General features: G+C 46.5%; 1 protein-coding gene across 1 annotated transcript; it reads left to right on the forward strand.

Moving 5' to 3' along the window:
- The first annotated feature begins 23,405 nt into the window (after positions 1-23,405).
- LOC137535332 (zinc finger protein 585A-like) lies at positions 23,406-118,420 on the forward strand. Its single transcript, XM_068257162.1, has 8 exons — positions 23,406-23,438; positions 24,341-24,459; positions 46,365-46,499; positions 46,633-46,708; positions 47,160-47,251; positions 47,364-47,652; positions 70,388-71,449; positions 114,349-118,420. Exons 2-8 carry the CDS (start codon positions 24,388-24,390, stop codon positions 115,347-115,349), a joined length of 2,727 nt encoding a protein of 908 aa, XP_068113263.1. The 5' UTR covers positions 23,406-23,438; positions 24,341-24,387; the 3' UTR covers positions 115,350-118,420.
- Positions 118,421-144,179: the final 25,759 nt, after the last annotated feature.

Genomic DNA, 144,179 nt, shown 5'->3' on the forward strand with positions numbered 1-144,179 from the left:
ACTTTTGACAGCTGGAATGTATCGGAATGTGGAAATAGGCATCTTGTAAATCGATTGCCGCCATCCAGTCGTTCGGGGATATTGACAGGATTATGGAATGAAGGGATTCCATTTTGAATTTTGGAATTCTTATCGCTCTGTTGAGATACTTCAAATCTATTACCGGCCTGAACTCTCCCGATTTCTTCTGCACCAGAAAGAGAGGGGAATACACCCCTTTGAACTCCTGAGACTTTGGTACTGGCAACACAGCTCTCTGCTGAATCAAACTCTGGACATACTGCACCAATATTTTTCTCTTCAATGGATTTGATGGGATATTGGTAGGGAAAAACCTGTCTTCGATATTCTTGCGGAACTCCCATTTGTGTCCTTCCTTGATAACATTGGACACCCATTGATCCTGTACTTTCTCCACCCAGACATTGACAAAACCTCTCAGTCTCAACCCTACTATCAATGTCTGGGTGGGAACATCTTCAAAAGGACTGCTTACTTTGTGACGACACTTGAGAGGTCGACTTCAGGGACTTTGCCAGAGCTGACTGGGTACTTCTCCAATTCTTACGAAAAGATCTCCCCGGCCTGTAACTTTTAGCTTCCCTAAACCTATTAAAAGGTTGCTTCTTTGTGTTGGGAAAAGACTTTTTAACTGGACGATCTTGAGGCAACAAACCAGATTTTCCTCCGGTGACCCTGGAGATTGCGGAATCCATCTCCTTTCCAAAAAGTGACTTTCCGTCATAGGGAATCTTCACCCAATTTTGCTTAGAGCTGATATCTGCCATCCAAGGTTTCAGCCAAAGGGCTCTCTTCGCCGTAACCGCACTCAACATAATTCTTGCCGAAGCTCTAATCGTATCCATCGCTGCCTCACTAACAAAGTCAGCCGATAGCTTCAGGTCGTCAAGGGCCGAAACAATATCGTTTTTATCAACTTCCTTCATTATTGCTTCCTCTATGTTATCAATCCAGATTCTCAATGCTCTCCCCACTGATGTAAGAGCAATAGCCGGTTTACAAACTTGACCCGCCGTAAGATACACCTTCTTCAGATCACTATCTATTTTTCTGTCAAGCACATCCCTGAATGTCACGGAATTTTCCATAGGTAGAGTCACATGTTTAATTAGCCTTGAAAGAGATGCATCTACTATAGGAGGGGCATTTAGAAAAGGCGCTTCTTCCTCTTTAAGAGGGTATAGCTTTGAAAACTTATTGTATAATGAAGACTTATTTTCAACTTTCTCCCATTCTTCTAACAGTATATTCTTGATCTCCCTCATCAAAGGAAAAGAGCAGGATTTCCTTGATAAATGTGAATAGTATTCCTTATTTTGAGACTGTTCCTCAGGGGGATCTGTCCATTCTAATGCCTCCTTGATAGCTGCCACAAAAGGTGCTGTCAAAGCAAAACTAAAAAGACCTGCACTTCCTTCTTCCTCATCAGCTGCCGCAGCTTCCTGCTGTTCCTGTGATGTTGAAGGCAACTCTTGCCTGCTTGTCACAGATATATTTGAAACCTCTTCTTTAACTACCCGTCTGATCACCTCCACCAGGTCTTCTGAACCCTTATTAGTCTCTCTTGCTAGGTGACTTAAACAGGGGGAGCACAGATTTTTTCCTCGAATAGCCTGATTGGGACATGCCCAACACTGATCTTTTTCAGGCATCCTGGATCTCCTAGGAGACCTTGACCTAGATCTTGACTGGCTACGGTGAAGACTTGAGGAATGTCTTTGACAGGAAGATGAAGAACTGCGACTGGAGCTTGAACGACCTTCTATAACCTATAGTCCGGCGAGGTTATGAGGCAAGCGACCACGGATCCTTCTCAGCCATACTCCGCTTTACAGGTATTCCTGGCTGAAACATGACGAAAATTGTTCCCAAGTAATATAGGGCTCGCCTGCCCTTAAGGAGAACTAATAATAATCCTCCCAATAAAGACACTAAAAGAAAAACTTTTAAAAGACAGAAAGACAGAAATAAGAACAGAAAGAAAATAGAATAGGTCCTATAGTGTCTGAGGACAAAAAAGAGAATGCATTGGCAGGGTTATGACCTCTCTTATATAATCTTTAATTGGTCCTATAGGGGTTAAGGGGCGGAGCTAACCCATAGAGTATGCCAACATGGAGGCACCAGGGAAATCCCATACACCTCTCTGGGTTCAATTAGAATCACTGTTGATTGCCCCTCTTACCCTGCCCAGAGTAATGTGGGCTCGAAAAATTCCCCTCCCATCTATTAAAAAATCAACACCTATCACTGCTCACTCTCTCACTATTTGGCAAAAAGCCAGATTCCTTTATGGTTTACAATCACCTATCACCCACTTGACAGAAATACTTGGTAATCCGGATTTCCCGCCTGGTCATCAAATAAACCTGTTCAAATGGTGGATTGATAAGGGTCTTACGAAGATGGGTAATTTCATAAGTGCATACAAATGAATCCCTATCCACCAATTTTTGACTGAACATCACCCCCCTCCAAGTGAAATTTATAGAGTCTCACAAGCCTTTAAATTTCTCAGATCACTGAACCCAACTAATTCCATTACCTCGTACCTAGCTTTCAAAGTCAGATGCAAAGACTCTGCACTTGAGAGGGGTCTGATCTCGGATTTATATGATACTTTTACACAGGTTCCTCCAGATACAAAATTTAATTTTCAATGTAAATGGGAAACTGATATGAATATGGAATTATCTGCCAGCAGATGGACACATTGCTGAACCTCATTGCTGAAAAACAGCTCATAATACTCATCTATTGAATCCTCACTTAAGCTCCTCCATAGATATTATATGACCCCAGCCAGAATTCATGATTTTGATAGGTCAGTTTCAGCCCTTTGTTTTAGGGGCTGCCAGATCAGGGGGGATCTCTGGCACACATGGTGGACTTGTCCAATAGCTCAATCATTTTGGAATGACATCTGGACTAAGTTATGCCTTATTACTAAAGTCTAAATCCCTATAGACCCAACAGTTGTCTTGTTGGGTAACAAACCTTCAAAGTTGAAACATCCCATGCATAGATTGCTTCAACATACATTTGCACTTGGGAAACATCACTTAGCTTCTAGATGGAAGTCCGACACTTTATTCTCTGATTGTGTATTTTCAGATCTCAATTCAACCATGTTCTCTGAGCATATTATTGCCAAAATTCAGGATAAAATGCCAAACTTTTTTAAAACATGGAATGACTGGATTGAATGGCAGGACAACAATGGCTTAAATTATGTCCTCCACTCCTTTTAAATAGATTACCTCTGGCACAGCATGGAAGCAGGAGCTGACTGGACTATCTGGGAGCCTGCTACCTCACATCTTTATTTTTGGGTAAATTGTATACCTGCTTATATATATTTGGGAAAACCTTCCACCCCCATCCCTTCCCCTCTTCCTTTACCTGAGACCCATTGGCATGTTGTGCAGTGTACTCCTGGGTCTCATATTCATGTACACTTCCATAATTTCCCCCTCCCTACCTCATCTCCCCCCCCACCCCCCCCACCTTTAGATTCATAAAATTCAAAATGTGTTCCATTATCATGTTTCTGGAATGTTTCATACTTTTTGTTCCATTGATGATGTTCCTTAAGCCACTCCTCCTGCGTGGGGAAATTTTCTATGAAGTGAAATATTCCTGTTCTTGAGTTTTTATATTAATAAACACCCTTGAAACAGAATATAAAGGTACACTTACACTTAAAGTGAACCTAAAATAAAACAAATTGCCCATTTACTTACCTAGGACTTCTTTCGCCCCCTGAAGTCCTCTTGCTGCCTCGCCGTCACTCATGCTCAGCCATTCCTCTGCTGCCCCCTCCGTAATCCCTCATAGTGCCACTGCAAAGTATATAGTATTTTTATATTCCCTTTACTGTTGCCCATTTACTTACCTTAAGCTCCTTCCATCCCCCTGAAGTCTTTATGGTCCTTCGCAGTCATCCTGCACTCCGCTGTTCCTCCTGTGTCCCCCTCCAATGCTGGATGTGCGGCCACATGCACCGTGCATCCTCTATCATGCTCCTGTGGTTGGGAGCACTCTGCACTTGTGCAGTAAGCAAAAATTGCTACCAGCGCCTGCGCAGAACGCTCCCGGCTGTGGCAGTGTGATTGAGGACGCACACAGCTGGGGAAACACAATATACTATATACTTCAACTAACCAGCCACTGCGCATGCATGGCATGAACCGTGCGCTTCCTCTTTCACACTCTTGCGCATTCACAATAGCAATGTTTGCTTACGCTCCTCACCACAGGAATGTGATAGAGGACACACGTGGAACAGGGCTGCACATCCAGCATTGGAGGGGGACACCAGAGGAACGACGGAGTGTGGGATGATGGCGAGGGGCCAGGAGGACTTCAGGGGGCTGGAAGAAGCTCCATAGCTTATAGTGAACCCTACTGGGCAAATATCATTAATGCTATAGATATAAAGAAACAGTAAGAGAATATAAAAATACTATATACTTCAAGTCACAGTGACACTATAAGTCATAACAGCCATAGGTCTAGATCTTAACTCATAAATGCATTAGCATGGTCGCATCCGCCATTTATCACAGTGCCTTATATTATCCACCAGCAAGGCCTAAGACAGGACCAACCTATTATCTAGTACCTGGTACAATAGAAGCTATTACCTGGTCTGTAATATATATTAACCTGAGGTTGTTTACCTATAATATATAAGTGTATCTGACTTTATATATCATGAATGAATGTGTGTCCTATCAGTGTGCCCGGAGAAGGCTCTGCCAATATTCACACCAACCATACACAATGGCAGCCTGGGAGTGTCAGCAGAGAATGAGCTCCTGCTCCCTCTATCCATCATTCCACAAATGCAATGAAGCCTGGGGGGGCATCCAATGCCTCAGTCTAGGGCCACTAAATGCCCTCATTATCACAACTTATTATAGTTCTCCCAATAACTACACCTACAGAGGAGACCGGGAGTCAGTGCAGCTGGAGCAGGTGAGATTTACAATGCAACAGAACTACATGCAGAAATAACTGCAGGTGGTATCATCACAAATAAGTTTGTTAAGTGCACTGGGAAAATATACTCAGCACTCTCCATATTTAATCATCACATTTGTGCACATACACAACCGATTTACTAATCCAAGAAAAATATGCAATTGCACAGCTGATATAAAGTGTAATAAACTCATTATCTTCATTGATACACAATAGAGTGACTAAAACCAATTAAAAACATACAAGCAAAAAAGCAGAGCTTATATTGCACATAACAGCCGGCTCATTCCACTCCCACAGTCATACAAAAGATAGTGACCGATCACTGGAAAGTTTCTGCAAAGCAGAGATGCTAATGCTGTACAGCCCTATAGGGCCACAGTACTGTGCTGAAATTTGATGACAGATGACATTTGATGTGCAAAGCCAAGAAGCAGACTGGCAAAACATGCTATGTCCATCAATAGGGACTTTATCCAGCTAAGCAGCAGGTCCTCTTATACTGCATTATGTGCCATAGACTGAGCCATGCTGTACATTGCAATTCATAGTCAATGCGCTCATTCAGATCATACCATGTAGGCTGTACAGATCCTGTTGTTGCTTCACTGCCCTGAGTCAGCCACCACTTGATCATAGGACATTGCTGTATGGCTGGCGAGCGTTCAGACAAGTGTCTAGCCAAACCCGCTTGGTTCCAGCTCTCCAATGCGAGGGGAGACGTGAGGCTGAGCTAACGTGGTTCTTTTCCATGGCCGCCGGACATGTGGACCGCAGGGATAGCGTGTGACGTAACTCACCACATAACAATTGTGGTGAATAGGCTAACTGCAGCCTCTGTTTGTGGAATCATCTGCATCATTTTTTATCATCATCATCATCATTATTTTTTATCTATCACTGCACAACATCCTCAAGCACCACATTCTTTTTTTTCCTTTTTTTTACTCCTCAGGCAGTTGCTGTAGAAGGAGAGCTGCCATATGGCTGTGGCTCCATAGTTATGGGAAGTGTCAGTTTCTTGCACCAGAATGGGAAGAAGAGGCAGAATTACTGGAGAAATTGTCTGGGCTGGGATGTCTGGACTGGTAGCCGGGAAATGGAAGTCCTCTCCTCCCTCCACCATTACTGAGCTTATGGGAAGTATCCTGGAAATCAGGTGACTGAACGGGGTCACAGCTCTGATGTAGACTACAATGGATACTATTGGACACATTTGCTATCCAGGCATCAGAAATTAGTGATGAGAAGTAAAAAAGGAAACAGATTGTAGTGAGCATGTCTGCTGCTCCATGATGTAGATAATTGTAAGCTTATTTAAAGTTGCCTTAAAGCATACCTGTAGTTACACATGTAGTTAAATTATCTCTGACCCCCAACAATCATCAGCCACCAGCCGAATTTATAGAATCTGTAATCACGCTCATCCCAACACCTGCCAGGGACAACACTAACTTTACAAACTTTCATCTTATCTCACTTCTAAACATTCTCTCTTAGGTCTCCAGTGACCGCACATGCCCTACAAGTTTAGAGGAAATCCCACTTCAAGAATAAACTACAGTATACTGTCTCCCCCTTACAGAGATTTTAGGTAACCCTGACTTCCCTGCTGGTACTGAACCAATGGCCTTCCTATGGTGGCAGATTGGGGATATTACCATTATTATTTATTGTATTTATAAAGCACCAACGTATTACACAGTACTGCACAATAGATAAATGAGTTGGCATACAAAGTAGGACACAAGGAACTCGCAACAAAACAAGATCATACAAGCGTCTTTGATAACAGTAGTTCAGTGTCTGTTCAGAATAGTGTCTGTTCAAGCAAGAGGTAGTAAGATCCTCTGTTTTCTACCAGCGTCAGGGCACCGAGAACCGGGTTGCAGCCTGAACTTCTGGGTCTCAGCAGGGCCCTGATGTCACTGAAGCACAGGGTGATTCTTGCTCCCTATTGGATAGACGGAGGACGCGTTCACAGTACACGCTCCGCAGATGTAAACAGTAGTGCACATGTACCTGCATGTCAGCTGATTGCTGACACGCTGTTCTCTGAATGGTTGTTTTCAAGTCTGCTTTATGATGATTCACTAGGCCTTGTGTTTAAGCACTGTGAGCACCCTCAGTTATCGCACGTGATAGCTTCTAGCTTTGGCTTGTTGCTGGGTATGCGCTCACGTATTGAAAAACTCAGCTGCCGACTTTGTTTGTTCCTGACCACGTTCCTGATTGTTTATCTGCTGCCGACCTCTGCTCCGTCTGATCATGCTTCTGCTGGATTACCTGCTGCTGACCTCTGCTCCGTCTGACCATGCTTCTGCCGGATCATCCACTGCTGACCTTGGCTAGTTACTGGACTTTGCAAGAATGCTGCCTGCCCTGAACTTGGCTCCCATGACCACGTTTATCTGGACTCTTACACCACTGGCTCTGTCCTGCTTCAAACACCTGGACTACCTTTGCTACTAGGCCTCAGATGATTATACAATACCTACTACTGTTCTGTGCCCATTGCATTATTGTCTTAGTTCCTATTGGTGAGTTACTATATGTCAGTATGTATGCCACATTTACCTGCAGGGTTTGTTAATGTGTATGTTAGGTAGGAGCTATAGCAGGTGTTAGGGCTGGGTTATAGGTCAGTCATATGGGCATACAGTCTGACCTATAGTCATTGACCAGACAAGCCTGACAGGGGGTTGTCAGACAGTGAGATTGCATAATCAAGCTGGAAACAATAGGGAGGAAGGCCCTGCCAGAGGCTTAAAATCGACTACTCTGGAAGACACTCTGTTCAACAATAAACTACCTTCTTTAAGTGTATTCATTAAGAAAATCCAGCCCCCAACTGCTGAACAATTTAGGTGCAGACAGGTACATCGCTTCCTCGCCTCCTTAAGGAGACACAGAAGTGAAAACAAAATTATGATATAAAGAATTGGTTGTGTAGTACAGATAATTACCAGAGCATTAGTAGCAAAGAAAATATTTGCATATTTTTATTTTCAGTTATATACGGTAGTTGTTTTTTTTTTAATAACATTGCATCATTTTCTAATATTTGCAGTTTACACATTGCACTCAGCATTCTAAATGATTTCACAGAGCAGGCTAGTGAACCTTTGAACTTTCCTCTGCAGAAAAAAAAACTAAACAGACACTTGAGATAATAAGCTTCAGAAGACAAAGCTCTCTGCGACTTTGAAAGTCGGAGAGATCAGTGGCTTTTTTTGCATAGATAACAACTGGAGTTTCTTAAAGAGACTCTGAAGCGAGTCTAAATTCTTGTTTTTAACTTTTATTAATGTTAATCACTATAGCTAGTGCTAAACCACCGCATCCCTACAGCAAAATGAGGGGTTTATACCCCCAAATCCCCTCTGCTAAATCCGGGGAACACTTCCTGCTTGAGGCAGAGCTTAGGGCTGTAGCTCTGCCTCTTTGTGCGTCAATCCCCACTGATCGCTGCCTCTCCCCGCCCCTCTCAATCTTCCTTCACTGAGAGGGGTGGGGAGAGGCGGAGATCCACAGGCAGATTGACGTGAATGGAGGCGGAGCTGCAGCTCAAAGCTCTGCCTCCCTGTGCAGCAAAATCCACGACCAAGAAAGTTGTGGATTTAGCAGAAGGGATTTGGGGGGTATAACTCGCTCGTCTTGCCGCGGGGATGCGGCGGTTTAGTTCTAGCTATAGTGCTTAACATTAATAAAAATAATTAATAAAAGTTAAAAACGTGAATTTAGACTCGCTTCAGAGTCTCTTTAACTCTTCCTGTAATGGAAACAATATTAGACTCATATCTCTGCTGCTAATGTTTTATTTCTTAGCTGTACTACACATACAAATCATTATATCATAAGTTTATTTTCACTTCAGATTCCCTTTAATCAAGGCCGGATTTAGGCCAAGGCCACTAGGCCATGGCCTAGGGCACCACAGGAGCAAGGGCACCAAAGCAGCAGGCTAACCTGGTGCATTTGCAAGCTTGCAAATGCTGCAATGCAGGGAGTTTGGATGAGCGCCTGGCTGCGGTACTCTGCTGCTAGCCACCTGCTCTATGTGCACATTTGCATTGTGGCGGGTGGCTATGGACTTGGGCAGCATTGGAGATGAAATGGAAGAGGATGTTTCTGCACTGGAGACAAGTGGAGAAATGATTGACACTGATGGCTGCTGCAGTGTGAAGGCAAACTGGCCACCTATACTGAAAGGGGGGGAGGAGTGGGAAAGGAAGGTTTAAGGGGGTCATCTGTCTACCTATACTGCAGGGAAAGGGTGAGGGGTCATCTGGCTACTTATACTGGGGGGGGGGGGGGTCATCAGGCTACCTATACTAGAGGGAGGAGGAGGGGTCATCTGGTTACCTATACTGGAGCGAAGGGGGGAGGGGTCATCTTGCTACCTATACTGAAGGGGGGGGGGCAGCTGGTGACAGTGGCCTCGGGCGGTAAAAAGTATAAATCCGGCCCAGCCTTTAATGACTTCTCATCAGGATATTCAGACCTGCACCTTTGACCTATATTGCCAGATAGACCCAGTTTCTTTCCTGACCTCCACCCTGAATCAGCCACCTCGGGAGGTCGGGTTTTCCTTTGTGGACAGTTGAGAAGGAGATGGGAGGCATGATTGATGAGGAGGATTGGCAGCAATTATATGAGTCACTATCCAAGGGTAGTATTCAGGTTACGGCTATAGAGGTCTCCATTCGACTCCTCCACAGGACCTATACGGTCCATCTCAAGATTGCACAAATATACCCCTCATTCTTTTCTGACTGCTTAGGGATTGTTCAAAACCTGTCTCAGTGTACCACACTTGGTGGGAATGCCCAAAGGTGGAAGGGAGGAGAGACAAGTGAGGATGCACACCTAGCAATATAGCTACCAGGGCCAGTTCTCTCATGAAGCAAGATGAAACATTTGCATCAGGCGCAGAGATTACAGGGGCAGCATTTTTGTACTGTGTTTACACTTACAGCATGCAGTCAGCGTAAGAGGAGAAGCGTGAGGAGAGCAAGTGAGATGAAGAGGTCATCATTGGGAAAAAGCAGCTTGTTGTGCTGTGTGAGGAGTCTGACACTGAGTGAGGAGGGGAGGCAGGAGAGCAACAGTGTTTCATTTGACTTGCACAGCAGAAGGGAGGAGGTGGCACTGCTGTCCTGACTGAGGAGAAATGGAGTGGCCGAGGGTGGGCAGATTGTTTGTCACAGACTCACAGCCAGTGTGCTATTGTGTTGAGCTGCAGCCAGGGCCGGTCCTGGACTTTCTGCTGCCTGAGGCAAAGATCGTGAAGGCGCCCCCCCCCCCCCCCCCTGGTCGACCTCCCCCCCCTTAAAGCAAAATTAAAGAAGACTGCTCCAGTCTGCCCCTTTCTCTCGTGCCTCCTTCTTTGCCACTCTCCTGTGCCTTCCTTCTGTGCCCCTCTTCTGTGCATCCTGTCCTTCCCTTCTGTGTCCTTTCCCCATGTGCCTCCCTTCTGTGGCCTCTCTTGTGCCTCCTTCTTTGCCCCTCTCTCTTGTGCCTCCCTTCTGTGGCTTCTCTCTTGTGACTCCTTTGCAACTCTCTCCTGTGCCTCCCTTCTGTGTCCCCTCCCCTGTGCCTCCTTATTTGCCACTCTCCTGAGTCTCTCTGTCTTATGCCCCTCCTTGCAGTCACTGCCCACCTCCCTCTCCATGTTTTGATCCCCACTCCCATGTCACCATCTTCCTGCTCCCACTTAGCCCCTTTCTTGTGCCCGAACCCCCCCCCCCCCCTTCCTTTCGACTTTGTCATCCCCTTCATTGATTCCTGTTCCCCTTGCCAAGCCCCCCCCCCCATATGTCTTCTATACTGATTCCATTCCAATTCCCTCCCCACAGTATGCCCACCATTACTAATTCCCTACTGTACGTCCATTACTGCCGGTGGTGCCCTGTATTATACCCCCGGCCCCATCTGCTGTACATAACATTACATAACATCCCCCACACGACCGACCAACCGACCGTGAAGAAAGCCTGAGTGAGGCAGCAAAGTGACTGACTCACCGGGGATGGGGTCTCCCTCCGGGTCTGGCGGTGGCGATGGCGAAGGGCGGGCGTCGGGGATCCGCAGGCATTCAGCATGCATCCTGCACTGGCTGGCACTGGCAGGCAGGGGACAGACGGCTGCGGCGGCTGCGGGCATGCTCCATCCATCTCGGATCTCGCGCTGGCGGGCAAGGCCGGTGAGCGGCGGCAGCCAGGCTCATCATCATAGTCACGGTCTTGTCGGCGGCGCTCAGTGACTGACCGTGACAATCAGGCAGGGCAGCAGAGCGGGCGGCAGCCGCCGCCATCAGCAGGCTTAGGCAGCGTGCAGCCTTGGAGGAGACAGAGGCCGCAGAGCTCGGAGTCATCGGACTCGGAGGCCGGCGGCATCATGTGGGTGGCACGTGGCATCAGAACTGGCGGGCAGGCGGTGCACAGCCTAACGGGGGACGGGGCGGGTCGGGTCCCAGCCAGAACACAGTCCGGGCGGACTCGGTCTCGGCGGCGGAGGGTCACTCCCGGTGTGTGCAGCCAGGCACGGGGTCGGAGGCATGGTCGGGCACCACAGGAGCAGCCGGACTTCACTGCAGAGTCTGCACTGCAGCCTGCACAGCACTCTCTCCGGCTCCGCAGTCACTTCCTCTTTATGTCTGGTGCTGCCCCTCCACTTCCTGCCGCCTGAGGAACCCGCCTCACCCCGCCTCATGGGCGGGCCGGCCCTGGCTGCAGCATGTCATGTGAGAACATTAAACAAAGCAGAGTAAATTTTCAGGTGCTGTGCAATCATTCCAAACCGGAGGTCGTGGTGGTAGGGGGGGGGGGCCTTCCTCACAAGTTTGCCTCAGGCTGCAAAGAGTTTAGAACTGGCCCTGATACCTACAAATCAACAAAAGTGGATGCTGTGTCATAGAGACATCAAAAACAGTATATACAACAAGCCACAGACACTTTGGGCCTGATTCACAAAGCGGTGCAAACTTTTTCGCGGACTTTTGCGCGTGCAAAGTGCCGCGATTCGCGCGATCGTGGACTTTTGCAAAAGTCCGCGATTGCGCGAATCGCTGCACTTTGCGCGCGCAAAAGTCCGCGAAAAAGTTTGCATCGCTTTGTGAATCAGGCCCTTTGTATGTAAAATGCATGTAGAGGATACATTTTGAAAAATGACATCGGTCAACAGATGCAAAAGTGCATACATATAAACATAATATAGTACAAACTATGAGATAGAGTAAAGGAGGAGTGAGACCTGATTGAATACAAATCAGTCTTATTCAAAAGTACAAAACTTTATTCAAACATATGCTCATTATTAAAAACTGCAAGATAAAAATCCCACCATATAGCCCATCCCCCACCCCATCCATGCACATACCCGCCCAGGCGTCCCCTATACTCTCCCCCTCCTAAACAGAGATATGTGCACACGTGTTAATGGCTGCGCAGCCCTGCAAAAATAGATCAAAACCTTGTTATGAAAAATTGCTGCCGAATCCCTCACAAGTAAAGACTTATGGATATAATAGGAAGTTCATTTGAAAAATGGATTCCAGAGCATTCATCCAGTACATAATGATTCTTTCATGTCATATAGCCTCCTATATTGTGCATACGATCTTCCAAAAATAAATGGAGTGCTCAGCGTCCCATCAGGCTAACAAGTCACCTCAGTATAGTATATTGATATGGCAGAGTACAGTCCTGTAATATAGCATAGCACAGCACATGCAGTATGATTCCTAGGGAACTTTTAACAAACAGGCACATCAGATAGCAGCATGTGTCAGATTGAAGCAGCAGCAAGGCACATCCAGTGCTAGCCAATTCACAATGCAAAGCAAGCAGACAAGGTGCATGGCAATATTAACAATGTCTCTGTGCAGGCCGCATGTGCATGTGCAGTTGAGGTGCCCTCAGGGCTCTTACTGTATCCACCGGTCTGTTGTTGGTCTGCTGTGATAAAGCCTGGAAAGACTGGCCGAGTCTCTGAGGTATGGAGAGAGGGATGCAGCACCTGGTTTAGGCAGCATGGAGGCGTGGAGGAGAAGACCTCATGGTGGAGGACGGCGTCCTCGATCGATTTCGCCGGACTCTGCCGGCTTCTTCAGGAGGCGTGTCTCTCTGTGGACCACGCTGCGCCTATGTGCAAGCCGCCGTCCAATCCGACCGCATGTACGGCGCCTCCCGCCCCCACACCAGGGCCAATGCGAGCGGAGGGGCGGAGCGGGCAGACACGACGGGCGCGCCCAATAGCACACCCGGCGCGTCCGCCGAGCCCCGCCCCCCCCGCACGCAGGCCCCGGGGAAGGGGCGGGAGACGCCAGAGCAGCCGGATCAGACGGCGGCAGCACAAGCAGACACAAGCGCTCCACATCCCATCCCAAACCAACATCACAAGAACAAAGTGACTATACAGTAGTAATCATTATTCGTAATTAGAAACCGCCTATCATATGTATATGTGGCTTTACAAAACCACGAATTTAAATAGGTAATTTAAATCACAGTACATAATTCCGCTCACTCTTACATTTTGACTACCCCCCACCATAAAAAAGGAAGAGATGTGCATGCCTGCACATCCCTGTCCAGATGGGGATCAAGCCAATTATGGCATAAACACAAATCAAGAAATTTCTTTCTCCCTAAACATCATGCGGAAAATTAGATGTGAGATGCCCCAGCAGGGAGCCCCCAAAGCCCCTCCCACTAGAAAAGCAACACATACCCTTCAGGTGTAGGATGCTGCGCCAAAACTCCCTAAGGTGGCAGAAAGGGAACATAGCTTGTGTTTTCATTGAGGCCTGGTTCCTTAGTTGCCTCCAAATCAAATATCCACCTTGCTTCACGTTGTAGAAGCAAGCGATCCATGTTACCACCTCTTGCAGAGTTATGAATTCTGTCCAGACCAACAAAACGCACATGTTGAAACCTGCCACCGTGAGCGGACTTAAAATGTTTCGCCACGGGAGTAAGGTTATTATAATTTGGACTTTTGATACTTGTGATATGTTGCGAGATGCGTGTACGAAATTCATTCTTGGTCTTTCCCACATAAAAGGCCCCGCAAGTGCAGAGCAACAAGTAAACCACAAGAGTAGTACTACAATTTACATAGTGTGGGAAACACCAATCCCGGCCATCCGGGAGGCGGACCGATCTGCCCACCTGAATGTAACGGCATACCGAACAACCACCACAAGTATATGTACCAGTCACCTTACAGTGCTTCTTGTTGGCCCGAGGATCGACAAAATGACTGTTAACCAAAAGATCCCGTAGGGACGGTGCCCTCCGGAATGAATAGAGGGGAGTTTGTGTTAACACTGTGCTCAATTTGGCATCATTAGTGAGGATGTGCCAATGCTTATCCAATATCCTCGAAACCTCTCTATGCTGTGCCGAGAATCTGGTACAGAACCTGATTACTTCTGACCTCTCGCTGGCGGGACATCTACTTCTATCCAATAGGGCAGATCTATTACTGGCATTAGCTCTCTTATAAGCTTTGATAAGAGTCTTACTCTTATATCCTCTTTGTCTGAATCTCGATCTCAGCTGCAAGGCCTCCCTCTGAAAGGCATCATCCTCTGAACAGTTGCGTCGAATCCGCAAATACTGTCCAGTAGGGATACCATTAATGGTATGTTTTGGATGGAAACTTTCTGCTCTCAGAAGTGCATTTGTTGCCGTTTCTTTCCTATATAAACTTGTAGAGACAAGGCCCGCAGCCGAGACCGAGATCAGAAGATCCAGAAATGGAACCTCAACATGACTCATGTGCACAGTAAACCTCAAATTCCAAATGTTTTTATTAATAATTGTAATGAATTGTAGCAATAATTCTTTGCCACCCGTCCAAAAAAGCAAGATGTCGTCAATGTACCTGTGCCAGGCCAATGCGTGGCACAGGTACATTGCCAGGCCCTCATTGGAAAACAGCTCTCTCTCCCACGCCCCCAGGTACAGGTTGGCATACGACGGAGCACACGTGGTGCCCATCGCTGCCCCCTGCACCTGGAGGTAATGGGTGTCCTCAAACAAAAAGATATTGTTTCTCAAAATAAAATCCAGAAGAGTCAACAGAAACATATTATGTGCAGTATTCTGTATGCTCAACTCCCCCAAAAATATCCTAACAGCCTCCACACCCAAATCGTGTGGTATACTTGAATAGAGGGCCTCCACGTCCAGAGTCACAAGCAACACACCAGGAGGAAGCTGAAGATTTTCTAAAATCTGCAGCAAGTATGATGAATCTCGAACATATGATGGCAACGCACACACGTGCGGCTGAAGATGTCTATCTATATATGCGCTTGCCCGTTCAGTGAGAGATCCCCTACCCGATACTATCGGGCGCCCCGGGGGTTTTTTGAGGTCTTTGTGAACTTTGGGAAGTGAATAGAATGTTGGCAAAACCGGATTAAGTACCTTCAAAAACGTCACTATATCCAAATCAATTACCGTGCGGGAAAAAGCGTCATCTATTATTGCAAATAGCTCCCCCTGGCAGCGTGCAGCTCTGGACGGGGAGACCCTCACATAACAATCCTGGTTCTTCAAGATATCCAGGCACATCTCTCTGTAACGCTCGGCCCTCATCAGCACAATGTTTCCCCCTTTATCTGAGGGTTTAATGACCCATTTTTTGTTTAACATTAGCTCTGTAAGTGTGTTGCGTTCAGACAAATCCAGATTGTCACCATCTGTCTTATGTCCTCTTAGTTTGGAAATGTCCCTTTCTACCACCTCCATGAAAGTTTTCAAATTAGGGAAAAGAGAAAAAGGTGGAAATTTTTTTGAAGTGTTCCGTAGTCCCACCTCCTCTAGGGTAGGGACAAAATAAGATGCATATACATTTGTATGTTCGATTTGAGAACAAACCTCAGTATCTCCTTGTAACTCTTTTAAAGCTTGGATGATAGCAAGATCCTCATCTGACCACGGCTTCTCTAAAATGCTTGAGGGGATTTTTTTAGGTTTATCACCGTAGAGGGCCTGTAATAAAATACGTCGTCCAAACAAATGCAGATCCACTATTGTATCAAACACATTTATATTGTATGTGGGACAAAACCCCAAACCCTTCGACAATAATGACAGGTATTCCTGAGGGATCTCCTCATCTGTCAAGTTGATAACTTCTAGATCTGCACTTGAGGCTTTGGCTCCTCTACTGTTGGTTTCTGTCACCTTCCCACCTTCTGCCCGGTGGCTAAAAAAGCCGAGGCCGAAGATGAGGAAGGTAACCCACCATCTGAATCCTCCTGACATGACGACTCAGTATCCTTACTTATGTTGTCCTGTTCTTTACTCTTTTTACTCCCTGTTTTACTAGGGTTCTGCCCAGCTTGTTTCTGTCTTAAATTATATTGCTTTGGATTATCCTTCCCAGAGGCAGAGCTATCCGAGGCGGGAATGCTGCTGCCTATGGAGGAGTCTGATTCATCTGCAGCCCGAGGCTGTTTTGGAGGGTCTTTCCTCGGAGATTTAGGTTTAATTGGGGGCCGCCTCCTCGGATTGTTCCACCTATATGCGGAACCAATTTTATATGCCGTTCTATCACGTAGGACCTTTTGGTCCCTATGTATAACCAAATTCTTGTTAAATTGAGTGATATGTTTATCTAATTCTTCACTACGGATTTTATATAATGGATCTCTCTCAAAAGGTTTTAAAGAGTCGGAAACTCTCTGAATTTCCTCCTCAATTGTTTTTAAATCCTCTGTATCCAATTCATTCATCAAAGTCAGGCAGATTTTTGCACAGCACTCAAAGTTCCTCTCCCATCGTTTTTTGAAATCTTCCGTCAGATTCCGACGATGGGGGAAGATCTGAAACCGTAGCCAAAGAGGAGCAAACTGGTCATCCAAGTATATCTTATTGTATTTCAAATTCCACCAAAGTTTGGATTTCCTTTCATATAATTTAGTTAGCTTTCTAAAGCCACCATTAGTTAATTGCTGTGCATCCCTAACCCCCTGCGTCTGTGTGCAATCCTTCTCCACCCGGGCCAGAAGGCTATCCCACTGGAGCATCTCACCTCTCCGACTGTGAATGACACCCCTAGTGAAATCCCTGATCCTGAGGATCAAATTAGCCCACACTACCTGGGTATTAATCTCGCCGGGCACAAAGGGGTGTGGTCAATTTGTGGTCATCCAGGCCCCCCACTCCAAAATTGCAATAGTACAAACTATGAGATAGAGTAAAGGAGGAGTGAGACCTGATTGAATACAAATCAGTCTTATTCAAAAGTACAAAACTTTATTCAAACATATGCTCATTATTAAAAACTGCAAGATAAAAATCCCACCATATAGCCCATCCCCCACCCCATCCATGCACATACCCGCCCAGGCGTCCCCTATACTCTCCCCCTCCTAAACAGAGATATGTGCACACGTGTTAATGGCTGCGCAGCCCTGCAAAAATAGATCAAAACCTTGTTATGAAAAATTGCTGCCGAATCCCTCACAAGTAAAGACTTATGGATATCATAGGAAGTTCATTTGAAAAATGGATTCCAGAGCATTCATCCAGTACATAATGATTCTTTCATGTCATATAGCCTCCTATATTGTGCATACGATCTTCCAAAAATAAATGGAGTGCTCAGCGTCCCATCAGGTAGAGTGACCATATTTTTGTGGGTCCAACCTGGGACGGGGGGGGGCGTGGGGGGGGGGTGTCGCGCGCAGCGCGCCGCGGCGAAAAGTGGGAAGGAGTGAGGAGCACGCAGCGGCGAAGACTGGGGGAGGGCAGCGCCGAAAAAATGGGCGTGGCCATGACATTGTATGGGCGGAGCTAACGTAATGATGTAACAGCGAGGCATAAGAAAGCAGTGTTTACGCCATGATGTGGACAAACGAGACTTTGTATCATGGGTGTGCGGAAACTGTGTGATGCTAATAGTATACCGTAACCACAAAGCAGCAAACATAGCCATCTATGACCATTAAATAATAAATGCAGTAACAGTTACCCCGGACACCAGAAAATAAACGCAATAGGCAACATGTCAGTATAAAATAAATGCAATGCGGGCAAACATGTCAGTACAAAATAAACGCAATGCGGGCAACATGTCAGTACAAAATAAACGCACTGCGGGCAAACATTTCACCAGAAAAGAAACGCACTGCGGCCAAACATTTCACCAGAAAAGAAACGCACTGCGGCCAAACATTTCACCAGAAAAGAAACGCACTGCGGGCAAACATTTCACCAGAAAAGAAACGCACTGCGGCCAAACATTTCACCAGAAAAGAAACGCAATGCGGGCAAACATTTCGCCAGAAAAGAAACGCACTGCGGGCAAACATTTCGCCAGAAAAGAAACAATGCGGGCAAACATTTCACCTGGAAAAGAAACAATGCGGGCAAACATTTCACCTGGAAAAGAAACAATGCGGGCAAACATTTCACCTGGAAAAGAAACAATGCGGGCAAACATTTCACCTGGAAAAGAAACAATGCGGGCAAACATTTCACCTGGAAAAGAAACAATGCGGGCAAACATTTCACCAGAAAAGAAACAATGCGGGCAAACATTTCACCTGGAAAAGAAACAATGCGGGCAAACATTTCACCTGGAAAAGAAACAATGCGGGCAAACATTTCACCTGGAAAAGAAACAATGCGGGCAAACATTTCACCTGGAAAAGAAACAATGCGGGCAAACATTTCACCTGGAAAAGAAAGCATTTACTCACCTGGCAGAAGTGTCCGGCCTCTGGCGCGCTGCTCCGTCCCGGGACCGTCTTCCTCCTCCTGCTCTTCTCTCCCGCGCTGACAGGGCTACGGCAAGATGGCGCCCGAAGCCCTGTACTAGTGACACAAATAGGTCTCCAGTACAGGGCTTCGGCAGCCATCTTGCCGTAGCCCTGCTCGCCTGCCGGTGTCGGAAACAGACACCGGAAGACGAGGCTGGAGCGGGGCTGCGGGCAATGAACTGGCACGGCGTCTATAGACGCCGCTGCCAGTTCATTGAGGAGAGAGTGGCCAGAGTCCCGAGGCCGGGACGTCCCGCTGCTGAAAGCGGGACGTTTCCCGGGACCTCATTAAGCCTGGGACAGCGGACCCCGAATCCGGGACGTGTCCCGGGCAATCCGGGACGTCTGGTCACTCTAGCTCTGACTGAAGTCAGACTGGATTAGCTGCATGCTTGTTTCAGGTGTGTCATTCAGCCACTTCTGCAGCCATAGAGAGCAACAAGGCTGCCAGGCAACTGGTATTGTTTAAAAGAAAAATCCATACCCCTCTCAGTTTAGGTTCCCTTTAAACAGCGGGGGGCGGGGCAGACTGCGACAGGAATCCAGTTGTTAGCCAATTCAATGCAGGCAGAAGACAGGGAGGGAGGGGAGCAGTAGCAGCAGGGCAGAGCAGGGCGGCGGTGGGCCGAGGACGGAACACTGATGTCACATACTCCCGCAGCTGGGACGTCCTGCATCTAAAAGTGGGACTTTTCCTGGGACCCAAGCCAGCCTGGGACAGGGGACCCCGAATCTGGGACCCGTCCCAGGTAATCTGGGACGTATGGTCACTCTACATCAGGCTAACAAGTCACCTCAGTATAGTATATTGATATGGCAGAGTACAGTCCTGTAATATAGCATAGCACAGCACATGCAGTATGATTCCTAGGGAACTTTTAACAAACAGGCACATCAGATAGCAGCATGTGTCAGATTGAAGCAGCAGCAAGGCACATCCAGTGCTAGCCAATTCACAATGCAAAGCAAGCAGACAAGGCGCATGGCAATATTGACAATGTCTCTGTGCAGGCCGCATGTGCATGTGCAGTTGAGGTGCCCTCAGGGCTCTTACTGTATCCACCGGTCTGTTGTTGGTCTGCTGTGATAAAGCCTGGAAAGACTGGCCGAGTCTCTGAGGTATGGAGAGAGGGATGCAGCACCTGGTTTAGGCAGCATGGAGGCGTGGAGGAGAAGACCTCATGGTGGAGGACGGCGTCCTCGATCGATTTCGCCGGACTCTGCCGGCTTCTTCAGGAGGCGTGTCTCTCTGTGGACCACGCTGCGCCTATGTGCAAGCCGCCGTCCAATCCGACCGCATTCAGGTATTCAGGTTACGGCTATAGAGGTCTCCATTCGACTCCTCCACAGGACCTATACGGTCCATCTCAAGATTGCACAAATATACCCCTCATTCTTTTCTGACTGCTTAGGGATTGTTCAAAACCTGTCTCAGTGTACCACACTTGGTGGGAATGCCCAAAGGTGGAAGGGAGGAGAGACAAGTGAGGATGCACACCTAGTAATAGATAAGGCAATATAGCTACCAGGGCCAGTTCTCTCATGAAGCAAGATGAAACATTTGCATCAGGCGCAGAGATTACAGGGGCAGCATTTTTGTACTGTGTTTACACTTACAGCATGCAGTCAGCGTAAGAGGAGAAGCGTGAGGAGAGCAAGTGAGATGAAGAGGTCATCATTGGGAAAAAGCAGCTTGTTGTGCTGTGTGAGGAGTCTGACACTGAGTGAGGAGGGGAGGCAGGAGAGCAACAGTGTTTCATTTGACTTGCACAGCAGAAGGGAGGAGGTGGCACTGCTGTCCTGACTGAGGAGAAATGGAGTGGCCGAGGGTGGGCAGATTGTTTGTCACAGACTCACAGCCAGTGTGCTATTGTGTTGAGCTGCAGCATGTCATGTGAGAACATTAAACAAAGCAGAGTAAATTTTCAGGTGCTGTGCGATCATTCCAAACCGGAGGTGGTGGTGGTAGGGGGGGGGGGCCTTCCTCACAAGTTTGCCTCAGGCTGCAAAGAGTTTAGAACTGGCCCTGATACCTACAAATCAACAAAAGTGGATGCTGTGTCATAGAGACATCAAAAACAGTATATACAACAAGCCACAGACACTTTGGGCCTGATTCACAAAGCGGTGCAAACTTTTTCGCGGACTTTTGCGCGTGCAAAGTGCCGCGATTCGCGCGATCGTGGACTTTTGCAAAAGTCCGCGATTGCGCGAATCGCTGCACTTTGCGCGCGCAAAAGTCCGCGAAAAAGTTTGCATCGCTTTGTGAATCAGGCCCTTTGTATGTAAAATGCATGTAGAGGATACATTTTGAAAAATGACATCGGTCAACAGATGCAAAAGTGCATACATATAAACATAATATGTACAGACAGGATCATTTACAGCAGCAGTGCTCATGAACAGTACATCGGCATAAACATATGACAAAAGATGCAGCATATGGTACACAAATGAATATAGGCCACCTATTGCGCTATGAGCTAAGTAAAGTTTATAATATGGATTATATAGTGTAGCCTCAAAGGTCACAAGCGCAGCGTGGTATAGAGGAACAACTTCCGCCTTTATTACCCAGACGGCGTCGTTTTGAACACAGAGTTCTTTCTCAATGGACTTTCAAGTGAGGAGGCAACCATGGCAGTGCTGGCGGCGCCGCGGCGGGGAAGGCCTGATTGCATGCTGTATAGAGCTTGTTCTTAAGTGCCATTAAAGTGGGCAGAGTAGGCTGTCATACCGGGGTCGGCTCAATACGCGATGATGTCATGTGACGTGCATCACTGTGTCATCACGCTATGTGCAGACACCAGCCATTCCGAAAGAGCTGGCTGGCAGCGGGGAGGAGAGAGGCAGAACTCCAACCACAACATGGCCGCTCCTCCATACATGGGAATGGGAGGGACTGCACACAGTTATACAGGATGGGAGGGAGGTGCTGAAGATGAGACAAGCAGGTCCTGAGATGCTGGATGCAACAAAATGCTACATAGTTATTTCGGTTGAAAAAAGACATATATCCATCGAGTTCAACTAGAAAATAAAGTACAACACCAGCCTGCTCCCTCACATATCCCTGTTGATCCAGAGGAAGGTGAAAACCCCTTACAAAGCATGGTCCAATTAGCCCCAAAAGGGAAAAAAAATCCTTTCCGACTCCAGATATGTGACAGCTGATGTAGGTGTAAGAGTCTACACGGATCTACAGGAAATACACAAAATAACGATATACAGCATACTCATAGAAAACCGTTCAGTTCCACCTCCTCATTCAAACCATGAGGATGCAGACTGTCTGGCATATAGATCCAAAATAATAAAATAATTGGATCTAAATAGTTGTCGCAGTTTCCTTTCAAAGTCCCCTCCTCTGTGGGCAGGTTGCACAATTTCAATAACATGCCCAAAGGTAGGCTATGGATTCTGATATCTAATATCATCCCTGGGTCCCTTCACCAAAGACCCCAAAATATTCCTACTTGGGCATAAGCCTGACACTATGAAGCATGCCCCCCACAAACTATTTCACCATATTGTGACTTCTTTCACAAAAGTCTACACTGCCTCACAGTGAGGGCTGCTACACACCAGAGCGGTTCTGAAGCGTTTTTAAAAATGCTTGCAGGGGGAAAACTGCTTGGCTAATGAAAGTGAATGGGCTGGTGCACACCAGAGCGGGTTGTTTTTTCCACAAACGCAAACTCAGGGGCTGCAGCATTTTTTAGATTTCTGAGGCGTTTCTGCCTCAATGTTACAGTATAGGAAAGTGGAAAACAGCTGTGAAATACGCTAGATCAGAGCGGTTTTCCAGGCATTTTTTGTTACAGAAGCTGTTCAGTAACAGCTTTTAGAACCCATTCACACTTGAAAGCGCAAAACGCTGGCGATTTTTGCTGGCGTTTTGCAGGAGTGATTTTTCTTTTCGATTTCACGTGGAAAAATCACTGGACAGTGCAGCGATTTCTCCGCAATCGCGCTTGGTGCTTCTATAGCACTGAAACACGATCGCGGGGAAATCACCTGAAAATGCAGGTGACGTGTTTGCATTTTGCAATTTTGGCCGATTTGCGGTCATTAGCGCAAATCGCCCAAGAAAGAACGGGCCTATAAGGTTTAATTACACTAGCGCGTTTGAGCATTTTGCCGAAATCGCCAGCAAAACGCTCAAGTGTGAATGGGCCTTTACTGTTACAATATTTGTAATCTGCTACACAACAACACTCCAAAAAACCGCTAGACATGTTTAGAAAACGTCTGTAAACATGCCTAGAATCGCTCTGAAATCAGCTTCAAAAACCTGTAGCGTTTTCCAGATCTGCTAGAGGTTTTTGGTGTGCACTGGGCCTGAATGTAATGCATCCTCTGTTTGTGGCTGCACCTGCACTCAGAATCTATCTTGTCGATTCCGTCCTAAACATCATTGATGTTTAGGACGGAATCGACAAGATAGATTCTGAGTGCAGGTGCAGCCACAAACAGAGGATGCAGTTAGCCTATTTACCACAAGATGGAAATCTTTCTAGTCCAAAGTGGAACGCACAGACAGGAAGAAATTAAACCAAAGAAAATAAGTGATGTAACACCGGCAGGGAGTGATGTCACAGCAGGACGAGAAGTTGCAGGAAGTGGAGGGGAGACATTGTTGGAAGAGGTAATTGTGTGATTGTTATATATTGAGCAGAGCAGAGGTCGGGGTGGACATACTTTGTTACAGAGAAGGTCATAGTACACCTGTCACTATCCTGATCACCCCCCTTGCCAAGAAGCCAGGCTGCCTTACAGGCTCTCTTACTCTCAGATGGAGATCACTGCCACCAACCCGCCAGGCACCGCTGGTCACCTTTAGCCTTCAGGCCACTCGTCTAGCCTAGGCCACACAGCCAGAGGGTCCCAGTCACATCGGCTGCTGGAGTCTCCGCTGCTTTGCCCAGGTGAGCTGGTTTCCAATGCTGTGTCCCCAGGGGAGCCAGGCCTCCATCCCTGGCTCTGACCCTCGGGGTGGCCAAGTCTTCCACCACCCACCTGTCCCCGCAGTCAGATCTCCCCTGCAGCTTCTTGTTTTGCACCAGCCGGTGCAGCTCTACTAACACCTGGAACATAATCACACTAGCTGCAGTCTTGCAGGCTGCCACTGCCCCCAGCACCCTGTCCCAGTTGGCCGCTGCTATCACCTGCAGTCAGTGGTCCATTACTGCAATTTGCACACCAGCCAGTACACCCCTCCAGAACACCTGAGGCAGGAAGAGTCATCCACCATTTGCAGTATCACAGGCCACCGCTGCTAAATCTTTCAGCCCGTAGCTCCCAGGATTCAGCAGGCAAAACCACACTAGGCCAGGTCATGACAAAGCATGCCAGGACACTAACCAGGGCTTTAAAGGACTACTGTAGGGTGCTACGGGGAAAAACAGAGTTGAATTTACCTGGGGCTTCTAATGGTCCCCCACAGACATCCTGTGTCCGCGCATCCACTCACTGGAGGGGGATCCTGTATTGTTAGTTTCACCACTGACAAATGTACAGCCTAGATTATTCTCCTTTATCTATCAAAAGGCAGCAGCATCCTGTACAGATCAGATCACCTGACCACATCACTGAGGATGGATGAGGACCAAATGACTGAGAGGATATTTAATCTCACCCTGGAGATCATCTATCTGCTGACTGGAGAGGTGAGATGGATTCTGGATGTCTCTTATCTCTATTAATAAAACACACCGCCAGTTCCAGGCCAAGGGAGGGAAGGCACTAGCCCCGAGGCTGCAGCCATGACCCCTCCCTTTGAGTGCCCCCCTTGCCTGGTTGATACAGAGTTGCGAGCAGAGCTTGTAGTGTTGCTCCTCATTACATTGGGAACTCAGTCATGTTGGAGGCTTGCAGAAACTTCTCTTTGCCTCCCTCTAGTGGCGTCTCTCATTATTTTCATCACTACAGGGAGACAAGAGGAGATGCTGTGAGCCTGACATAGCTGAGTTCCCAGTGAGGTCAGTGGGCAGCACTACAGGATCTGCTCACAACTCTGCATGTGGGGGCTTCTCAGTTGAAGGGGTGGCCTAATACTGGAAGCTGATCTGGCTATCTAAACTGGGGAGGGGGCTGCCATATACTGGGGGAGGGTGGCTCATCTGGCTTTCAGACTTGAAGAGGAGGGCTGTCATATACTGGAGGAGGGGCGGGCTGATCTGGCTATCTAACCTGGAGTGGGGGCTGCCTAATGCTGGAGGAGGGGCGGGCTGATCTGGCTATCCAACCTGGAGAGGAGGCTGCCTAATGCTGGAGGAGGGGCGGGCTGATCTGGCTATCTAACCTGGAGAAGGGGCTGCCTAATGCTGGAGGAGGGGCGGGCTGATCTGGCTATCTAACCTGGAGAAGGGGCTGCCTAATGCTGGAGGAGGGGCGGGCTGATCTGGCTATCTAACCTGGAGAGGGGGTTGCCTAATGCTGGAGGAGGGGTGGGCTGATCTGGCTATCTAACCTGGAGAGGGGGTTGCCTAATGCTGGAGGAGGGGCGGGCTGATCTGGCTATCTAACCTGGAGAGGGGGTTGCCTAATGCTGGAGGAGGGGCGGGCTGATCTGGCTATCTAACCTGGAGAGGGGGTTGCCTAATGCTGGAGGACGGGCGGGCTGATCTGGATATCTAACCTGGAGAGGGGGCTGCTAATGCTGGAGGAGGGGCGGGCTGATCTGGCTATCCAACCTGGAGAGGAGGCTGCCTAATGCTGGAGGAGGGGCGGGCTGATCTGGCTATCTAACCTGGAGAGGAGGCTGCCTAATGCTGGAGGAGGGGCGGGCTGATCTGGCTATCTAACCTGGAGAGGGGGTTGCCTAATGCTGGAGGAGGGGCGGGCTGATCTGGCTATCTAACCTGGAGAGGGGGTTGCCTAATGCTGGAGGAGGGGCGGGCTGATCTGGCTATCTAACCTGGAGAGGAGGCTGCCTAATGCTGGAGGAGGGGCGGGCTGATCTGGCTATCTAACCTGGAGAGGGGGCTGCCTAATGCTGGAGGAGGGGCGGGCTGATCTGGCTATCTAACCTGGAGAGGGGGTTGCCTAATGCTGGAGGAGGGGCGGGCTGATCTGGCTATCTAACCTGGAGAAGGGGTTGCCTAATGCTGGAGGAGGGGCGGGCTGATCTGGCTATCTAACCTGGAGAGGAGGCTGCCTAATGCTGGAGGAGGGGCGGGCTGATCTGGCTATCTAACCTGGAGAGGAGGCTGCCTAATGCTGGAGGAGGGGCGGGCTGATCTGGCTATCTAACCTGGAGAGGGGGTTGCCTAATGCTGGAGGAGGGGCGGGCTGATCTGGCTATCTAACCTGGAGAGGAGGCTGCCTAATGCTGGAGGAGGGGCGGGCTGATCTGGCTATCTAACCTGGAGAGGAGGCTGCCTAATGCTGGAGGAGGGGCGGGCTGATCTGGCTATCTAACCTGGAGAGGAGGCTGCTAATGCTGGAGGTACATTTAGCTAACTTGGAGAGTCCACTTTCACACTGCATTGGTTCCCGTATGTGAACTCTTGATGATATCATAGGTTTTTCCTTCTATTCCGCTCTCCAGGAGTTTGACTCCATGTGACACTCAGGCCTTTTCCTTAAACCCCTTTTTAAAATCCACAAACCAAGTATACATTTTGCTGCGTGACCTGTTGACATGGGTGTTTCAGCTTGATTCACTAAAGTGTGCTAAGTCTATGGCACACAAGCATAGCGTGCTCTCTTAAAGGACTTAGGAGCTGAAGTGAAAAAAAACAGTTAATTACCTTAGTGCACTGTTAGAGCTCTGTGTAGACGATCAGTGCCTCCCTTGTACTTTCCAGACCCCCTGTTATCTTAATCCTCTTATCATTATATGGCCCCGACCCAGCCCAGGGTCGCCTTATCTCTGTGTACTACAATCGCCGCTTTAAAATCCCTCTGCCTGCCTAGTTCAAATAGACGTGGCTGCGTAGGATTACAGCCCTGCCCGCAGCTCATCGTCACTCCGTACACTGAGTCATAAATCATGTGAGCGTCACCTTCTCCCTCTCTCAGCGCTTCTGTTCTATGCTGAGGGGGCGCAGCTGGCTTGAAGTGAAGTCAGTCATGTGGGAGGTCATGTGGTGACGCCCACATGACTTATGACTCAGTGTACGTAACTACGGAGTGACGATGAGCTGCGGGCAGGGCTGTAATCCTACGCAGCCACGTCTATTTGAACTAAGCAGGCAGAGGGATTTTAAAGCCGTGATTGTAGTACACAGAGATAAGGCGACCCTGGGCTGGGTCGGGTCCATATAATGATAAGAGGATTAAGATAACAGGGGGTCTGGAAAGTACAAGGGAGGCACTGATTGTCTACACAGAGCTCTAACAGTGCACTAAGGTAATGAACTTTTTTTTTTTATTTCAGCTCCTAAGTCCTTTAAAGAGAAACTGAAGCGAAAAAAAATTGATAGAATGAATTGGTTGTGTAGTACGGATAATTACTATAACATTTGAAGCAAAGAAAATGTTCTCATACTTTTATTTTCAGTTATATAGTTTTGTTTTTTTTTTATAACGGATCATTCTCTAATATTTGCAGTTTACACACTACTCAGCATTCTAAATGATTTTATAGAGCAGCCTACTGAACTTTTGAACTGCCCTCTGCAGAAGGAAAAACAATACAATAACTGACAGTTGAGATAATAAGCTTCAGAAAACAGAGCTCTCTGCTACTTCAAAAGTTTGTGGAGCTCAGTGGCTCTTTTGCATAGATAACAACTGGAGTTTCTTAACTCTTCCTGTAATGGAAACAATATTAGACTTATGGCTCTGCTCCTAATGTTTTATTTCTTAGCTGTACTACACATACCAATCAGATTATAAATTTTTTTTCGCTTCAGTGTCTTTTTAAGTTATGGAAGGCCTTGCTTGTCTCCATGTCATGTTTTGCGGCTGTCTGTTTCTGTTCCAGGGTTTGGGCATTTTTCTGGGATGTCTTTGTAGAGGTCCCTGAAGTAGTGGAGCCAGATGTGGCCATTTTGCATATGGAGAGGGCTTTTCTTGGGCTTTGTGCTGATTTGGTTCCAGGTCTCCCAGAATCAGTTGTCCTGAAGGGAGTCCTTCAGCTTTTGTGGGAGATGTGGCTTTTTTTTCCATCTGAGGGTGCATTTGTATTGCCTACTTAGGTGATTGTGGGCTTCCTGGTTGTTGGGGTCTCTGTGCTTTTGGCTCTCTCCTCTAAGTATGTGTGTGTTTCCCTCAGAGGTCAGGTAGTCCTTCTCTGTGCCTGTTTTGGCATTGAGGTCTTTAGAGATGAGCATCCTGCCCTGAGACTGGAAGTGGCTGGCATCTAAAGTGGGGAGGGGTCTATCGAATACTGAGGGGCTTATCTGGCTATCTAAGCCGGGGAGGAAGGGCTGCCTAAAACTGGAGGTTCATCTGGCTATCCAAATTGGTGAGGAGGTGTCACAAGTCCCCTAGTGGCCGGACCGCACAATGGGCCTGATTCATAAAGCGGTGCTAACAGTTAGCACGCTGGTGAAGAGCCCTTTATCATGCCTAAACTCAGTTTAGGCATGATAAGTTTAGGTGTGATAAGTTTAGGTGTGATAAGTTTAGGCATGATAAGTTTAAGCGCCAACTGGGTTAGCACCGCAGTGCACAGCTGATCAAAAGTTTTACGCTAGCAAAGTCTGGTGCACTTCGCATAGAGTTTAATGGCGCTGCTTTGCGTGCGGGACTTTGCAAGCGATCTAAACTTATCTAAACTTATCATGCCTAAACTTATCACACCTAAACTTATCATGCCTAAACTTATCACACCTAAACTGGCTTTTCACCAGCGTGGTGCAATGGTTATCATGCCTAAAGTCTCTAACTGGGTTAGCACCGCTTTGTGAATCGAGCCCAATGCCTTCCAATCGGTTTCAGCACACAGACCATGCAATCTGTGGTCGCAATCGGTGCGCAGAAACAGCTGGGATTTTGGCAGTAGACTGACTAGAAGGGAGCTTGTGAGTTACGGTAATTCCAATTACACACTATTTCAGGGTATAACTGCCACCACCTCTGTTCTAATGGGACAGAGGAATCCACTGACTGGCTGATTCTAGACCTGCAAATAAAAACTGTTAAACACACTCTCTAGTTTATCTAGCTATCAACAATAGTAGCGACTCCTCAAAAGCTAGGTTCGGTTTTGTGTTGCTGAATAATAGGTGTAGCTGAACAAATAAATGACGTTAGCGTTTTTTTATTAAAAATGCAATATAAATAATTCATATATACAGAAAATCGTTAAAATCAACAATTATTGAGACTAATAATAGCACAGTATGGAAAATAAAATTAAGGGAAAAAATACTTAAGTTCGTGGAAATATGTCCTTTCTGGGAAAACTCGTAAAGTTCCTTTGTTTCAGTTCAGGCAAAATGGCCACCAGCCACATGGTCCTCTGGCTGGCTTGATCAGGTGATGGTACACAAGGGAGGACTAAGGTCCATCAAAAAAATACACACACAAGCATGTGATGGTTCTGGTTTACCAGTGCTTGCACCTGACCAAGATGGAGCTGCAACCATAGTTACTAATTGGTATTTGCTATAGAGGACTGAGTTCCGCCTGCTGGCAATGTGCTTTTGATGAAGTTGGTTTGGGGGTGTGGCAACGCCTGCCCCCTCTGAATTACCCACCAATGACAGCCCACCTCCTCCTAGGGGAATTTTGAGCTTAAATTGAATAACACTGTAACTCATAAACAATACATGTTATATTTAGGTGGATAGCAGATTCGTAATTGTCAGAAAATACTGGTTAATATGACATCTTGCATGAGTGCGTTAGGCTGTTCTGTCCCCGAGAAGGGTCGTACACCAATAACCGGACAGGTTATTGTTATGAATTTTATATCAGCACATTGGGCAGATTTTAACGAATAAGACTATATGAATTTCATAGCTGTGCTATACACGGTTTTCATTTAACAGACAGAAATCATAAACCACATGCATTAAAATTGGCCCCCCAGCGGTGCCACTGTGTCTGCTCTTCAGTGGACCCCTGTGGAGCTAGCTTCCTTTGGCTTCCCTTGGATGAAAGCAATCTTTTGGGGTGTTAATTATCATGTAAGCGTGACCAGCTAGAACAACCTTTGACATATTACACCAGGATTCTGGATAGGGTTTCACACCTCTGTGTCACTGGCCAGCAAAGAACTCTTTTGATGAAGTTAATTTAAACCAACATATCTTCACTGGTAAGCAAAAATACTTCAGGAAAAGAAAAAATGTCATTCTGATCGCTGCAATGACTGCGCAAATCTAACCAGGAATCGATCAGAAAATCGACTGCGCGAATCTTCCCGATTCACCTGCGTTTCTCACGGCTGTTCCATGACAGGGGGGTTGCCTAATACTGGGGGCACATCTGGCTATCCAACTTGGGGAAGGGGCTGCCTAATACTGGTGGCTATCTAACGTGGAAAGAGGGGCAGCCTAACACCAAAGGGACATCTGGCTAGCTTAACTAGGGAGGGGGCTAAGATATACTGGGGGTTGATCTGGCTTTCTAACTTAGGGAGGTGCCTACCTAATACTGGGGCACATTTGGCTAGCTAAACTTTAGTGGGAGCTGTCATATACTAGAAGTACAAACAATGAAGAGCTTGTGCACAGGAACCACAATATCACAGTTTCTGGAGTGCTGTAAGCTGTTGCAAGATTCCAAACATTCAAATTGTAGAAAAAAGTGGCTTGGCACATCCAGGCTAAAACTTCTATTTATTACAAAGTGATTAAAAATCCATACAAACAATCCAACGGCACAGTAGGATATGGAGAGAGGGTGTAAGCACAATTAAGAGTCGACAGCTGTTTTGCATCCAGGTATAGGGTGCTTCATCAGGACAACAAGCCCCCCTAGAGACCCCCCTTATATACCTTATACTTGCTAGAAGGTCGACAAACGCAGACGCCGAAGAATGCTTAAGACGGGAACAGTAAATTCGGGCGCCTGAGGCTAGTGGACAAATCGGGCGCCGCCATTCACTCCTATAATAAATATCGTTTAATGGGCGCCCGATAGGAAAAAAGGGCGCCGGAGAAAAATAACGTTTTAAAAGCGGCGCCCGGAGACTTAATGTTTTATTACTGTTTCTCATGATTACACATTATTTAATGATTTATACATTTTTAAATTTTATTTTTAAACGAAAAAAAGTACAATATTTTTTTTTTAAACGAAAAACAGTACATTTTTTTTAACATTATTTTTAAACGAAAAAACTAACAGGGGGGTCTTAGGTTTAGGCACCAACAGGGGGGTCTTAGGTTTAGGCACCAACAGGGGGGTCTTAGGTTTAGGCACCAACAGGGGGTCTTAGGTTTAGGCACCAAAAGGGGGGTCTTAGGTTTAGGCACCAACAGGGGGGTCTTAGGTTTAGGCACCAACAGGGGGGTCTTAGGTTTAGGCACCAACAGGGGGGTCTTAGGTTTAGGCACCAACAGGGGGGTCTTAGGTTTAGGCACTAACAGGGGGGTCTTAGGTTTAGGCACCAACAGGGGGGTCTTAGGTTTAGGCACTAACAGGGGGGTCTAGGGGTTAGGGGTAGGTACAGGGAGGGTTACTTAGGCACCAACAGGGGGGGTCTTAGGTTTAGGCATCAACAGGGGGGTCTAGGGGTTAGGGGTAGGTACAGGGAGGGTTACTTAGTAATTTTTTTTTTAAACGTTATTATACGTTTCACTATTTAAATGAAAGATTAACGTTTTTACAATTGCCGATTTAATGCACATTATTTAATGATTTATAACTTTATAAAACATTAATTTTAAACGAAATACAGTACAATACATTTTTAAACGTTATCCATGATTATCGTTAAAAACCCGGCGCCCTTTTTTCCCAGCGCCCCTTTTTAACGTACGCGCTTAAGACAACTCTCAGATAGATCCACATACACAGGATTACCTGGGAACCCTACTTTACTTTACCAACAGGAATACTTGCTAGAAGGTCGACGCAAGCAGACGCCATACAAACACGCTGGTCCCCGCTGTAGAATAACTTCCAGAATGCTATGCGTTCCAGCTTGCGGAAACCGTAATATACTACATTAGCCTATCGATGTGGCCAGAATTGGAGGCGGACGCCGTTGCGTCTACACTAAAAGGTGACGCCTCCTGTGACGTAGGACCCTGCCCCACACTGGCGCTGATTGGGAGGGGAACGCAGACATTGCTGCATATAACCACAGCAACCCCCCAAACATAAATAAAGAATACATAACATAGAAAAGAATAAAAAACATAGATAAAGAATACAAGAATACATAGCAGAGCGCCAAGTAGTGCTCCCATGTATGTTATGCCTCACTATAACTGCTCCTACCCACACATACAGGGGGACAAACTGCAAGATGGAGTCTGGTGTGTCCAGAAGCCAGAAGGCTCTAAAGATAAAGAGAAGAGTAGAAAATTAAGAAATACAAATACACAAATGCAAACTACAAAACTGTGAGAATATTAAAACCTCTTAAAGTGAGAGCAACTATAAGAATGCTGACATGTCATTTCGCTCATTCATACCCAAGGATCCTGTTGAATTGAAAAAGGAAATCCAATAGCTTTCCCTCCTCAGCAATTTTCTTATCCAATCTCCACCCCTCCTATCCCTGGTCACCAACTCCAATCCACAGAATCTGAGTTTAGTGGAATCTCCTTCATGGGCCTCATTCATGTGTTGCATGACTCTGGGACACCCTTTAGCATGGGGGTTGCCCAGGGACCTGCAATGTTGCTGGTAACGTTCCTGCACCATTTTTGTTGTCTGGCCAACATAAATTCTCTGGCAGGGACAAATGAATCCGTAAACCACTCCTCTAGTTCTACAGTTAATAAACGGTTTGAACTGCACTGTTACTAGAAAATTACAGCAGGAGCAACCGCCACATCTGAAATTTCCAGTAGGTCCCCCCCCTTCCCCTGAGCCAATTTTGAGATTGAGTGCTTACAAATTCACTTCTACTTAATTGATCCTTTAGGTTGGGCACCTTCCTATAGGAAATACATGTTGGGAAACTACATTTTTCACTCAACAATCTGCTTTGTTGTACTATCTACCAGTTTTTCTTAATGGATTTTTAATGGATTCATACATGGGGGAATACGTAAAGTGCATGAAGACTCTATTGTCCTTAGACCTGACTCTTTTACACAAAAGGGAGACTCTACTACTATTAGCCGCCTTCTCAAAAGCTTTCACTATTACCTCCTGTTTGTACCCTCTGGCCACGAGTCTTTCATGCAATTGCCGTGACTGCTCAATGAAGTCCTCCCAGGTAGTTGTGTTTTTTCTAAGAGTTCCTTCTAACTGACTAAATGGGAGTGAAGTAATTGTTGAAGGTGGATGATAACTCGTAGCATGTAATAGGGAGTTGACGGTTGTCTGTTTTCTAAATGTTTTGTTATTAAAGACCCCCTGCTGGCATTTATGCATAAATCCAGAAAGTCACCTTGCTGTGCTCCCCATGTATACGTAAAGGCCATGTTGACGTCATTAACATTCACATATTCCAGTGTTCTCCCCAGATTTTTTTTCCAGCTTGCGGCATGAAAAAGTAGCCAGGTGTGGAAGGTCACGCTGGGTGCTACGCAGTCAGGGTGCTGCTGGTGGATTTGAAGACCTCTCTGACCCCTATCCACCAGCAGCTCTCTGAGAATGTCCCTCTCCAACATCATTGCACCTATGAGACCTTTCCAGCTAAAGGAAGACTCACCCCTCCTCCATTAGCAGCAGCCAGTGTGAACACCCCTTTTCCCCCCCATATAGCATGTTGAGCCAGGGGATGATCTCAGGTTTGGTGCAAATTTGTACCCTTGTGCCCAGAGCCGGATTAAGACTAAACTGGGCTCAAGGCATAGAAGCAGCCTTGCACCCCCCCCCCCCCCCCCCATGTTTATATCACCTCTTGCCCTCATTCATACAAATGCAAACACATGAACCCTTTTAATTTATGTTTACGATTTCCACCAACCCTTACTTTTTTCAGATGTGATGGAGGGGAGGATGTGGGTAATTGTGAAAATGCAGAGCTAAAGTTAACAGAACATTCAGCAGCCATGTGCAGTGAAACAAAAGAGGCAGAGCATACTTGTTTGTTTACCTTTTGATGACTGCATAGTGTGCATACTGCTGTCCAGGGCTCCATAAACATATGACTTGGAATGCTATTCTCTTTGGTGTCTTTGTAATGACACACAAGAAGACATGCTGAACACCTCATAGCAGAGAGGAGAAGTGTGGAGAGGACTGTGAGGTGCAATGCAGGCAACTTGTTACAGATGGGGGAGAGGGCAAACTTTCTTCACAGCAGCTGCATCTTCATCACAGCTTCCTGGACCCTGTACTGCACAGTGTAGTTAGAGTCGAGTACAGGAACGGAAGCAGAATACTTCTGTAGCTGCTATTAGGTGTCCAACAGCTGCTAATAGCTGTAAACTTCAGCTCCCTGCTCCTGTGCTGGCTGCCTATAACGAACTTCAAACGTACTTGATAACGGGGAGGAGAGGCAAACAATGCAGTGATCAGAGCAGCGCGTCCTCTCTAAACTTCATCTCCCCCAGTGCTTCTAACGTCATAGAGCTTTCCCCGCCCCTCCACACTATTGACAGGAGCTGAAGAGGAGGGAGGAGATAGCGTCCCTGAGTGACAGCGGCCCCGTCTGCATAGACACAGACGCTGCTCGCTGTAATGAAGCAAGGGGAGAAATGTCATTCTGCTGCAGACCAGGGCAAATGGCAGCCGGGCGGGGAGACAATTTCAGGTGGGTGCTGCGCCCAGCTGAATAGCTCTGGGGAGAACACTGTATTCCATAAACTGTAGAAATTCACTTTGACTGCAATCCCACACTACCAAAATATCATCAATAAAGCAAATCCAGAGTTTGATCCTCCTCAGGAACGCCTTCCTCACCGAAAATATGTAGTTGGCCTCCCAGTGGCCCATTAAGAGGCCGGCATAGGTGGGGTCCACCAGCTCCCCATTGCTGTGCCGACCTCCTGACGATACCACTGGCGGTCCAACAGGAATGCATTCCTGGTGAGGACAAACTCCAGACCCGCCAATAGGAACCAACGTTCCATTTCGGACTGAGTGACTGCTGGGAGAGACATCTCAACGGCCTTCAGGCCGTCCACATGGCAAATCCTGCTGTAGAGAGAATCATCTATTGTGGCCAAGCAATATGATGGTTGCCATTCAAAATCATTCAAAATATTAAGAACCTCTAAAGTGTCCCCTAAATAAGAGGGAATGGATTTTAAAAGAGGCCTTAATTTAAAGTCCAAATATTGTGAAAGAGATTCAATCAAGGAGCCAATAGCAGACACCATTGGCCTCCCAGGTGGTTTCTCCAGAGACTTATGTATTTTTGGTATAGAGTACCAGACTGGGCTTCTGGGATATTGGTGATAAAGTTTATTGCCCACTTTCCTGTCCAAATTTCCATCAGTCACGGCCCTAGCTAGTAGTTCTTTCCATTCCTGTTGGTAATGTAAAGTGGTGGTTCCTAGGTAATCGTGTGTATGTGGATCTATCTGAGAGTTGTCTTAAAGAGACTCCGTAACAAAAATTGCATCCTGTTTTTTATCATCCTACAAGTTCCAAAAGATATTCTAATGTGTTCTGGCTTACTGCAGCACGTTCTACTATCACCATCTCTGTAATAAATCAACTTATCTCTCTCTTGTCAGACTTGTCAGCCTGTGTCTGGAAGGCTGCCAAGTTCTTCAGTGTTGTGGTTCTTTGATGCATCTCCCCCCTCCAGGCCACTCTCTGCACACTGCCTGTGTATTATTTAGATTAGGGCAGCTTCTCTCTTCTCTCTTATCTTTTACAAGCTGGATAAATCCTCCTCTGAGCTGGCTGGGCTTTCACATACTGATGAATTACATATGGGCAGAGCTGTCTGCACTCTGCAGTAAGAAACAGCCTGACACTTCAGTGGAAGATAGCTGCAGGGGGAAAGAAACACACAAATGATCTCTTGAGATTCAAAAGGAAGGCTGTATACAGCCTACTTGTGTATGAATGTATTTTCTATGTGTGGACATACTGTACATCAACCTACTTCCTGTTTTGGTGGCCATTTTGTTTGTTTATAAACAAACTTTTTAAAACTGTTTTTAACCACTTTTAATGCGGCGAGGAGCGGCGAAATTGTGATAGCGGGTAATAGGAGATGTCCCCTAACGCACTGGTATGTTTACTTTTGTGCGATTTTAACAATACAGATTCTCTTTAAGCATTCTTCGGCGTCTGCGTTTGTCGACCTTCTAGCAAGTATAAGGTATATAAGGGGGGTCTCTAGGGGGGCTTGTTGTCCTGATGAAGCACCCTATACAGTGTTCTCCCCAGAATCAAACAAGTGGGCGGGCCGCCCACCTGAAATTAAGCGCCGCCCGGCTGGTTTCACGTGATCTATCAAGACGCGCTGGGCTCTCTTGCAAAATGGCAAAACCCAGCGCTGTCCTGAATCTGCTCTGCTTTTCTGCGTACAAACTCTTCTGCTTCCCGGCAGACTCGTACATTCATTGGCTCAGCGCGTGGTGAGAGGTGGGACAATCTGCGCCAGCCTATAGACTGTGGGGGGGGCGTGTTAGAGGCTGTCTGCTTGCCAGAGTTTACATTGCAGGGAGACTCGAGCCTGTATGAGGTACGCGCACATGGTTTGGCAGACGGGGATTTATTGATGCATTGCATTCACAGTTGCCAAATACCACAGCTTCTCCCTCTGCTTGTACTCCTCACAGCCAGGTCCCTTCTCTCTGCAAGCGTCCTCCAGCATGTCAGGCTCCACCTCCAGCTACTGCTGTCCTCCGTATTCTTCTGATAGCCGGGACGCATGGTTACGCTAAAGCAAACGAGGAGTCACACTCTAGACCTCACAGCGTGTGGCCAGCTAATGGAGCATGGCAGCCCGCACAGTAAATGCTGTCCCTCACTCCTCACATTCCATCGGGGCTCGCTCTGGTCTGGCTGCCGGTGACCACTGACCAGGTCACTTAGAGTTCATTCATGCCTGCATACAGCAGGAGAGGCCGAGCCATTTTAGTTTCCTCAATTCCTACTGCACTGTCTGTGCGAGAGGTGAGGGGCAGTTCCTTTACTGCTAAATGGGAAAAAAAAAATTCTGATTGGACTGCAGTCTGCCCCCATCCTGCCACCTTTGCCCAGCATTTTTCAAAAAGGTCTGTACCTTGTAGCCTCTGCTTTCACCCACCACTAGTCCTACCATTCCTTGCCCAGAGGCACCATTGCTACAAGACCTCACTACTTTTTTTATACTGTATAGCAGATCTCCACTGCTGCAGCACAGATAAATTTAGGTAAAGAGCAGTATTTTCTGTGTCATCTGACAGGCAGCCATGCGCTGTAAACCTGCATAGGGCTGTATACCAGCGTGGCTTCATTTCTATAACCAACACTGATACACAGCTCTGGGTCTGCTCACAGCATTTTGTCGTCTTTCAGATGATGCAAAGGGCTCACATGTCCCTGCTTTTACCAGTACTGCTGCAGGGAGATGATCAGAAGGGCACTATCTGCATGGAGTCTGTATGTTCTCCCTGTGTCTGCATGGGTTTCTGCTGGGCACTCCAGTTTCCTCCCAAATCCCAAAAACATACAGATAGGTTCACTGGCTTCCCCCTAAATTAGCCATAGACTACAATACATACACTACACAATACACACATATGACTATGGTAGGAACTAGACTGAGCCACTTTAATGGACAGTTAAGTGACAAGACAATGTACGCTGTACAGCACTGCGGAATTTGTCTGAGCTATATAAATACTTAAGTAATAATAATAATAGTGGGCACTCACCACCAATGAGTAGGTAAGCAATATATGGGTGGGGGTGGTTTGAGGGTGAGACGGGGTAGTAAATACCCCATACATTTTCCCGTCGCACCCCACCCGGCTACTTTTTCATGCCACCCGGCTGGAAAAACTTTTTGGGGAGAACACTGCTATACCTGGGTGCAAAACAGCTGTCGACTCTTAATTGTGCTTACACCCTCTCTCCATATCCTACTGTGCCGTTGGATTGTTTGTATAGATTTTTAATCGCTTTGTAATAAATTGTAGTTTAAGCCTGGATGTGCCAAGCCACTTTTTTCTACAAGTTGGAACTGCCATATACTGGGGGTCATCTGGCTGTCTAACTTTGGAAGGGGCACAACCTAATATTGGGGGATTCTCTGGCTATCTAACTTGGGGAGGGGGCTACCTACAGTTTTGTACATAAATATTTGGTCAGAGAAAACCTTCTAATTTTGGTTCTGTACATTAACACAATGGCCTTGATTCACAAAGCGGTGCTAACTGTTAGCACGCCTGTGAAAACCCCCTTAGCACGTCTAAACGAGCTTTTCGTGTGCAAAACTTTCCGTGCGCAAAACTTTATGCGCGTAAAACTTTATGTGCGCACTGCACAGAGCTCAGGGCGCTCCGCGCAAAGTGCCCATGAAAGCCTATGGGACTTAGCGCGCGCATAAGACTTTAGCCCCATAAGAATTTAGCCCCATCTACACCATACACTTTCACACTGCATATTGGCGGTGCGGCAGCTGTACCGCACGGCCAGAAATAGGCCTTTGGGTTACTATGCGGTATTCCCCATCTGGCATCCGGCCAAGCATGAAGTGACACTCGCTTCCTGCCAGCCAAGCAATTGTGTGCGCGAAAGTGTATTGCAAAAAATACGCTTCCCCATATGCGGGGCATGTAAAATCTGCGGCGGGTATTCACACTGACACGTCGTCATAGAATTACATGACTTCCGGTCTGGCGCAGTTATGCTCGGTAACGTAGTTTTGGAAGTGCGTCAGATTGAGGACCTCTGATGCACTGGGACGCAGGTAATGTGATTTGCCTCATAGGCTCTCATTACACTGCGGTAGCATTGTGGCAATTTGCTGCACCGCCACAGTGTGAAAGGGCCTCAGACAGAAAGGCCCACAAACAGTAACTGAAAGCTGCTGCAGTAAATTCCTAGCAGAGCATTAAGAAGGAGGAAACCCAGCATCTGGCGATGTCCATGAGGTCAGTACTTCAGGCTGTCATTGCTAACAAAGGGTTTTCAATCAAGTATTAGAAATGAACATTTTATGTCCAGTTATTTAATTTTGTCCAATTGTGCTGGAATGAAGGTATTGTATTAAAAAATGCTTTAGTTCCCTCACATTTTTTTGTTGTCATTTTGTTCACTCCACTGAGTTAAAGGCAAGCTGAAAGTTTGCACTTCAACTGCATCTGAGTTGTTCCATTTACAATTCATTGTGGTTCTGTACAAAACCCTAACTAGAAAGAAGTTGTCTGTCCAATTTATGGACCTAACTGTAATACTGGGGCACATCTGAAACAACTTGGGGAGAGGGCTGCCTAATACTGGCTGCTGATCTGGCTGTATATAACATGGTGAGGGGGGCTGCCTAATACTGGGGGCTGATCTTGCTGTATATAACATGGTGAGGGGGGCACCTAATACTGGGGGCTGATCTGGCTATCTAAACTGGGGAAAGGGCTGCCTAATACTGGGGGCTGATCTGGCTATCTATACTGGGGAGGGGTTGCCTAATACTGGGGGCTTATCTGGTGATCTAACCTGGGGAGGGGGCTGCCTAATACTGGGTGCTGATCTGGCTATCTATACTGGGGAGGAGGCCGCCTAATACTGGGGGCTGATCTGGCTATCTATACTCAGGGGGGCTGCCTAATACTGGGGACTTATCTGGCTATGTATACTGGGGAGGGGGCAGCCTAATAATAATAATAATTGCAGTATTTGTATAGTGCCTTTCTCCTGTTGGACTAAAAGCGCTTGCGAGGCAGCCACTAGAGCGCACTCAGTAGGCAGTAGCAGTGTTAAGGAGATTTGCCCAAGAAACTCCTTACTGAATAGGTACTGGCTTACTGAACAGGCAGAGCCGCGATTTGAACCCAGGTCTCCTGTGTCAGAGGCAGAGCCCTTAACCATTACACTATCCAGCCACTACTGGGGGCTGATCTGGCTATCTATACTGGGGAAAGGGCTGCCTAATACTGGGGGCTGATCTGGCTATCTATACTGGGGAGGGGTTGCCTAATACTGGGGGCTTATCTGGTGATCTAACCTGGGGAGGGGGCTGCCTAATACTGGGTGCTGATCTGGCTATCTATACTGGGGAGGAGGCCGCCTAATACTGGGGGCTGATCTGGCTATCTATACTCAGGGGGGCTGCCTAATACTGGGGACTTATCTGGCTATGTATACTGGGGAGGGGGCAGCCTAATAATAATAATAATTGCAGTATTTGTATAGTGCCTTTCTCCTGTTGGACTAAAAGCGCTTGCGAGGCAGCCACTAGAGCGCACTCAGTAGGCAGTAGCAGTGTTAAGGAGATTTGCCCAAGAAACTCCTTACTGAATAGGTACTGGCTTACTGAACAGGCAGAGCCGCGATTTGAACCCAGGTCTCCTGTGTCAGAGGCAGAGCCCTTAACCATTACACTATCCAGCCACTACTGGGGGCTGATCTGGCTATCTATACTGGGGAGGGAGGCTGCCTAATACTGGGGGCTGATCTGGCTATCTACACTGGGGAGGGGGCCGCCTAATACTGGTGGCTCATCTGACTATACTGGGGAGGGGGCCGCCTAATACTGGGGGCTGATCTGGCTATCTATACTGGGGAGGGGGCCGCCTAATACTGGGGGCTGATCTGGCTATCTATACTGGGGAGGGGGCGCTGCCTACAGTGTTCTCCCTAGAATTTTTTTCCAACCGGGTGGCATGAAAAAGTAGCCGGGTGGGTCGAAATGAAAATGCAGGGCAACTCTGCTTACAGCATAGGAGGAGGTGAGCCGATGACAGCCGGGTGGTCACCAAATCTAGCCGGGTGGAGCACCCGGCTAAAAGAACCTGGGGAGAACACTGGCCTAATACTGGGGGCTGATCTGGCTATCTATACTGGCGAGGGGGCTACCTAATACTGGGGGTTGATCTGGCTATCTATACTGGGGAAGATGCCGCCTACTACTGGGGGCTGATCTGGCTATCTATACTGGGGAGGGGGCCGCCTAATACTGGGGGTTCATCTGGCTAGCTATACTGGGGAGGTGGCTGCCTAATACTCAGGGCCGGATTTGTACCTTTTACCGCCCAAGGCCCACTGCCACCAGCCGCCCCCTACCCCCCCCCCCCCCAAAAAAAAAATCCCCACTCCCCCCCACCACCACCGCTACCAACATCTCACCCCCAAACTTACACTTTCCCCAAGCAAAAAGTCTTAAAGTGAACATTACACAAAAAATACCTTAAAAGACAACTGTAACTAGATGGATAGGGAGGCTGTCATATTTATTTCATTTTAAGCAATACCAGTTGCCTGGCTATCCTGCTGATCCTCTGCCTCTAATACTTCTAGTCATAGCCCCTGAACAAGCATGCAGCAAATTAGGTGTTTCTGACATTATTGTCAGATCTGTGCAAGATTAGCTGCATGCTTGTTTCTGGTGTGATTCAGACACTACTGCAGCCAAATAAATCAGCAGGGCTGCCAGGCAACTGGTATTGTTTAAAAGGAAATAAATATGGAAGCATCCATATCCCTTTCTTTACAGTTGCCCTTTAATAGATCATCCTGTTGTCCACTGTTCCTGTACTGAGCATATTCAGACCCCTCACTGCTGCCTGGGACCCTCTTCTTCCTTACCCAAATGTTGTGTTCCTCCCCCCTCTTAGTATATGTAGCCAGATGCTGTCCCCCTTTTATTATAGGCAGCCAGATGCTGCCCACCCCCCCTTAGTATAGGTAGCCAGATGCTGCCCCCCTTAGTATAGGTAGCCAGATGCTGCCCCCCCCCCTTAGCATAGGTAGCCAGATGCTGCCCCCCTTAGTATAGGTAGCCAGATGCTGCCCCCCTTAGTATAGGTAGCCAGATGCTGTCCCCCATTTATTATAGGCAGCCAGATGCTGCCCCCCCCCCCTTAGTATAGGTAGCCAGATGCTGCCCCCCTTAGTATATGTAGCCAGATGCTGTCCCCCTTTTATTATAGGCAGCCAGATGCTGCCCATATAGGTAGCCAGATGCTGCCCCCCTTAGTATATGTAGCCAGATGCTGCCCCCTTAGTATATGTAGCCAGATGCTGCCCCCCTTAGTATAGGTAGCCAGATGCTGTCCCCCTTTTATTATAGGCAGCCAGATGCTGCCCACCCCCCCTTAGTATAGGTAGCAGCCAGATGGTGCCCCCACCTCCCTTAGTATAGGCTGCCAAATGCCGTCCACAAGTAACCCCCCTCCCCCTAAGTGTAGGAAGCCCGATTCTGTCCCCATCACCTCTAGCCGACCCCCCTCCCCCAGCAGCCGGTGCGGATTTCTTCATCCTCTCTTACCCCCTCAGTCACTCGCAGAGCGGGAGTCAGTCACTGAACTTTCAGCGCTGAAGATTCCTCTGTCTCACTGGTCAGTGTCAGGCTCTGCAGTGCATCTCTCAATCCAGTCAGCGTCTCTTACATGTGACAGTGAGACAGAGGAATCTTCAGCGCTGAAAGTTCGGTGACTGACTCCCGCTCTGCGAGTGACTGAGGGGGGAAGAGAGGATGAAGATGGACATTCGCACCGGCTCCTACTCTCTGGGAAGGGGGAGGGGCGGCTGAGCAGGAAGAGGATTAGCGCTGTAACAGGAAGCGCTGTGTAGCAGCGGTGATGTGGATGCTGCGGACTTAGGAAGCAGATTTCAGGGCTGGTGACAGGTGAAGTCAACCTGTCACCACCCGCCCCTCACCTTCTGGTGGATTCTGGCGCCCTAGGCACCAGTCTTGGGGGCCTTTCCCCAAATCCGGCCCTGCTAATACTGGGAGCTGATCTAGCTATCTATACTGGGGAAGGGGCTGCCTAATACTGGGGGCTTATCTGGCTATCTATACTGGGGAGGTGGCTGCCTTATACTGGGAGTTGATCTGGCTATCTATTCTGGGGAGGGTGCTGCCTAATACTGGGTGCTGATTTGGCTATCTATACTGGGGAAGATGCCGCCTACTACTGGGGGCTGATCTGGCTATCTATACTGGGGAGGGGGCTGCCTAATACTGGGTGCTGATCTAGTTATCTATACAGGGGAGGGGGCTGCCTAATACTGGGTGCTGATCTGGTTATCTATACTGGGGAGGGGGCTGCCTAATACTGGGGGCTCATCTGGCTATCTATACTGGGGAGGTGGCTGCCTAATACTGGGAGCTGATCTAGCTATCTATACTGGGGAAGGGGCCGCCTAATACTGGGGGCTCATCTGGCTATCTATACTGGGGAGGAGGCGCTGCCTAATACTGGGGGCTCATCTGGCTATCTATACTGGGGAGGGGGCTGCCTAATACTGGGGGCTGATCTGGCTATCTATACTGGGGAAGATGCCGCCTACTACTGGGGGCTGATCTGGCTATCTATACTGGGGAGGGGGCTGCCTAATACTGGGTTCTGATCTGGTTATCTATACTGGGCAGGGGGCTGCCTAATACTGGGGGCTCATCTGGCTATCTAGACTGGGGAGGGGGCTGCCTAATACTGGGGGCTCATCTGGCTATCTATACTGGGGAGAGGCCTGCCTAATACTGGGTACTGATCTGGCTATCTATACTGGGGAGGGGCCGCCTAATACTGGGAGCTGATCAGGCTATCTATACTGGGGAGGGGGCTGCCTTATACTGGTGGCTGATCAGGCTATCTATACTGGGGAGGGGGCCGCCTAATACTGGGGGCTGATCTGGCTATCTATACTCGGGGGGCTGCCTAATACTGTGGACTTTTCTGGCTATCTATACTGGGGAGGGGGCTGCCTAATATTGGGGACTTATCTGGCTATCTATACTGGGGAGGGGGCGCTGCCTAATACCGGGGGCACATCTGGCTATCTATACTGGGGAGGGGGCCGCCTAATACTGGGGGCTGATCTGGCTATCTATACTGGGGAGGGGGCCGCCTAATACTGGGAGCTGATCAGGCTATCTTTACTGGGGAGGGGGCTGCCTAATACTGGGGGCTAATCTGGCTATCTATACTGGGGAGGGGGCTGTCTAACACTGGGGGCTCATCTGGCTATCTATACTGGGTAGGGGACTGCCTAATACTGGGGGCTGATCTGGCTATCTATACTGGGGAGGGGGCTGCCTAATACTGGGTGCTGATATGGTTATCTATCCTGGGGAGGGGGGCTGCCTAATACTGGGGGCTCATCTGGCTATCTATACTGGGGAGGGGGTGTTGCCTAATACTGGGGGCTGATCTGGCTATGTATACTGGCGAGGGGGCCGCCTAATACTGGGGGGACATTTGGCTATCTATACTGGGGAGGGGGCCGCCTAATACTGGGAGCTGATCTGGCTATCTATACTGGGGAGAGGGCTGCCTAAAGCTGGGTGCTAATATGGCTATCTATACTGGGGAGGGGGCTGCCTAATACTGGGGGCTCCTCTGGCTATCTATACTGGGGAGGGGGCTGCCTAATACTGGGTACTGATCTGGCTATCTATACAGGGGAGGGGGGCCGCCTAATATTGGGAGCTGATCAGGCTATCTATACTGGGGAGGGGGCTGCCTTATACTGGGGGCTGATCTGGCTATCTATACTGAGGAGGGGGCTGCCTAATACTTGGGGCTGATCTGGCTATCTATACTGGGGAAGGGGCCGCCTAATACTGGGTGCTCATCTGGCTAGCTATACTGGGGAGGGGGGCCGCCTAATACTGGGGGATCATCTGGCTATTTATACTGGGAGCTGGCGCTGCCTAATACTGGGGGCACATCTGGCTATCTATACTGGGGAGGGGGCTGCCTAATACTGGGGGCACATCTGGCTATCTATACTGGGGAGGGGGCTGCCTAATACTGGGGGCTGATCTGGCTATCTATACTGGGGAGGGGGCTGCCTTATACTGGTGGCTGATCTGGCTATCTATACTGAGGAGGAGGCTGCCTAATACTGGGGGCTGATCTGGCTATCTATACTGAGGAGGGGGCTGCCTAATACTGGGGGCTGATCTGGCTATCTATACTGAGGAGGGGGCTGCCTTATACTGGTGGCTGATCTGGCTATCTATACTGAGGAGGAGGCTGCCTAATACTGGGGGCTGATCTGGCTATCTATACTGGGGAGGGGGCTGCCTAATACTGGGGGCTCATCTGGCTTTCTATACTGGGGAGGGGGGCCGCCTAATACTGGGGGATCATCTGGCTATTTATACTGGGAGCTGGCGCTGCCTAATACTGGGGGCACATCTGGCTATCTATACTGGGGAGGGGGCTGCCTAATACTGGGGGCACATCTGGCTATCTATACTGGGGAGGGGGCTGCCTAATACTGGGGGCTGATCTGGCTATCTATACTGGGGAGGGGGCTGCCTTATACTGGTGGCTGATCTGGCTATCTATACTGAGGAGGAGGCTGCCTAATACTGGGGGCTGATCTGGCTATCTATACTGAGGAGGGGGCTGCCTAATACTGGGGGCTGATCTGGCTATCTATACTGAGGAGAGGGCTGCCTTATACTGGTGGCTGATCTGGCTATCTATACTGAGGAGGAGGCTGCCTAATACTGGGGGCTGATCTGGCTATCTATACTGGGGAGGGGGCTGCCTAATACTGGGGGCTCATCTGGCTTTCTATACTGGGGAGGGGGGCCGCCTAATACTGGGGGATCATCTGGCTATTTATACTGGGAGCTGGCGCTGCCTAATACTGGGGGCACATCTGGCTATCTATACTGGGGAGGGGGCTGCCTAATACTGGGGGCTGATCTGGCTATCTATACTCGGGAGGGGGCGCTGCCTAATAGTGGGTGCTGATTTGGCTATCTATACTGGGGAAGATGCCGCCTACTACTGGGTGCTGATCTGGCTATCTATACTGTGGAGGGGGGCTGTCTAATACTGGGGGCTGATCTGGCTATCTATACTGAGGAGGGGGCTGCCTTATACTGGTGGCTGATCTGGTTATCTATACTGAGGAGGAGGCTGCCTAATACTGGGGGCTGATCTGGCTATCTATACTGGGGAGGGGGCTGCCTAATACTGGGGGTTCATCTGGCTATCTATACTGGGGAGGTGGCTTCCTAATACTGGGAGCTGATCTAGCTATCTATACTGGGGAAGGGGCCGCCTAATACTGGGGGCTCATCTGGCTATCTATACTGGGGAGGGGGCATCCCCTCTATCCAGCCTATCCCGTGGCTGAATAGTGTACTGGTTAAGGACTCTGCCTCTGACACAGGAGACCTGGGTTTGAATCTCAGCTCTCCCTCTTCAGTAAGCCAGTACCTATTCAGTAGGAGACCTTGGGCAACACTCCCTAACACTGCTACTGCCTATAGAGTGTGTCCTAGTGGCTGCAGCTCTGGCGTTTGAGTCCGCCAGGAGAAAAGTATGATATAAATGTTATTTGTCTTGTCTTTTTTGTGTATTTGACTTTGGTTTGGGAGCTGCCTTATACTGTCTCGGACCTGCGCACAGCTGACTGGGGAGGTGAGGAGGATTTTGGGAGATCATGTGACATTACTGTTGATCTTTCTATACAGAGTTTTCCTCCAGTAAAGTCTGGGGATCATGTTACCATCATGATTCCCCCACCTCAACCCCTGATATCTGAGAGACACAACAAGCAGAAGATTCTGGAAATCACCAGGAAGATGATGGAGCTGCTGACAGGAGAGGTGAGTGGTGCTGGGAATTATGGGATATTATCCAGTAACAGCAAGGGGTGTGTCTGGGTGTTTACTGTATCACTGTATGTGTCAGGTTCCTAAAAGGGGTCAGGATGTTACTGTCTTTTTCTCCATGGAGTAGGGTCAGTATATAGAAGGACACAGGGACCTCTACAAGGACATCATGATGGAGAATCAGCCGCCCCTCACATCACCAGGTAAGAGACTTTCATGTCTTGTAAAGAAGAGTGCAGACTGAGATCCCCTCCATCATTTGATAAATACATGGAGACAATGTACAGGTGAAAGTCCATTTATATCAGTAATTTAACTTAAAAGATGAAACTAAAATAGGAACCCTTTGCAGGTGTTTTGGATTTATTTGGATTAATTAGCTGATTAGAGTCTGACACTCTGAGCCTAGGATATTGAACATTTTCTCAATATTCTAATGGTCTGAGATTTTGATTTTAGGGCTTTCATGAGCTGTAAGCCATAATCATCAAAATTATAACAAATGAAGGCTTGAAATATATTGCTTTGCATGTAATGAGTCTATTTGATATATTAGTTTCACCTTTTAAGTCGAATAACTAAAATAAATGGAGTTTTGCATAAATTTTTAATTTTTCGAGTTTTACGTGTATTCAGTGTGTGTGTTTCCTGCAGGTGGATCCAGTAACCCACCAGAGAGATGTACAGGTCCTCTTTATTCCCAGGATTGTCAACAGGAAGATCCCACCATCCCCCACCATTATCAGGTAGGTGGGGCTGAGGGTCCCCAGAGACTCAAAACCATGACACATTCTTTCTTCCTGTGTATGCTGTTATCTGTGTTCACATTTTACATTATCTCTCATTTTGTGCTCTTAGAGTGGAGAGCTTACACATGGAAGTGCTGTGGTTAAAGAGGAAGAAGAAGAGATATATGTGAGGAGTGATCAGCAGTCTATGGAGGAGGGTGACATGCTGAAGACCTATAAAGAGGAAGAAGAAGAGACGTATATGAGGAGTGATCAGCAGTCTATGAAGGAGGGTGACATGATGAAGACAATTAAAGAGGAAGAAGAAGAGACATATGGGAGGTGTGATCAGCAGTCTGTGGAGGAGGGTGACATGATGACAAGTAAAGAGGAGGACACTGTTACAGAAGGCAGAACAGGTGAGTAATCAGCAGTTATGACTGTCACTGCTCACAGACTGGCCATATTAGGGGTTATGCTATGTACTCAGGTTCCCGAGCGATTTCATGTTGAAATGTATTGGGAATCAACCTGCGGAGTATGGGCAGCCAACCGATCTCTCTCTAATCAGATTTGCTTAGATAAAGATCTGGCTCTTGGTCGAAACTGCCCATCATCTCTATTGTATTAGTGCAGGTTGAGCAGATGCAGCTTGGAAGTATAAATGATCAGAGATTTTGGGGTGTAATTTTGAAATTTAATTTAGATTTTGTGTTTCAAGCTTTTATTGGTCTCAAAATGTACACTAGACCCCTGCTTGATACATTGTGTTAAGTTACAGGAAAAAAGGTTCTGAAAATTAATTTGATCACTTTTTGCTCAGAAAACCAGCAGAAACTGAACGCCAGGGAGGTTAAACACCGCCTATAAGGCGTACTCAGCAAATTCAAAGTACCAGTCCATTCAAATATATTGTGGGGCAAGTTGACCAGCAGCATAAATGCTCAGAAAGCTCTCATCATTGTATAAAGCAAGATTAGTAACATCAGCTGCAGCACATCAGAGTTCATATATTAGCAGCTGATTCAGTGAAGCATAACCACATGCATAAACATACATACTATTATAGTGGGATATCAACCTATTTTTCTTCTAGAGTCTCACCTAAGGTTATAACATACAAAAAATAGGGATTTTAGGGAGTCTCTTAATCATAAAAAACACTTTATTAATATAGCACACACAGATGAAAAATCCCTATAACCCTCCCATTAAAAGCAAGACAGGCTGTGTACGTAGCTGAGCTATAACCCTGAGCTAAAGGAGTGCACTCCTAATGTCCATAACAATAAAAGTTATTGGCACAAAGGTCTCCAAGCAGCGTGTAAGCTTATGCAGCACTCCAGCAACAAGCAGCAGCGTGTAGCAAGCAGGATGTATGCCTCAAAACACCCCTCTTTAAATGCGTGGCTATTGCTGCCATTCGCATACCCAACCATGCATTGATTGCCCTCCGGCATACGCCGGGACTCACGCGTCCAGATTGTGTGGCGATTAGCTTGTAGGGCGGGTGCTATCGGTGCTGTGCAGCTAGCAAACTGAGTTCCCAGCGTGTCCTTGGCGTCTGAGGAAACCCGGATACGGGTGAAACGCGTCACGTGGGCTGAAGTCATGTGATCAGCTGTCTCCATTGGCCTCCACTACCTGCCTCCACCCGCTCCCCGACCGAGCAAGGACCGCAACATGGCGTTTCTAAGCGCACGAGAGTGTTTTCGCCAAGGGCACGCTGGGAACTCGGTTTGCTAGCTGCACAGCACCGATAGTACCCGCCCTACAAGCTAATCGCCACACAATCTGGACGCGTGAGTCCCGGCGTATGCCGGAGGGCAATCAATGCATGGTTGGGTATGCGAATGGCAGCAATAGCCACGCATTTAAAGAGGGGTGTTTTGAGGCATACATCCTGCTTGCTACACGCTGCTGCTTGTTGCTGGAGTGCTGCATAAGCTTACACGCTGCTTGGAGACCTTTGTGCCATGACTTGTGCATTGCACTGAGCTTAATAAATGCTACCAAAGGGGGCCCTGAAGATAACTTTTATTGTTATGGACATTAGGAGTGCACTCCTTTAGCTCAGGGTTATAGCTCAGCTACGTACACAGCCTGTCTTGCTTTTAATGGGAGGGTTATAGGGATTTTTCATCTGTGTGTGCTATATTAATAAAGTGTTTTTATGATTAAGAGGCTCCCTAAAATCCCTATTTTTCACATGCATAAACCTGTTCACTGCGTAGAGCAAGCAAGCTAAGCTCAGAGTGTAACACTCAGCTGTGGAGCAAAGTTCAGAGGCATATGAGCGGAGCTGTATTGCAAGTTGCCTGGTACATCAAGTTACCCACCGGGTTGTACCCTTCCTTCTTCAACTACAGAGAGCGACTTTTTAATCCTGAGTGGGGTCAGGACAATCTCCCCACCTGCTTTGACAGTGGTTGCCTACTTGGTAACCCTGGTTTGTGAGTATTAAATTAATATTATTACTCTATCAATTATACCTTACCAGTACATACTACACTATATTGGGCTCTTGGCGTTCTCTCTTTTTCTCATCCTTTGCAATCTTACTGTCTCTTGGTGGCTGAGGCTCAGAGGAGGAGATGGATCCTGGGGTTAGGGAAGGCTGGAGGGCAGCGTAGACGCCATCATGGAGGCGGACGGCATCCTCGATCCATTTCGACGGCTCTGACGGCTTCTTCAGGAGGCGTGTCCCAGTGTCCAGCCGCCTAATTCGGCTGCAGCGCACGATCCCTCCCGCCCCCACCCATGGACCAATGCGAGCAAGGGGGCGGAGCGAGCAGACACAACGGGGGAGCCAACCAATAGCATACCAACATATAAATAACAGAATAAGATGAGTAAGCAGAAATTGATCATAAAACCATCAAATAATAAATTAACCACTTAAATACCAGCAGTCTCTACCCCCTTAAAGACCAGAGACCGCTGGTACCAGAAACGCGGAATACCGACGAATCACCGTAATACCCGCCACAACCACCGTTTCTATGATGGCAGAGCCCTGTGTGACGGTTAGGTGCTGCTTTCATTGGCTCCTGACCGTGTCATCAAGGTAAGCCGATGGGAGTTGCTTACATTGATAGACAGGGTCAGGAGCCAATGAAATCAGCTCCTGACCTGCTCACAGGGCTCTGCCTTCATAGAGACGGCAGGGCGAGTGAGCTGCGGCGGGGAGGTAGTGACGCGATTGGTGTGAGTGACGAGTACGAGCAGCAGTGAGTTGAAATCTACACCCTGGCAGCTGCAACAGCATCAAAACAGGACATAGATTTCCACTACTGTCACCCTTACATGGTTAAGCCTAAAGTAATAATAAAAAAATCACAAAAATAATAATAAAAAAATTCACAAACTAATAATAATCATAAAACTTTCCGCCCACGCTATTAAACCACTCTGCAATGCAAAGGAGTGTTTTAAAAATACCTGCCCTTAAAGCTGTCAGTGGCAGCATGGGCTGAAAGTGACATTGTGCTGTCATTGAATATGTTGGCACTAATTGGGATCTGATTTATGTGTGCAGCAGCACACAGGATATGATGCGCTATCTAATCAGGGCTAAAGAATCTAGTTACTTCCCGATCAGCGTAGTGTCCTTGTGTGCTATAGCGCTCTGCATTCAGGCTGCAAACTTATGCAGGAATGGATAAATAATAATAAGCTAATAATATTGATAAAATAAGTAATAAAGATAATAAAGGTGTGGTACTATGGTACCTGCCTGGTAGAATGTGCAGCAACTGCCCTGCTGTGTGTCCATTATCTGCAACCAGGGAGGCTATCTATGGGAAATTTCCTGCATCTCAACTCTCCCTGTGTGCCTGACACAGCTGAGATGCATGGCCTTAGACCAGAAGTGGAGTATCGTGATCATCCACCTGTGAGTATGCAGCGCTGGGTTTAAAAGCCCGGAAGTACGACTCTACAGCGATACAGCCCCAGAAAAAGCTGCCCCAGCGTGAAACTGCTGTCAGGTGCCCCGCCCCCACTGCCTGACTCCTCCCATCACCTTGGTATGTCAGGCTTTCTTTAGTGCTCTGCACCCACTGCCTGACTCCTCCCATCATCTGGGTGTGTCAGGCTTTCTTTAGTGCCCTGCACCCACGGCCTGACTCCCTCCCATCACCTCAGTATGTCAGGCTTGCTTTAGTGCCCTGCACCCACTGCCTGACTCCTACCATCACCTCAGTATGTCAGGCTTGCTTTAGTGCCCTGCACCCACTGCCGGACTCCTCCCATCACCTCGGTTTGTCAGGCTTGCTTTAGTGCCCTGCACCCACTGCCGGACTCCTCTCATTACCTCGGTATGTTAGGCTTGCGTTAGTGCCCTGCACCCACTGCCTGACTCCTCCCATGACCTCAGTATGTCAGGCTTGCTTTAGTGCCCTGCACTCACTGCCTGACTCCTCCCATCACCTTGGTTTGTCAGGCTTGCTTTAGTGCCCTGCACCCACTGCCTGACTCCTCCCATCACCTCGGTTTGTCAGGCTTTGCTTTCACATTCCAAAGCAACAGATTTGTCATCAGCAGTACCAGGTTTTCCTAAAGCTTTCTGTGGTTATGGTGGTTCAATGCCTCAGTAGGGATGGTAGAACAGTTGGCCAGTTGGAACAGTTCCTAGCGAATAAGGACCGTTTGCCGTGAACATTTTACTGTGAGTTTTTGCAGTTAAAGTTTGTGTTCCCGTTTAACGTTGAAGTTAATGGTTGCCGACTTTAGGGGTTAATAGAAAAGCCCCCATACATGCTAGAATCACCACATTTTCTGAATATGTTAATGAGAACTGTAGGAACAAAAATAATTTATTTTTTTCAAAAGACCTTTTTGAGAAAAATCAATTTTAAATACCTCAAAGAAAAAAATGTTTGTTTAAAGACAGCAACATGACATTCTGCAGCAGAATGCTCTGGGGCTTGCTATACTCAGTACAGCAAGTCCAATGGGACCATTGTGTGTGGCGCTGTATATATGCATGTCATTGCTCTGGGGCTTGCTATACTCAGTACAGCAAGTCCAGGGCTGGGGATGGGATCATCGTGTGTGGCGCTATATATATGCACGTCATTGCTCTGGGGCTTGCTATACTCAGTACAGCAAGTCCAGGGCTGGGGATGGGATCATCGTGTGTGGCGCTGTATATATGCATGTCATTGCTCTGGGGCTTGCTATAACTGGGGCTTGCTATACTCAGTACAGCAAGTCCAGGGCTGGGGATGGGATCATCGTGTGTGGTGCTATATACATGCACGTCATTGCTCTGGGGCTTGCTATACTCAGTACAGCAAGTCCAGGGCTGGGAATGGGAGCATCGTGTGTGGTGCTGTATATATGCATGTCATTGCTCTGGGGCTTGCTATAACTGGGGCTTGCTATACTCAGTACAGCAAGTCCAGGGCTGGGAATGGGAGCATCGTGTGTGGTGCTATATACATGCACGTCATTGCTCTGGGGCTTGCTATACTCAGTACAGCAAGTCCAGGGCTGGGGATGGGATCATCGTGTGTGGTGCTGTATATATGCATGTCATTGCTCTGGGGCTTGCTATAACTGGGGCTTGCTATACTCAGTACAGCAAGTCCAGGGCTGGGAATGGGAGCATCGTGTGTGGTGCTATATACATGCACGTCATTGCTCTGGGGCTTGCTATACTCAGTACAGCAAGTCCAGGGCTGGGAATGGGATCATCGTGTGTGGTGCTGTATATATGCATGTCATTGCTCTGGGGCTTGCTATACTCAGTACAGCAAGTCCAGGGCTGGGAATGGGAGCATCGTGTGTGGCGCTGTATATATGCATGTCATTGCTCTGGGGCTTGCTATACTCAGTACAGCAAGTCCAATGGGACCATCGTGTGTGGCGCTGTATATATGCATGTCATTGCTCTGGGGCTTGCTATACTCAGTACAGCAAGTCCAATGGGACCATCGTGTGTGGCGCTGTATATATGCATGTCATTGCTCTGGGGCTTGCTATACTCAGTACAGCAAGTCCAATGGGACCATCGTGTGTGGCGCTGTATATATGCACGTCATTGCTCTGGGGCTCTCTATACTCAGTACAGCAAGTCCAGGGCTGGGAATGGGAGCATCGTGTGTGGCGCTGTATATATGCACGTCATTGCTCTGGGGCTTGCTATACTCAGTACAGCAAGTCCAGGGCTGGGAATGGGAGCATCGTGTGTGGCGCTGTATATATGCACGTCATTGCTCTGGGGCTTGCTATACTCAGTACAGCAAGTCCAGGGCTGGGAATGGGAGCATCGTGTGTGGCGCTGTATATATGCACGTCATTGCTCTGGGGCTTGCTATACTCAGTACAGCAAGTCCAGGGCTGGGAATGGGATCATCATGTGGGGCACTGTATATATGCACGTCATTGCTCTGGGGCTTGCTATACTCAGTACAGCAAGTCCAATGGGACCATCGTGTGTGGCGCTATATATATGCACGTCATTGCTCTGGGGCTTGCTATACTCAGTACAGCAAGTCCAGGGCTGGGAATGGGAGCATCGTGTGTGGCGCTGTATATATGCACGTCATTGCTCTGGGGCTTGCTATACTCAGTACAGCAAGTCCAGGGCTGGGAATGGGATCATCATGTGGGGCACTGTATATATGCACGTCATTGCTCTGGGGCTTGCTATACTCAGTACAGCAAGTCCAGGGCTGGGAATGGGATCATCATGTGGGGCACTGTATATATGCACGTCATTGCTCTGGGGCTTGCTATACTCAGTACAGCAAGTCCAATGGGACCATCGTGTGTGGCGCTATATATATATGCACGTCATTGCTCTGGGGCTCGCTATACTCAGTACAGCAAGTCCAGGGCTGGGAATGGGAGCATCGTGTGTGGCGCTGTATATATGCACGTCATTGCTCTGGGGCTTGCTATACTCAGTACAGCAAGTCCAGGGCTGGGAATGGGAGCATCGTGTGTGGCGCTGTATATATGCACGTCATTGCTCTGGGGCTTGCTATACTCAGTACAGCAAGTCCAGGGCTGGGAATGGGAGCATCGTGTGTGGCGCTGTATATATGCACGTCATTGCTCTGGGGCTTGCTATACTCAGTACAGCAAGTCCAGGGCTGGGAATGGGAGCATCGTGTGTGGCGCTGTATATATGCACGTCATTGCTCTGGGGCTTGCTATACTCAGTACAGCAAGTCCAGGGCTGGGAATAGGAGCATCGTGTGTGGCGCTGTTAGTCGGGTCGTCAGGGCAGAGATCAATGCATTCGCTGTTTTCCAGTGTTCGTTGGGTATTTAAGAGGATATGGTGCTGGAACATTACTGAGGATACTGTCGTGGGAGTGACGAAAGGTAAGTATGGTTAATAAAGATCATGAAACTACTTTTCCATCGTTGCGTTTTTATTTCATTTTGAGTCTTTTTTTTTTTGACTCGTTTAGACTAGTGTGGGAAATATTTTGGCAATAAAGGAAGCTTTGTCAAACATGAGAGAATTTACACTGGTGAGAATCGACATTCATGTGCTGAGTGAGGGAAATGTTTTTGTCAGGCCTGAGAGATCTCACACTGGTGAAAGTCACTATTCATCTGCTGAGTGGTGAAAACGTTTTGCACAGGAATCAAACCTTGTTAAATATGAGATCCCACACTGGTGAGAAGCCCAATCCATGTGCTAAGTGTGGTATTTTTTTTTTACAACTTCTCACACGAGAGATGTCACACTGGTGAAAAGCCCCATTAATGTGCTGAGTGTGGGAAGTGTTTCCAGTGTAAGTCGCTGCTTATCAGACAGTTGAGTTCGATTTGGGAAATGTATCAGCTATAAGTGTCCTTATACACTTTTATTTTTACACAAGGAAGCAAAATTACATTCTGATGACTACTCAGTGTATAGATTTGTATAGTCCCTGAACTGAGGTGACATGATGAGATAAACATGGGTACATATAGTACTAAGCCTAGTTAGCACTTGCCAGTGATTAGGGATGGCCGAACATTGCAAAAGTGACTATAATGGCAGATAGACTTCTAAAACCTTCAAGGCATCTCTGCAGCAACAATTTCTTAAAAAATGTGTACAAAGTGTCCAAAAGACCTTGGCATGGAAGAGGGGGATCACTGGCAAAATAGTTGCAAAACGTTTGTTTTATGCAAATGCTTTTTGTACCCCGATACCTTTTGGAAATGAGTAAGGGGTACCGAAGTACTCATACTCATTTCACCTGGTGTGGGGATATCTGGGGGTCCCTTCTTAAAGGGAACTCTTAGATGCCATCATGCAGCCCATACAGGGCATGGACGCCCCCGCCTGCACCAGAGTTGGGGAAGAGCCCCGTGTTCACTGATTGGAGAAGGCTGGAGAGGGGGAGGTTTCCGATCTCTTCAGAGACCCCCATACCATGGCCCATGGGGGCTGGTATAACTCAGGCTGTGGAGCCCCATGCAACCTGGCCTCCTCAATCTGGCTATCCCAGCCTGCATGGGTGACAAGGCGTTAGAGGCTCGGGAGAGGGAACCCCATGTCATTTTTATTTATTTATTTATTTTTATGTTTCTTTTAATGGCCTAATTGCAGTTAGATTTAAAACAAACAATCAACAAAAACACATGGTGCCCCCCTCTCAAGCCTCTTTAACCACTTTCCGACCGCCCACAGCCGATGGGCGGCGGCAAGGGCTGGGCCCAAACTACCGCAATACGCCCATCGGCGGTGGCAGCAGCGGGCGTGGTTATGCGGCGATCGCGTCATTCGTGACGCGTTCAGCCACCGGCGACAGGCTCCGCCCCCCTCGCGCTGTAACCCGCCGCCCGTTCGGAAGCGCTGGCGGGTTACTAGCACCCGGATCGCCGCATGTAATATGTACATTACGCTTTGTAATGTATACAAAGCGTATTATACAGGCTGCCTCCTGCGCTGGTGGTCCCAGTGTCCGAGGGACCACCAGGGCAGGCTGCAGCCACCACGTAAGCACCCAAGCACACTGATCTCCCCCCCGCCCCCTGATTGCCCACAGCACCCCTCAGACCCCCCCCCCCCTGCCCACCCCCCAGACCACTGTTTGCACCCAATCACCCCCCTAATCACCCATCAATCACTCCCTGTCACTATCTGTCAACACTATTTTTATGCCCTAAACTGCCCCCTGCTCCCTCCTGATCACCCCCCCCCCCCTGTGTACTGTATGCCTCTATCCCCCCTGTAATAACCCACTGATCACCTGTCAATCACCCCCTGTCACTGCCACCCATCAATCAGCCCCTAACCTGCCCCTTGCGGGCAATCTGATCACCCACCCACGATCGCCCACAGACCCGACGTCCGATCACCTCCCAAGTGCATTGTTTACATCTGTTCTAAACACCCACTAATTACCCATCAATCACCCATCAATCACACCCTATTACCACCTGTTACCCATCAGATTAGACCCTAATCTGCCCCTTGCGGGCACCCAATCACCACACGCTCAGATTGCCCTCAGACCCCGCCCCCCTTATCAATTCGCCAGTGCATTATTTACATCTGTTCTTCCCTGTAATAACCCACTGATCACCTGTCAATCACCTGTCAATCACCCATCAATCACCCCCTGTCACCGCCACCCATCAATCAGCCCCTAACCTGCCCCTTGCGGGCAATCTGATCACCCACCCACACCATCAGATCGCCCGCAGACCCGATGTCAGATCACCTCCCAAGTGCATTGTTTACATCTGTTCTCTCCTCTAAACACCCACTAATTACCCATCAATCACCCATCAATCACCCCCTGTCACTGCTACCCATCAGATCAGACCCCTATCTGCCCCTAGGGCACCCAATCACCCGCCCACACCCTCAGAACGACCTCAGACCCCCCCAGACCTTCTCCCCCCCCTGTGTACTGTATACATCTATTCTCCCCTGTAATCACCTGTCAATCACCTGTCATTCACCCGTCAATCACCACCTGCCACTTATCAGATCAGACCCTAACCTGCCTCTTACGGGCATCTGATCACCCTCCCACACCATCAGATTGCCCCAGACCTACCCTCAGATCACCTCCAAAGTGCATGGTTTACATCTGTTCTGCCATCTAATCACCCACTGATCACCCATCAATCACCCATCAATCACCTCCTGTCACCACCTGTCACTGCTATCCATCAGATCAGACCCCTATCTGCCCCTAGGGCACCCAATCACCCGCCCACACCCTCAGAATGACCTCAGACCCCATCCCTTATCACCTCGCCAGTGCATTGCTTGCATCTATTCCCCCCTCTAATCACACCTTGAGACACCCTTCAATCACCTCCTGTCACCACCTGTCACCCTCTAGCACACCTACCCATCAGATCAGGCCCTAATTTGCCCCGTGTGGGCTCCTGATCACTCGGCCAAACCCTCAGATCCCCCTCAGACCCCCTTCCGATCACCTGGCCAGTGCATTGATTGCATCTAATTTCCCCTCTAACCACCCCCTGAGACACCCATCAATCACCTCCTGTCACCCCCCTAGCACTCCTATCCATCAGATCAGGCCTAATACAACCTGTCATCTAAGAGGCCACCCTGCTTATGACCGGTTCCACAAAATTTGCCCCCTCATAGACCACCTGTCATCAAAATTTGCAGATGCTTATACCCCTGAACAGTCATTTTGAGACATTTGGTTTCCAGACTACTCACGGTTTTGGGCCCGTAAAATGCCAGGGCAGTATAGGAACCCCACAAGTGACCCCATTTTAGAAAAAAAGACACCCCAAGGTATTCCTTTAGGTGTATGACGAGTTCATAGAAGATTTTATTTTTTGTCAAAAGTTAGCGGAAATTGATTTGTATTGTTTTTTTTTTCACAAAGTGACATTTTCTACTAACTTGTGACAAAAAATAAAATCTTCTATGAACTCACCATACACCTAACGGAATACCTTGGGGTGTCTTCTTTCTAAAATGGGGTCACTTGTGGGGTTCCTATACTGCCCTGGCATTTTAGGGGCCCTAAACTCAAAATGACCTGTGAATATGACGTTGGACCTATTAGCGCACCTAGGCTACAAAAAAGTGTCACACATGTGGTATCGCCGTACTCAGGAGAAGTAGTATAATGTGTTTTGGGGTGTATTTTTACACATACCCATTCTGGGTGGGAGAAATCTCTCTATAAATGGACAATTGTGTGTAAAAAAAAAAAACATTGTCATTTACAGAGATATTTCTCCCACCCAGCAAGGGTATATGTAAAAATACACCACAAAACACATTCTACTACTTCTTCTGAGTACGACAGTACCACATGTGTGGCACTTTTTTGCAGCCTAACTACGCTAAGGGGCCTAAAGTCCAATGAGTACCTTTAGGATTTCACAGGTCATTTTGAGACATTTGGGTTCAAGACTACTCCTCACGGTTTAGGGCCCCTAAAATGCCAGGGCAGTATAGGAACCCCACAAGTGACCCCATTTTAGAAAGAAGACACCCCAAGGTATTCCGTTAGGTGTATGACGAGTTCATAGAAGATTTTATTTTTTGTCACAAGTTAGCGGAAATTGATTTTTATTGGGTTTTTTTTCACAAAGTGTCAATTTCCGCTACCTTGTGACCAAAAAAACATCTTCTATGAACTCACCATACTCCTAACAGAATACCTTGGGGTGTCTTCTTTCTAAAATGGGGTCACTTGTGGAGTTCCTATACTGCCCTGGCATTTTAGGGGCCCTAAACCGTGAGGAGTAGTCTAGAAACCAAATGCCTCAAAATGACCCGTGAATAGGTAGTTGGGCCCCTTAGCGCACCTAGGCTGCAAAAAAGTGTCACACATGTGGTATCGCCGTACTCAGGAGAAGTAGTATAATGTGTTTTGGGGTGTATTTTTACACATACCCATGTTGGGTGGGAGAAATATCTCTGTAAATGGACAATTGTGTGTAAACAAATCAAAAAATTGTCATTTACAGAGATATTTCTCCCACCCAGCATGGGTATGTGTAAAAATACACCCCAAAACACATTATACTACTTCTCCTGAGTACGGAAATACCACGTGTGGCACTTTTTTGCAGCCTAACTGCGCTAAGGGGCCCAAAGTCCAATGAGCACCTTTAGGCTTTACAGGGGTGCTTACAATTTTGCACCCCTTAAAATGCCAGGACAGTAAACACACCCCACAAATGACCCCATTTTGGAAAGTAGACACTTCAAGGTATTTAGAGAGGGGCATGGTGAGTCCGTGGCAGATTTCATTTTTTTTTTGTCACAAGTTAGCAGAAATGGAAACTTTTTTTTTTTTTGTCTCAAAGTGTCATTTTCCGCTAGCTTGTGACAAAAAATAAAATCTTCTATGAACTCGCCATGCCTCTCAGTGAATACTTTGGGATGTCTTCTTTCCAAAATGGGGTCATTTGGGGGGTATTTATACTATTCTGGAATTTTAGCACCTCATGAAACATGTCAGGTGGTCAGAAAAGTCAGAGATGCTTCAAAATGGGAAAATTCACTTTTGGCACCATAGTTTGTAAACGCTATAACTTTTACCCAAACCAATAAATATACACTGAATGTTTTTTGTTTTTTTTATCAAAGACATGTAGCCCAATAAATTTGGACAAAAATGTATACAGAAATTTTACTTTATTTGAAAAATGTCAGCACAGAAAGTAAAAAAAAAAATCATTTTTTTGACAAAATTCATGTCTTTTTTTGATGAATATAATAAAAGCTTAAACTCGCCGCAACAAATAGCACCAAAAGAAAGCTGTATTAGTGACAAGAAAAGGAGGTAAAATTCATTTAGATAGTGGGTTGTATGACCGAGCAATAAACCGTGAAAGCTGCAGTGGTCTGAATGGAGAAAAAGGCTCTGGTCCTTAAAGAAAACCTGAACTGAAAATTAAAAGTCAAAATAAGCATACACAAGTCATACTTACCTTCCATGTAGTCTACTCCTCAGTGTCTTTCTCCTGTCCCGCGTCCTGTATGTTCACTGTGATCAAGGGAATTTTCCGTCCTCCATTTTGAAAATGGCCATTACCCATAACAGCTTTCTGGTCAGCACACAGTTAAACTGTAACATCGTCCACTTGAGCCATAGGGAAACATGGACATTACCTGTTACATCAGTTTTCCTCTCAGCTATAACTGACAGCAACTGATATTTTACTGACAGCAACTGATATATTTCAGATCTGACAAAATGTTGTCAGAACTGGAAGGGATCATTGTCAGAAGAAAATGGTGAGCTTCTGAGAGGAACTGATGGCAAGGTAACTATGTAATGTTCATTTGAAGTTACCTCATGTGTTTATTTTAAATATTTTTACTCAGTGCAGGTACTCTTTAAGGGGCGAAAAGACTGTGGTCCTCAAGTGGTTAAGAAAGCACATTTATTTTCCAGCTCAAATGTGACCAGCCTAAGAGCTTCTTATGGCCGAGCCAGAGCAGAGTAAATGTGGAGCAGAGAATTTGCAGCAGCCCCCAGATCCTCGCTCCCTGTAGAGATCCCTGGCACTGTGGTGCATGTGTGAGTATAACTCACCGCACCTCTCTCTAGCTCAGATTACACCACCTCCTCCACCTACAGCTCTGGTCTTCTCCTTCCACAGCACCGGGACATGGCTTGATGAGCTGAGTCCTGCTGCTCTGAACAGAAGACTGGGACTGTACGTGGCAGAGGTGGTGCGATCAGGGGCTGAAGAGAGGCGAGGTGAGTAATACTCACTGATGCTTCACACAGCACCAGGGATATGAGGGAGGGGGAGAGCACCTATACTGGGCACATATACCTGTCTAACCTATACTGGTGCGCCTATAGCTGGCTAGCCTATATTGTGGGTACCTATGCAGAGGCTCCTATAGCTGGCTAACCTATACGGGGGGCACATATACTGGGGCAGCTGTACCTGGCTAACCTATACTGGGGGCATCTATACTGGGGTACCTATAACTGTCTCACCTATACTGGGGCACCTATAGCTGGCTAACCTATACTGTTGGTACCCATACTGGGACTCCTATAGCTGGCTAACCTATACTGTGGGTAACTATACTGGGGCTCCTATAGCTGACTAACTTATACTGAGGGCACCTATACTGGGCTACCTATAGTTGGCTAACCTATACTGGGGGCACATATACTGGGGCAGCTGTACCTGGCTAACCTATACTGGGGTACCTATAGCTGGCTAACCTATACTGGGGTACCTATAACTGTCTCACCTATACCGGGGCACCTATAGTTAGCTAACCTATACTGGGGCAGCTGTACCTGGCTAACCTATACTGGAGGCACCTATACCCAGGGCTGTGGAGTTGGTACAAAAATACACAGACTCCGACTCCTCAGTTTAGTATTCCACTGACTCCGACTCCTCGACTCTGACTCCTCTAATTTGCATATTACAATCTTGTTGATTGAAATTATGTAACCTGAAATTTGTCTCTTAACTGCCAACGCTTAGGAATTTTAAAATACAACTGAAGTGAGAAAGATATGTAGACTGCCATATTTATTCCCTTTAGTCATAGACTAAAACTAGTCCTTGGTAAGAGTACTTGAAAAAGGTACAGACCGGAACAAAGAACATCTATCAGGCCCTAGGCAATGTAACTGTGGGTACATGAAAGAATGATATGCAGGTACTCTGCAGGGGAATTAGGAGATTCTTCCTCTATTACACATTCTTCATGCACAATCTGAACCAGGTGTATGGGTGATAGACAACACCTCTGTTTTCAATGTGCACAACTTTCTCCGTGGATTCCCTGCAGCTCTGTGGGGAGTGCATATGTAGAGTATAGTACTACTGCACTATACATATCCTCCATTGGCAAGGTTATCTCCTCCATAGGGTTTAACTATCATCTGTATGCAGATGACACCCAGATCTACCTCCACACCCCTGACATATCCACCACTACCATGGACAAGGTCTCCTCCTGCCTATCAGCCATCTCCTCCTGGATGTCCGCTAGGTTCCTGAAACTAAATCTAGACAAAACGGAATTTATGATCTTCCCACCCCGGCCATCCATGAACCTCCCAGATGTGCATGTCACTGTTAACCACACTACCATTCGCCTTACCTCTCAAGCCCGCTGTCTGGGTGTCACCCTGGACTCCGCACTCTCCTTCACTCCCCACATCCAAAACCTCACAAAGTCCTGCAACTTCCACCTTCGTAACATCTGTAAGATTCACCCTTTCCTGACCTCTGCCACCAAACTCCTCATCCATGCCCTCATAATTTCCTGCCTTGACTACTGTAATGCCCTTCTGTCTGGTCTCCCTATGACCTGAACAGCCCCGCTGCAGTTCATCATGAATGCGGCAGTCAGAATTATCCACTGCTCCCATCTCTCCACCACGGCGGATCCCCTCCTTGAATCCCTCCACTGGCTTCCTATCCAGTCCAGAATCAGATTCAAGATACTGTGTCTGACCTACAAATCTGTCCACAAAACCTGTCCAACCTACATTTACGATCTTACTCAGAGGTACACACCTAGCCGCTCACTCCGCTCTTCCAATGAACTTCGCCTAACCGCCCCCGCATCACCCAGTCCCATGCACACCTCCAGGACTTCTCAAGAGCTGCTCCAACACTATGGAACTCCCTACCTCCACCCATTAGGGCAGTCCCTTCCTTCAACATCTTCAAGAAGGCCCTCAAAACTCACCTTTTCACTCTGGCCTACTACCCCTCACAAGTGCTCTAAACCCACAGCTGAACTCTGGAACCCTACCTTTCGTGTCCTTAACTCTCCCTCTAGATTGTAAGCCTTTGGGCAGGGTCCTCCTCCTTTTGTGTCCTACCTGATCATGCACCTCCATTACTGTGAACCCATGCTATGCATCTGAGTGAACCTAACTTGCCTAATCTCCATGCTCCCATCCAGTGACTGACTAAGCATTACCTTGTACTCATACTGTGCTGTGTGATCTGGTCTTTCTTGTATTCATGTATTGTCATTTTGCTGTATGTCACCCCTAAATATTGTCTGTAACCTAAATTAATGTTCAGCGCTGCGTAATATGTTGGTGCTTTATAAATACAATAAATAAATAAATAAAATAATGCTGTGTAACAAAGTAAACCTGAGACAGATGAAATTAAAGTGTTATACATACCTGGGGCTTCCTCCAGCCCCCTTCAGGCTAATCAGTCCCTCGCTGTCCTCCTCCGCCACCTGGAGCTTCTGCTATGAGTCCAGGTACTTGAGCCAGTCGGGCGTAATGTGCATGCACACACTCCGCCGCCGGGAGCATACTATTGCACTATTGCGCAGATGCCGAATGCTCCTGGCTGTGGAAGCGGCATGCGGCCGGACCACGCTGACTGGCTGATTTACCGGGACTGATAGCAGAAGATCCAAGTGGCGGAGGAGGACAGCGAGGGACTGAAGGGGGCTGGAGGAAGCCCCAGGTATGTATTAAACTTTTCTTTTCATCCGTCTCAGGTACCCTTTAATTTGTAGTCACCAAACCAAATTTTAACAACCTATTAAATGATTTGTCCCTTGGCTGATTGCTTCTTCCTCGGTGATGACATGTTCCCAGGTGATCGGTGTTGATGGTGCCAGGGTCACGCAGCGGCATCTGGCGGCAAACTGATTATATATATATATATATATATATATATATATATATATATATATATATATATATATATATATATATATAACTTTACTGAATTAAATGCAATAACCTTATTGAATTCAATATTAAAAAGTAAGTATAAACAAAAATGCTTGAAAATGTATATGAAATGAATTGAACCACTTTTTGCAAAGTAACCCTGGGGAAGTTGAATGCAGGTAGATTAAAGGTGGAGGAAAGCCTGGCAGTTGCCCAGTAAGCATTTAAGGGGCTCTCACACAGGTACAGAGGAGGCACTGGAATAAGTGTGTATGGGAGGGGCAGGGGAGGCACTGAAGGGGGCACACAGGAGAGGAAGCACAACTCTATGGACACCACTAATGAATTAACCTCCCTGGCGTTCTATTAACCACTTCCCGACCGCCTAACGCACAGCGGCAGCCGGGAAGTGGAGCCCTGAAGGACCGGCTCACCCACAGAGGCGGCGGTCCTTTTAGGGGCATGGGCGGAGCGATCGCGTCATCCGTGACGCGATCCTCCGCCTCCTTCTAGTTCCGTTCGCCCGCCGCAACATCCCGCCAGCCATACGGAAGCGCCGGCGGGATGTTAACCCGACGATCGCCGCATACAAAGTGTATAATACACTTTGTAATGTTTACAAAGTGTATTATACAGGCTGCCTCCTGCCCTGGTGGTCCCAGTGTCCGAGGGACCACCAGGGCAGGCTGCAGCCACCCTAGTCTGCACCAAGCACACTGATTTCCCCCCCCCCTGCCCCAGATCGCCCACAGCACCCATCAGACCCCCCCCCTGCCCACCCCCCAGACCCCCCTAATCACCCATCAATCACTCCCTGTCACTATCTGTCAACGCTATTTTTTTTTATCCTGCCCCCTGCTCCCTCCTGATCACCCCCCACCCCTCAGATTCTCCCCAGACCCCCCCCCCCCCCCATGTACTGTATGCATCTATCCCCCCTGATCACCCATCAATCACCCCCTGTCACTGCCACCCATCAATCAGCCCCTAACCTGCCCCTTGCGGGCAATCTGATCACCCCCCCACACCAATAGATCGCCCGCAGATCCGACATCAGATCACCTCCCAAATCCATTGTTTACATCTATTCTCTCCTCTAAACACCCACTAATTACCCATCAATCACCCATCAATCACCCCCTATCACCACCTGTCACTTTTACCTATCAGATCAGACCCTAATCTGCCCCTTGCGGGCACCCAATCACCCGCCTACACGCTCAGATTGCCCTCAGACCCCCCCTTATCAATTCGCCAGGGCATTATTTACATCTGTCCTTCCCTGTAATAACCCACTGATCACCTGTAAATCACCTGTCAATCACCCATCAATCACCCCCTGTCACTGCCATCCATCAATCACCCCCTGTCACTGCCACCCATCAATCACCCGCTGTCACTGCCACCCATCAATCACCCGCTGTCACTGCCACCCATCAATCAGCCCCTAACCTGCCCCTTGCGGGCAATCTGATCACCCACCCACACCAATAGATCGCCCGCAGATCCGACGTCAGATCACCTCCCAAGTGCAGTGTTTACATCTGTTCTCTACCCTAAACACCCACTAATTACCCATCAATCACCCCCTGTCACTGCTACCTATCAGATTAGACCCCTATCTGCCCCTAGGGCACTCAATCACCCGCCCACACCCTCAGAATGCCCTCAGACCCCAGCCTTGATCACCTCGCCAGTGCATTGCTTGCATCTATTCCCCCCTCTAATCACACCTTGAGACACCCATCAATCACCTCCTGTCACCCCCTAGCACACCTACCCATCAGATCAGGCCCTAATTTGCCCCGTGTGGGCTCCTGATCACTCGGCCAAACCCTCAGATCCCCCTCAGACCCCCTTCCGATCACCTCCCCAGTGCATTGATTGCATCTATTTTCCCCTCTAACCACCCCCTGAGATACCCATCAATCACCTCCTGTCACCCCCCTAGCACTCCTATCCATCAGATCAGGCCCAATACAACCTGTCATCTAAACGGCCACCCTGCTTATGACCGGTTCCACAAAATTCGCCCCCTCATAGACCACCTGTCATCAAAATTTGCAGATGCTTATACCCCTGAACAGTCATTTTGAGACATTTGGTTTCCAGACTACTCACGATTTTGGGCCCGTAAAATGCCAGGGCGGTATAGGAACCCCACAAGTGACCCCATTTTAGAAAAAAAGACACCCCAAGGTATTCATTTAGGTGTATGACGAGTTCATAGAAGATTTTATTTTTTGTCAAAAGTTAGCGGAAATTGATTTTTATTGGTTTTTTTTCACAAAGTGTCATTTTTCACTAACTTGTGACAAAAAATAAAATCTTCTATGAACTCGCCATACACCTAACGGAATACCTTGGGGTGTCTTCTTTCTAAAATGGGGTCACTTGTGGGGTTCCTATACTGCCCTGGCATTTTAGGGGCCCTAAACCGCGAGGAGTAGTCTAGAAAACAAATGCCTCAAAATGACCTGTGAATAGGACGTTGGGCCCCTTAGCGCACCTAGGCTGCAAAAAAGTGTCACACATGTGGTATCGCCGTACTCAGGAAAAGTAGTATAATGTGTTTTGGGGTGTATTTTTACACATACCCATGCTGGGTGGGAGAAATTTCTATGTAAATGGACAATTGTGTGTAAAAAAAATCAAACAATTGTCATTTACAGAGATATTTCTCCCACTTAGCATGGGTATGTGTAAAAATACACCCCAAAACACATTATACTACTTCTCCTGAGTACGGCGGTACCACATGTGTGGCACTTTTTTACACCCTAAGTACGCTAAGGGGCCCAAAGTCCAATGAGTACCTTTAGGATTTCACAGGTCATTTTGCGACATTTGATTTCAAGACTACTCCTCACGGTTTAGGGCCCCTAAAATGCCAGGGCAGTATAGGAACCCCAGAAATGACCCCATTCTAGAAAGAAGACACCCAAAGGTATTCCGTTAGGAGTATGGTGAGTTCATAGAAGATTTTATTTTTTGTCACAAGTTAGCGGAAAATGACAGTTTGTGAAAAAAAAACAATTAAAATCAATTTCCGCTAACTTGTGACAAAAAAATAAAAACTTCTATGAACTCACCATACTCCTAACGGAATACCTTGGGGTGTCTTCTTTCTAAAATGGGGTCATTAATGGGGTTCCTATACTGCCCTGGCATTTTAGGGGCCGTGAGGAGTAGTCTTGAAACAAAAATGACCTGTGAAATCCTAAAGGTACTCATTGGACTTTGGGCCCCTTAGCGCAGTTAGGGTGCAAAAAAGTGCCACACATGTGGTATCGCCGTACTCGGGAGAAGTAGTACAATGTGTTTTGGGGTGTATTTTTACACATACCCATGCTGGGTGGGAGAAATACCTCTGTAAATGACAATCTTTTGATTTTTTTACACACAATTGTCCATTTACAGAGTTATTTCTCCCACCCAGCATGGGTATGTGTAAAAATACACCCCAAAACACATTGTACTACTTCTCCCGAGTACGGCGATACCACATGTGTGGCACTTTTTTGCACCCTAACTGCGCTAAGGGGCCCAAAGTCCAATGAGTACCTTTAGGATTTCACAGGTCATTTTGAGAAATTTTGTTTCAAGACTACTCCTCACGGTTTAGGGCCCCTAAAATGCCAGGACAGTATAGGAACCCCACAAATGACTCCATTTTAGAAAGAAGACACCCCAAGGTATTCTGTTAGTAGTACGGCGAGTTCATAGAAGATTTTATTTTTTGTCACAAGTTAGCGGAAATTGATTTTTATTGGTTTTTTTTCACAAAGTGTCATTTTCCGCTAACTTGTGACAAAAAGTAAAATCTTCTATGAACTCACCGTACTACTAAGGGAATACCTTGGGGTGTCTTCTTTCTAAAATGGGGTCATTTGTGGGGTTCCTATACTGTCCTGGCATTTTAGGGGCCCTAAACCGTGAGGAGTAGTCTTGAAACGAAATTTCTCAAAATGACCTGTGAAATCCTAAAGGTACTCATTGGACTTTGGGCGCCTTAGCGCAGTTAGGGTGCAAAAAAGTGCCACACGTGTGGTATTGCCGTACTCAGGAGAAGTAGTATAATGTGTTTTGGGGTGTATTTGTACACATACCCATGCTGAGTGGGAGAAAGATCTCTGTAAATGGACATTTGTGTGTAAAAAAAAAATTAAAAAATTGTCATTTACAGAGATATTTCTCTCACCCAGTATGGGTATGTGTAAAAATAAACCCCAAAACACATTAAACTACTTCTCCCGAGTGCGGCGATACCACATGTGTGGCACTTTTTTGCAGCCTAACTGCGCTAAGGGGCCCAAAGTCCAATGAGCACCTTTAGGCTTTACAGGGGTGCTTACAAATTAGCACCCCCCAAAATGCGAGGACAGTAAACACACCCCACAAATGACCCCATTTTGGAAAGTAGACACTTCAAGGTATTCAGAGAGGGGCATGGTGAGTCCGTGGCAGATTTCATTTTTTTTTGTCGCAAGTTAGAAGAAATGGAAAAAAATTTTTTTTTCTTTTTCGTGTCACAAAGTGTCATTTTCCGCTTACTTGTGACAAAAATTAATATCTTCTATGAACTCACTATGCCTCTCAGTGAATACTTTGGGATGTCTTCTTTCCAAAATGGGGTCATTTGGGGGGTATTTATACTATCCTGGAATTCTAGCCCCTCATGAAACATGTCAGGTGGTCAGAAAAGTCATAGATGCTTGAAAATGGGAAAATTCACTTTTTGCACCATAGTTTGTAAACGCTATAACTTTTACCCAAACCAATAAATATACACTGAATGGTTTTTTTTTTTATCAAAAACATGTTTGTCCACATTTTTCGCGCTGCATGTATACAGAAATTTTACTTTATTTGAAAAATGTCAGCACAGAAAGTTAAAAAAAATCATTTTTTTGCCAAAATTCATGTCTTTTTTGATGAATATAATAAAAAGTAAAAATCGCAGGAGCAATCAAATAGCACCAAAAGAAAGCTTTATTAGTGACAAGAAAAGGAGCCAAAATTCATTTAGGTGGTAGGTTGTATAAGCGAGCAATAAACCGTGAAAGCTGCAGTGGTCTGAATGGAAAAAAAGTGGCCGGTCCTTAAGGGGTAGAAAGCCCTAGGTCCTCAAGTGGTTGTGGGAGGGTTTTTTTTTTTATAAAAAAGAAACTATTACATGCTGCCATTGGAAAGTTGGCTGCATGAAAGCCCACTAGAGGGCGCTACCGATGCGTACTTCTGATCGCCTCCGGCGATCAGAAGTAACAAGGAAGGCCGCAATGAGCGGCCTTCCTTGTTTCGCTTTCCTCGTCGCCATGGCGATGAGCATAGTGACGTCATGGACGTCAGCCGCCTCCGATCCAGCCCTTAGCGCTGGCCGGAACTGTTTGTTCCGGCTGCGCTGGGCTCAGGCGGCTGGGGGGACCCTCTTTCACCGCTGCACGCGGCGGATCGCCGCTGCACGCGGGGCGATCAGGTAGCACACGCGGCTGGCAAAGTGCCGGCTGTGTGTGCACCTTTTTTATTTCAACAAAATCGGCCCAGCGGGGCCTGAGCGGCACCCTCCGGCGGTAAAGAGGTTAATAAAATAAAAATTGGGTCATGTCAGGTTTGTTAAAAAAGTAAACAGGATTATCCCAAATTTTGCTGGAGAGCCTAGTGATTTCTAGTCACACCCTTTACCCGCCCTCACTGATCTCCTGTCCAATAGGAGCTGCAGTGTGCAGCAGTTTGGTTCCTTATTGGACAGAAGGATGGGAGGAGATATGGCTATACTGGATATCAAGGAGTATATATGTGTGTATTTATATCCAGCTACAGAAGTATTAGTGAGTTTGGATCTCCATAACATAAATGGATATTCCCTCCAGCCTCGCAGCTCTTATAATTTAGTGTTGTGTAACATCAGAATATCTATTTGCTTATTTGGAAATGAGTGAAAAGGGTACATTACAAGGGACATATGGGAGACAGGAGGATACAATGGTAATAAGAATGTGTAAGTGACACCACATTGCTCTACAAACATAACACAGATCTCTTGCTATAAGTACATATAGGTCTGTTGTCACAAGGATAACACATTGCTTCCATTGTATCATCAATCTGTGCAATCTACTGCTTTTTCATGTATGACCGATGCTTTATGTGTAGGGAGATGCAAAATTCTTTGTACTAGTATGCAAATATAATGCAAATTGTATGCAGCTAATCACATTTCCCAGGAAATTTAATTTCATTTTACAAATTCCAAGATCCAAAAAATTTGCAAGCAAAGTTATGTAACTGGCCACCTGTAATGAGCAAACTTTCTGCAGTTCTCTGTCAGGCTGATAACTAGCGATGGTCAGTGACATGCCAATATCTCTGAGATGGTGCAAATTATATTCTAATTATATGCAAAGTTTTGCAGATGCTGGCCCATTTCCAAACTGCATCATCTTTGCATCATTTTGGAATTATCAGCAGCTCACTGACCCTCCCTAATGATAATTGTTCCTCCCCTCAGAATTCTCTAACAGGAAGTGATCATGTTTCTCTATTTGCAGGGCGGAGTCCCGGCATCAGAAACCTCTCAGAGACTCGTCTCTCTGTATCTACAGACTGTACAATGGATGATGATGTCACTGGACAAGAGTCTCCTGCAGATATCCTGGTTACCCCAAATATTCCCCCAGACTTCCCTCACCTGTCAAACCCCGAGGGGCCTCATACTCAAAACAGCTCTCCCCCTGCTGGAGGGCCTTATTCCTGTTCCACATGTGGGAAAGATTTTGTTCAGAAATCACACCTTGTCGTACATGAGAGATATCACACTGGTGAGAAGCCCTATTCATGTGCTGAGTGTGGGAAATGTTTTGTTCAGAAATCACACCTTGTTGAACATGAGAGATCTCACACTGGTGAGAAGCCCTATTCATGTGCTGAGTGTGGTAAATGTTTTGGGCGGAAAGAACGCCTTCTAAAACATGAGAGTTCTCATACTGGTGAGAAGCCCTATTCATGTGCAGAATGCAGAAAATGTTTTGTTCAGAAATCACTCCTTGTCGAACATGAGAGATCTCACACTGGTGAGAAGCCCTATTCATGTGCTGAGTGTGGGAAATGTTTTGGACATAAAGGAAACCTTATCATACATGAGAGATCTCACACTGGTGAGAAGCCCTATCCATGTGCAGAATGTGGGAAATGTTTTGTTCAGAAATCACACCTTGTCGAACATGAGAGATCTCACACTGGTGAGAAGCCCTATTCATGTGCTGAGTGTGGGAAATGTTTTGGACATAAAGGAAACCTTATCATTCATACGAGATCTCACACTGGTGAGAAGCCATATTCATGTGCCGAGTGTGGGAAATGTTTTGGTTTTAAATCACATCTTGTCAGACATGAGGGATCTCACACTGGTGAGAAGCCCTATTCATGTGCAGAGTGCGGGAAATGTTTTGTTTGGAAATCGCATCTTGTTGTGCATAAGAGATCTCACACTGGTGAGAAGCCATATTCATGTGCTGAGTGTGGGAAATGTTTTGTTCAGAAATCACACCTTGTTGAACATGAGAGATCTCACACTGGTGAAAAGCCCTATTCATGTGCTGAGTGTGGGAAATGTTTTGGTCGAAAATCAGACCTTCTCAAACATGAGAGCTCACATATGTGAAATGCCCTATTCAAGTGCTGGTTGTGGGGATGTTTTGGCAATAAGTGGTCTTTTCCAATGTTTTTTTTTACTTCTTGTAAAGCGCACATGGCAGCATTTTTACACTGAATCCCGAGGACTCTTTCTTGCTGCTCAGTGCATTGGATTGTTGCTGCTCTTTGACTGTCTATATCAAACTCCTTCAACTCCTCAAGCAGTTGCATGCATTTGCAGGAGCTTGTAAGCGTTGGTCCCGAGTGTACCTCAGGCATTTTCCAGGTTGTGGCATTGGCTGGTTGGGCAGAGCGGGACCTGTTCTCCTTGGGTGGCATCGCTAGCTGGCCTGTACAGGCGTGTTAGCTGTGTAGCTGACAACACATTCTGTAGCTATGCGGGGGGAGGAGGTATGTGCGTAACATTATGCAGCAGTAGGGGGCGCACAGACAATGCGATCAACCATCGCAGGGGTGAGTTGATGCACCAGGCGGTTCACTTGGGGTCGGGGCCGCTGTACACACACCTGACTATCAGCTGAGGTGGTTATCGGCCTCCTTAGTCAGGCGTGTGTGCGGCCTCAATGCCACCTGTTGGGTTTGTGAGTTTGTTGTGTCTTTCAAGACAAATGATGACTTAATGTTGCTTCTGAATTCATCCTGTTTTGAGTTTGTGTCAGATGGGTTTTAGTTGCCTTTTGAGGATTAGATACTTTTTTTGGGGGGGGGGGCTTAGTAAATAACTTTTAACACTAAACAAAGGTGTCGTCTTTTGTATAACTTTACAATATACCTTATCTTCCCTTAACTATTAGGTTCTCAGCTTAATATTTTTAATGGCTCCATTTACAACACAGGAAATTTGCACAGTGTTTGATCCTATCACATTCCCTTTGCTTTGTGTTCCCATCACTGGAGGGCAGTGGTCTGGTTTGCAAGAGGAGTGAATGGGAGGGTGATAGGAGTGATCATTGTTGTCTGAAATGAGTGTAATTATTCAAAGTATCCTTTATAAAGGAATGATGATGGAGAATAGGGGGATTCAAGGATCAGCCGCTGAGATAAGTGGCTGCATGTTTAACATTTTACACAAGCTCAACTGCTGCCAGTCCTGCTGACCTCTTTGGCTGCAGGACTGTCTGAATCACAAACCTGAAACAAGCATGCAGGTAAAAAAAAAAATGAAAATTATATATGGCAGCCTCCATATCACTCTCACTTCAGGGTCCCTTTTACACAACAAATACAACTCTTCACGATATAGTGATTGTTTTTTTTTTGCTTCTCAAAAGAACATGTCACATCTCCTAAGATTGATTGATTGTGTTTAAAGTCCTAACAACAAACGTTTCGGTGATACCTGTAATGACAAACTGTAACAGATTTCTTTACAAGCTTTCATAACTTTAATTTTCATCTCCAAACAGGATACAGAACTGGATCAGAACGGTGCTAAAGTAATGGAACATACAGAGACTTGTATATGATTCTCTACAAGATCATATATACCGTACGTCTCTGTATGTTATAGTACTGTGGTACAGTTCTGATCCAGTTCTGTATCATGCCTGAAGATGAAAGTTATGAAAGCTTGCAAGGAAATCTCATACAGTAAGTCATTAGAGCTCTTACCTAAACAGCTATTGCGCTTATGACTTCAGATTCTCTGCATGACTTACACCAGACAACATACAAATCATTGATTGTGGAGAATGAAAACACAAGTCTAAATGTGCCAAACACTTTATTGAAACAAATGTCTTCACACATAAGACACATTAAAGTTGGATGAAACTCCATATTTACTGAAAAATAAAATATAAATCACCCATTGAGAATTGCTTATTTAGCTGCATACATATAAAATCACTGCCGGTAGACTTGGGCACAGGATATAGCCACTATATGGCTCACCCTGCTCCTGCACAAGTCCCGGTGGCATTAATTACTATTCCCCCTCCAGGTCCGCGTGGATGATGGGGAAAGATGTTATTCGGCTTCCTATTGCTGGCGGCTGAATTATGGTGTTTTAAAAGTAACTTCAGCTCTGTCTTCTGAAGACACCACAGTTACTCACTGTGTGCCGCTATAGCTGTAATTCCTATTATGGTCTATGGTGGCGCCGGCCCAAATCTCCTGCGCTGTTATTTCAGCGCTCTATTTAGCTTGCCTATCCTGCTGTTTTTCGTGTTCTCTGTCAGATTTAGGAGAAATGTGACAAGAAAAAAGAAAATATATCTGCTGGTTTCCATCATTACTGTTTCTCTGGGATGCATTCAGTCTAGCTTTGCCCCAGAATGATTATAGCTGAGTCAGTCTTCTGTGATGTCTTTTCAAGCCCAAGTCTGCCCCTTGTGGCTCTGCTTTCCTGCTATGTATCCTCTTAGCAGGAACGCAGAGTCAAGAGGGGATGGGCTTGGGCTTGAAAAGACATCACAGAACACCAACTCAGCTATAATTATTCCAGGGGCAAAGCTAGACTGAATGCTCAGTCAGGGATTCTTATCAGAGCTGATAACCCGCAGACTGAGCAGTGAAGAATGAAACAAAGAGCAGAGTAGGTGTTTACTGTCATGTTCCCATGATATATATGGTAAAATATATGAGGGTGCTTCGTCTCTGGTTCTCTTTAAAGGGAAGGTCCAAGCAAAAAAAAATAAATGAGTTTCACTTACCTGGGGCTTCTACCAGCCCCATGTAGCCATCCTGTGCCCTCGTAGTCACTCACTGCTGCTCCAGTCCCCCGCTGGCAGCTGTCTGACCTCGGAGGTCAGGGCCACATTGCATACATTTTTACGCATTCCAGCTAGTGCAGGAACAAAAATGTATGCGTTGCACCACTAACGCGTAAAAATGTATGTGTTAATGTTCCTGCACTAGCGGGAATGTGTAAAAATGTACGCAATTCGGCCCTGACCTCCGAGGTCAGAAAGCTGCCAGCGGGAGACTGGAGCAGCAGTGAGTGACTACGAGGGCACAGGATGGCTGCATGGGGCTGGTAGAAGCCCCAGGTAAGTGAAACTCATTTTTTTTTTTTGCTTGGACCTTCCCTTTAACCATTTATGCCTCCAGGGCAGTATATCTACACCCCTGAAAACTTCACCTTAGCTTCAGGGGAGTAGACATACGCACCTGTGTGCACTCCCGCTCGCTCTTACACCGGCGCTCGTTCTCACCACTGCCAGTTAGTCCGTAGTTCCCATTTATTGATCTAAGTCCCCGTAGCAATGATCACCACTATGAGAAGTTTCAATCGTTCTAAGGAAAAAATAAGTTACACATCCACCCTTGACTACCTTGTACACTTACAGGACACTTTGAAAAAAAAAGACCGAGAACATCTTGTGGCCAAATAGTAAAACTACACCTACATACATTTTTTTTTTCTAAAAAGACCCACAATTATATTTAAAATAAACTCCTCCCCGGATCTCTCTCTCACATAGTACCCAAAAATGAATTTGCATTAAAAAAAAAGACAAATTCATAAATAGTTACCTTGGGGACTAAACTTTTTAAATATGTATGTAAAGAGGGTATATTACTGTTTTTTTAAATTATGTGCTTGTAAATAATGATGGATATAACTGAAAAAATGCACCTTTATTTCCAAATAAAATATTGGCATCATATATTGTGATATGGACATAATTTAAATGGTATAATAACTGGGACAGATGGGCAAATGAAAGTGGGTTTTAATTATGATAGTATGTATTATTTTAAAACTATAATGGCCAAAAAACATAATGAAATTATGATTTTTTTCAATTTTTATTCTTAGAATTATTTTTATTCCAAATGCATTTAAAAGTAATAATTAGTATAATGTACCACCCAAAGAAAGCCTAATTGGTGGCAGAAAAAACAAGATATAGATCATTTTGTTGTGATGAGTAGTGATAAAGTTATTGGCGAATGAATGGGAGGAGCACTGAAATGTTAACATTACTCAGATGCATGAGGTGAAAATACACTGAAGGCTGAAGTGGTTAAAATGTATCATAATGTGAGGAAATTAGTCAGAGAGGATGGCCCTGTTTGCTGAGTTCCCCACTATGGTACAATCCGAATTTGTCAGAATTTGCTTCCCTTGTTGATGTGGGATTCTGGATCCCCGGAGGGGGGTAATTATATTCACCACCTGTACCATAATAATCATTGTAAATCGTGGTTTCAAATGGTTGTGGAATTTCACCTTCCTAGGCATTCCTGCTTCAGGTACTTTCACTTCAGGCATACAGCCCAATGACGGGGGTGACTGCTGACCTGGTCCCGGCACTGTGGAAAGCTGGCTGCTACATAAGGAGCTGGAAAGCCTTATATCCCGGTTCTGCTTCAATCTTGCTATGAATATGCTCATAGACTAACTAAGACTGGGGCATTCTGGGAGGGGTGGGGGGAGATTTATGGGGAGGAGTGAACTGGCTTTGAGGACACATGTATACACATGTATGAAGATAGTAAGTTGCTCTAAGGATAAGTTGGTTCAACTGCACTTGTTTCACCAAAAATAATTTACTCCTGTTACAATATCCAAATTTGGGGGTGGGGGGGAGTGAGTGATGTTTGTTGGAGGTGTAGTCATAGCCCAGGTCCTTTTCAGCATATGACTTGGGACTGCAGCTCATCCAAGCATTCTGGGACAAAATATTCAGGGCTCGTTCACATTGCGTTCCGTTCGCTTTTGCGTTTGGTGTTTTTCTCCTCCTGGTGCTTGGGTGGGTGCTGCGGTTTTTGTAAAGCGCTTCAATAAGTGCTTTTTCAGAGCAATTGCTTTTTTTCCCTCCCTGACGCAAGTCAATAAGTGAACTCTGACCCGTAAAATAATAAATACAATGTACTTATTCTTAAATCGCTGCACAAAGCGATTTTGTGAGTGTTGTGTTTTTCCTATACCTTCCATTGAGGCAAAATCTCTTAAAAAATGGTCCAGGCACCGCTTTGCTGAACGCACAGCGCACAAACTGTGCAGATAAGAACCTTCTCGTAGACATTCATTGCACAAGTGTTTTTGGGGGTGAGTTTAAAAATAGCCTGCGCTTGAGAAAAGGCCAAAAACGCCTCTAGTGTGAACGAGCCCTCATCCTACCTAATAATAATCCTCAAGTGTCCCTGCGTCCTGTCCGTCTGTCAGGGCTTTTGCGCTACTGTGCATGTCAAGCACTGACAGCTGTTAGGGCAGGGCGGCCAGCCGGCCGAGGGGGCGACTAGCGGGTGTGCATGCGCGTGACCGACGGGTGCGCTTGCGGTAATGGCAGACCTAGAGCCCGTTTTCAAATGGGCTTTGGTCACTAGTGAAAGATAAACTGAGTCTTCCTGTAGTGTCCTCTTATAAGTTTTGTCTGTTGGGATTGATAGAGGAATGGTCCTTGAATAAGAATAAAAACTTGGTTAGGTTTGTTTTTATGCCAAAAAATCCATTGCTCTAGAGTGGAAAAAACACCTTAACTGCCTCTCACTTTATGAATGCACCTGATTAATACTTTTCTTCCGTTATGTAAACTGACTTGGTTGGCGAGAGGGGCGGGCTCCACATTTGAGAAGGTCTGGAAGCACTGGTTGCAATGTAGTTGTGTGGCTATTAACCACTTAAAGGGAACCTGTAGTGAGTAAAATTATTTAAAATAAACACATGACATAGCTGCAAATGAATATTACATACTAACCTCACCGCCAGTTCCTCCCAGAAGTTCACCATTTTCTTCTTACAGTGATCCCTTCCAGTTCTGACAATATTTTGTATTTTGCTGTCAGTTATAGCTGAGAGGAAAACTGATGTAACAGGTAATGTCCATGTTTCCCTATGGCTCAAGTGGGTGATGTTACAGTTTAACAGTGTGCTGACCAGGAAGCTGTTATGGTGTAATGGCCATTTTTAAAATGGAGGATGGAGAATTCCATTTATCACAGTGGACAAATGGGACGCAACAGAGGATAAAGAGCTTGAGTAGTAGACTACACAGGAGGTAAGTATGACCTGTGTAGGGTTATTTTGACTTTTTATTTTCAGTTCAGGTTCTCTTTAAGGACCACGCTATGTTTGGCTGATCTGTGCTGCGTGGGCTCTCCAGCCCGCAGCACAGATCATGATTGTGTCAGACTCCCCCCCCCCCCCCCCCTCCTTTTTTCCTTTTTCCCCACTAGGGGGATGTCCTGCTGGGGGGGTCTGATCTCCGCCGCTCTGTGTGGCCGAGCCGGGGGGGGGGGGCCCTCAAAGCCCCCCTCCGCAGCGATATTCCTCCCTCCCTCTCTTTCCTTCCCTCTGGCTATAGGCGGCACAGGACGGCGATCCGTCCTGTACTGCCTCTAATAGGCTTTAGCCTATCAGACTGTGGCGATCCCCAGCCAATCAGAGGCCGGGGATCGCCGATCTCCTTTACAGCGCTGCTGCGACAGCAGCACCGTATGATGTAAACACAGGATTTCTTCCCCGCGTGTTTACAATTAGCCTGCGAGCTGCGATCGGAGGCTCGCAGGCTGTTCACGGAGACACCCTCCGTGAACTGACATGGAACGGTTTCCATGGAAACACCACTTCGACCTGCCAACGCCTATCGGCGTTAGGCAGTCGTTAAAGCGGACCCAAACCAAACATTTTTTTTAATTAAAAATATTTAGTTGCACCACTCTAACACATACAAAGATAAATAAACACTCCTTCAAGCCTATGAGCATTTCAGTGCATGCATTTCGCCCTTCTTTTTTCATAACTAGGGTTATACTGGGGGCAGCCATTAGCAATTCCTCCATTGCCAGACACTACCTACTCCACCAGTTTGCCGGATTCTGTCCCGGCAATTTGAAAGGAAGGGAGGGGTTCCTCCAATAAATGTAAAATATTTTATATTTGTCATCATGCAGCTGAAAAAAGGCTGCTATTTATTATTATAATTTAGAAAATAGATTTTATTTCTGAAATCTTGTATTTTTAATTTGGGTCCACTTTAAGTGATTAATAATGTAGATGCAACTCTGAATATCTATCAGAGGGAGTCCACAATGCTAAGATATGTGCTTGTGGTTCCCCCACACCACACCTCTGTGATGCTTTGAGCAGCCAAGGTCTGGGATTTCATACTGGTCCATAGATTGTATGTGTATGACTTGGTCAGCTTATCATGTAATCATGTATGTTCTTCATGCTACTGAATGGCTATTTGTCTATTATTTACTTGATTTTGTGTAATCTGTGATATGGCCTGTAACCTAAATATATATTGCACTGCCAATGGGTTGTTTTGTGGTGTTGTTGTGTGTTTTGATAAATAATAAACAGATTTAAAAATAAAAATTCAGTAGTGTTGGTCAATAATTTCAGAATCCTTTATTTTGCTGAGTACAAAGGGAGTTGTATCTGGAATTGGTTTTGGCTCATACAGGTTCTGGAAGGATGGGGGGGGGTGTCCGAAAGCCAAGAGCCGTGCCTGCCATACTACGCCGCCACCAGTCGCACTTGGAAATCGACTGGTAAAGATAATCCGACTGTCACAGAAGCGGCGGCTCTTACCTCCAGATTCACGGCTGGCAGCATGGAGGGGCAGAACCAAAGGCATCCCTGCTGCAGTGAAGCAGTGAATGATGATTCCAAACATTTTGCCAATAACCGGATACCTACAAAAAGGACTCATTTGTACTGATAAGAAAAACAAATCGCCAGACCTGGTGAATATTACCCTTCAAAAATCAAAGACCATGTGAGTAAAAAAAAACAGTGTTGTTTGCATATCTAAAAACACACCACAGCTGCACATATCACACAGACTCACTCCACAAACTATTGGGGTACTCCACTATATAGCTAGGCAGCAAAAGCCAGTAAAGGGCTATAGCAAAGCTGAGATGACAGCATATATCCACATGCTTAGTTATTGGTGTAGAGCAAGAGTCTGTTAGCTGGAAAAGCTCAGTTAGTACAGATACACCATACTCACACCTGCAGTACACATTGATGGTGCTATTGGCATGTCACAGTCCGCTACAATCTTCACCTGGCTATATGCTTACAGCTACCAAGGCGGGCCATCAGGGGGCCCCCACTGCAAGTGCTTGCTGGATCGCTAGGCTCCATGCGTGTTCACCACGGTAGCAGCAGTGCATCCATCCACTCCCCTGGACCAGGAAGCAGAGCAGAGAGATGGTCCCCAGTGCCAGAAGAGCACCTCTGGTTCAGCTCAATGGAGGTGAGCCTCTGAAACTCGGTGGAGCAGGCTGTGGTCGCAGTGAGGGACAGTATGCAGCAGGGAACAGGCGTGCAGCCTCACATAAGGCAGAGGAGCCTGGGGTTTTGCCTTATGTGAGGCTGCACGCCTGTGCCCTGCTGCATACTGTCCCATTTCTTGATTATCCTGGGAAGGGGTGTCTATGAAATAAAACAGGTAAAGTGCAGGATCTAGCACATACAGGCCCAGATGGGAGTCACTCTGTCTCCTGAGTTGTCTCCTGGGAGATAACTTTCATATTCTCTTTAGGATAACTTTAAGAGTAGGAACATTCTAGGCAGAATTGCATGTGCGTTTTCCATAGCACATAGTGGAAAACCCATATGCGATTCTGCCTAGTGTGTTCGTACCATTAAGCATTTTACAATTGATAAAAAGTACCATAAAGTTGGTAAAAAAAAAAAAGTACTATCAAATTTATTTTGAATATTTCCTTGATTGCTGGTGGTTTAACTACCTGTGGACCGAGCGAGTATAAATCTACGGCGGGCAGGGGGTGCTGCGGTCCTGACCGGACGTAAACTCTACCCCCCCGCCCGTCCCCGTCGCTCGGTCCGCTCTGCCCCCGCCGCAATGTGATGCCCTGCCGCCTCTATGACGGCAGAGCACTGTGAGCCGGGCAGGAGCCGGTTTCATTGGTTCCTGGCCCTGTCATTCATGTAAGCCATTCCCATTGGCTTACATGGAATGACAGGGTCAGGAGCCAATGAAAGTGGCTCCTGACCGGCGCACAGCGCTCCGCCGTCATAGCGACGGCAGAGAGAGCAGCCTGCGGCGGGAGCGACGGTAACTTGCGGCGGTTCGTCGGGAAGCGGCGGTTTGCTGTACCAGCACCCTCTGGTCCTTAAGGGGGCAGAGGGTGCTGGTCCAGAAAGGGTTAAAAAGCATTTTATGACCAGGTGTGAAAATATCTCCTAGGAGAAAAGTCCAGAGAAAAAGTTGCCCATGGTCCACTGTCTTCTGCACACAGCTTTTAGCACAAGAGCTACATTCACCTGCTTTCACCAACTGCACCATCTCTAATTGCATTATTCCCCTGAATGGTGCCATCTTCAATGTCCCAGTTGGAAAGGTACTTGTGCCAGCCCTTAAAATGATGAATTGCCTGTGCCTGACCCACAGGGAGAGATGTGCTTTCTGTAATTCAGATAAGGATAGCTTATATCCCCAAGCTTTGAGGAAGATATCAAAAGCGGTAGGGCCTGCCATAGATTTAACCTTTTGGAGATATTTGGTTGTAAACAATTTTATTTGAGCATAGATAAGAAATTGCAAACACAATATAGAATACACAGTTCTCGGCTCATCAAATGTATACCATTTATGGGGGTTGTTTCACTAAAGCATGCTAACACGGCCATGCTATGCAGTTAGCATGCAATGTGCTGCACGCGAAGGTTTGCACGAGCGCTAACAAAGGTTTGCGTGTGTGAACGTGCGCACAAACCTTCGTGCACGGCACATTGCATGCTAACTGCATAGCACGACTGTGCGATGTGTTAGCACGCTTTTGTGAATCCACCCCCATGCTCCCACAAGAATAGGAGGTGACCCAGTTTATTAAAACCTCCTGGGACATGCTGGCTGCAAAGTTGGGCTGTCCCCGTAACGGCATGTATTTTGACATCTTCCAGGGTAGGGAAAATAGCTTTCTTATTTCCTTCCATATGACTATTATATCTCTTACCAAAATACCATGTTTCAATCTCGGTGGCAATGAGGACCATGGTACATGTAGGAGGCCCTCCAATGATCAAGGTTCAGCAATAGAATTCTCAATTTCCAGATTAGAGAAGGCACCAAGTCCCAGGCCCAATGCTTCACATGCCTGAATATACAAGCCACATTGTAGTGTCTCACACTTGGTATACTCAGACCCCCAGATTTTTAGGAAGCTGCAACCTGTCAAGTTTAATCCAAACTGTTTCCACTTACACTTGAATTTAGTAAATGCCCTGTTCAGAGACATCACATCAGCATGTTTGATCAGTAAGAGTAGGGTCTGCATGGCGTATAATAGGTGTCCAAAACTGACCATTTTCGAAAGGGCCACATGTCTAACAATCCCCAAAGGCATATTCTCCCATTGCTCTAACTGCTTGATGAGGTCACTGAGCGCTGGCACATAGTTTAGGTCATAGAGCGAGGAAGGATTTCTGCTAACCCTCAATCCAAGGTAGGTCGTTTCCCCTGAAGCCAGCTTAACTACCAGTGGAGATGCAGCTTCAGGTCAGCCCCTCTTGTCAATAAAAGTAGCTCACTCTAACTTTCATTTATTTTCAAGCCTGAATCTCCGCCCATATCGCTGATCAGATATGGGCCCAATCTCCGCCCATATCGCTGATCAGATACAGTAGCTTCGGGATGGTTGGTGGTGGGGGAAGCCCATACTCTCTGCTGGTAGGACTCTTCTCATGCACGGCACTTTGCTCTGACCTTTCCTTTCTCTCATTGCAGTTTCACTGATCATTCCTATCACTCTCACTGGTGCATTCCTCTGTGGATGCTTGTGCGGTTTTCTGTTTGGTTTCTCCTGTGCCAGTTTGTCACTACTGCTCAGGGATTTGGTTGCTTGTACCCTCCTCCTTTTTTTACACCTTCTAGTTTACATGCAGCAGCACTTTACTGTTATGTTATGCACAAATGGTAGTGATGTGTTTACACTGACTGCACAATTGTTTTGTTTTTTCAAACTCAGCTCACATATGGTCTCAACTATTTGTGTAACAGCTTATCATTTGCCGCACACTTGAGCTGAGAGGTGTTGTCATCATAGTTTGTGATGCAATACTCCTCTTTCTAAAATTAATCTTTATTAACACCGTTATAAAGCAATGGTACGAACACCTCCCCATCCCTTCACTTAAGATAGCATAGCCTTGGGCAACGCCCCGCTATTATGCAGCACATCCACCTCCACTCCCTCTTCTAACATTCTTCACACTCATATCCTCAACTCCCACCCACATCTGCAGCATTCATCACATCACAACCGTCTCCACTATTATACAACATATCCATCTCCCCTCCCTCATATAACATTCTTCACACTCATACTCTCAAATCCCACCCACATCTGCAGCATTCATCACATCACAACCGTCTCCACTATTATACAACATATCCATCTCCCCTCCCTCATATAACATTCTTCACACTCATACTCTCAAATCCCACCCACATCTGCAGCATTCATCACATCACAACCGTCTCCACTATTATACAACATATCCACCTCCACTCCCTCTTCTAACATTCTTCACACTCATACCCTCAACTCCCACCCACATCTGCAGCATTCATCACATCACAACCGTCTCCACTATTATACAACATATCCATCTCCCCTCCCTCATATAACATTCTTCACACTCATACTCTCAAATCCCACCCAAATCTGCAGCATTCATCACACCACAACCGTCTCCACTATAATATTATATATATATTTCTGTCGGAAAAATTGGAAAAATCACTAAAGTATCCTTATTTATCCTATATGGTGGCCCATAGTCCCTATTAACTTAGTCCTCCCTTCCTCCCTCCTCCCGGAGGGACTCATCTTCCAGGGAATTGTAGTATTTCAAAAGCCAGCTTACATACCGTGGCTGGGAATTGAACCCAGGTCTCAGTGTGTGGTAGGTAACTGACTTAACCACTATACCACTAGTGTTGGGCGAACATCTAGATGTTCGGGTTCGGGCCGAACAGGCCGAACATGGCCGAGATGTTCGGGTGTTCGAGCCGAACTCCGAACATAATGGAAGTCAATGGGGACCCGAACTTTCGTGCTTTGTAAAGCTTCCTTACATGCTACATACCCCAAATTTACAGGGTATGTGCACCTTGGGAGTGGGTACAAGAGGAAAAAAAATATTTGAAAAAGAGCTTATAGTTTTTGAGAAAATTGATTGTAAAGTTTCAAAGGAAAAACTGTCTTTTAAATGTGGAAAATGTCATGTTTCTTTGCACAGGTAACATGCTTTTTGTCGCCATGCAGTCATAAATGTAATACAGAGAAGAGGTTCCATAAACAGGGACCGGTAACGCTAACCCAGCAGCAGCAGCAGCACACGTGATGGAACAGGAGCAGGCGCAGGAGGAGAAGGCCATGCTTTTTGAGACACAACAACCCAGGCCTTGCATGAGGACAAGAAGCATGCGGATAGCATGCTTTTTACCGCCATGCAGTCATAAATGTAATAAAGATAAGAGGTTCAATAAACAGGGACCGGGCGTCAACGCTAACCCAGCAGCAGCAGACGTGATGGAACAGGAGGAGGCGCAGGAGGAGAAGGCCACGCTTTCAGGTGCAACTCAGGCCTTGCATGAGGACAAAAAAATGTGTGCGCAAAGCAATGCAATGAGTAGTTTTCAGGACACAATGGGCTATTCGGAGGAGCTATTCCCACCCCCACAATCTTCTACCTGTGAAAGGTCAATGGAACAGCCACAAATGTTGTGCCCGGATTCACAACCTTTTTCTGTGGAAAATGCACCTCGCACTGAAATGCAAGGCGAGGCCGAGGATGAACATGACGTCAACAACTCAACATGACGCAAAATGGGGGCGGAACAGAAAGCTGCTTTCAATGTTTTGAAGGCCTTAATTGCCTCCGGTGGCCAGTTAGATGCATCATTCATCACACCCAAATCCCAGAGCAATGTGTGCAGGAATTTGAATCGCAGGAGGTGTACCGAGATCATCTGGACAAGTGACCAAGTGACCAAGTGACAAGTGACAAAGTGAAAAGTGACAAAGTGACCAGTGACAAAGTGACAAAATGACAAAGTGACAAAATGACAAAGTGACAAGTGACAAAGTGACAAGTGACAAAGTGACAAAATGACAAAGTGACAAGTGACAAAGTGACAAGTGACAAGTGACAAGGTGACAAGTGACAAAGTGACAAAATGACAAAGTGACAAGTGACAAAGTGACAAAGTGACAAAGCGACAAAGTGACAAAGTGACCAGTGACAAAGTGACAACTGAGAGGTTGTTCTGGGGAGCTCCACTGCACTCAGTCGCATATGAGGAGAGGTCTCGTCGGGACTGCTGATCCTCCTCAGCTTGCTCAAAGCCTTGAGGGTTCCTGAAGATCCTCTGCTTGGAGTTCGCCGGGGTTCAGCTTGGTGTCGGGGTCGGCGGCGACCTCCTCACTCCAACGTGGCAGATCTGTTGAAGGAAAAAAAAAAAAACATTGTTAAAAGTCCAGTACCGCTTCTGAAGGACTCACCAAGAGATGCTAGCGCACCATCGCTCGCTATGTGATGTCCCTCCCTACGCGCTGGAATTCTACGCTGCACATGCTAGCACGCTTTTGCGCAGTTCCGAGGCGCATTCCAGCAGCTAGCTAGCTAGTAGCTACCAAGCTTCTGTGGATCTGATTGGGCCACCATGTTGGATCTCTGCCAAGTCCTCCAAAATTTTGAGCAATCCACGTTGCGTGACTGAGCAGTGACAACTCTACAGTCAGCATTACAATACCACTGCTGTGTTTACTGAAGAAATCAATGTTGAAGATGGAAAACCGCTGGCATGATGCAAGTGGGGGATTCTGAAAATGAAAACGATCAGCGTGATGATACCAACATCAGGCAACCTGCCTCAGGAAACGCTGGTCCCAGCTATGACAAAGAACAGGACGAGGAACAGCTGGAGTTGGAGCAGGAATTGAATGCCCCCACTGCCGAGGGACAGAGCGGTGCACGTTGGACTTCCACAATTTAGCGGGAATGGACAGCAGAAGAGGAAGAAAGTGATGCTGGTGACGAATATGGTGCATCACAACAATCACAACGCTCACAAGAACATGAAGACAGAGGAGTCTGGCAGGACTCTCTGGCACACATGGCGCAATTCATGCTAGACTGCATTGAACGCGGCCCGCGCATTATTCACTATTCATTATTATTCATTATTCTGGAATCTGGACAACACCAATTACTGGGTTTATACCCAGTTTATACAAACACAATGTTAAAAAACTGATTGAATAAAGTGTCAGACAGGTCAAAAATGGAACAATTCCAGCAGGCCCTTGAGGATGGAGACTTTAGAGAGGAGATTGACATCCTCCTCCTTCTCTAGCCAGTTGTACGCCGACAGACTGACTTCAGCAAACCCAGGAGGACCAGGAGGGCAGCAAAGAACACAAGCTGCTGCTAGTGCCCAAAAGGGAATGGTATTGGCAGTGTCCTTGGAGTGGGAACATTTTCTGACACCCATGCAGCAGCCCACAGAACAGCAATCGGGCAGTTCCACGTCCTCCAACACCAATCGCCTGGAGAAGATGGTCAAGGACTACATGTCAGATGGCGTAGCTGTGTTGAACAATCCATCTGCAGACAGACGGTGAGTGTGACAGCACAGAAGGACCATGGCAACTCACTCATAGTACCACAGTTTGATAGTGCTGCTCAAAAAATTATATGGATCCGTGGACCCGGGGAGTACTGGGAAGTGGGAACGCAGATTTTAGTACCTAAACACACGATACAACATGTTTTCCGGGGTCGGACTCTGAGGCACATACAGATGGTCCCGATCATCATCCTCATCATACAACTCTTCTCCTGAGTCTGACCCACCCACCACCTCTGCCACCCCAACATCCCCAGACACAGACCCCTCATCATCCTCAACATTAACTTGGGATGCTGGCCTGACCCCGACCTCCTCCTCCACATCAGGCCCCATCATCTCCTCAATGGCAGCCCTCAATAATCGCTCTGGCGCCGGACCGATGGACACAACGTTCTCCTCCGGGGAGGGCTGCTGCTGACCACTGGCTGCTGGGGTGGATGTTATAGCTTGTGTGGGGCGTTGGCTGTTGCTGTTGTTGGGAGTGCTGCTCACAGCGGAGGTCTCTGAGGAACTCATGGTGAGCTCATATAGTGGTTGGCGGTGAGTGGAGTATTACTGATCCCAGCAATATACACACTGACTGGCAGAGTACACAACGCTATATAGTCTGGCTGAGCGGTGTACACAGAGTGGCAGTACACACAATGCTATATAGTCTGGCTGAGCGGTGTACACAGAGTGGCAGTAAACAATGCTATATAGTGTGGCTGAGCCGTGTACACACAGTGGCAGTAAACAATGCTATATAGTCTGGCTGAGCGGTGTACACAGAGTGGCAGTACACACAATGCTATATAGTCTGGCTGAGCGGTGTACACAGAGTGGCAGTACACACAATGCTATATATAGCGTGGCTGAGCGAGGTACACAGTGGCAGTACACACAATGCTATATAGTCTGGCTGAGCGGTGTACACAGAGTGGCAGTACACACAATGCTATATAGTCTGGCTGAGCGGTGTACACAGAGTGGCAGTACACACAATGCTATATAGTCTGGCTGAGCGGTGTACACACAGTGGCAGTACACACAATGCTATATAGTCTGGCTGAGCGGTGTACACAGAGTGGCAGTACACACAATGCTATATAGTCTGGCTGAGCGGTGTACACAGAGTGGCAGTATACACAATGCTATATAGTCTGGCTGAGCGGTGTACACAGAGTGGCAGTACACACAATGCTATATAGTCTGGCTGAGCCGTGTACACAGAGTGGCAGTAAACCCAATGCTATATATAGCGTGGCTGAGCGAGGTACACAGTGGCAGTAAACAATGCTATATATAGTGTGGCTGAGCGAGCGGTGTACTACTGTTCCCAGCAGCGACACACAATGACTGGGGGGGACCCTGGCTAGCGTGGCAGGAGAGCGAACTACCCTGCCTGCCTACCCAAAGCTAAACCCACAGACAAATGGCGGAGATATGACGTGGTTCGGGTATTTATTTACCCGAACCACGTGACCGTTCGGCCAATCAGAGCGCGTTCGGGCCGAACCACGTGACCCGTTCGGCCAATCAGAGCGCGTTCGGGGTCCGAACCACGTGACCCGTTCGGCCAATCACAGCGCTAGCCATGCGCTCTTAGTTCGGCCATGTGGCCGAACGGTTTGGCCGAGCACCATCAGGTGTTCGGCCGAACTCGAACATCACCCGAACAGGGTGATGTTCTGCAGAACCCGAACAGTGGCGAACACTGTTCGCCCAACACTATATACCACCAACTCTACATGCTGAAGCCAGCCTAGCATGTAGCATTGTGATATACCCAAGAGAAAAATGAGCTCTCTCTCTCTTTCTCTCTAGGACTTGATGCCATTGAACTGAATTTTCAGCTTAAAACCATCAACAGATACCGGCAGAATTTCACAGGCATTTTCGGAATTCCGCCAGATTGAAAAAGCAATTCCGTTCCGACCAAACGGAACGGAATGACCAATTTCTGCCTAAAAATTCCGGAAAATACAATTCCGCGGAAAGCAGTGACCATCCCTACTAGAGAGAGAGAGAGAGAAAGAGAGAGATGAATCTACCTGGCTATCTGGGGTTCTCTTCGGACAACTGTTGAACACAAAAGGCGAGGCCATGCCTGGCTACAAATCGTTAAAGAAAACCTGAACTGAAAATTTAAAGTCAAAATAACCATACACAGGTCATACTTGCCTCCCATGTAGTCTAATCCTCAATCTCTTTCTCCTCTCCCGCATCCTGTTTGTCCATTGTGATCAAGGGAATTCTCTGTCCTCCATTTTGAAAATGGTCATTACCCCATAACAGCTTTCTGGTCAGCACACTGTTAAACTGTCATATCGCCCACTTGAGCCATAGGAAAACATAGACATTACTTGGCACATCAGTTGCCCTATTCAACACACACAAGCAATAGAACACAGCAGTACATGCATCCAGCTACATTTAAAAGTGGCCAGCAGGTGCTCGTCAGCCAATCAGGATGCACTGTCATACACCCTTTACCTGCCATACCACATCTAGCAGCCATTAGCATTCACGTGGGAGGCTTCAGTTGGACGCCATCGCAAGATTGCGTCGCTAGCAGGACCGCCCCGTGCAGGCATCCCTCCCACAGGGGTCCCACCTGCACTCCCCTCCAGGTATCACGTGTTGGCCTCACATCAGTTGCCCTCTCAGCTATAACTGACAGCAACTGATAAATAACTGACAGCAACTGATATATTTCAATTCTGACAAAATGTTGTTAGAACTGGAAGGGATTGTTGTCAGAAGAAAATGGTGCACTTCTGAGAGGAACTAATAACAAGGTAACTATGTAATGTTCATTTGAAGTTACCTCGTGTGTTTATTTTAAATAATTTTACTCGGTACAGGTTCTCTTTAAGCAAGCTAATTTTTCTCTTGGATTGATCATAATGGTACATGCTAGGCTGGCTTCAGCATGTAGTGCTGGTGGTATAGTGGTTAAGTCAGTTACCTACCTACCACACACTGAGACCTGGGTTCAATTCCCAGCCAATGTGAGTTGGCTTTTGACATGCTACAAATCCTTAAGCACGCTACTTTTTCTCTTGGATTGATCATAATGGTACATGCTAGGCTGGCTTCAGCATGTAGAGTTGGTGGTATAGTGGTTAAGTCAGTTACCTACCACACACTGAGACCTGGGTTCAATTCCCAGCCAATGTGAGTTGGCTTTTGACATGCTACAAATCCTTAAGCACGCTACTTTTTCTCTTGGATTGATCATAATGGTACATGCTAGGCTGGCTTCAGCATGTAGTGTTGTTGGTGGTATAGTGGTTAAGTTAGTTACCTACCACACACTGAGACCTGGGTTCAATTCTCAGCCCAGCCTGGGTTCAATTCCCAGCCATGGTATGTAAGCTGGCTTTTGAAATACTACAATTCCCTGGAAGATGAGACCCTCCTTCCTCCGGGAGGAGGGATGAAGAGAGGAGAAAGGGAAGAAAATAGATAGGTGAGGAAATAAATTTGAATTCCGTAAAATCACGCGGAATTAAAAAAATTTCCGCGGAATTCCGTTTTAGAGCTATAGCAATTCCGTTCCGACCGGCGGAATCGGAATTGGCCCAATTCCGGCCGAAATCGCGGAATTTAGAATTCCGCGGAATCCAGCGAGCATCCCTAATAGAAAATGAAGAGAACTTATGTAAGAAGTAGCAAAAATCTATTAACCCTTCGCACACTCACATGCAAATGTTCAAACAAATGCATTCACAGATTCACTCATCCAGGCACAACTGTTATCCCTACAGCTAAATTAAAAGCCAGGGTTTTAGTTCACAGAAGAGTGCATTCTTATGCTTAGTCACCTATACTGCGCAGAAGTACCCAGGTAAACATAGGTGTCCTAACTCTGGCCCTGTAACATGCATAGTGCAGACATGCAAACACATTCATTGCATCAAACCTATCAATGGATTAGGAGCACACATCCTAACTTCCTCTCCTGGGAAAGACGGTGCATCTTACCAATCGCACAAGGGAGCTAACGCTATGTGTCCATGTGCACCATGCGCATACACCAGCATAAGCTGTGTGCATGCTGACAAATACATACAGGGGAAGGAGGGAGTGCACTGAATTAGACCCTAGCCACAGGGGTCAGTAGTAAAATGGAAATACATATATCCAGGCACATCGCCTCTAGTTAGGACATTAAATAAATTATTAGGGAAAGGGAGGTGCTGAAGGGGGTGTGGCTAGAAAACAGCAAAAATCTATTAACCCTTCGCACACTCACATGCAAATGTTCAAGGGTTAATAGATTTTTGCTGTTTTTTAGCAACACCCCCTTCAGCACCTCCCTTTCCCTAATAATTTATTTAATGTCCTAACTAGAGGCGATGTGCCTGGATATATGTATTTCCATTTTACTACTGACCCCTGTGGCTAGGGTCTAATTCAGTGCACTCCCTCCTTCCCCTGTATGTATTTGTCAGCATGCACACAGCTTATGCTGGTGTATGCGCATGGTGCACATGGACACATAACGTTAGCTCCCTTGTGCGATTGGTAAGATGCACCGTCTTTCCCAGGAGAGGAAGTTAGGATGTGTGCTCCTAATCCATTGATAGGTTTGATGCAATGAATGTGTTTGCATGTCTGCACTATGCATGTTACAGGGCCAGAGTTAGGACACCTATGTTTACCTGGGTACTTCTGCGCAGTATAGGTGACTAAGCATAAGAATGCATTCTTCTGTGAACTAAAACCCTGGCTTTTAATTTAGCTGTAGGGATAACAGTTGTGCCTGGATGAGTGAATCTGTGAATGCATTTGTTTGAACATTTGCATGTGAGTGTGCGAAGGGTTAATAGATTTTTGCTGTTTTCTAGCCACACCCCCTTCAGCACCTCCCTTTCCCTAATAATTTATTTAATGTCCTAACTAGAGGCGATGTGCCTGGATATATGTATTTCCATTTTACTACTGACCCCTGTGGCTAGGGTCTAATTTAGTGCACTCCCTCCTTCCCCTGTATGTATTTGTCAGCATGCACACAGCTTATGCTGGTGTATGCGCATGGTGCACATGGACACATAACGTTAGCTCCCTTGTGCGATTGGTAAGATGCACCGTCTTTCCCAGGAGAGGAAGTTAGGATGTGTGCTCCTAATCCATTGATAGGTTTGATGCAATGAATGTGTTTGCATGTCTGCACTATGCATGTTACAGGGCCAGAGTTAGGACACCTATGTTTACCTGGGTACTTCTGCGCAGTATAGGTGACTAAGCATAAGAATGCATTCTTCTGTGAACTAAAACCCTGGCTTTTAATTTAGCTGTAGGGATAACAGTTGTGCCTGGATGAGTGAATCTGTGAATGCATTTGTTTGAACATTTGCATGTGAGTGTGCGAAGGGTTAATAGATTTTTGCTGTTTTCTAGCCACACCCCCTTCAGCACCTCCCTTTCCCTAATAATTTATTTAATGTCCTAACTAGAGGCGATGTGCCTGGATATATGTATTTCCATTTTACTACTGACCCCTGTGGCTAGGGTCTAATTCAGTGCACTCCCTCCTTCCCCTGTATGTATTTGTCAGCATGCACACAGCTTATGCTGGTGTATGCGCATGGTGCACATGGACACATAACGTTAGCTCCCTTGTGCGATTGGTAAGATGCACCGTCTTTCCCAGGAGAGGAAGTTAGGATGTGTGCTCCTAATCCATTGATAGGTTTGATGCAATGAATGTGTTTGCATGTCTGCACTATGCATGTTACAGGGCCAGAGTTAGGACACCTATGTTTACCTGGGTACTTCTGCGCAGTATAGGTGACTAAGCATAAGAATGCATTCTTCTGTGAACTAAAACCCTGGCTTTTAATTTAGCTGTAGGGATAACAGTTGTGCCTGGATGAGTGAATCTGTGAATGCATTTGTTTGAACATTTGCATGTGAGTGTGCGAAGGGTTAATAGATTTTTGCTGTTTTCTAGCCACACCCCCTTCAGCACCTCCCTTTCCCTAATAATTTATTTAATGTCCTAACTAGAGGCGATGTGCCTGGATATACAGTGGTGTGAAAAACTATTTGCCCCCTTCCTGATTTCTTATTCTTTTGCATGTTTGTCACACTTAAATGTTTCTGCTCATCAAAAACCATTAACTATTAGTCAAAGATAACATAACTAAACACAAAATGCAGTTTTAAATGATGTTTTTTATTATTTAGTGAGAAAAAAAAACTCCAGATCTACATGGCCCTGTGTGAAAAAGTGATTGCCCCCCTTGTTAAAAAATAACTTAACTGTGGTTTATCACACCTGAGTTCAATTTCTGTAGTCACCCCCAGGCCTGATTACTGCCACACCTGTTTCAATCAAGAAATCACTTAAATAGGAGCTATCTGACACAGAGAAGTAGACCAAAAGCACCTCAAAAGCTAGACATCATGCCAAGATCCAAAGAAATTCAGGAACAAATGAGAACAAAAGTACTGTAATTGAGATCTATCAGTCTGGTAAAGGTTATAAAGCCATTTCTAAAGCTTTGGGACTCCAGCGAACCACAGTGAGAGCCATTATCCACAAATGGCAAAAACATGGAACAGTGATGAACCTTCCCAGGAGTGGCCGGCCGACCAATATTACCTCAAGAGCGCAGAGAAAACTCATCCGAGAGGCCACAAAAGACCCCAGGACAACATCTAAAGAACTGCAGGCCTCACTTGCCTCAATTAAGGTCAGTGTTCACGACTCCACCATAAGAAAGAGACTGGGCAAAAACGGCCTGCATGGCAGATATCCAAGGCGCAAACCACTTTTAAGCAAAAAGAACATTAAGGCTCGTCTCAATTTTGCTAAAAAACATCTCAATGATTGCCAAGACTTTTGGGAAAATACCTTATGGACCGACGAGGCATAAGTTGAACTTTTTGGAAGGTGCGTGTCCCGTTACATCTGGCGTAGAAGTAACACAGCATTTCAGCAAAAGAACATCATACCAACAGTAAAATATGGTGGTGGTAGTGTGATGGTCTGGGGTTGTTTTGCTGCTTCAGGACCTGGAAGGCTTGCAGTTATAGATGGAACCATGAATTCTACTGTCTACCCAAAAATCCTGAAAGAGAATGTCCGGCCATCTGTTCGTCAACTCAAGCTGAAGCGATCTTGGGTGCTGCAGCAGGACAATGACCCAAAACACACCAGCAAATCCACCTCTGAATGGCTGAAGAAAAACAAAATGAAGACTTTGGAGTGGCCTAGTCAAAGTCCTGACCTGAATCCTATTGAGATGTTGTGGCATGACCTTAAAAAGGCGGTTCATGCTAGAAAACCCTCAGATAAAGCTGAATTACAACAATTCTGCAAAGATGAGTGGGCCAAAATTCCTCCAGAGCGCTGTAAAAGACTCCTTGTAAGTTATCGCAAACACTTGATTGCAGTTATTGCTGCTAAGGGTGGCCCAACCAGTTATTAGGTTCAGGGGGCAATTTCTTTTTCACACAGCTCCATGTAGGTTTTGAGTTTTTTTTCTCACTAAATACTAAAAACCATCATTTAAAACTGCATTTTGTGTTCAATTATGTTATCTTTGACTAATAGTTAACGTTTTTTGATGAGCAGAAACATTTAAGTGTGACAAACATGCAAAAGAATAAGAAATCAGGGAGGGGCAAATAGTTTTTCACACCACTGTATGTATTTCCATTATGTAAGAAGTAGGGACATGGTTATTTGTTTCCCACATAGGTCAGTCAAAATGACTGTTTACAGTAAAATGGTCATGATTTTCTACTAGAGTCAATGTTGATTACAACATTCATTTTATCATTGTTTTGTTGGTGAAGCCAGAGAGACTGGCCACAATACAGATTACATCTGCACTATACAAATGGCACATATCAGAGCAGTGTCCATCATTGCCAGGGGCTCTCAATGTAACTGAAAAGAGACCATCACTGTTACAGGACATGTGGAAACAGAGAGCTAGTGTGGTAATGATACAACAGACACACTTCAAGGGACCTAACCCACCTAAACTAACTAACAACCATTTCCAAAATGCATACACCAGCAGTGCCTCTGACTCTAATACCGAGGGCACAGCTATTCTGCTAGAGACCTGCCGAGACTAACACAGATACACTGAGTGACACCAGGGCAGATACATCATTCTGAAAAGCATGATTAAGGACCTGAAATATACTCTATGCTCTGTATATGCACCTAACTCAGGCCATATTCCCTGCTTAATGCATTTCGTAGAAACCCTTAATTCATTTGCACCAGGCAGTGTGGTAATAGGAGGAAACTTAATGGACTACTGTAGGGGGGTCGGGGGAAAATGAGTTGAACTTACCCAGGGCTTCTAATGGTCCCCCGCAGACATCCTGTGCCTGCGCAGCCACTCACCAATGCTCCTGCCCCCGCCTCTGGTTCACTTCTGGAATTTCCAACTTTAGAGTTGGAAAACTACTGCGCCGGCGCAGCCACGCCCTCCCTCTCGCAGATGTCACCAGGAGTGTATTGCACAGGCCCAGTATGGTCTCTGCCTGTGCAGTACTCTCCTGGTAACATCAGTGGGAGTGAGCCGTGCAGGTCTTCAAAGTCAGTAATTCCAGAAGTGAACCGGAGGCGAGTCCTGGAACATCAGTGAGTAGCTGCGCAGGCACAGGATGTCTGCGGTGGACCATTAGAAGCCCAGGGTAAGTTCAACTCATTTCCCCCCGACCACCCTACTGTAATCCTTTAAACACTGTTTTCAATCTGAACTTGCATACCTCTCATGGGAAGCCAACTCTGTCCATTTACAAACTGATCATATTAAGTAAAGCATTACATGCCAGACAACTAGTGGATGTGGGGAGAGCTACAAACCAGGGCTTTTTGCTACGTTTTAACCCCTTACACATTCCTAGGAGTCATAAGCTTGGTGGGCAATCTGTTATTCTTGGTATTTCAAGTCCTACCATACAGAGCCACATTAATCCATGCCATGCATTGATGAGGACCAACCAGTCTGAAACAGTCTGCATGCATGTTGGATTATTTTCCGACAAGCATATTCTCTAGCTTAGGCCATGCACCCACTAAATAACCTAATTACGCACTGCCTGTACATATACTGTATACTTCCCCCACCTCTTGTTTCCCCCCCCATTCCTTTAGATTGTAAGCTCGCAAGGGCAGGGCTCTCACCCTTTTGTGTCATGGAATGTTATTAATTTAATTGCTTGCACTCTGTTAGACATTTATACATTTTAGTCATCATGTTAAATTTGCAAATGAAATCAGCAGTGCTGTATTTTGTATCAGTGTTCATATTTGATGTATATCATTGTCTGTATCATTATGTATCCCTTGTTTGTTTTCTTACATTGTACAGCGCCACGGAATATGTTGGAGCTTTATAAATAATAATAATAATAAATAAAATAATAAATTATTGTAGCTCTGTACAATAAACAAGCTGACACATCATTGCTTCCAGCGGTTCTGGAGGTTCTGGACATCATATGCTCACTCCAACCTGAATAATCACAAATACTTTCTGCTTTAAGCAGGGGCGGCGCCAGGGGGGTGCTTGGGGGTGCTCGAGCACCCCCTAGAATTGTCCAAGCACCCCCAAAGCACCCCCTGGAGTGAACTGACTTCAGGCGTCTAAAAGACGCCAAGTCAGTTCACACCGGCAGCACGGAGCAGCAGGCAGGGCTACGGTAAGATGGCCGCCCGGAGCCCTGTTCTGCAGACTTCGGGCGGCCATTTTCCCGTAGCCTTGCTCTCTGCATGCAGGCAGGAAGTCTCGTGGTGACGTCGGGAAGGAAGAGGATCGTGGGCGCGCGGGCGCTGCGCGCCACAATGAGGTCGGGACTCGGGACAGGAGGTCGGGAAAGAAGGTCTTCTGGCTGTAGGTGAGTAAATGGGTTTTTCTTTTCTTTTTCAGGTGATGCGGATTGTGCATATTGGGGTCATATCTGCTACGGATTGTGCATATTGGGGTCATATCTGCTACGGATTGTGCATATTGGGGTCATATCTGCTACGGATTGTGCATATTGGGGCGATATCTGCTACCGATTGTGCATATTGGGGTCATTTCTGCTACCGATTGTGCATATTGGGGTCATTTCTGCTACCGATTGTGCATATTGGGGTCATTTCTGCTACCGATTGTGCATATTGGGGTCATATCTGCTACCGATTGTGCATATTGGGGTCATATCTGCTACCGATTGTGCATATTGGGGTCATATCTGCTACCGATTGTGCATATTGGGGTCATATCTGCTACCGATTGTGCATATTGGGGTCATATCTGCTACCGATTGTGCATATTGGGGTCATATCTGCTACCGATTGTGCATATTGGGGTCATTTCTGCTACGGATTGTGCATATTGGGGTCATTTCTGCTACGGATTGTGCATATTGGGGTCATATCTGCTACCGATTGTGCATATTGGGGCCATATCTGCTACCGATTGTGCATATTGGGGCCATATCTGCTACCGATTCTGCATATTGGGACCATATCTGCTACCGATTGTGCATATTGGGACCATATCTGCTACCGATTCTGCATATTGGGACCATATCTGCTACCGATTGTGCATATTGGGACCATATCTGCTACCGATTGTGCATATTGGGGCCATATCTGATACCGATTGTGCATATTGGGGCCATATCTGCTACCGATTGTGCATATTGGGGTCATATCTGCTACCGATTGTGCATATTGGGGTCATATCTGCTACCGATTGTGCATATTGGGGCTATATCTGATAACGATTGTGCATATTGGGGCTATATCTGATAACGATTGTGCATATTGGGGCCATATCTGATAACGATTGTGCATATTGGGGCCATATCTGATAACGATTGTGCATATTGGGGCCATATCTGATAACGATTGTGCATATTGGGGCCATATCTGATAACGATTGTGCATATTGGGGCCATATCTGATAACGATTGTGCATATTGGGGCCATATCTGATAACGATTGTGCATATTGGGGCCATATCTGATAACGATTGTGCATATTGGGGCCATATCTGATAACGATTGTGCATATTGGGGCCATATCTGATAACGATTGTGCATATTGGGGCCATATCTGATAACGATTGTGCATATTGGGGCCATATCTGATAACGATTGTGCATATTGGGGCCATATCTGATAACGATTGTGCATATTGGGGCCATATCTGATAACGATTGTGCATATTGGGGCCATATCTGATAACGATTGTGCATATTGGGGCCATATCTGATAACGATTGTGCATATTGGGGCCATATCTGATAACGATTGTGCATATTGGGGTCATTGGACGTGTTTTTTGTTAAAATCTGCTCACATTACGTGTATTTTCTTGAGAAAACCTGCACAATTATGTGAATTTTCTGGGAAAAGGGTCACCAAAACTTGGGCCCTCTGTCTTTGCGTTGCACTTTTAAAGGGAACCCGAGGTGAGAATAATATTGAGGCTGCCATATTTATCTCCCTTTAAGCAATACCAGTTGCCTGGCTGCGGTGCTGGTCCTCTGCCTCTTATTCTTTCAACCATAGACCCTGAACAAGCATGCAGCAGGTCAGGGGTTTCTGACAATATTGTCAGAACTGACAAGATTAGCTGCATGGCTTGTTTCTGGTGTAATTCAGTTCACTACTACAGCCAAATAGATCAGCAGGGCTGCCAGGCAACTAGTATTGTTTAAAAGGAAATAAATATGGCAGCCACCATATCACTCTCACCCTGGGTTCACGTTAAATTACAGTTAGCCCCGCCCTCACCCGGTCATGACCACGCCCATTTTTTCGCCGCGGCGCGCTTCGCGCGCCGCAGGTTGTAGCCACACCCATTTTTGGCGCGGCGCGCTTCGCGCGCCGCAGGTCGTCAGCTCCCCCGGAAATTGGTCCAGCACCTGCATAGCACCCCCTAAAAAAAATTCCTGGAGCCGCCACTGGCTTTAAGAAAGCTAATTTCTATTGATTTACAAACCCCTAAGGGAAAGACTACACATGGGGGGATGTGGGAGGAGACCGAGAGCCAATATAGTGTAGTAAGTTACTTGACCAGAGGAGGGAGATAGATGTGAACAATTGTGATCACAATAGCATGCCACAGCAGCTGCCACACAGCAGGCAGGTGGGGAGAACAAACCCGACCCCACTTGGGTTAAATAGTCACTCTCTGCAGGAGAGGACAAAACCCAGGAAACCTTCACTCAGGGTGGTAATAAACTGACACAAGTTTCACAGGTGCCAAAACAAAATCATATATTTAAGAGCAGTTTACAAAGAGGAGGAAGAGATGAACTTGTCTCCTCTCAGTGAAAACACCCAAGAATGATATAGATAATGACAGCATTAATGTTCCAAAAAATAACTGACTGAGGCACTGGGCTTGCTTATGGCTCTTTTTGAGATTTTGCTCTGGATATTTGCCTGATGAAGCAGGAACCAAGTCCTGAGAAACACATTGCATTCTATGAGTTGTATTTTGGAACAATAAAGCTTGAGAAGGGGTAATATCAAATCTACCTCCTTTTTAAACGGTTTTTAAATATTTTATTTCATTTTCATGCCTCTGATGGCTACCTTATAGGAAACCCAAAGCAAGAGGGATACAGAGGCTGCAAAATGTATTTCATTTTAAGCAATGCCAGTTGCCTGGCTGTCCTGATGATCCTCTGCCTCTAATGCTTTATCCAGAGACCCTGAAAAAGTATATGCAAATCTGGCAGGCAACTGGTATTGTTTAAAAGGAATTAAATATGGCAGCTTTCCATATCACTCTCACCGCTGGTTCACTTTATAGTTGAGCGCAGGTAATTCCACAAACTGAGGCTGCAGTTAGCCTATTCACCACAAGATGGCAATCACACTATCCAAGGTGGAGCCACTGAAGCAAAAAACAAAAACACAAATATAGGAAGTAATTTAACACAAACAGGAAGTAATAATGCCACAGATAAGAAGTTATGTAACACAGCAGGAGGAGAAGTTGCAGAAAGAGGAAAGGTGCCCTTGTTGAAAGAGGTAATTGTATGATTCTTATTATCAGTGTATTGAGCAGAGCAGAGGTCGGGGTGGACATACTTTGTTACAGAGGAGGTCATAGTACACCTGTCACTATCCTGATCATCCCCTTGAGGTAATTGCCATACAAGAGACTTTTATATAACTGCTGTTGCCAGTTTTCTAGTGGTCCTCCTACATGTGCCATAGATTATGGCTGGCATCTCACCCTCCTATTAATAATTCATACCACAGAGCGAATACAATACGTCCATCCGGTATAGCCATGTGCCCCTGTGTCCCCCAGCATTACCATAATCCTCCAGTATGCAATGTCCTCCACCCCAGTAATACCATTTATATCTCAGTATAGTCATGTCCACACTCCAGTTTTGCTCCCTTCCCCCACCTCCATGCAGAGTAGTAGAAGGAAGGATTTACATTGGTTTATAGCTAGCTGTCACAGTGTGCTCCAGTCCTGTGCTCCCATTAGCCTCAGTCTCTGCCTCTCCTCATATCCTCATCCATCTCCCACCAACAGCACTGCTGTAACATCACAGGAATGGTAACAGTGGAGGGTGGATGTGAGGATAGAAGGCCAGTTGGAGAGGAGGCAGAGGGAGGACAGGACTGCAGCACGCTATGAGTATAGTGCACAGGTAGCTATAAACCAGCTTATTATGTTTTCCTGTGATACCCTGCATGGCTCTACCACCCACAAGTGACAGCAATGGGGGGTGCTGGGAGGGGGTGGGGTGATCCTCTATCTGTAGTTTCACCACTGACAACTTTACAGCCTAGATTATCCTCCCCGTATCTATAAAAAGGCATCCAGTATAGATCACATGACCACATCAGTGAGGATGGATGAGTCACATGACTGAGAGGATATTCAGCCTCACCCTGGAGATCATCTATCTGCTGTCTGGAAAGGTGAGGAGGATTTTTGGAGGTCACATGACGTCACTCTTATCTCTAATACTTAAGCACACAGACAAATTTGAGCCAAATCAGAGGCGGGGTATGCACTAGTCTCTGGGCGCACAGCCCTGAGCATGCACCTTTGTCCCCGCCACCAATTGAGTGCTACCCTAGTCTAGCCAATGCAGAGTCACAAATTGAGCCTGTAGTGTTGCTCCTCACTGCACCGGGAACTCAGCCATGTGTCACAGGCTTGCAGCATCATCTTTCTGTCTCCCTCTAGTGGAGTCTCTCATTTTCATCACTAGAGGGAGACCAGAGGAGATGCTGTAAGCCTGACACAGCTGATTTCCCAGTGAGGTGAGTAAGCAGCACTACAGGCTCTGCTCACAACTCTGCATGGGGGAGGGGGGGCTGCTCAGTGTAAGGTGCTGCCTAATACTGAGGGCTGATCTGTGCAGGGGATGCAATTTCGAGTCTACATCTCTAGTGCTGGAGAACCTTGTCCTTTTGTACCGGCCCTGCACTTAGCTGATTGAAGAGGTGAGAAGGATTCCGGGAGATCATGTGATACAGCATTTTCCTCCTGCGATCCTGCGACGTCCAGTGATCATGTGACCATCGCTGTACCCCCACCTCACCACGATATCTGTGAGACTCAACAAGCAGGAGATTCTGGAAATTGCCAGGAAGATGATGGAGCTTCTGACAGAAGAGGTGAGTAGTGCTGGGAATTCTGGGAGATTATCCAGTAACAGCAAGAGGTGTGTCTGGGTGGTGACTATATCATTGTATGTGTCAGGTTCCTCCATGCATTGTATGTGTCACTGTCTGTTCCTCCGTGTAGGAGTGTCAGTATATAGAAGGACACAATGATCTCTACATGGACATCATGATGGAGAATTATCCACCACTCACATCATCATGTAAGAGGAAACTTTCATTTCTTGTAAAGGAGAGGGTAGTACGAAGGGTCCACCTAGATCTCCCATCATCTGGTAAACACAATTCGTGGTTCCTACAGATGGGTCCAGTAACAGTAACCTGTCAGAGAGATGTACAGGTCCTCTTTATTCCCAGGATTCTCAAAAAGAAGATCGCACCACCCTCCACTATTATCAGGTAGGGGGGCTGAGGGTCCCCGGAGACACCAAACAGTATGACATTGTTTCCTCCTGTGTATGCTGTTATGTGTGTTTTCATCTCTCTTTTTATGCACTTAGGGTGTAGAGCATATACAGGGAAGTTTGGTGGATAAAGAGGAGGAAGAAGAGACATATGTGAGGAGTGATCAGCAGTCTATGGAGGAGGGTGACATGATGAGGACAAGTAAAGAGGAAGAAGAAGAGACATGTGTGAGGAGTGATCAGCAGTCTATGGAGGAGGGTGACATGATGAGGACAAGTAAAGTGGAAGAAGAAGAGACTTATGTGAGGAGTGATCAGCAGTCTATGGAGGAGGGTGACAGGATGAGGACAATTAAAGAGGAGGAAGAAGATACATATGTGAGGGGCGATCAGCAGTCTATGGAGGAGGGTGACATGATGAGGACAATTAAAGAGGAGGAAGAAGATACATATGTGAGGGGCGATCAGCAGTCTATGGAGGAGGGTGACATGATGAGGACCAGTAAAGAGGAAGAAGAAGAGACATATGTGAGGAGTGATCAGCAGTCTATGGAGGAGGGTGACAGGATGAGGACAATTAAAGAGGAGGAAGAAGATACATATGTGAGGGGCGATCAGCAGTCTATGGAGGAGGGTGACATGATGAGGACAATTAAAGAGGAGGAAGAAGATACATATGTGAGGGGCGATCAGCAGTCTATGGAGGAGGGTGACATGATGAGGACAATTAAAGAGGAAGAAGAAGAGACATATGTGAGGAGTGATCAGCAGTCTATGGAGGAGGGTGACATGATGAGGACAATTAAAGAGGAAGAAGAAGAGACATATGTGAGGAGTGATCAGCAGTCTATGGAGGAGGGTGACAGGATGAGGACAATTAAAGAGGAGGAAGAAGAGACATATGTGAGGGGCGATCAGCAGTCTATGGAGGAGGGTGACATGATGAGGACAATTAAAGAGGAGGAAGAAGATACATATGTGTGGGGTGACCAGCAGTCTGCAGAGGAGGGTTTTATGATAAGGATAATTAAAGAGGAAGAAGAAGAGACATATATGTGGGGTGATCAGCAGTATATGGACATGAGGACAAGTAAAGAGGAGGACACTGTTACAGAGGGCAGAGCAGGTGAGTAATCAGCAGTAAATATAGAATAATGTGTATCTGTATTGCTGGTATGACTGCCACTGCTCACAGACTGGCCATATTAGGGGTTATGCGATGTACTCAGGTTAGATGTTTGCCATCTATAACTATCATTCATGAATATATACGGTGACTTCAGCAGCGCTCATTAACCACTTGAGGACCTAGGGCTTTACCCCCCCTTAAGGACCGGCCACTTTTTTTCCATTCAGACCACTGCAGCTTTCACGGTTTATTGCTCGCTCATACAACCTACCACCGAAATGAATTTTGGCTCCTTTTCTTGTCACTAATAAAGCTTTCTTTTGGTGCTATTTGATTGCTCCTGCGATTTTTACTTTTTATTATATTCATCAAAAAAGACATGAATTTTGGCAAAAAAATGATTTTTTTTACTTTCTGTGCTGATATTTTTCAAATAAAGTAAAATTTCTGTATACATGCAGCGCGAAAAATGTGGACAAACATGTTTTGGATAAAAAAAAAACCATTCAGTGTATATTTATTGGTTTGGGTAAAAGTTATAGCGTTTACAAACTATGGTGCAAAAAGTGAATTTTTCCATTTTCAAGCATCTCTGACTTTTCTGACCACCTGTCATGTTTCATGAGGGGCTAGAATACCAGGATAGTATAAATACCCCCCAAATGACCCCATTTTGGAAAGAAGACATCCCAAAGTATTTACTAAGAGGCATAGTGAGTTCATAGAAGATATTATTTTTTGTCACAAGTAAGTGGAAAATGACACTTTGTGACAAAAAAAAAAAAAAAAGTTTCCTTTTCTTCTAACTTGCGACAAAAAAAAAATGAAATCTGCCACGGACTCATCATGCCCCTCTCTGAATACCTTGAAGTGTCTACTTTCCAAAATGGGGTCATTTGTGGGGTGTGTTTACTGTCCTCGCATTTTGGGGGGTGCTAATTTGTAAGTACCCCTGTAAAGCCTAAAGGTGCTCATTGGACTTTGGGCCCCTTAGCGCAGTTAGGCTGCAAAAAAGTGCCACACATGTGGTATTGCCGTACTCGGGAGAAGTAGTATAATGTGTTTTGGGGTGTATTTTTACACATACCGATGCTGGGTGGGAGAAATATCTCTGTAAATGACAATTTTTTAATTTTTTTTACACACAATTGTCCATTTACAGAGATCTTTCTCCCACTCAGCATGGGTATGTGTAAAAATACACCCCAAAACACATTATACTACTTCTCCCGAGTACGGAAATACCACATGTGTGGCACTTTTTTGCACCCTAACTGCGCTTAGGGGCCCAAAGTCCAATGAGTACCTTTAGGATTTCACAGGTCATTTTGCGACATTTGGTTTCAAGACTACTCCTCACGGTTTAGGGCCCCTAAAATGCCAGGGCAGTATAGGAACCCCACAAATGACCCCATTTTAGAAAGAAGACACCCCAAGGTATTCCGTTAGGAGTACGGTGTGTTCATAGAAGATTTTATTTTTTGTCACAAGTTAGCGGAAATTGACACTTTGTGAAAAAAACCTATAAAAATCAATTTCCGCTAACTTGTGACAAAAAATAAAATCTTCTATGAACTCACCGTACTACTAACGGAATACCTTAGGGTGTCTTCTTTCTAAAATGGGGTCATTTGTGGGGTTCCTATACTGCCCTGGCATTTTAGGGGCCCTAAACCGTGAGGAGTAGTCTTGAAACCAAATGTCGCAAAATGACCTGTGAAATCCTAAAGGTACTCATTGGACTTTGGGCCCCTTAGCGCAGTTAGGGTGCAAAAAAGTGCTACACGTGTGGTATCGCCGTACTCGGGAGAAGTAGTACAATGTGTTTTGGGGTGTATTTTTACACATACCCATGCTGGGTGGGAGAAATAACTCTGTAAATGGACAATTGTGTGTAAACAAAATCAAAAGATTGTCATTTACAGAGGTATTTCTCCCACCCAGCATGGGTATGTGTAAAAATACACCCCAAAACACATTATACTACTTCTCCCGAGTACGGCGATACCACATGAATGGCACTTTTTTGCAGCCTAACTGCGCTAAGGGGCCCAAAGTCCAATGAGTACCTTTAGGATTTCACAGGTCATTTTTGTTTCAAGACTACTCCCCACGGTTTAGGGCCCCTAAAATGCCAGGGCAGTATAGGAACCCCACTAATGACCCCATTTTAGAAAGAAGACACCCCAAGGTATTCCGTTAGGAGTATGGTGAGTTCATAGAAGTTTTTATTTTTTTGTCACAAGTTAGCGGAAATTGATTTTAATTGTTTTTTTTCACAAAGTGTCATTTTCCGCTAACTTGTGACAAAAAATAAAATCTTCTATGAACTCACCATACTCCTAACAGAATACGTTTGGGTGTCTTCTTTCTAGAATGGGGTCATTTGTGAGGTTCCTATACTGCCCTGGCATTTTAGGGGCCCTAAACCGTGAGGAGTAGTCTTGAAACCAAATGTCGCAAAATGACCTGTGAAATCCTAAAGGTACTCATTGGACTTTGGGCCCCTTAGCGTACTTAGGGTGTAAAAAAGTGCCACATGTGGTACCGCCGTACTCAGGAGAAGTAGTATAATGTGTTTTGGGGTGTATTTTTACACATACCCATGCTGGGTGGGAGAAATATCTCTGTAAATGACAATTGTTTGATTTTTTTTTACACACAATTATCCATTTACAGAGAGATTTCTCCCACCCAGCATGGGTATGTGTAAAAATACACCCCAAAACACATTATACTACTTCTCCTGAGTACGGCGATACCACATGTGTGACACTTTTTTGCAGCCTAGGTGCGCTAAGGGGCCCAACGTCCTAGTCACAGGTCATTTTGAGGCATTTGTTTTCTAGACTACTCCTCACGGTTTAGGGCCCCTAAAATGCCAGCGCAGTATAGGAACCCCACAAGTGACCCCATTTTAGAAAGAAAACACCCCAAGGTATTCCGTTAGGTGTATGGCGAGTTCATAGAAGATTTTATTTTTTGTTAGAAGTTAGTGAAAAATGACACTTTGTGAAAAAAAAACAAAAATCAATTTCCGCTAACTTTTGACAAAAAATAAAATCTTCTATGAACTCGTCATACACCTAACAGAATACATTGGGGTGTCTTTTTTTCTAAAATGGGGTCAGTTTGTGGGGTTCCTATACCGCCCTGGCATTTTACGGGCCCAAAACCGTGAGTAGTCTGGAAACCAAATGTCTCAAAATGACTGTTCAGGGGTATAAGCATCTGCAAATTTTGATGACAGGTGGTCTATGAGGGGGCGAATTTTGTGAAACCGGTCATATGCAGGGTGGCCTTTTAGATGACAGGTTGTATTGGGCCTGATCTGATGGATAGGAGTGCTAGGGGGGGTGACAGGAGGTGATTGATGGGTGTCTCAGGGGGTGGTTAGAGGGGAAAATAGATGCAATCAATGCACTGGGGAGGTGATCGGAAGGGGGTCTGAGGGGGATCTGAGGGTTTGGCCGAGTGATCAGGAGCCCACACGGGGCAAATTAGGGCCTGATCTGATGGGTAGGTGTGCTAGGGGGTGACAGGAGGTGATTGATGGGTGTCTCAAGGTGTGATTAGAGGGGGGAATAGATGCAAGCAATGCACTGGCGAGGTGATCAGGGCTGGGGCCTGAGGGCATTCTGAGGGTGTGGGCGGGTGATTGAGTGCCCTAGGGGCAGATAGGGGTCTAATCTGATAGGTAGCAGTGACGGGGTAATTGATGGGTAATTAGTGAGTGTTTAGGGTAGAGAACAGATATAAACACTGCACTTGGGAGGTGATCTGACGTCGGATCTGCGGGCGATCTATTGGTGTGGGTGGGTGATCAGATTGCCCGCAAGGGGCAGATTAGGGTCTGATCTGATGGGTAACAGTGACAGGTGGTGATAGGGGGTGATTGATGGGTGATTGATGGGTAATTAGTGGGTGTTTAGGGTAGATAACAGATGTAAACACTGCACTTGGGAGGTGATCTGACATCGGATCTGCGGGCGATCTATTGGTGTGGGTGGGTGATCAGATTGCCCGCAAGGGGCAGGTTAGGGGCTGATTGATGGGTGACAGTGCCAGGGGGTGATTGATGGGTGGCAGTGACAGGGGGTGATTGATGGGTGATTGACAGGTGATCAGTGGGTTATTACAGGGAAGCACAGATGTAAATATTGCACTGGCGAATTGATAAGGGGGGTCTGAGGGCAATCTGAGCGTGTAGGAGGGTGATTGGGTGCCCGCAAGGGGCAGATTAGGGTCTGATCTGATGGGTAACAGTGACAGGTGGTGATAGGGGGTGATTGATGGGTGATTGATGGGTAATTAGTGGGTATTTAGGGTAGATAACAGATGTAAACACTGCACTTGGGAGGTGATCTGACGTCGGATCTGCGGGCGATCTATTGGTGTGGGTGGGTGATCAGATTGCCCGCAAGGGGCAGGTTAGGGGCTGATTGATGGGTGGCAGTGACAGGGGTTGATTGATGGGTGATTGATAGGTGATTGACAGGTGATTGACAGGTGATCAGGGGATAGATGCATACAGTACACAGGGGGGGGGGGGGGGGGGTCTGGGGAGAATCTGAGGGGTGGGGGGGTGATCAGGAGGGGGATAAAAAAAAAATAGCGTTTACAGATAGTGGCAGGGAGTGATTGATGGGTGATTAGGGGGGTGATTGGGTGCAAACAGGGGTCTGGGGGGTGGGCAGGGGGGGGGGTCTGATGGGTGCTGTGGGCGATCTGGGGCAGGGGGGGGGGGAATCAGTGTGCTTGGGTGCAACATAGGGTGGCTGCAGCCTGCCCTGGTGGTCCCTCGGACACTGGGACCACCAGGGCAGGAGGCAGCCTGTATAATACACTTTGTAAACATTACAAAGTGTATTATACACTTTGTTTGCGGCGATCGTCGGGTTAACATCCCGCCGGCGCTTCCGTATGGCCGGCGGGATGTTGCGGCGGGTGAGCGGCGCCAGGCGGAGGCGGAGGATCGCGTCACGGATGACGCGATCGCTCCGCCCATGCCCCTAAAAGGACCGCCGCCTCTGTGGGTGAGCCGGTCCTTCAGGGCTCCACTTCCCGGCCGCCGCTGTGCGTTAGGCGGTCGGGAAGTGGTTAAAAACAATGGCCGCTATGCACGCTACTCTCGCTCCTTGCAGTGTAGCATGCCTTACTTAGTTATGCACGTTGCTTACATAGCATGGCGTTTCTTTAATTACTGGCCCCTGCTGTGAAGTAACGTGACTGTGATACTTCACTAGCGCGGCCACCACTATGTTCATTAACTGCAAGGAGAGAGCGTAGTGGACGCTAATTGTTTTTAATGAGCATTACTGAAGCAGAGCTTGTTTGTGAATCAAGCCCTTTGTTCCAGCGCTGATGCCCCCTTAGTTCATAGTCATAGTTCTGCCACCTTATTGCTTAGAAGTTATCAATCAAGGACATTATCAATGGGAAAATGCCTGTATCTCAGCTCAGCTTACTGTGTGTCTGACACAGCGGAGATGCATGACTTTACCCAGAGGCAGAGTATTGTGACATCATCACCTATGAGTACACAGTGCTGGGTTAAAATACCTAGAAGTATGGCTATACAGCAATACAGCCACGGAAAAACCATCAGCCAGCATGAAACCTCTGTCAGGCTTGCTTTAGTGCCCTGCACCCACTGCCTGCCTCCTCCCATCACCTCGGTATATCAGGCTTGCTTTAGTGCCCTGCTCCCACTGCCTGCCTCCTCCCATCACCTCGGTATGTCAGGCTTGCTTTAGTGCCCTGCACCCACTGCCTGCCTCCTCCCATCACCTTGGTATGTCAGGCTTGCTTTAGTGCCCTGCCCCCACTGCCCGCCTCCTCCCATCACCTCGATATGTCCGGCTTGCTTTAGTGCCCTGCACCCACTGCCTGCCTCCTCCCATCACCTCGATATGTCAGGCTTGCTTTAGTGCCCTGCCCCCACTGCCCGCCTCCTCCCATCACCTCGATATGTCCGGCTTGCTTTAGTGCCCTGCACCCACTGCCTGACTCCTCCCATCACCTCGGTATGTCAGGCTTGCTTTAGTGCCCTGCACCCACTGCCTGACTCCTCTCATCACCTCGGTATGTCAGGCTTGCTTTAGTGCCCTGCACCCACTGCCTGACTCCTCTCATCACCTCGATATATCAGGCTTGCTTTAGTGCGCTGCACCTATTGCCTGACTCCTCCCATCACCTCAGTATGTCAGGCTTGCTTTAGTGCCCTGCACCCACTGCCTGACTCCTCCCATCACCTCAGTATGTCAGGCTTGCTTTAGTGCCCTGCACCCACTGCCTGACTCCTCTCATCACCTCGATATATCAGGCTTGCTTTAGTACGCTACACCTATTGCCTGACTCCTCCCATCACCTCAGTATGTCAGGCTTGCTTTAGTGCCCTGCACCCACTGCCTGACTCCTCCCATCACCTCAGTATGTCAGGCTTGCTGTAGTATGCTGCACCCACTGCCTGACTCCTCTCATCACCTCGGTATGTCAGGCTTGCTGTAGTACGCTGCACTCACTGCACGACTCCTCTCATCACCTTGGTATGTCAGGCTTGCTTTAGTGCCCTTCACCCACTGCCTGACTCCTCTCATCACCTCAGTATTTCAGGCTTGCTTTAGTGCCCTGCACCCACTGTCTGACTCCTCCCATCACCTCGGTATGCCAGACTTGCTTTAGTGCCCTGCACCCACTGCCCGACGCCTCCCATCACCTGGGTATGCCAGGCTTGCTTTAGTGCCCTGCACCCACTGCCTGACTCCTCTCATCACCTCAGTATGTCAGGTTTGCTTTAGTGCCCTGCACCCACTGCCTGACTCCTCCCATCACCTCGGTATGTCAGGCTTGCTTTAGTGCCCTGCACCCACTGCCCGACGCCTCCCATCACCTCGGTATGTCAGGCTTGCTTTAGTGCCCTGCACCCACTGCCTGACTCTTCCCATCACCTCGATATATCAGGTTTGCTTTAGTGCCCTGCACCCACTGCCTGACTCCTCCCATCACCTCTTTATGCCAGGCTTTGCCTTCACATTGCAAAGCAACAGATTTGACATCATTAGTGCCAGGTGTTTTTCAATCTCTTTCTGCAGCTGTTGCGGATTATGGACTCTATAATATAGATTATGCTTTTATAATCCAGCATTTATAATTGCTCTGCTATCCAGCCACTGGGTTGGAGGAGGAAGCGGTAAGGCTCGGTTCTCACAAAGCCTGCAACCAGCAAATGGACATGTCAGCAGATCCTGTGCTAAGCATGTTCTGACTAGCGATGTCCTGCAGTTCACATCGGTGCACAGTGCACGACAAGCATTTGCCATTCGTATTTACCGTGAAGCTTATGTGAAGTTTGTGTTTGCCCCATACTTTAACATGGAGTCATATTTTGACCCTTCACCCTCAAGTCAGGTGAGGCAGGACAGCCAATTGAGCATTCTTACCATACGGGCCACACACCCATAAAAGAAACAAACCTGGCAGCCATTTTACAGTCAGACAGTAGTCAGTGTAGGGAGAGCTGTGCTGCTGATTGAGGGACAGAGAGATAGCTTGCTGACACTGTTCTGTGTTATTCAGTGCAGTGTAGCTTCTTCCATAGGTGTTCTGCTCCTTGCAGTTCACCAACTAGGGACTCCAAAAGTCCATTTGAGGGATGATCCTGCTGTTATTTGTTGTTGCTTGTGGTGTGTAGCTTATATACACCACCTGTTTAGTATAGTGTAGTGTGTGGCTGCATCACTGTTACAGCCTGTCACTGTGATAAAATAAAGTGATTTAGTGGCTGTATTGTACTGTAACAATGTTGTCACCTGACATTGTCACACAAAGCGTTTCACATCACTGTGGAGCTTGTAGTGCAGTGTTAGGCCCACACTGCACGAGCAGCAGATTTTGTGACCGCCGTGTACTTTAAAAGTTAGACGGGAATATTCCAATTATTTAAAGCCTCTGCTACAGTTGCTGCAAATAACAATTTTTAGGCAGGTAAACACAGCGGCCATTCCAAAGAACTTGATTTGAAAAATATAGAAACCAAATGCAATTTTTTGTGTTAACACATTAAAAAATTATTTATGTAAAATACATATTTTGTGGAAAATTTTTTGCCATTGACCTACCCTCTGCCAGACCACTGCCCGGGTTTATGGACAGTTTTGACATCTTTTCAAAGCAAATTGTGGCTGCAAATATGCCCTGATGGTTTTTGAAGCACACCTGCCATTACAGTCAGTGGCGTCCCCCCGCGAGCATTCGGTTTGTGAAGATTTGCAGAAGCGTTTGTGAATAGTTCCCTGAATGTTCGTTCGCAATGTTCGTCCAGCACTAGTTTGGAGATGTATGCTGTGTCCATTGCAGTGACAGAAATCAGACGTGACATAGGCAGCCGTGACAACAATGGAAAGTCACAGCACATGTTACATCACATCCACTGTGACTGTCCTCCTGTTACTCCAGGTCACATTTACACATTGCCCAGCAAGCTCAGGGTGAGCCAGAACTCCTAGGAGTGTAAAAGGGGCTAAAAAGGACCAGAAAGCCCTCTCACTAAAATGCTATGCAAAGCAGAAGTTTGCTTCCTCAAAACAGAAGGTATTTGTGATTATTCAGGCTGGAGTGAGCATTTGAGGCATCCCACAATGCACCACTGCTGAATATGCAAAGTATCCCTTTGTTATCCCTGAAAGCTAAAAGTTCTGGGTGTGTGTTTAGATTTCAGGGACAACAAAGGGACTATATGCATGTTCAACTGTGGTGCATTATGGGAGACATCCTATGCTCACTCCAACCTGAGTAATCACAAATACCTTCTGTTAGGGAAGGCACATTTTTGTTCCAGCTCAAATGTGAGCAGCCTAAGGCTTTGTTCCCATCAAAAATTGAAATCACTGACACCAGCCGTTTTTGACTTTTTTGCATAATTTTTTTTAGCACCTACTGGTGCTTACCTGCGCTCTGCGATTTCGTATAAAGTGCTTTTCTAAAAGCTTTTGCAGAGTTATTCTGTTTTTTCATTTCCTGACATCAGTCACGTTGTGAACTTTCACCCACAAATGAATAAATACAATGTACAGGTCCTTCTCAAAAAATTAGCATATTGTGATAAAGTTCATTATTTTCTGTAATGTACTGATAAACATTAGACTTTCATATATTTTAGATTCATTACACACAACTGAAGTAGTTCAAGCCTTTTATTGCTTTAATATTGATGATTTTGGCATACAGCTCATGAAAACCCAAAATTCCTATCGCAAAAAATTAGCATATTTCATCCGACCAATAAAAGAAAAGTGTTTTTAAAACAAAAAAAGTCAACCTTCAAATAATTATGTTCAGTTATGCACTCAATACTTGGTCGGGAATCCTTTTGCAGAAATGACTGCTTCAATGCGGCATGGCATGGAGGCGATCAGCCTGTGGCACTGCTCAGGTGTTATGGAGGCCCAGGATGCTTCGATAGCGGCCTTAAGCTCATCCAGAGTGTTGGGTCTTGCGTCTCTCAACTTTCTCTTCACAATATCCCACAGATTCTCTATGGGGTTCAGGTCAGGAGAGTTGGCAGGCCAATTGAGCACAGTAATACCATGGTCAGTAAACCATTTACCAGTGGTTTTGGCACTGTGAGCAGGTGCTGGGTCGTGCTGAAAAATGAAATCTTCCTCTCCATAAAGCTTTTCAGCAGATGGAAGCATGAAGTGCTCCAAAGTCTCCTGATAGCTAGCTGCATTGACCCTGCCCTTGATAAAACACAGTGGACCAACACCAGCAGCTGACATGGCACCCCAGACCATCACTGACTGTGGGTACTTGACACTGGACTTCAGGCATTTTGGCATTTCCCTCTCCCCAGTCTTCCTCCAGACTCTGGCACCTTGATTTCCGAATGACATGCAAAAGTTGCTTTCATCCGAAAAAAGTACTTTGGACCACTGAGCAACAGTCCAGTGCTGCTTCTCTGTAGCCCAGGTCAGGCGCTTCTGCCGCTGTTTCTGGTTCAAAAGTGGCTTGACCTGGGGAATGCGGCACCTGTAGCCCATTTCCTGTACACGCCTTTACACGGCGGCTCTGGATGTTTCAATTCCAGACTCAGTCCACTGCTTCCACAGGTCCCCCAAGGTCTGGAATCGGTCCTTCTCCACAATCTTCCTCAGGGTCCGGTCACCTCTTCTCGTTCTGCAGCGTTTTCTGCACACTTTTTCCTTCCCACAGACTTCCCACTGAGGTGCCTTGATACAGCACTCTGGGAACAGCCTATTCATTCAGAAATTTCTTTCTGTGTCTTACCCTCTTGCTTGAGGGTGTCAATGATGGCCTTCTGGACAGCAGTCAGGTCGGCAGTCTTACCCATGATTGCGGTTTTGAGTACTGAACCAGGCTGGGAGTTTTTAAAAGCCTCAGGAATCTTTTGCAGGTGTTTAAAGTTAATTAGTTGATTCAGATGATTAGGTTAATAGCTCGTTTAGAGAACCTTTTCATGATATGCTAATTTTTTGAGATAGGAATTTGGGGTTTTCATGAGCTGTATGCCAAAATCATCAATATTAAAGCAATAAGAGGCTTGAACTACTTCAGTTGTGTGTAATGAATCTAAAATATATGAAAGTCTAATGTTTATCAGTACATTACAGAAAATAATGAACTTTATCACAATATGCAAATTTTTTGAGAAGAACCTGTATTTATTCATGAAAACGCAGTGGAAATTGCAATACAAAGCATTTTTTAAGCACTTCGCGATTTCCCTATACCTTCCATTGAGGCAAATCACCCCAAAAATGGTACAGGCATCACTTTGGTGAGCGGATCGGAATCGAACCGCTCACATTTGAACACTCTCATAGGGAAGCATTGCACATGCGCTTTTAGGGCGATTTTGCAAATCGCTGGAGCTTAAAAAAAGGTGAAAACGCCCTAAGTGTGAACAAGCCCTAAGAGCTTCTTATGGCAGAACCTGTGTCACATGATTATAAAAAAATAATAAGATTTTCTTCACCAGGGGGTAGGAAGCCCGGCATTCACACCAGAGGCATTTAAGGGGCTTTCACACAGGTACAGAGGAGGCACTGAAATAAGTGTGTGTGTTGGGGGAGGGGGGGGGGGCAGAGGAGGCACTAAAAGAGAAAGAGGAAGCATGTCTCTGCACTTTACAAATGAATTAATACAATAAAAGTTGGGTCACATCAGGTTTGTTAAATTGGTTGAGGGGGTTCGCCAAGTTTTGCAAATAAAGGGGGGGGGGCAGTGGTTTCTAGTCACACCTTTTCCCCACCCTCACTGATCTGTCCAATAGGAGCTGCAATGTGAAGCTGTTTGGTTCCTCATTGGACAGAAGGATGGGAGGAGAGATATGACTTTACTACAGAAGTATTAGTGGGTTTAGATCTCCATGACATCAATTCATCTACCTTGCAGATACTATAATTTATTGTTGTGTTTATTTTTTATTGGTGTGTTTATTATTTATCTGCACAAAAAAAACCTTGGTGGAAAATAAGGGAGGCGTATACATCCCAAGCAGCACAGACAATAATCCATTAAAATATCATTACTTTATTTGGTAAATATCAAAAGATAGAAAAACATATAAAATAGGTAATGGGTGATCACGCCACCCTCAGCCCACATTCACACACTCCATGCACCCAATGCACAATTAGGCACAAGCGAGAGAAAAAAAGTTAAAAAGAAAGAGAAAACAGGTGCACTACCGAAGGGGCATATGTGTGACAGGAGGATACAATGGTAATAAGAATGTGTAAGTGACACCACATTGCTCTACAAACATAACACAGATTTCTTGCTATAAGTACATATATATTATCAGCAGCTCACTGACCATCCCTAATAATAATTGTTCCTCCCCTCAGAATACTCTAACAGGAAGTGATGATGTTTCTCTATTTGCAGCGCGGAGTCCCGGCATCAGGAACCTCTCAGAGACTCGTCTCTCTGTATCCACAGACTGTACAATGGATGATGATGTCACTGGACAAGGGTCTCCTGCAGATATCCTGGTTACCCCAAATATTCTCCCAGACTCCCCTCACCTGTTCAATCCTGCGGGGGCTCATACCCAGCACAGCTCTGCCCCTGTTGGAAGATCTTATTCCTGTCCCACATGTGGGAAAGGTTTTTTAAGGAAATGGCAGCTTGTCAGGCATAAGAGATCTCACACTGGTAAGAAGCCTTATTCATGTGCTGAGTGTGGGAAATGTTTTGGAGAGAAAGCAAGCCTTGGCAAACATGAAAGATCTCACAGTGGTGTAAAGCCCTATTCATGTGCTGAGTGTAGGAAATGTTTTGGACGGAAAGAAAGCCTTGTCAGACATGAGAGATCTCACACTGGTGAGAAGCCCTATTCATGTACTGAGTGTGGGAAATGTTTTGGTCAGAAATCGGCGCTTGTCATACATGAGAGATCTCACACTGGTGAGAAGCCCTATTCATGTGCTGAGTGTGGGAAATGTTTTAAAGATAAAAGAAGCCTTGTCATACATGAAAGATCTCACAGTGGTGAGAAGCACTATTTATGCGCAGAGTGTGGGAAATGTTTTGGTCGGAAATCAGAGATTGTCCTACATGAGAGATCACACACTGGTAAGAAGCCCTATTTATGTGCTGAGTGTGGGAAATGTTTTATTAAGAAATCATACCTTCGCAAACATGAGAGATTGCACACTGGTGAAAAGCCCTTTTCATGTGCTGAGTGTGGGAAATGTTTTAGAGATAAAAGAAGCCTTGTCATACATGAGCGATCACACACTGGTGAGAAGCCGTATTTATGTGCTGAGTGTGGGAAATGTTTTATTAAGAGATCAGACCTTCACAAACATGAGAGATCACACACTGGTGAGAAGCCCTATTCATGTGCTGAATGTGGGAAATGTTTTGTTCAGAAATCAGACCTTCGCAAACATGAGAGAACACACACTGGTGAGAAGCCCTATTCATGTGCTGAGTGTGGGAAATGTTTTGGAGAAAAAAGAAGCCTTGTCAGACATGAGAGATTACACACTGGTGAGAAGCCCTATTCATGTGCTGAGTGTGGGAAATGTTTTAGATATAAAAGAAGCCTTGTCAGACATGAGAGATTACACACTGGTGAGAAGCCCTATTCATGTACTGAGTGAGGGAAATGTTTTGGTCAGAAATCAGAGATTGCCATACATGAGAGATCACACACTGGTTAGAAACCATATTCATGTGCCGAGTGTGGGAAATGTTTTGAGTGTAAATCGCTGCTTGTGAGGCCTTTGTGTTAAGTGTGGGAAATACAGCATTCCCTGAATCTCCTATTTGTCAGTGGGCTCCTGTAGAAATCAGTTATCTGGATGTTAATCGTCTGGGAAATTCGTCTACAGGTTCAGTGTCATCCTCCACCTATCACAAGCCCTGTAGTTGGGATTCTATGCTCAGGGCCAATAGCTGTCCTCCTCTCCACACTATTCAGGCAGTCCCAGTAGGTGAATTTATCAGGGCACATTGCAGCTGCTCTCATGATGACGCTTTGTGTAGAGAGATGACACTGTGGGATCCGCCTCCGCGAATGAGGGTATCCTAGTTGGATGATAGCCAGAGCGAGGAAACTGACCCTAGAGAGAAGCAGGGAACAGCTGCTGAGTAATGTCCCTGGGATGTGTGATAACCCAATACAGACGGCATGGTTTTCAACACAACTTTTAGTTTGGAGTATAATAGTATGTTTTCTATGATTAGAGGCTGTTCTCTTCCTGCCCACACCATTCATGCTGGATAGACCCGATGAGCTCATACAAGTGTGGCGTGTCCACGTGTCAGTACTGCCCTGTCCATACCACATTCAAGCCCATTGTTTCCTTATCTAATGGAAAATTTTTCCAATTAGACAATTTCTTAATTGCCACACTAAATTTGCTGTGTATTTGATTTCTTGTTCCATTTGCTGTGTCCAATATAGAGGGTGTAATATCCGTCATCTCAGATAGCGGATCTCCGAGCATTACAGGGGCTGGCTGGCTGACCATAGCAATGTCAAATGTGGCTAAACATTTCCATCAGGTTCACTATGGGGACAGGTCCTCTTTTTCCATCCAGGGTATCGAACATGTCTCCAGACCAACTAGAAGGGAGGATCTTCACAAGCATCTACTAACTCCGGAGGCATATTGGATTTTCCAATTGAGGATGCGTTCTCCTCATGGTCTAAATACGAGGTGGGATTTAAGTTGTGTCACTTATCCCCTTTAAAACCTAGCGCCATATATAAATGGGGCGCGACTGTCAGTTCTCAGCCACAGCGCCGTATATATACTATGATGGGTAATCTCAGCCACCCCCCCACCCTCCACTTGTATGCCACGGGACCCAGCAGTACACTGTAGCAAAATCCCGTGGGTAGTAGCAGAGCGGCCAATCGCTGCTCTGCATTCCGTTTCTATGTCACATGACTGCAGTGATCACATGATCACTGCGATCATAACAATGGAGGAGAAGCTGCACGGACACCCGTCCTTGTGCCTCTCCTCCCGGCAGTGTATACGGGACCCGGCTCTGTATTGTAGCCAGTCCCATAGCTAGCAGCAGAGCAGCCAGTCTGCAACAGAGAAATGCACCCTGTAATGTATTTAGAGTTTAGTCTGTCCAATTCCCCCTCATCTGTGTCTAATCACAAGTTGTAATTTGATCTCTCCCGTGTGCTCATTTGAAAGCACAGTCTGTTAACAATACAGTATGTCGGCTTCCATGAAAGCAGGAAGTAGAAACAGTGCAGATTTATTTTAGGATCTGTATCAGCTGTAAGAAAGTAATTTTTTTTAAAGCTGAGTACTCACCGCCTGACAGGTCCTGCGACGTCTCCTGTCTTGGGGACGGTTGTCAGTGACGCCTCTTCCTGCCGGCCGGTGTGCAAGATGTCATGCGATGCTACATGCCGGGATTGTATGAGACTTCAAGTGATTGTGGTACTTTGCGCAGGAGTCATTGGGGATCTTAGCAATCTGTTCCGCCATGACAGTCATTATTGCAGCGCAACGCTAAGTGACATCATGGAAACGACCGCTCGGCGCTCAAAAAATTGCCGGTTGTCTGGAAAATTGTGATGTGGGCACATAGCTTTACATGTATTATTCTGTTGCTTATCTTTTAGAGAAGAGAGGAAGTTCTGAATTCAGATCCGCTTTAAAAAAAAAAAAAAGAAAGAAAATAATTAATAATACATCAGGTGACTCGGACGATTGACAATCCGATTTGATTATTATAATTGAATCGGAATGAAAGTCGGTGCTGCCAAGTGCGTGCCCGATCCATGATGCGACCAATCTCGTCCTGAAATTGGTCACATAAATCGGTCAGACATGATACAAGATGTCGGGCCTTTGTGGTCTGCCGTGAGCGAGGCAGTAACGGTGAGCGATATCAGGATGAGCGGCGAAACCCCGATGCTCTCCCCCCTTAATGCTCAGTGTGCCCCTCCCCCGGTGCCCTATACACTACCGGTCCACATTTGCTGCTTGCTCCGGGATTCACCCTTGTCACACGCACCCACATGCATGCCAGCAGCCACGTCGGGTGTGTGCGGAAAGGTAATGTGTAGTGTACTGGGAAGGGAGGAGCGGCACATTGACCATTGGGGAAAAGAGAGAAATCGAGAGCCCAATATGGTGTAGTATGTCAGAGATACGAAGGGAAATTAATAAGTGAGATGGTAATACTCACAAACATTGGTTACCGCTCAGGCAACCACTGTATAGGCAGGTGAGGAGATTAGACCTTTCCTCACTCAGGATTAAGAAGTCGCTCTCTGTAGATCAGAAAAAATGGGGGTAGTGTCACCCCTCCACCTGGGGTGGACTCAAGTATACTGGTAGGTGATCAGAGGCGCCAGCAGAATAAAATGAATATAAAATTGTTAAAAATTGCCAGGAGGGAAAGTGGTGGACTTCCCCTCAATAATTAGACACCAAGGTCTGTCATCAAATCAAACGAATACATTTATTCAATAGTACCCCAAAAATTGACCATTGGGGGGCAGCGTTGGGACAGCGAGGCAGCAGATGTGGTGTCACAAGGCCAATTCAGGATCGATTTCAGCATGAAATTAATCAGGAATCGGCCTGTGGTGTGTGGGCAGGCAACAGATTTCTCTCTGATCAGATGACTGCACAGGCACTGCCCGGCGACCCACGTCCTTGATTGCACGTCCGTGGCTGAGAGCTCTCTGTGCATGCGCATTATGTAGTTGTGATGTAGCGTGCACGTGCTCCTGGCTGCGGGATCAAGGATGACTGTCACCGGGCAGCACCTGCGCAGTCCACACCAACCCTCCCAACCAGGAAGTGAGTTCAGGGGGTCATCATCCAGTAACGGAGGGGGATGGAGGAGAATGGGGTGGGGGGAGCGGTGGGCATGAGGAGAGCCCACTTCACATGCCTGCTCCGCCCTGTTTTTAAATATATATTTGCACAGAGTTATCCTTTAATTTAAATCCCTTGCCAAATACATTTGGGGTCTAGTTTTGTAGATGGGGTCATGTTGGGGATATCCAGGGGTCTTGGTCCCTCTGCACCACTATAAATGGAATATAGCGCAACAATTCTGCTTTGGATTTTCAGTCCATGGAAATGCACTCAGCCGATTGTGGCCCCCCCCAGTTCTCTAGCAATGAGACTGAGGCATTGGTATTTGGTATCCCCATTCACGGGAGACATTGAGGAATGTTTTTTTAATGTGTATTGTGTGGCCTCCAAACAGCATGTGTACATTATGTGCTTTCAAATGAGCATGTTTCCCCACAAAAATGAATTTTTACATTTTACCCCATTTTTCCAATCAAAATTGAGCAAAGACTAGAGACTCTAATTATACCCCTTGATGAACACGTTGGGGGTTCGCTCATTAGATGCATGTGATTTACGATGCATTTTGTTGCCTGTAATTAGCATATGGGCATTATGTGCTTTCAAATTAGCATATTTGCCCCACCACCACTAATTTTTTTTACATTTTACTCCATTCTTCTGATCAAAAGTGAAAAAATACCAGACGGTCAAATCCATAATTTTACCATTTGTTAGATACAATGGGTGGCCTAGTTTTCTAGATGGGGTCATTTTGGGGGTATTCAGGGGTCTTGGTCCTTTTGCACCGCTATAAATGAAGTATGATGCTAAAAATTCTGCTTTTAATTTTAAATGCTTAAAAATGCAAAATGCATTCAGTAGATTCTGGGCCCCCCAGTTCTCTAGTAGTATGACAGAGGCATTAGTATTTGGTATCTCCATGCACGGGAGAACTTGAGGAGTAAGTTTCAGGATGTATTTTGTAGTCACCAAACAGCAGGTGCGCATTTTGTGCTTTTAACCACTTGACCTCTGAGGGGTTTTACCCCTTGAACACCAGAGCAATTTTCACCTTTCAGCGCTCCTTCCATTCATTCGTCTATAACTTTATTATTACTTATCACAATTAAATGAACTATATCTTGGTTTTTTTCCGCCACCAATTAGGCTTTCTTTAGGTGGGACATTATGCCAAGAATTATTTTATTCTAAATATGTTTTAATGGGAAAATAGGAAAAACGTGGGAAAAAATTCATTATTTTTCAGTTTTCGGCCATTATAGTTTTTAAAAAATGCATGCAACTGTAATTAAAACCCATGAAATGTATTTGCCCATTTGTCCCGGTTATAAAACCATTTAAATTAAGTCCCTATCATAATGTTTGGCGCCAATATTTTATTTGGAAATAAAGGTGCATTTTTTTCAGTTTTGCGTCCATCCCTAATTACAAGCCCATAGTTTATAAAGTAACAGTGTTGTACCCTCCTGACATAAATATTTAAAAAGTTCAGTCCCTAAGGTAACTATTTATGTATTTTTTATTTTTTATTGTAATTTTTTTTTTTTACAAGAAAAATAAAATTGGGGAGTGTGGGAGGTAAAGAGTTAATTTTGTGTGTAAAATAATTTATTTCTATGTGAAAAATACTTTAGGGTGTAGTTTTACTATTTGGCCACAAGATGGCCACAGTAACATTTTCTTTATGCGACCTGCAAGCGTCCGGAAGGACGCTTGCAGGAAGTAGAAAGAGGCTAAGAACTTTTTTCCCCCACAATGGTCGCGCTGCTCACCGGAGCGGCAGCGGATCATTGCAGGGCTTAGATCAACGAACGGGAATGGATTTTCCCGTTCATTGATCTCCGGGCGAGCGGGCGGCGGCGTGTTTACAAGCGGCGGGCGGCGTGTTTACGAGCGGGAGTGCAGGCAGTGGCGGGAGCGCGGAAAGCACGGATTTCTCCGTCCCTGGGGGTGACAGGATGGAAAAAGGGACGGCGGAGAAATCCGTACGGGTGGGGGTAAAGTGGTTAAAGTAGCATGTCTGAAGTAAAAAAATGAATTTTTAAATTTTACCCAATTTTTCCACTCAAAATTGAGAAAAGACCAAAGGATCAAATCCCTATTTATACCCCTTGTCAAATACATTGGGGGTCTAGTTTTCGAGATATAGGGTCATTTTGGGGGATATTCAATGGTCTTGTACCTTTAGCTCTGCTATAAATGAAGTATGGTGCTAAAAAAAAAAAAACTTGCTTGACATTTTTAGTCTTCCGAAACCCAAATACATACAATTTTTCCTGTGAAATCGAATACCAAATTGGAAATAAATACACACATTTGGTGTCTCTACACTGAAGAGACATTGGAAAAATAGTTTTAGGAAAAAATGCATTGTAACTAACCCATTTAAAATATTTTTTGTAGCGTCAAAATGAAAAAAGTTTTTTCCCCAAAAATGTTGTGTGGTTTTTATGGATTTATTGTTTTGTTGTAATGTGTGAGAAAAAAAAGGTTTAACATTAGAATAAAGCCCTATCTGTTCTGAAAAAAAAACTATTCCAAGATTGTCTATTTCGGAACAAGTAGAGAAAAATTATAAGCTGTGGAAATGTAACACTCCCAAAGGCAAAACAATGCTCCAGTACTTAGAGCTGCTTTCTCTGACAGTAGCGAAGTGGTTAAAAAACATGAATGAAACCGACCAGTGGTGTGGGCCCAATAACACCACAATGATCAGAAAAGTAAAGAAAATAATGGTCTAAGTAACCCAAACCAATATTGTCCATGTATGACAGCTGATATTATGTATGATATTAAAGTGCACAGTGCATAATGTCAACATGAAAAAGAGAAAACTTGCTATAGAGTTTATATAGAGCAGCCAGCCAGCTGCAAAGAGCAAAAAGTGTACAGGGCAGAGAATTGCAGTAGAAAAGTGCACATGAGACAAACTACAACCAGCAAGCGCTAGGAAACTATACCCACACAAGAAGTGCTTGGAAAGTAAAAGTGAGATTCCATCCAGCAAGGAAAGAGTGCCCTGCAGTGTTCAGTCAGCATGGGAGGGAGATAAGCTCAGCAAAGTGAATGTAGAGAGCTGTCCGGCCAGCCAAGAGCCAAACAACAGACTGAAGGAGCAGAATGAAGCAGAACGAATGAGAGGCTCACTAAGAGGTTATCTATACCGGATGTCATTTCAATTCACTGCTGAGCGGCTTCTTCCAGACAATATCTGCATCACGTGCACATCAGACCAGTCAGCAATGAGGCAGGGCCAACAGACTGCCAGCATTGGGAGATGGTAAAGAGGGCAGGAGTGAGTGGAGAAACAGTGTGATTGAGTGTGCACATGCTTTGCTCCCTGTTGCTGTAAATAAGGAGTGTAGGGTGGGATTGTGCTGATCCTCCTGGCCACGAGGCCCAAACATAATACAAATGGGGGAAAGCATCTGTTGGCCAAATCAGATGGTGCCGCAGGCCAGAGTTTGACATGTATGCTCCACCTCTATGCTAGCAAGACTTTACATGTTGTAGGGCGGCAAGTTTGCACTTTTGTGTGTAATGATTGTGTTTGTAATATGTTAATTTATTTACAGAAAATAGTGGGTAATTGAACATGGCGTAAGTCTCCACAATTGAGTCAAAAACAGCACTCTAACTGTGATATATATCACATATATATATCAGAGTATTTAGCTCCACTTTATTGGAACTAATGGTCAGTAAAAGAAACACAACTTTAATCGTGCCTAACAAGATTCACAAATTAATGTATAAAACCTTTAGTGTGGAGGTCTTGGCTTACCCCCACAATTAAGGTGGCTACACACCATACAATTTTTTAAATATCTGTTCAATTTAAGAATTGCAATCAATTTTTCTGACTGACTATAACATTTCAAAAATATGACCAATGTACCACACACCTATGTTCAATTTTTTCCTCAATTATGATAAAAATGATTGGAAACTCAGAGAAAATTGCTAGGGTGTGTATATTAATAAATTACCAATCCAACACACCATACAATCTTTAGTAGAAATTGAAGAGAAATATCTGGCATTCTGGATCGATTTAAATCGAAAAAATGGGAAATTCGACCGTATTTTTTAGTCGAATGAAAAAAGCTTTTGATGTTTTTCGAGAGATACGATCGTTTTTATCGAATTACTGTAAAATCGGATCATTTTATTGTATCGTGTGTGGCCACCTTTAGACATATAATGTGGTGTAGCTATTCCACAGGGAGGTTTAAAACCCTGCTGGTATAGGAGACGTGACAACCACAAACTACCCACCAAGCCAGTATGAGTCGCACACTACTAGTATGAGAAAGAGTACACTACAAATCAAGTAATGCAAAAATTATAAAATATTTTATTATAATTTATAGCTAGTGAAAGCTTATATCAGTAAATACCAGGCCAAACCCGGAGTGCACCTAGAACACCCATCCCATCATGGATAAAAACCCCCCGCCTATATATCAGACCATATTGGTACCCCTCAAAAACTTAAACCTATGGTAGAAAGACTGCCCTCATTTGTACTCGATACTATGCAATTATTGGAGAAACTGCAGAAAGTCCATGTTCCAAAGGAAGCTTTACTTGTAGGTTTAGATGTAGAATCACTGTTTACCTCCATCCCTAACGAAGTAGTTCTTCCCCAAGATTAATTACGACCTACGGACCACACTGGGGGAGACTAAAAGATACTCTATATAGATTTTGGCCTATATTGGAAAAGGACAAAAAATTAGCAAAAATAGTAGGACCTAGACCAGTGTTAACTGCAAGACGTAACAAAAATTTATCTGACTTACTGACAGCTTCGGAGTTTAAAAATAATCCAGGACATCAATTTTTGAAACGCAAAAATTTAATGTATAAATGTAATGACTGTTCCATATGTTCATTGATTGAGGTCACTGATAAATTCACGAACTCATCAGGAATGAGAACATTTGATATTAGACATGCAATGACATAGAAAACTAAAAATGTGATATATCAGTTGACCTGCCCATGTGGGAAATTCTATATAGGAAAAACTAAAAGAGAAATGAGACCACGTATCCAGGAGCATGTAAGAAATATAATTGATGCAGGAAAAGAGGAAAATGCAGAAAAAGAAAGAACTCCAGTTGCCCTGCACTTTATGGAGCATCATAATTCAGATCCCTCTAGCTTAAAGGTGAAGGCCATCTATCACTTGAACCCTAGTAGTAGATATATGAATACAGATGCACAACTATATAAAAAGGAAAGTTATTGGATATATGTCCTTGATACTTTGAGTCCAAAGGGTCTAAATACAGACCTTAATTTAAAAGTGTTTCTCTAATATGGGCGTTTTACTAGGCTTTTTTTTGGTTTTTTCGATGATTGTTGGTGTTTGGTTTGGAGCTATCGGCTCTCCCGGGGGACGGGGAGGGGACGGGGGGTATGAATATATCCCGCTCTATGTTTTCCCCTCCTATATATTTTTATAGTCGGATAACTCTTTAAAAACATTGATAAATTTAAAAATATACATGAGTGATAGAAAGGGATATTCTATTAATTAAAAGGTCAGATATAGTTAGGCTAAGTAAAAGTACTGGAAATATCTAAAAAGTGTAAATATAATAAGCAGTAAACTTGAGATATATAATGTATGTACAATATATTGCAAGCGTGCTTAAAGGGATACTGTAGGGGGGTCGGGGGAAAATGAGCTGAACTTACCCGGGGCTTCTAATGGTCCCCCGCAGACATCCTGTGTTGGCGCAGCCACACCCCAATGCTCTGGCCCTGCCTCCGGTTCACTTCTGGAATTTCTGACTTTAAAGTCAGAAAACCACTGCGCCTGCATTGCCGTGTCCTCGCTCCCGCTGATGTCACCAGGAGTGTACTGCGCAGACACAGACCATACTGGGCCTGCGCTGTGCGCTCTTGAGGACATCAGCGGGATAGAGGACACGGCAACGCAGGCGCAGTGGTTTTCTGACTTTAAAGTCTGAAATTCCAGAAGTGAACGGGAGGCGGGGCCGGAGCATCGGTGAGTGGCTGCGTGGGCACAGGATGTCTGCGGGGGACCATTAAAAGCCCCGGGTAAGTTCAACTCATTTTCCCCCGACCCCCCTACAGTATCCCTTTAAAATAATATATTTGTTGATTGGCAAGGTCATAAATATATAAAATAAAATATAGGCTTAGTGAACAAGCTACCAATGTAAACTGGAACCTTGCTAGCAATGAATCTATGACCACAAGATGGTGTAAGACAATACCTAATGAAAGATTTTGTTTGAGCAGAGATGCAATGGTAAATGAGACCATAAGATGGTGCTAAATTTCCACTTTGGAGAAAAATAGATGTGTGAACTTAACTGACCACAAGATGGAGCAATACCCTGAACGTCACTCTTTCCGGCTATAAATACGTATCCCATGCGGAATTACGTGATACGCGCTCTGACAAAGCTCCGGGGGCGGGGCGAAATGCATTAGCGCGACTCACAAACACACCCGCACGCTGAGCCGCCATGCCAGCGTGGTAACTGCATCGCAGAACCTTGGAAACAGCCTGGGCCCAGTGAACTATTATGGAAGTGTACAGCGCAGTATAGAACCTGACAACAAACGAAACGATAAGTATATACTCAAATCGCATTTATGATTGTGGACATTCATCTGTGCATAAATTCCTGTTGCGAGTGGACAGGTGGACAAGTGTCTTGCTGCTTAACCTCCTGAGCGGTCTGGACGAGCTCAGCTCGTCCATCACCGCCAGAGGCTGCCGCTCAGGCCCTGCTGGGCCGATTTTTATCAAATAAAGTGCAGCACACGCAGCCTGATCGCCGCGAGCAGCGGCGAAAGAGGGCCCCCCTAGCCGCCTGAGCCCTGCGCAGCCGGAACAAAAAGTTCCGGCCAGCGCTAAGGGCTGGATCGGAGGCGGCTGACGTCAGGACGTCGGCTGACGTCGATGACGTCACTCCGCTCGTCGCTATGGCGACGATATAAGCAAAACAAGGAAGGCCGCTCATTGCGGCCTTCCTTGTTTATTCTGGGCGCCGGAGGCGATCGGAAGATCGCCTCCGGAGCGCCCTCTAGTGGGCTTTCATGCAGCCAACTTTCAGTTGGCTGCATGAAATAGTTTTTTTTTTTATTTAAAAAAAACCCTCCCGCAGCCACCCTGGCGATTTAATCAGAACGCCAGGGTGGTTAATATTACTCCTGGAATAGGAATGAAAATAATATCTTGATGCCAAATCCGGATGATCAATCTATATCATATATGCTGTGAAATGAGAGGACTATACAGATTACCTCATGGAATAAGGAGGTCCAAGGAGATGGTGGCTATCATATTGTTGCAGCGGAAAAAAACTGTCTATGCATCTATGTCGCAGTCTTCTGATATATAGCCGGAATCTTAAATCCCTTATGTGGTGAAACATATTTTTTGAAAGCATGCTATTTTTTCTGATGGTACCACGATTCTGTCTATGGATATTGAGTGTATAGCAGGTTCCAGATCCTCGTTATTGGCAGGTTTATATGGGCCCAAGTAATACATGTACTGTAAGTGATGGGTTTACCATGTGCATATTGGCCAAAATTTGAGCTGGCAGCAATATATGTGTGATCATATTGGTCTTTAATTTTCTGCCTCTGAGTGTATTATATTTTTACCTGATCGTTACCCTACCGGTGGATACAGGATACCCCACGGTAATTACTGCAGGCTTTGAGGGGTACCAATATGGTCTGATATATAGGCGGGGGGTTTTATCCATGATGGGATGGGTGTTCTAGGTGCACTCCGGGTTTGGCCTGGTATTCACTGATATAAGCTTTCACTACCTATAAATTATAATAAAATATTTTATAATTTTTGCATTACTTGATTTGTAGTTTACTCTTTCTCATACTAGTAGTGTGCGACTCATACTGGCTTGGTGGGTAGTTTGTGGTTGTCAAGTGTTCTGATTTGCCAGTGTCTGCACCTACCTCTTGTTAAATTCTGTAAATATAGACATATATATGTTATTACAAAAAAAAAATTGAAATTTTTTTTGATGGTATAGGAGACGGTTGTAGCCACCAGCATTCAATCAGCTGTCATATAGACTGCTAGCAGATGTTTTCTGTAGTCAGTACAAACCATCACCTACATATACATATCAGGAGGACATATAGAGGAGTGATAGTGCTATTTACAAAGTGGTTGTATAATGTGCTTCAGACAAGTAGAGACCATCTGTTCACCTTTTCTGCGTCGCACAAACACACGGTGGTTGGAACGAAAAATCTCAAATTTGGACTCATCAGACCAAAGCACAGATTTCCACTGGTCTAATGTCCATTCATTGTGTTCTTTAGCCCGAACAAGTCTCTTCTGCTTGTTGCCTGTCCTTAGCAGTGGTTTCCTAGCAGATATTCTACCATGAAGGCCTGATTCACAGTCTCCTCTTAACAGTTGTTCTAGAGATGTGTCTGGAACTCTGTGTGGCATTGACCTGGTGTCTAATCTGAGCTGCTGTTAACCTGCGATTTCTGAGGCTGGTGACTCGGATGAACTTATCCTCCGCAGCAGAGTTGACTCTTGGTCTTCCTTTCCTGGGGTGGTCTGCATGTGAGCCAGTTTCTTTGTAGCGTTTGATGGTTTTTGAGACTGCACTTGGGGACACTTTCAAAGTTTTCCCAATTTTTCGGACTGACTGACCTTCATTTCTTAAAGTAATGATGGCCACTCATTTTTCTTTACTTATCTGCTTTGTTCTTGACATAATACAAATTCTAACAGTCTATTCAGTAGGACTATCAGCTCTGTATCCACCTGACTTCTCCACAATGCAACTGATGGTCCCAACCCCATTTATAAGGCAAGAAATCCCACTTATTAAACCTGACAGAGCACACCTGTGAAGTGAAAACCATTTCAGGTGACTACCTCTTGAAGCTCATCAAGAGAATGCCAAGGGTGTGCAAAGCAGTAATCAAAGCAAAAGGTGGCTACTTTGAAGAACCTATAATATGATATTTTCAGTTGTTTCACACTTTTTGGTTATGTATTATACTTCCACGTGTGTTAATTCATAGTTTGGATGCCTTCAGTGTGAATCTACAATGTTCATAGTCATGAAAATAAAGAGGTTCTTCTCCGTTAGCCGGGCGCATCCTGTAGGTGGAGACAAAATTCCACCAGAGTTGCATCTTTCCCTACTATCCATGGCGGCCTGGAGGAGGAATAGTAATTAGCGCCACCTGCCGGATGCGCCCGGCTAACGGATAAGTACCAATAAAGAAAACTCTTTGAATGAGAAGGTGTGTCCAAACTCTTGGTCTGTACTGTGTGTGTATATATATATATATATATATATATATATATATATATATATATATATATATATATATATATATATATATATATATATATATAATATTTATACACACACAGTGCTGCCCATATTTGTCCAGTCAGGACAATTAAGTAGACAACAGTGCGCTTCACAAATCAAAGACAGTGTGATTAACACAGAGCTGTTTGCATATCTAAAAGCACACTACAGCCGCACATATCCCACAGACTCACTCCACAAGTTATTGGGGTACCCCACTATATAGCAGACAGCAGCAAGGCAGTTTTACAAAGGGCCCCCCTCAAACTTTATACATAACAATTGATACAGTGCAGCAAAACCTGCCAAGGACAACCACGGTATTAGAGGTGTAAGAAGGGGATGGGGAACAATCTTTTCCAGATAGCCAATAGAGGGCTAGAGTCCATAGACCATAATTACAAAGTATATGTATCTCAAAACATGGCAACGGACACTGGCCTAGAGCTGCCTCGGCCATCCTGCCCATCCTCAAGCCAAAAAATATGTACATTATTGGCTGACAATGTGATTGTCCTGCCTGGTGTTCTGATCTGATCGATTGCACCTGGTTTATGGGAAGGGGTATGCGGCCGGGTAACCTCACTCTATTATTACCAGCACAGAACCAATAGAGAGCTAATACTGTGGTTGAGTGAGGGCCCCTCTAGCCCAAGTGCAGTCGTAGCCTCTGCATCCCCTATTGCTATGCCACTGGTAGCAGCAGTGCATCCATCCACTCCCCTGGACCAGAGAGATAATCCCCAGTGCCAGAAGAGCACTTCCTGGTCAGCTCAATAGAGGTGAGCCTCTGAAACTCTGCAGCAGGTCATAGTCTCAGTGAGGGGCAGTATGCAGCAGGGCACAGGCGTGCAGCCTCACATAAGGCAGAGGAGACTGTGGATCAGCTGGTGGGTGAGAAACCCCGACTAGTTTTGCCTGATGTATGTATCCAAGCTTCATCAGGGCAGGGCTTAGAGGGGCAGGCTTTCCTATTGAAGGAATAGTCTGGCTCCGCCCACTCAGTGTCCGCAGATGCTTCTTCTTGCAAGGAATATGCGAGTAAGTTCCAAACTGAACAGTGAACGTGTGATAAGAGGACCGGTAATCAGTAGTGGTCATAAGTATTTCATAAGTATAGATGGATGGATGGATAGATAGTACAGAGGAGCTATATGTGCTACCTGAGAGCTACTGTTTCGTCCCGTTTTATTGCCTGATGAAGCGGGCTTGGTCCTGCGAAACGCGTTGCATCTATTGGGGTACTAATAAAGTGTTTATGTCAGACAAGTAGTCTAGTCTGCTTTTGGAGGTAAGTCCACCACTGCCTCCCCAGCATATTTTAAAACTTTTAATTATTGTTTTTATTCTGCTGGCGCCTCTGTTCATCCAAGTCATTATAGTGTCCACCCCTGGTGGAAGGGGGACCCACCCCTACCTTTCTTCTATCTACAGAGAGCGACTTCTTAAATGGAAGGTTCAGGGAGGAAGGTTACAAAATAAAAATCAATTTCCACTTACCTGGGGCTTCCTCCAGCCCGTGGCAGGCAGGAGGTGCCCTCGCCGCCGCTCCCGGTGGCCGACCCGACCTGGCCAGGCCGGCTGCCAGGTCGGGCTGTTCTGCGCTCCAAGGCCCGGCACTTCTGCGTCCCACGCGGGCGCTCTGACGTCATCGGACATCCGCCGGGCTGTACTGCGCAGGCGGACGTCCGATGACGTCAGTGCGCCCGCGTGGGACGCAGAAGTGCCGGGCCTTGGAGTGCAGAAGAGCCCGACCTGGCAGCCGGCCTGGCCAGGTCGGTTCGGCCACCCGGAGCCTGCGGAGCGGCGGCGAGGGCACCTCCTGCCTGCCACGGGCTGGAGGAAGCCCCAGGTAAGTGGAAATTGATTTTTATTTTTTAACCTCCCTCCCTGAACCTTCCCTTTAACCCTGAGTGAGGAAAGGCCTAATCTCCTTACCTGAATTCACAGTGGTTGCCTCAGCAGTAACCCTTGTTTGTGAGTATAACCTTTTCACATTACATTATTCACTATTGTCCTGAGCTTACTACACCATATTGGGCTCTCAGTGTCTTTTTCTTATCAAAACTGAACAGTGAACGCGTGATAAGAGGACCGGTATTCAGTAGTGGCAAAAGCTGTAGTCAGAAGTATCTCATAAGTATAGATAGATGGATGGATGGATAGATAGATAGTACTTCCATATTATCCCATCTGGAAAGTTTGGCAGCTTTTTGTTAAAGTTCTGTTTGCTCCCCCAGGAAGGTCTGACCATTTTTGAAAAGCTGAAAGTCCCGGCTTTCTGTTGCACCGGGTCCCGAGGCGGTACGATGTCCCAAGTTAAGGGGTTTTGAAGGAGGGGTGTTCCCTGAACTTGGCTGCAGAAAGTGCAATTACAGAAGTACAGGACGAACCCGACATGATGATAAGCAGCACACCCGGTAGGTCTTCTTCCTTCTCAGCATAAATCTGTGCCTTCAAAAAACTTATGTCAAGTGCCCTGGGTCTCTCACTACAGATGAAGGAGCAGCGCAGCTATGCACCCTTGTCTCCTCTCTGTCTTACTGGCATGGGCAGGAGACTCAATTCCACTGTGCTCTCTGCAGCAAAGTGCAGGGGACACCCATTCCCCAAACCCCCTCTAACTTGGGAATGGGAAAGCCGGGACTTTCAGCTTTCCAAAAAATGGTTAGATCTGGCTAGGGGATAAAACAAAACTTTAACAAAGAGCTGCCAAACTTTCCAGACAGGATAATAAGTACGATAGATAGATAGATAGATAGATAGATAGATAGATAGATAGATAGATAGATAGATAGATAGATAGATAGATATAGAATCTCAGAGGGTTTACATTTCAGCTGACCTGAGGAATCTTGCACTGGATTGACTATATTCAGAGCCAGTCTCTGGCTGAGCTTCCTGGCCAGACTCATACTGGCCTGCCGAGGAACTGGGCAAATCCCCGGCGTGCCCTCATGTACTTTAACAATGGCACCAGTGCCACTCTCTTATGGGGCCCCCCTCCCTGCTGCATATAACAGACCTCACATCACAGCAACCCTCCACTCACCACCCCTTCCTCCCCTCCACCGCTCACCTCCCCCTTATCCTCCGCTCACCCCCCGCACCGGTACAAGCAGCGGCTTACCTAGTGCCTCGATTCCAGCACAGAACGCAGACCTCTCTCTTCCTGACTATTCCCCTGGTGACCAGATTCTGCTAATGACGCTAATTGCGTCATTAGCAGAAGCCGAGCATTGAAGAAACAGCGTGGAGTGAGAGAGGTCTGCGTTCCATGCTGGAATCGAGGCACTAGGTAAGCCACTGCTTTTACCTGTGCAGGGGACGAGTGAAGACTAGCTACCTATACTGATGGCACCTATAGCCAGCTACCTATTCTGAAGGTCCCTATACCTTGCTACCTATTATGAAGGTAACTATACCTAGCTATCTAGACTGAAGACACCTATATCTAGCTATCTATGCTGAAGGCACCTATACCTAGCTACCTATGCTGACTGCACCTATACCTAGATACCTATGCTGAAGGCACCTACTGTATACCTAGCTATATATGCTTAAGGCACCTATACCTAGCTATCTAGACTGAAGGCTCCTACACCTAACTATCTACAGTATACTGACTGTACCTATACCTAGCTACCTATACTGAAGGCACCTTTACCTAGCTACTTATACTGAAGGCACCTATACCTAGCTATCTATACTGACTGCCCCTATACCTAGCTATCTAGACTGACTGCACCTATACCTAGCTATCTCTATACTGACTGCACCTACACCTAGCTATCTATACTGACTGCACCTATACCTAGCTATACTGAAGGTACCTTTACCTAGCTACTTATTCTAAAGCACCTACCTGTATACCTAGCTACCTATACCAATATGGGGGAAACTGGCACCTTTTCCTAGCTACCTATACTGGGGGCAACTATACTTGGCTATCTATACTGGGGCCCCACCTATGCCTGGCTACCTATACTGGGGGCAACTATACCTTGCTACCTATGTCTGGCTACCTATACAGAGCCGCACTCCTGTACAGTCCGTGATAATCTCGGACAGGCAGATGCATTTCCCATATAGCCTATGGAGGTTAAGCATCTGCCTCGGGCTACAGGTGGACCACAGCGGATCATCAGAGCCATCCGCAGAAAATTTTCCAGGGCAAAAAGGAGGGGGGGAAAGTCGCGCGTCACGTGTAGCGCGTGTGCCGAAAAATTGGGGAAGCCAAAAATGGGGAGGAAAGTGCACCACGCCGAAAAACCAGGATGTGGGTGTGGTCACGGGTGAGGCCAAATTTACATATGTGTGTGTAGGCCCTAGGCTGAAACTTCTCTGGTGGGCCCTTAGTGTCTCAGTCCGACCCTGTTCCTGGCTAACATTGTATCTGGTTTCTTGGCTTTTTCATAAAAGCGTTTGGTTTGTTAATTTCAAAGAGTAATCCGCCTTTGAGAAAAGGAGTTTACAAAGTTCTTGTCTTAAAGAGAAACTCCAATCAAGAATTTAACTTTATCCCAATCAGTAGCTGATACCCCCTTTTACATGACAAATCTATTGCATTTCACAAACAGACCATCAGGGGGCGCTGTATGACTGATTTTGTGCTGAAACCCCTCCCACAAGAAGCTCTGGTACCGCGGTACTCCTGGCAAACTGCCACAATGTAACAATGTTCACAGACAGGAAATGGCTGTTTACAGCTGTCTGTAACAGCCAAACCAGCTAGCAGCACCTACATAACCTGCCCACAGTAAAAATGTCTCCATGTAATAGATGTCAGAATGTGAATAAGGGATTTAAAAGATTTTACAATGGGCAAACACTGACTAAATCATTTATACATAATTATTGTAAAAATGAAGCACTTTTTTTATTACATTATTTTCACTGGAGTTCCTCTTTAAGGATTCTAACATAAGAAACATGTATTGTTCTCCCCTAGTAAGAGAATGAAGCCGGCACCATCCAATGGCTTCATTCTCTTCCTTGGCTATACCCGACTGGTTATCGGGCCAGCCTGGCACATCCGCCTGAAAATAATTTAGTGGGGTGTGCATCTCTACTACTCTTTATGCTTGTTCTCCCCTAGTGGCATGCTCCATTTCCAAAGTCCTGGACTCTTCCCTTCTTCGCCTGGCAGCTTTGCTTATACATTGGCCCCTGAGAACTGACTTATGGGCCGCCCACCTAGTAGCAAGTGATGTGTCTGAGGTGGCGTTAAGCTCAAAGTATTGGGAAACAGAGTCTCCTATCAGGGCTTTAGCCTCTGGGTCTAGTAAGGAGGAGTCATTTAGATGCCATCCAGGAGGGCATCTAATTCCGGGGGCACATCTGGCTATATATACTGGAGGGGAGAGGCACCCTATCTGAGTGCACAGGGGGGGTTCATAATGCAGGAAGGCACATGCAATTATCCATAATGGGGAGGACCTATTGCTGGGGAGGGGGGACCTGATACTAGTGGCATATCTGGCTATTTAAACTGGGGTACCTTATACTGGGAGCACACCTGACTATGCTAGAGGGGCCTAATACTGAGGGCACATCTGGCTACCTATTGGGGAGTGGGGCTAATGTTGGGTACACATATGGGTACTGGGGGGGGGAAGGGGTGTAATCCGATTTATCCGTTAGCACTCGGCCCCCAGCTGAGGGGAATCCACCAGACACTGACTCAGATGCGATTATCAAAGATTTATTTGTGACATAACAGTGGCCACTGGCAACTTCAATCAACCAGAAATACTTCAACAACACATAATAGCTCCCTTGCACATCACAGATCAAAATACACAATCTTCTCCTCCTCACAGCCGGTGCACCGGTAAAAGCTGCGGAATAAAAAGGTTAAGTTACATAGAAATTATATAGGAAAGTTGAGCTACAAAGGTCTTCTTGTACCATAATCAACCACTTTACAGCATGTTTACATCACAGTACCATTGCTGGGGCATAGGAGCTTGGGAAGGGAAAGGTCTACTGAGCAATTCAGTTCCTAAACAGTTCACAGTCCCTTGTAGCCAAGTCCAAGCTACATTGCTCAGAAAAACCTAGGGGGGAACTCGTGACTCTTTTCAATATGATACTGAACAGTTTCCACAGTTCGTTGGTTGGCAATATGGCATCCAAATGAATGTTCACTTCACTCAGAAGACCTCTCAGACTCTTTACCCTTTGTACTATATCACTCCACTCACTCCACTCCTAAGTACCACCCGTTTGGATAGGGCCTCCCCAAAAAAAAACAAAAGAAAAAATAATAAAGCAAAAAAATGACCAATGCACCCAGCTATACCACCAATATCACCCCCCCCCCCCCCCCCACAATATAAAACTCTTTTATACTCAATTTGAACTTTTAGGCTGAATCAGCTCTAATTTTGTGACTTTGCAAAACTTGTAATCCAAGTTGACGCTGTATCTTTGTCAGGCGTCACTTCACCTTTCTCTGCAGTTCACTTTAGTAACAATAGATGCAATGAAACTCCTCCTTCACTTATCTTCTTTAATGCTGACAAGTTGCAGACTCAATTATCACTCAATGACAGGTTCTCTTTATTCTCATGGCCTCTGTTATCTTTCCTTTTCTCTGAGACTGTGCACTTAGTAACACACATAAATCACACTTTGGTTTACTTCTAGTATCAAACTCTACCGAACACAGAAGAGCACATGAACTTTAACCCCTTGACTTGAAACGGACTGACAGGAATAATGTCTCTCAATCAAGATTACTGCGAGTGGGTGGCTGTGTCAGCTCTGCAGGGAACTTAATGGAGGCTGATAATGTCTGATGACAGCAAGGCCTACACACTCAATATACTTCATATAATCAGCAGAAGATTCCTTTACTTTAGCTGACAGCTCTATCTTGATCAACAAGTGAATGAATTATCATCACAATGTCTCTGCTTCTCTGAAACTTGCTCACACAGGCAGTCTCTGGTAACACCACTTTGAACAGAATTCGCCTCTTCAGTACTCTGGGTTGCTATCTCGCTATCACAGCAAACCTCCACTGAACACAAGCCTCTATCTGAACACACACTGTGGCTTGTAGTTGGCTCTAGGGCATATACTCATCTGAGTTGCCAGAATCTCTCTCTTTCTGGGCTAGCTCGGATTTGGTCTGTACACGCTGCCTCTGGCCTCCGATCACTGCCTGCCGTAGCCTCTGTAGTACCGCCGGGTCCCCTCTACCTCATGGGGTGACTGCTGCGGTCGTTCTCCCCTTTGCCTCCTCTGCCGCTCTCTCCGTCGCCTCCTGACTCCTCTCTGCCTCTTCGCTGTCTCACACTCTGGCACGCTCTGACTGGCTCCAACCAGTTCCCTCCAGCTAAGTCTTGTTTGCCCTGCCCCTCCGCGCCTGCGCTGTAGTTCCTGACAGGCCGCGCGGGGCTTCTGGAAAGTTCCACTGCTCTGTGTACTTGGTCGCCTAGCAACTAGTCTGATGCGACCATCTCAGCGCTTCAGCTCCTCTCTCATGCGCCGTTTTAGTTCCACAAGCTAACAGCTAAGGCGAAATTTAGCCTTAGATGCTAAAGTCACCCCACACATAGAAATGCATTAGCAAAATCTTGTGACCCTCTTTTAGAGGGGACCTACCCAATACTGGGGGCATGTCTACTACCAATACTGAGACAAGCACTACTGAAGGGGGTGTGTTCACCACCATATCTGATGCTGCTATACCTTGTATAAATTGTTCTTGGGAAAAAATACAGCCCAAGGAAAGTCTAATTTGTCTTGAAAAAACATTATATGTCATTTTGGTGGCATAAGCAGGGATAAAGTTATTGCTGGTTAAATAGGGACATAGCTAAAATGCCAAAACAGCTCTGGTCCATCCCACTTATCCACAAAAATATCCCACTTATCCACATTAAGTGGGATATTTTTGTGTACAACTATAGCCACTCCCCATTTCTTTTTACTGGGCAGAAGCATAAAATGTATGTGGATGTGCCTTGTGCCAGTATCTCAGTCCCTTGCACTTCTTAAAATGGGTCTCTTGCCTCATTACCACTTCTGCATGCATATCTTTATACCATAAACTAGCCAACCTTCTCTTATTCAGGGAGTTTATCCCTTTAACGTTATGCGTTACAATATTAATCATTGGTGGGGGAGCAGAACCCGGGGGGGGGGCACATCCAATAACAGTAAATCTCCAATATATTGACCGCTGCCAGTAATAAGGCCACATATGTCAGGGGGTAATAGCACCCCAGAGCCACCACAGAGTTAGTGGTGATTACCCCAGAAGAGAATTTTAGCAGCTCATAACCAACAGCCAGTAGTGTGTATCCCCGAGAGGGGAAAAGGCACAAGGAATCTGTTCCCGTGGTGTGGAAGACAAAGCAGTACATGGAAGAGAAGCATGGCTCCAGTTATCTCGGGGAGCACAAACATAGGAGACAAGAACCTGCATGTTCAGCCTTCATTCCCATCATCGGGATCTGAGGGATGATCTGGCAGACCTCTGCGCACATCTAGGGGCTACCTTCATCCAGACTGGTGGAGATACTCTAGACCAGGCATGGGCAAACTTGGCCCTCCAGCTGTTAAGAAACTACAAGTACCACAATGCATTGCAGGAGTCTGACAGCCACAATCATGACTCATAAAGGCAAATGCATTGTGGGACTTGTAGTTCCGCAACAGCTGGAGGGCCGAGTTTGCCCATGCCTGCTCTAGACCCAGAAGATGGGTTACCCGGGGAATGTGGCGAATCATGAGACAGGCCCAGTACAGACAGCATGTCGGGGATCAGACACTGAACCCTGTCTGTTGTTACACTGAATCAAAAGTTTAAAGGGGAACCCCAACTATACCTGATCTTGTACCGCATCAACACAACCAGGATGAGACACTGAAACTTGTCTACTGTTACACTGAATCAAAAGATTAAAGGGGAACCCCACCTATACCTGATCTTGTGGCGCATCAGCACAGATGTCAGGGGTTTCACCTCCCTTCGTTTCCTGAGAATAGTTATGGAAATATCAGGGAAAAGCTGAATACTCTGCCCTCCACTCCAGAATGTCCCTGGCGGCTGATGAGATAGCTTCTTCTGCTGTAAAATAATGAAGTCGCACAATGATGTCCCATGGAGGGTCTCCCTCTTTAGGTTTGGCTCTCAGCGCTCTCCCAGCGCAGATCCCCTTCTGGTATATTAGGTACGAGTGAAGAGGACATGGCTGATAAACAATCAGACTGAGGTCACCGCCTCTGATACGCCCCTTATGCAAATATTGCTCCTACAGTCTCTCTTCTGTCTTCTTCAGTATATTTAATCAAAGTTATCTCGGATCCAAGTTCTTGGATGTCAGAATCCGTCTGCTTGCAGAATGTTCCCACCCCCTCCACCTCTTCTTCTAGCTCAGCTTATCCCCCAAAGCAGATATTTCAGAGCTAATCTCCCTCACTGCATTAGTGTTTGTAGTCCAGATCCTGGAGAGGCATCTGCATGTCTGCCTGAGTAGCAACATCTTTGGCTGCAGGGAAGCATCACTCACACTGGGAGCGGCTGTGGTGCCATCTTGTGAGGCCGGGCCTTTGGGTTACACCCTCGAAATTGATTCCAGCTCATTTAGTACCCATCCTGGCGATATATCACCCACCTCGCAGGGAGTTCATAAAGCTGCTATGCTATGGTGAAGGTTTGAGAGGCTAGTCCAGGCTCACACTGCCAGAGCTACAGTCATGTGATAAGGTCTGCCTTATGGCGGCCATACACGGTACAATTTTTTCATACAATCTTACCATTTCTATTTAGTATAAGGTTAAATTAAGTGAATATACTGAAAGGATAATTTAAGCAGTTCCCTTATATTACATAGAAATGGTAAGATTGTATGAAAAAATTGTACCATGTATGGCCACCATAAGGGTCAGTTCACATTTGCTTTAAAAATGTATCCATGAGATACATTTTTAAAGCTCCTTAAAAATTCAGGAAGTGGATCCTATGTTAAAAATGGGCACTGCTTTCACTTGTTAAAAACATGGATTGTACACGGATCCATGTGCTGCAGAACGCGAGACGGAACACAGTCTGGATGTGGCATATTTTCCCGGACTGGACACTGTCCGCTCTCACTAGGCTAATCGCCACATCGCCCGCATCCTCGCCACTGCCACCCATGACCTCATACTCACGTGTCCTGCCACCCATCACCACCACTTGGTCCTAGGGGCTGCTGCAGAGACCGAGCAGCGGTACAAGCGGTGGCCACGAGACAGGTGAGCAGCGATACATACAAGCCGAGGTGAGCGATGCTGCAGGCACTGAGCAGCGGTACAAGCAGTGGCCACGAGACAGGTGAGCGGCGATACATACCAGCCGAGGTGAGCGATGCTGAAAGGACTGAGCAGCGGTACAAGCGGTGGCCACGAGACAGGTGAGCGGTGATGCAGCCGAGGTGAGCGATGCTGCAGGGACTGCTCGGCGGTACAAGCGGTGGCCATGAGACAGGTGAGCAGCAATGCAGCCGAGGTGAGCGATGCTGCAGGGACTGAGCAGCGGTACAAGCGATGGCCACGAGACAGGTGAGCGGCAATGCATACCAGCCGAGGTGAGCGATGCTGCGGGGACTGAGCAGTGGTACAAGCGGTGGCCACAAGACAGCTGAGCGGCGATGCATAGCAGCCAAGTTGAGTGATGCTGCAGGGACTGAGCAGCGGTACAAGCAGTGGCCACGAGACAGGTGAGCGGCGATGCATACCAGCCGAGGTGAGCGGTGCTGCAGGGACTGAGCAGCGGTACAAGCAGTGGCCACGAGACAGGTGAGCAGCGATGCAGCCGAGGTGAGCGATGCTGCAGGGACTGAGCAGCGGTACAAGCAGTGGCCACGAGACAGGTGAGCAGCGATGCAGCCGAGGTGAGCGATGCTGCAGGGACTGAGCAGTGGTACAAGCAGTGGCCACGAGACAGGTGAGCGGCGATGCATACCAGCCAAGGTGAGCGGTGCTGCAGGGACTGAGCAGCGGTACAAGCAGTGGCCACGAGACAGGTGAGCAGCGATGCAGCCGAGGTGAGCGATGCTGCAGGGACTGAGCAGCGGTACAAGCAGTGACCACGAGACAGGTGAGCGCGATGCATACCAGCCAAGGTGAGCGGTGCTGCAGGGACTGAGCAGCGGTACAAGCGGTGGCCACGAGACAGGTGAGCAGCGATGCAGCCGAGGTGAATGATGCTGCAGGGACTGAGCAGCGGTACAAGCAGTGGCCACGAGACAGGTGAGCGCGATGCATACCAGCCAAGGTGAGCGGTGCTGCAGGGACTGAGCAGCGGTACAAGCGGTGGCCACGAGACAGGTGAGCAGCGATGCAGCCGAGGTGAGCGATGCTGCAGGGACTGAGCAGCGGTACAAGTGGTGGCCACTAGACAGGTGAGCGGCGATGCATACCAGCCGAGGTGAGTGATGCTGCAGGGACTGAGCAGCGGTACAAGCGGTGGCCACGAGACAGGTGAGCGGCGATGCATACCAGCTGAGGTGAGTGATGCTGCAGGGGCAGAGCAGCAGTTCAAGCGGTGGCCACGAGACAGGTGAGCAGCGATGCAGCCAAGGTGAGCGATGCTGCGGGGACTGAGCAGCGCTACAAGCGGAGGCCATGAGACAGGTGAGCAGCGATGCAGCCGAGGTGAGCGATGCTGCGGGGACTGAGCAGCGGTACAAGCGGTGGCCACGAGACAGGTGAGCGGCGATGCATAGCAGCCGAGGTGAGTGATGCTGCAGGGACTGAGCAGCGGTACAAGCGGTGGCCATGAGACAGGTGAGCAGCGATGCAGCCGAGGTGAGCAATGCTGCAGGGATTGAGCAGCGGTACAAGCGATGGCCGCGAGACAGGTGAGCAGCGATGCAGCCGAGGTGAGCGATGCTGCGGGGACTGAGCAGCGGTACAAGCGGAGGCCACGAGACAGGTGAGGCAGCGATGCAGCCGAGGTAAGCGATGCTGCGGGGACTGAGCAGCGGTACAAGCAGTGGCCACGAGACAGGTGAGCGGCGGTGAATACCAGCCGAGGTGAGTGATGCTGCAGGGACTGAGCAGCGGTACAAGCGGTGGCCACGAGACAGGTGAGCGGCGGTGAATACTAGCCGAGGTGAGTGATGCTGCAGGGACTGAGCAGCGGTACAAGCGGTGGCCACGAGACAGGTGAGCGGCGATGCATACCGGTCGAGGTGAGCGTTGCTGCAGGGACTGAGCGGTGGTACAAGCGGTGGCCACGAGACAGGTGAGCGGCGATGCATACCAGCCGAGGTGAGTGATGCTGCAGCGACTGAGCAGCGGTACAAGCGGTGGCCACGAGACAGGTGAGCGGCGATGCATACCAGCCGAGGTGAGTGATGATGCAGGGACTGAGCAGCAGTACAAGCGGTGGCCACGAGACAGGTGAGCACCGATGCATACCAGCCGAGGTGAGTGATGCTGCAGGGATTGAGCAGCGGTACAAGCGATGGCCACGAGACAGGTGAGCAGCAATGCAGCCGAGGTGAGCGATGCTGCAGGGAATGAGCAGCGGTACAAGCAGTGGCCATGAGACAGGTGAGAGGCGAAGCAGCCGAGGTGAGTGATGCTGCAGGGACTGAGCAGCGGTACAAGCGGTGACCATGAGACAGGTGAGCAGCGATGCAGACCAGTCGAGGTGAATGATGCTGCAGGGACTGAGCAGCGGTACAAGCGGTGGCCACAAGACAGCTGAGCGGCGATGCATAGCAGCCGAGGTGAGTGGTGCTGCAGGGACTGAGCAGCGGTTCAAGCGGTGGCTGTCAGGAACAGGCCCCATGGCGCACCTGCAGATACGGTTCCCGACTGCGGGTTTGACCAGATCTAGAGGGGAAACCGCCTTAGTCGAGCTACCACAAGGCTGTGACCCCTCAAACACTTCTCACTGCCACCACTAGCTGTTGCTAGACACTTTCACTCTGCTGTCGAGCGACTCGCACTGGCGTTTTCGTACGTTGGGTCAGCTGCGCGCTTTAGGCCAACGTATGACAAACGCCCCACACACACGCATAATTGCAATCTTACACTGTAGTGAAGCAAAACCACTAACCGTCGTTCCGAACGATACTGTTAGCCACTCCGAGACTTCCCACTCTGCTGTCGAGCGCAGAAGTGCCCCATACACACAATGCAATTACAATCTTATACGGTAGTGTTGCTCAATCACACAATCAGGCATGGACTTATACACAGTTACACTTCAGTATCTTCTAGGCTATGGGTGTTAGTTTAGTACAGCAGAAGTCAAACTTATTGAATAACGATTTAATATTCCAGGAAAAAAGTGGAACAATGCAGAAAATAATATATACAAAAGATTTACCAAAAACAGTAAAAGTTACAAAATAAAAGTTGCAAGGATAAAAGTTACAAAGATACACACAAGGCTATTTGCTTACCAAAATAAACAGGGATCAAGATAGAAGAACCTTGGACTTGTTTTTTTGTGGACGGACACAGTTCTGGTTGGACAAGGAGCCAATTTAGCTTGGACCGAGAGTCCACCCAGCTTTAGCTACCGTCAGGAGCGGACTGATTTCAGGTATCTCCCCCTGCTTTTTATGCTGGGAGATTTGGCTTGAGGCTGCAAGCCCGTTTGGAAGGGGGGGAACTAGTTTTAATTACATTTCCAGACATAATTTAATTCCCAGAGATCTAACTTCCACATGTAAAAGTGTATTATAGCACACACACAACAAAAGACTTCCCTACTCCAGGTTACAGGTGACAACACATTGGTGACATTATTTCCTAGCAGATCAAAGGTAAGGATCTGACTGGCTATTGACTAATTAGCCATCTCCTTGCTAGAGGCTAGTAAATCCATTTAGCATTCCCTGCTCTTAAGTGTTTCCTAATTAAAAGCAGACAATGATAGAGTTAATTTACATGTACATACAGGAACTACATGAAGCCAGCCTGGCATATCTACACCTTTGACATAATACACAGCACATAGAAAAATGAAAGAATATGTTCCTGTATTATCTTTAACATCATCAGCACCCCAATATATCACCCCAGTGGCCACAAGACAGGTGAGCAGCGATGCATACCAGCCGAGGTGAGCGATGCTGCGGATGCAGAACATTTGGGTATTTTAATTCTATACCACACTATGCGCTGCCTCACAGTCCACTAAAAAAAAATGAGGAAGTCCAGAGTCTCACAGTACTTGAAACAGTTTAAGCCTAAACTGGCAGGAAGCGGCAGTGCAGAAGGAGACGTCCTGAACTTTTAAACTGATGATATGCTGGTTTTTACTTATGTTTGTGAGTAGCGCTACTTATCTTTTACTACCTAAATAAAAGGTTTTATGCCATATGAAGCTTTTAGTTGCAGTGTGCTGTATCTTGTGGCTGGAAGCTGGGAAGGTGAACCACAGTTGATTGAGATTGCTGGGAGCCTGGTGATCGTGCATGCACGCTGTGGTAGCTGTCTGTGAGCTGGGCAGCATAAATATCAGGTGAGCACGATCTCGGAAGGTGGGGGTGGCACGGTGTTGTTGGTGGCCTCCATAAATTTAACACGGTGATATATCCCGGCGAGTGGTCCCTTCTCCATGTCAGTTACACAGCCTGCGCAATGATTTTTTAATTGTCTTTTTTTGGGAGATTTGCTTGGTGATTGCATTGGATAAGAAGAGTTAAAGGATCGTGTTGGAACCATAAGCTGTGACAGCTGTCTGTGGGTCTGGGCAGCCATAGCGTAAGGTGAGGGCGGTCATCACGGGTGGTGGTGCACACGGCTGGCGGTGATACTGGTAGTTACTGTGCACGGGCCATAACTGGTGGAGGACTTCTCGATTGAATTAGCAGCCTATGCGATGAAGATGTGTTGTGTTTTTTCTGTTTTACATGAGGCTTGATAAATTGAAGATTGAAGAGGACCTGTTTCAAGTACTGTGAGACTCTGGACTTCCTCATTTTTTTTAGTGGACTGTGAGGCAGCGCATAGTGTGGTATAGAATTCATTTATAATACATGTTGGTGCAACATTGGTGACTATTGCAGCATACCCACAGTATATTCAGGTTTAGCATAGTAAGTGGAGCTCGCTGGGTTTTGTTTGTTGTTTTTTTTATTTGGGTATTTTGTGCAATGTGGATGCAGAATGGATGGAATGCATCCGCCTTGCGTTTCTGTTCTGCATCCTCACCAATGTGAACCGAGCTTTAGCAGGAACATCTTTGGCTGCAGGGAGTTTAGGCTCACTTACAATGGGACTGATGCCATCTTGTGAGGCCGGCCTTTGGATTACATCCTCGGAACGGGCTGCAGCCAGTTTAGTACCCATTCTGGCAAAATCACCCACCTTACAGGGAGTTCATAAAGCTGCTATGCGGGGGTGGAGAGGGTTGGAGCGGCTAGTTCAGGATCACTCTGGTGGAGCTACAGTCACGTGACTGCACAAAACAGGATCCAGGCACTGCCCCCGCACTATTTTATTCTTCAGTTAATATGGAGTTTCACCGCACTTTAATGGGTCTTATGTTTGAAGGCATTTGTTTCAATAAAGTGCTTGGAACATTCAACAACAACAAATAACATTTGTAAAGCGCTTTTCTCCCATTGGACTCAAAGCGCATAAGCATGGCTTCGACCATCGTGTTACAAAGGAAGAATTTTATAAGTCTGGAAATGCCAGGTTAACCACCCTGGCGTTCTGATTAAATCGCCAGGGTGGCTGCGGGAGGGTTTTTTTTAAATAAAAAAAAAACTATTTCATGCAGCCAACTGAAAGTTGGCTGCATGAAAGCCCACTAGAGGGCGCTCCGGAGGCGATCTTCCGATCGCCTCCGGCGGCAAGAGATAACACGGAAGGCCGCAATGAGCGGCCCTCCGTGTTTCGCTTCCCTCGTCGCCATGGCGATGAGCGGAGTGACGTCATGGACGTCAGCCGACGTCTTGACGTCAGCCGCCTCCGATCCAGCCCTTAGCGCTGGCCGGAACTGTTTGTTCCGGCTACGCTGGGCTCGGGCGGCTAGGGGGACCCTCTTTCGCCGCTGCACGCGGCGGATCGCCGCGCTGCAGCGGCGATCAGGCAGCACACGCGGCTGGCAAAGTGCCGGCTGCGTGTGCTGCTTTTTATTTCGTGCAAATCGGCCCAGCAGGGCCTGAGCGGCAGCCTCTGGCGGTGTTGGACGAGCTGAGCTCGTCCAGACCGCTCAGCAGGTTAAACAGGTGCCTTTTCAGTCTCGATTTGAATAGCTCCAGGGATGGTGCTGTCTTTACTG

The sequence above is a fragment of the Hyperolius riggenbachi genome, chromosome 10 (genome assembly GCF_040937935.1).
Source record: "Hyperolius riggenbachi isolate aHypRig1 chromosome 10, aHypRig1.pri, whole genome shotgun sequence".
Lineage (NCBI taxonomy): Eukaryota > Metazoa > Chordata > Amphibia > Anura > Hyperoliidae > Hyperolius > Hyperolius riggenbachi.

Bases quoted from the DNA above. Each gene is read 5' to 3' on its own strand.
- LOC137535332 (XM_068257162.1), top strand. From the start codon at position 24,388: ATGGATGAGGACCAAATGACTGAGAGGATATTTAATCTCACCCTGGAG. The intron at 24,460-46,364 runs GTGAGATGGATT...CTTTCTATACAG, and splicing joins TCTATCTGCTGACTGGAGAG to AGTTTTCCTCCAGTAAAGTC. The intron at 47,252-47,363 runs GTAGGTGGGGCT...TTGTGCTCTTAG, and splicing joins CCATCCCCCACCATTATCAG to AGTGGAGAGCTTACACATGG.